The sequence below is a fragment of the Stigmatopora argus genome, chromosome 21 (genome assembly GCF_051989625.1).
Source record: "Stigmatopora argus isolate UIUO_Sarg chromosome 21, RoL_Sarg_1.0, whole genome shotgun sequence".
Taxonomy (NCBI): Eukaryota; Metazoa; Chordata; class Actinopteri; order Syngnathiformes; family Syngnathidae; genus Stigmatopora; species Stigmatopora argus.
In genome coordinates, this window is record NC_135407.1 from 9316307 (window position 1) to 9460485 (window position 144179).

At 38.9% G+C, this 144179-nt stretch overlaps 3 protein-coding genes across 13 annotated transcripts; 2 read left to right on the forward strand and 1 right to left on the reverse strand.

The window, feature by feature from the left end:
- The first annotated feature begins 32973 nt into the window (after positions 1-32973).
- On the forward strand, positions 32974-37097 carry eomesa (eomesodermin homolog a). 3 transcript variants are annotated; one of them, XM_077591382.1, is made up of 7 exons: positions 32974-34324; positions 34534-34688; positions 35224-35345; positions 35561-35719; positions 35805-35866; positions 35940-36658; positions 36776-37097. In XM_077591382.1, exons 1-7 carry the CDS (start codon positions 33627-33629, stop codon positions 36787-36789), a joined length of 1929 nt encoding a protein of 642 aa, XP_077447508.1. In that variant the 5' UTR covers positions 32974-33626; the 3' UTR covers positions 36790-37097. The 3 variants fall into 3 exon arrangements, with proteins under 3 accessions (XP_077447508.1, XP_077447509.1, XP_077447507.1); XM_077591383.1 differs by having other exon boundaries at positions 35940-36186; positions 36286-37097; XM_077591381.1 differs by having other exon boundaries at positions 35940-37097.
- A 7376-nt stretch (positions 37098-44473) lies between these two features.
- LOC144067544 (sodium bicarbonate cotransporter 3-like) lies at positions 44474-99494 on the forward strand. Of its 9 annotated transcripts, none has more exons than XR_013297968.1 (27): positions 44474-44630; positions 53202-53283; positions 53705-53854; positions 54601-54739; positions 55662-55822; positions 55901-56089; positions 56866-57243; positions 61627-61742; positions 63536-63693; positions 64293-64380; positions 64555-64701; positions 66309-66415; positions 67542-67716; positions 68979-69112; positions 69211-69456; positions 70992-71097; positions 71216-71377; positions 71754-71867; positions 71998-72159; positions 73467-73718; positions 73783-73851; positions 74771-74944; positions 75023-75160; positions 76305-76405; positions 77007-77123; positions 82289-82475; positions 98385-99494. XR_013297968.1 is itself a non-coding variant. In XM_077591374.1 (26 exons), the coding sequence occupies exons 1-26, from the start codon at positions 44589-44591 to the stop codon at positions 82368-82370; spliced, it is 3789 nt and encodes a 1262-aa protein (XP_077447500.1). In that variant the 5' UTR covers positions 44474-44588; the 3' UTR covers positions 82371-82767. The 9 variants fall into 9 exon arrangements, 7 of the variants coding, with proteins under 7 accessions (XP_077447500.1, XP_077447502.1, XP_077447503.1 ...); XR_013297969.1 differs by having other exon boundaries at positions 99177-99494; XM_077591374.1 differs by lacking the exon at positions 98385-99494 and having other exon boundaries at positions 82289-82767.
- A 774-nt stretch (positions 99495-100268) lies between these two features.
- Positions 100269-109934, reverse strand: herpud2 (HERPUD family member 2). The gene is made up of 9 exons (XM_077591384.1): positions 109836-109934; positions 109217-109468; positions 107017-107094; positions 105810-105911; positions 105528-105649; positions 105313-105426; positions 104307-104597; positions 103121-103229; positions 100269-101086 (listed from the first exon to the last, which is right to left on the reverse strand). The coding sequence occupies exons 2-9, from the start codon at positions 109364-109366 to the stop codon at positions 100910-100912; spliced, it is 1143 nt and encodes a 380-aa protein (XP_077447510.1). The 5' UTR covers positions 109367-109468; positions 109836-109934; the 3' UTR covers positions 100269-100909.
- Positions 109935-144179: the final 34245 nt, after the last annotated feature.

The window sequence follows — 144179 nt, forward strand, 5'->3', positions numbered from 1 at the left end:
CCAAACGTCCGTTCTACCAAACGTCCGTTCTACCAAACGTCCGTTCTACCAAACGTCCGTTCTACCAAACGTCCGTTCTACCAAACGTCCGTTCTACCAAACGTCCGTTCTACCAAACGTCCGTTCTACCAAACGTCCGTTCTACCAAACGTCCGTTCTACCAAACGTCCGTTCTACCAAACGTCCGGTCGACCAAACGTCCGTTCTACCAAACGTCCGGTCGACCAAACGACCGGTCGACCAATCGTCCGGTCGACCAAACGTCCGGGGACCAAACGTCTTTCGACGAAACGTCCGAGTACCACCCTAACCTACAACGTCCTAAAAGAAAAACGTTGCTATCATCAGTCCGCCTGAAGTCTAATCATCCCTGGCTGGAAGAGCATTTTGTAATGCTATAAATTGGTGACCTAGATTTGAAGACGTTATTCGAGAAAGTTGTTTGACATTGTACAAGCAATTTTATCTGTCGATTCCTGCAAGCTTCTGGAAGACTGCATCAGATTTATTGATGCAAAAAAGAAGACGTAGCCTCACCGTAATTAGTTCTGGAGACTGCCCCCTGGGGTTTTGTACCAAAAGAAGGTTCAGATGGTTTAAAATATATGTACTTTGGGAATAGTTGGCGGAAATTGTTTACAGTCTGGCTGAAAGCTGTGTTTTGTTTTTCAGCACAGATCTTCATCTGTGTATTGTTGCGTAGGAAATTAATTTCTGCATTTGCTTTAAAAAACTAAAATATTTTTGGCAGGTCATATGTCCTATTTTCCATCCTTGTGCCTGTCTCTCTGTATAGATTTCACCTACTCAGCCCCCCGAGTTGAGACATGCCCGTATTGAGCGTCCTGTGGCCACATTGACAAGCAGTATTAAAAGCCAGTAGGTGGTCTTTCACTGTCACTGGGCAGAAGCTTCAAGTCACAGCACATTAATTAAATGCTTGCCGCATCTCCAAGTATTACCTCTTCATGCATGGGGATGCATAAACAGACAGGGATTTGTTTGCCATACAGCTAATCTTAAACAAATACCGCATTATCCAGATATAAATCACAGTTTTTTTTCATAATTCGGCTGGTTCTGCACTAATACTCAAGAGCGATTTATATATTTTTTTCTCAGCTACATAAATGTATAACAAAGAATAAATCAATCCTTATGTCGAAAGAAAGATTCTGGAAGACTAGATCAGATTTAATGATACAAAATTAAAAAATAACCTTATCATTGCTATCTGAAAATCTTACGTGAGCAGATGCCTATATAGCGTGTTGTTCTCCATTTTACTATTGTTACTTTAACGTATATTTGTTCTTGGTTTGTGATAAAATAAAATAAAAAATGCCCTCCCAAAAATGAAACTTCAGTGCTTCTTTCTTTCCTCTTCATTTCGTATTATTTGGTTGGTGCGATTTATAGTCCAAAATATTGTAGATTATAAGGTGAAGTGACTGTAAAGTTGCAATTTTTTTCAAGTGTACAAAAAAATGATGGTGCATGTATTTGCGAATTGTTTCTGTGTTTATTGAAAACAGGTGGGTTGCCGCACATGCTTGCATATGCATGGTTTGTCAAAGGAAGCGGGACACGGCGCCTCCACTCCCCCTGACCTGACCCCAGCATGAACTTTCTTGCCCTTGCAATCCATACGTATCATTTACCCAAGGCCCTCCCTGCCGTCTCGCCTAATTCATGGAGGCGTGAAACACCTCGTAATGCTCAATCACAGCAGGGCACAGCACGCTAGGAGCCATCCAGAGTGACAGCGCAGGGAGAAATGCCACATCGCCCTCAGGGAGAGGAGGATATAGGGAGGTGGAGGAGATGTGGAGAAGGATGTGGTGCTGCAAGGGTTTGAAAAAAGGGGGGGAGGTAGTACTGTCTTTAAGGTGACTATAAAATACAATTAAACTGTGATCACAATTTATATGTTATATTTCAGATTTTCTCTTAATGATATGCTACAGAACTTGGATTGGATTGGATTGGATAACTTTATTCATCCCGTATTCGGGAAATTTTGTTGTCACAGTAGCAAGAGGGTGAGGATGCAGAAGTAGGAAAGGCATTTTAGACATAAATAGATAGGTAATAAGTAAGTTAATAAATAAATACATGAATAAATATATAAATAAATAAGCGTGTTGCTGAAATATATATATATATATATATATATATATATATATATATATATATATATATATATATATATATATATATATATATAAGCACATATAAACATACATACACATAGATGTACATGCATGCATACGGTAGGTCTTAACACTTGCCATTTGTTTTGTTAAAGAGCCTGACAGCTGATGGGAGGAACACATGTTGATGGTCTAGGTTGTTTTACTTTGGAATACAAATGTTCCTATACTGTATATATAAATTTGAATATATTTTTTCTAGCATCACTAAATGGAATTAGACTCTTTTACAAATATATTGATTATGTGGTATCAACTCCATTCTGAATGTGGGTACCATATAAGAGTGGGCCTAGCTTTTTTTGTATTCTTCTATTATAAATCTTCCACTCAATTTATTGTTCTATGTAAATTTATTGTCCTTTCTAAGTTGTCTCAAATGATTTAAAATATATATATGTATATATTAAAAATTTATCACCCATATCTCCATGAGTGTTCACGAGTTCCTGTTTGAAGGTTCCTCCCTGTATTCCAACATGTACGGTCAACGTGATACAGACAAACACAAAAGAATAATTAAATATCATCAGAGTTGTTTGTGTATTGCTTTAGGCTATAGACATTATAATAATGAAGTAAACTTTTTCTATATGATGTCCTTCTAACCTCAGTCACTGTAAAAAAATCATCCACCCATCGATTTTCAACATCATTTCTTCTACGCACAGTCGCTGAGTGCTGTATCTTCTCCCAGCTCAATCAGCGCAAGAAGAAGACTACACTCTAAATTAATCACTCGTCAGTCATAGGAAACACACAGAGACCACTGGCACAATTACACCGTCACTAAGTGGGAATTGATCCCGAATTCAGACAAATATACCATCAACGACCCAACTGTAAAATTTGATATTGAGAAACATTCATTCATTCATTCATTTCCTGAACCGCTTTATTCTCAGAGCGATCATGTGGGGTGCTGGATCCTATCCCAGCTGACTTCGGGAACGACGCGGGGGCCACCCTGATTTGGTGGCCAGCCAGGGCATGAGGAGACAGACAACCATTCACTCTCATACTTGCAATTTAGAGTGTCCAACCAGCCTGCCATGCATGTTTTTGGAATGTGGGAAGAAACTGGAGTACCTGGAGAAAACCCATGCAGGCCTAAGGACCGACCTAGATTCGAACAAAGGACCCCAGAACACAGGGCACAAAGAAACGGACAACTATTCATGTTCACACTCATACGTAGGGGCAATTTAGAGTGTTAAACCAGCCTAGCATGCACGTTTTTGGGATGTAGAAAACAGAGTACTCAGAGAAAACCCACACAAGCCCAGGGAGAACATGCAAACTCCAGACAGTGAGGACCGACCTGGGATCGAACCTTTGACCCCAGAATTGTGAGGCCGACGCGTTAATCACACGGTCATTGGGCCCACTACAGGCTATTTCTTTGTTTGTTTGTTTTGTTTTTTGTTAATTGAAAATTGCATACAGACATTCCTTGCTGCATTAAGAAGTAAAAGAAATACTGAAGAAAAGAGAGAACACGAAAGAAAGGAGAGTAAAGTGATGGTGAGGAAAAGAAGTAACAGACGGAAGTCACACTTGTGAATTTGGAGGTGTGAAGGAAAATGACTCGATCATGTTTAACGGCAGCTTTTTGGACTGCTGTTTTCAAACGCATGTACGTAGTGTTTAGCTCTCTCCCTTCCAACACAAGTTATTTTTCTCTTACATTTTACTCACAAACTAATGAGCAAAGACCTTTTTTTAATTTGAAATCTTTCAACTACCTATAATCTTACCATAACATAAAATATTAGTACAAATATCATATCCTATATATATTTATTTATTTTTATTATTATTATTTTTTTTTTAATCTGAGATATGAATTTTATGTTCTGACTTTCAGGTCGAAAGTGCATTAAAATAGTGCTAAATAAATGGAACTGTCATTCAGCGTAAATGACTGTTACTCACTGCCACCTGTGCTACTTGTAAAACCCTGACTTGGAAGCATCTGAAGAATTTTACACTTAAACCTCTAAGTGTGAGACAGGGATGACAGAAGGATTCCAATATTTTGCACAAAGTCAGCACAATGTTTGAAGGAGACCTGCTTCCACATTGACAATGTTTGGCTTGTCCTTGGCCTTGCCCTGTGGACCCATGCCCAGGACCAGACCATCTCCCAGGCCAAGCTGCTCAATGGTCCAGTTAATCATATGCAGCGCCATAAGGAAGCTTATGTTGGTCGATAGCGTACTGTGGTGATTCGACGCCAGAGAGTAGCAAGGGCCTGTCTAAGGGGACCATCTTGGCACCAAAGGCATTGGCATCAATTTGACAACAAGCGTGCCCATCAAAAGAAACGCTGGTGCCCCCTGTGCCTTCCCCCAGTGTCCAGGGCCTGCTGTGGGTGGCTGACCTCACTGAATGTGGACACAGAGTCCCTGCTGACCAACACAAACACATTCATGACGCTTTCTCAGCATGGAGACGAAAACCATGAAGGGCACACGTGGCAATTCAAAGCTTGTTCTGATCAATTCCATTCAGCAGATTTGACGAGAACTAAAATAAAGATGGGTGCTCCCTTCGTGGCCAACATTCCTGGAGACAGACTCCAACCTCCAGTAGTATGTCTTTTTATATTCTCCTTTTCAGCTGCCAAAGGATAAATCTGAGTGTCTTTTAAGGCTCAAACTGTTTTAATGTGCCACATGGGATTGTGGTAGCCTCCCTGTATGACCTTATATGAGAATAAAGCAGATTTGTTGAGATGGGTGAAGAAATCCCTGCTGACCCTAATCTCCAGTACAAAGTCTCCAGAAGAATAGGTCAGTGCACTTTCGCTTACATTAACGTTTGCATTTAAAATCTGTGTTGTAAATACGTGGCTGTCAAGCAAAGCATGAGTTGTTTTAGTATAAATGAGTTCTCTCCACAAAATGAACATGGTGGATTGACAGTGTGATGAGGTTCGCCTCTGGCCGCCAGTGACCTTTGGAAAACCGTAGTGTCTTCACACCTCTGCAAGACAAGCTCTGTCATACCAATACACATGACATCACCCCCCACTCCCCGCATTTTACCGTCTCTTCAATTAAGAGTCTAATGGATATTTCAACACTCTGCCATTTTAATGACGGCATTCAAATCTGCAGTTTTATAGGGTTGATAGGGAGGATGGAAAAGGGAAGAGGGGGATTAGATGCAGAATATTACAGGTTAGGACTGGCAATCTAACCACTTTTTATTCATGCTCCAAAGACCCAAAGGGGTGGTCCTGGCTCGGGCATCTAGCCGGAGAGCCTAGTGTCACCTCAGTGACATGGAAGCCACACTGGCTGTCACTTTGCATCGCTGATGCTCAGCGAGGGAGACTATGAGCAGCCTTATTGGAGCATGGGAAAGTGAGGACCCAAAATGCTTGAGACATATTTGGCTCAGAGACAAATTGGGATCTACCAACACAAACTTGTGACCCCCACCCGCCTGTCTTTATTGTTTCTTGACACTGTGTGGACTTTTAGACATTTTCCTGACCTTTTGCAATGTTGTTGCCTGGTTTAGACTTTAGGAAGGATTTTAACATCAAGCACGAGAAGACCCAGGACATGCTGAGAGATTATTTCTCCTAGCAGGCCTGGGTGTGCCTTGGCCCTTACTAATGCAATCTGCGTCTATAGTAGGTCATTCTTAATAAAACCAGCCTTTCAAAAAGGTGAATTGACATATTTTATTCATGCTTTCACCAGTACGGCAATTCATTTTCATACATGGAAGGCAATGGCCTGTTTCTTATTCTCCATCAAGTTATTAAGTACAGTGGTATCTATACTTGCGAAATGAAATGGTTACAGAACTTGTTTCGTAACCTGGATTTTTCGTAAGTCGAAGAATACTTTATATGTAAATTCTCTAATGGTTCCAAATGTGGATTATTATTACTAATATTATTATACCAAAAGTGTCCTAAGTTTGTATCAAATATGTGAGAAACACACAAAAATGAGAGAAAAATATAATAAAACTATTTATTAATCTATTAAAATGAATAATAAACATTGAAAAAACATGCATAAGTGGAAAGAGGAAGTTAAGCACACAGTCACATGAATATAAACACATCTAAACAATGTCAAATTATGAATTTAAAAAAACTGGTCTCCCTATCTTGCCATTCCGGATACAGAGACCATACTAATGAGTCGTCGCTTTTAATGTTTCCTTCTGTTTCAATATCATAGCAATGGTAGGTGGGTTATGGCTGTATTGCCTTGCAATATCAGTCATGGATGGATAAGAGGGCCCGCTTCTTCATTTCATTTGCAATGATAATTTTAAATAAACAACAAAGTTGTTTTAAACACACTCAGGGGGGGAAAACGTGACGATGAAAGGTGGTCAAAAGAGAGTTGTTGTTAGACAGCTTAGCGGAGTGTAGGGAGATTGTTAAGCAGAAGGCAATGCTACAGCCCCAACTTCAAAATAAAATAACGGATAGAGGAAATGTATTACGGTTTGGGAGATTTCGTAACTTCGATCTTGTTTTAGTATATTGGATCAGTAATTTGCATATCAAAGGGTTTAATAACCTGACATTTCCATATGTAGAAATATTCTTAAATAGAGGTACCACTGTATTCTTTTTTTATTCGAGACTGCTCACCACATTCGCGACAATGTTGCAGGCATTTGACTCTTGAACATCCTACCTTGACAAAAATATGATTGCTCGAGAATGGAAAGATTGCATTTCACGGTTATTTGAAGTAGTTCAACAATTTTAGTGGACTATAGAGTAAACTTGAGGTTTTCGGTATGGAATTGCCCCATTTACCACATTTTTAAACCTATGATGATGAGTCGCATCCTAATAGCTTTTTTTCTTATTATTTGACCAAAAAAAACCTTTTTGATAAATATATGTTACTTACATCGTCCTGATGGATGAATGTCACATGCTTAAAAATGATTGTGTTTATTGACCAAGTGGATTTTTTATTTTTATTTTGTGATTGCCTGCTTTTCCTAATGTATCCGGATATACTATGTCACTGAATTTGAATGTAACCGTCTTGAGGCAGGCGATGCAGATTTGCAACAACTAAATGCTAATCTAATGAATCCACATTCATATTTGTTTGTCTTTTTTTTCAATTCAAAAGTACCATTTTTCCTGCTACAAAAATTCCATTGGAGCCTTTGAGGAATTGAATTGAGTTTTTAAAGTATGTTAAATTGAAATTTTAAAATGTATAATTGCACATTATATATTTCAAATTCACTATTTAAACACACTTTATCAATTCAAATAATAATTCTGGATGTACTAATTTCATCGCATCCATAAGGGCCAGGTAGAGTTGAATGTTTTTTTTTTCTTTTGTTTTTTTTTACACAGGATGAATACAATGAAAATGAATTTGTGAAATGAGCAAATACTTTTTCACAGCACTGTAAAAGAATCAGAGTAGCCTCTATAGATAGTGGCCTGATCCCCCAAATGGTCTTTGAAGGTACATTGTCGCCCCCTCATTCTTTTGCACATTTGTGCATATGTGTGTGGGTTGGATTTAAATGTTTATGCGATGCATGGAACAATAATGCAAAAAAAGTGTCAAAATGAATGTCCACACAGTGTGAATTAATATATAACAATTCCCATTATTATTATATCACATCTAAACTGTGTCCAGGGATTTGTTTCAAACAGCAAATTCCATTATGTCTACTTTTACCACACGAGTAGAGCCTGAAGATGGGTGAGAATATCTTTAAAATATCAGACTATTGTTAAAAACTTTCTCCAAACTGATTATTATTATGTTTTGTTTGTATGTTGTAAAGATGTCCTGTATAAATAAATTGTTACCCGTCTTATCATCCATCCATCTATCAATAACTGCATATATGATTTCCTTGTATCTGTACTTTCCCTTAAATCTTCCTTCGTAGTAGAAACATTGAACTTGTGCTCCCTGCCTGCTTGGTGACCTCCCTAGTAGAGTGCTACGATCCATCCACGATAAGCAGCCCAGCCCCTTTTACTCCCCTTGTTCTTGTTCTTTCAGTGCAGTTGACTGCCAATCCCGCCTGGACGCCCCTTGTCGTCTCACAGAAGTGCGAAAATAAGATGGCATTGGATCTATTAACACATTTGGCTGAGTGTTAGTGAAGGGGGGGCCTAAACCACCGTACTAAGGTTCACCGACTACCATTCTAGGCTTATACATTGGCCGGGGGGCAAGGTGGAAGGCTGTGGAGGATGGGTGGTGGTATAGATTTGAGCAATGAGAGAGCCCTAACACCAACATGAGTGTACGGAAGACAAGTGTTAGTTTGGGGCATGCTGACACTTGCCTCCTTTGATTCCATTCATTTACCAACAAGGCAGTAATCAATAGCACAATGTAAGAACATATACAGTATGATAAAACCCTGTCTGGAAAAAGCAGTGGCATATTTGCATTGACCTTAACCTGGGATTATACTGTATAAATGTGCAGTATGGTTTGTGTGTGGGGTGTGGCACGGTGTCTTTATACCATATGCTCGTGTTTGCATGTGTATCTGCACACGTGAAAACCCCACTCGATTGCGTCAGCATATTTCGCATTAATGAAGGTAAAACATAAACTGCCACGTAAACTGCCATTTCTCAGTTAACCTAGTTCCAATGTTATGATGACTTTACACGTGCTTGCATTTGCAGGCTTTGGTTCCTGAACTTGTTGGCACGCAAAGATGTAATGTTTCTCTATCTCTGAATGTCTCTACCTCGGTGTGATTGCACGCCCACAGATTCACCAGCATCATCACAACAGTCACAAAAAAAATAAATCAACCTCACAACTTTTTGTCACACTTCAATCACATAATATGTTGGGAATTGATAAACTGTTTGTGGCTATTTACTAGGCTTTCCTTTGATTACAGGAGACCATAACAAGAGCATGAATAAGGAAAATTCATTTGTGTTGTTCATATTTGTCATTAGAATTTTTTTAAATGCTTGTTAAAAATGAGATTTTCTGTTCATTTATTATCTTGGCAATGAAGCAAATTCTGCTATCGCTCCTCTGCAGTACAGCGTGTGTCCTTCCCTCACAGGAGATGGTTACCAAACAGAATAGACAAGATATTTACAGGTGTGAAAAGATGCATTTTTCTAATACAGTGTGAAATACTTCTGTGTTCCGTTTCCAATACGCCTGCTCACAATGGGATGAGAGAGAAAGACAGAAAGAGAATCCAAGGAGAGACTTGTCTTGTTTTTTTGGCTCCATATTTTTGAAAGAGCTGAGGCGTAGCTGAGCTCAAGTCTTAAGAAAAAAGTGATAAAATATACAGTGAGAAAATCTTTCAAGTGTCAAGAATTAAAGCTAAGCACAGTCGTACAGCAGGACGGGGGATGTCAGTAGGGGGTTGGTTGTTGGGAAGCAGTGGTAGAGTGCTGCTCAAGATGATTACAATCTGTTTGCTTGACTTTCTTCAGAGGCCTCAGATTTGTCCTGTATGAAGTGACATCACAAAAGTTGAATACATCAGTGTGAGTACAAAAGGATCTTCCAGTTTGTTTGTTTTTTTGCACATATTGCACAATTATTTAAGGTAGAGGAGAAAATGAGGTTATATCTAGCTTTCAAAGAAGTATTTATTAATATATGGGGACTCCATCCTAACAGGTCTAATACAGAAATGGAAATACTGAAAGTTACTGGAAGATACTGGAAGTATGTGAGTTTGCAGGGATTAATGTCCAATCAAACTAATACACGTTATGTTACTATCGCGCCGAGACGTCGTGGCGCCATCGGAGGGATTTGGACCCAGTAGCGGGGAAGCAGGAGGGAACCAGACGATCTGTGCTCATGATAGTAACTTTAATGACTCAGAACGCCTTACAAAATTACAAGGACTTGTACATCCCAAAACGAAGCAAAACCGGAGCATGGAGAACAGTACCTTTGCAGCGATGTATGCTGTATCACGCAGGACGACCCGACAATGACTACCACTTCCGTGGTGCTTAAATACACACATCAGGAAGTAATCATGAATCACTCGCAGCTGCTCGAACCCAACGGCAAGCCAGGAGGGACAAACGAGCTGCTCCTGAAACGTTATTTAAAACAAACATTTTAGAAACCTAAATTCCACCTGTTCTAATCATCTACTCACTGGCAAAAGCTTTGCCACATCTTGGTGTGGACTGCTTTTGGCCTTAAAAAATAACATGGTACTCCATTTTGCACCTCAATGAACCTTTACCAATTTTAACAAATTCCACGTCTCTGAGAGTGGAGACTTTGGAATAACAGACTTCTCGGAAACTTGCAACATGTCAAATGTTTCGAGGCTATTGGCAAACGATGAACGCCCAGACACATCCCTGCAGTACAGGCTCCCCTGATGAACTTACTTTAAACTAATATTTATCCTTAGTTTTTGCTAGAGGAGCTCAAGCAACTAACTAAAATTCACCACACCAAGCAAGGGAGAGAAGTGATAGTATTCATTAACATTTTGTTTAAATATGATGTCAGCAAAATGTTAATATGGTCGGTTGCTTTTTATAATGTACTTCATTATACTAAAATTAAAATTACGCAAAATAAGTCCAAATTCTACCTTTTAAAGAGAATGAACTGTTAATGCTCATGTATTGTACAACAATTGAATTTGAAAAAGCCATGGCTTTTAAAAGAGACTGATTTTATTTTGTTAGCAAAGCTAAAGGGAGAATGGGTCAAAATAATGTGTTGAGTCGTGTCGTGACCACACACTCTCACCCGTCGAGTGTGTTTTGGAGCCCAGTCAAGTCTACGCTGGGTCTTGCCTACCTTGCCACGGAAAGTCAGGACTCTGGAATCGACTTGTGGCAGTGCCAAATTTTCACGCTGTGAAAAACAAACATATTTCACCCACTGGTAAATTCCCTTTGCTGTGAACAATGAGCGAAAAGATATTAAAAATGCATGCAAGAAATACTACAGAAGGGCCGATAAATGATCGACCGCTAACCTTATACCTTAGTACCAATACGTTTTTTTGTAAGAAACTTTTATTTTTGCATTTCCTTTTCTGCCAAATAACAGAAGTTTATGAGGTTGAGGCCTAACTGCAGTGGTGGGGAATAAGTTAGACACAAAGAGCCCAAATTTTAAACTGTGAGCGTCAAAGAGCCACACCTTACGTTAGAAGAAGCATAAAAAAATCCAATCTGCCTTTTCAAATACAATTTAGTATTTGTTTTCAATGGGCCCTGAATAATTTGAGTGTGTTTTAAAAGAGAATGAAAATAAGAGAAACATGAAACAGGGCAAAGAGCCACAGTGTATAGAAAATTTGATAAGAAGCAAAGAGCCACATTGATTTTGGTAAGGAGCCACATGAGGCTTGAGAGCCACGTGTTCGCCACCCCTGGCTTTCTGCATGAATACAAATATTTGATCCCTTCTCCAGCAGGTGTAATAGCACTTTGCACAGCCATCAAGCTCTTTAACAGCACTCTAGTGCTAGTTAAAATGATGCCACACCACATGGCCAGGAGACATGAGGGGGTCGAGACACCCCTTAATTAATGGCAGGCATTCTTGCAGTTTACACCAAGGCTTTCATGGCTTTTGATGAAAGGATTAGCGTCATGCATTAAGATGTATTTAACCCCCAGCACTCGCTTTTTTTCAACAGGTATTAAATAGACCATTAACTGGAATAAGGAGGGCTTGGATTGGAACTTTATTTCATCCCGTATTCGGGAAATTTCCTTGGTTGCAGTAGCAAAACAGTAGCAAACACAGACCAAGCCACGTGACTGGGTGGGGTCGATCGAGTCGCATAGGGCGCAAAACAACAGAGCAAAAAGCACAAAGTAAAAGGCACAGTATACGGGAAGCATTAAGAAATATTTAAATGCACTTAAAAAAGATAGAAAAGCAGCAAAAACAGAAAATGAGGAAGAGCGTATTAAAGCAGACAAAGGCTGGTGAGTGGAATGTAGTTCCATCGCATCTCATTTTCTGAACAGCTTTATTCTCATTAGGGTTGCAGAGGGTGCTGGAGACACCCTGAATCAGTGGCCAGCCGATCACAGGGCACAAGGAGACGGACAACCATGGACACTCTCAACCATACCTAGGGTCAATTTACAGTGTCCAATCAGCCTACCATGCGTGTTCTTTTTGGAATGTGGGAGGAAACTGGAGGAAACCCACGCAGGAACATGCAAACTCCACCAGGTGGTCAAAATGTTTATATGTAGTTTTTCTTTTTTTAAATTTATGTTTTTTATTGTAGTAATAATAATAATAATAATGATAATAAAAATACTAATGATGATAATAAAATAATGATAATAATAATAATAATGATAATAAAAATACTAATGATGATAAAATAATAATAATAATAGTAATAATAATAATAATAGTAATAATAATAATAATAGTAATAATAATGATGATAATAATAATAGTAATATAATGATGATGATAATAATAATAGTAATATAATGATGATAATAATAATAGTAATAATAATAATAATAGTATTAATAATGATGATGATAATAATAATAGTAATAATAATCATCATCATAAAAATAATACTAGTAATAATAATAATAATAGTCATAATAATGATGATAATAATAATAGTAATGATACTAATAATAGTAATAATAATTATGATAATAATAATAGTAACAATAATAATAATATGATGATGATAATAATAATAGTAATAATAATAGTAATATTAATAATAGTAATACTAATGATGATTATAATAACAATAATAGTAACAATAATAATAATTGATTTTCTGAACCGCTTTGTCCTCACAAGAGCGCGGGGGTGTTGTAGCCTATCTCAGCTGACTTCAGGCATGAGGCGGGGGACACCCTGAATTGGTGGCCAGCCAATCGCAGAAGGACAACCTAATAATAATTATTATTATATTTAAAAAAAACAGGCCCCCTCATAGTGTGGAGGTTCACTCGCCTGATATCAGAGTGCGGGTAGGTGCATGCTTGATGATTGTGAGTGCTGATGTGCGTTTGTCTGAGCCGGATGACTGGCGATCAGTCTAGGTTGTAGTCTGCCTTTCGCCCAAAGTCAGCTGGGATAGGGTCTGGCAACTTTTAAATCAACCTACAATGCACATTGAATCTCATTTTATTGAGCACACAACAATATTTTTTATTTAAGTATTGATGTTAGAACAATAATTTTCAATATTTTTGTCGATAGTTTTGAGGACATGTACAAAGATGTTTTGTGGGAGTATCCATGTAGTCTACCCACATTGCAAAGGGGAGCCAAAAATGCCCAAAAATCTATTTTCTAAGTTGTTGGGTTTTACAAAAACAACCATGTGCCACACCATAGACGCCTTGCCAGGGCCCCTGCTGAACAATGCTGGTATTGTTCACTCGGAAAAGAAAGCTGGCGTGGGCCACCACATTTATCAATTTTCCCTCTTTCTCCTTCTTTTCGCCCACTGCTTGTTTGTCATGCTATGGCAAAGGACCATGTTTAGTCCCAGCAGGTTGTCATGTGCGCACGGTATCACCTAAAATTAGTTCATGTCAAGTGGTGGCCTTTTTGTAGTTTTGCCTCAAACCCATTAGACAAAATCCAAAACACTGCTATATTTTAACTGCTTCTTTAGCCACTGTGAATCCCTGTTGCAATCACTTAAAAACAAATACTAATTAAGAAATGGAAACCAAGCTAGCGAGCTCAATTTAAATGAACGGACATGACAGCTTTGTCATGCATTTAAGTGTTAATTAGTTTCCAGAATCTTTATTCATTTTCTATCCATCTTCTTGCGATGAGTGTAGCAAGAATGACATGGTTAAATCCATTCCCCATCACATTATACAAACTAACCCCCAAAACCCCCAACCTCTTTTCCAACATTCTGTTTCCCACTATAGAATGTGGCAGAACAGTTTCTCGGCTTGTCTTTCTTTGAGATGATTAGCCTGAAACTACATTTTCAGAGCAGTTGTCAGGGTATACATGTGCCAGCCAGGCCGAGCAACTGATGTATGAATGAATGTAGACAGGAATAAAACAATACAAACCGTGGACCAACATTCAATCCATATTACTGTAGGCTAGCTTAACCCAGCCAGCATATAGAATAGCCTGCAGGCACTGGAAGGCGTTCTCTGTGCCAGTATGGAAAATGACAGATAGGAGGAGGGTGAATCACAGTGGTTATGGTTACAGTATTTAAAATGTCTAATTAATTATCATTACATCTTTTTAAAAGCCATAGATGGGTATTTATACTGTCATTCAGGCAGTTGAATAAGTCAAGTCAAGTCAAAGTCAAGTCAAGTCAAGTCAAGTCAAGTCAAATCAAAAACCTTTATTGTCATTATAAATTGAAATTATACAATCTAGCATTAAGAGGTTCATTTACAAGAATTATAGGGGGATGGATTTTTTTTTACAAATTTAAAAATGTCTAAAATTGGTTGAATAGAATCAATAAACATTTAGATTTAAAAATAAATGACATTTTAAAATGTTCCTGAACTTCAATGGAAATTAGTTAATTATTGAGAATTTCTATTCATTCTTTCATTTTCTGAACCGCCTTATCCTCACAAAGGTCGCGGGGGTGCTGGAGCCTATCCCAGCTGATTTTAGGATAGAGGCAGGGGACACTCTGTATCGGTGACCAGCCGATCGCAAGGCACAAGGAGACGGACAACCATTCACACACACTTGGACATTTCCTGTTCAATCAGCCTACCATGCATGTTTTTTGGGATGTGGGAGGAAACCAGAGTACCAGAAAACCCACACAGGGAGAACATGCAAACTGCAGAGCTGTGATGCCGATGCGCTAACCAAAAAATCCGCCAGGCCAACGGAATTTTTATTTAATTGTCGTTTATCAATAGTAATTGCATGGCATCTTGTTCTGAAGAGAGCCATGACAGAGGAAAGTGACAACATGATTAGATTTGTATCTCAGTTATTTTTACGTGTACAATGAAAGCATTGTATTTTAGTCCTGATTTGATCATTTATTACATGATCCCATTTACTTTGATTTGCTTTGTACTTTGTGCTTTTGCTTTGTTGTTCTGTCTAATCACCCTTTTGCTACTGCCACAATGAAATTTCCCGAATACGGGATGAATAAAGTTATCCAATCCAATATCAATATTTCATAGATATTCATGCATTCCTGATTTTATTTGATTTTACTATGATGTCAAGGTTTGTGCAGATAAAAGTGAATGAATTATTCCTTAATCCAGTGACAATATAAATTCAACAGAGCAGATGGTTTTTATTCTAGGACTTTGGTCACCTAAACACAATAGAATAGTTCAATAAATTTGTTCAATAGCATTTGAAAACAACGTAACATATTTAGGAAAGGATGGAACTGGTAATATGTTCCCAATACAACCCCAGCTGTCTTTTTTTGCACCCCAGTCACAGCTCCCAAAGGTATTCCCAGCTTGTTGATCCTGTGAAGGAACAAGTCGATTAAATCATTGCGATACAGTGGTACCTCGACATACGATCGTAATCCGTTCCGAGACTGAGATCGTATGTCAAGCTTTTCGTAACTCGAGCGAACGTTTCCCATTGAAATGAACTGAAAACAAATTAATTCGTTCCAACCCTCTGAAAAAACACCAAAAACAGGATATTGTATTGGAAAAAATGTTTTATTTCTTCTAATTCGCCATATATTGACAAAGTAATAAATAACGAGTGGTTTAATAGTAATAAAATGTGTTTAATAGAAGTAAAATTAGACGCATTTCGCCAGGGATGTAGACAGCGACATACACACGGGGGCAGGGGGAGGTGTTCAGGGGGACTTTATCCACGGCAACAACGCACTCGTAAACGAACAAACACATTTTAATTAACTTGGATAAATATATACAGACACTCAACGTTGAATGCAACCTCACACAAAACTGAATTCTAATTTTGGTTTAATCTTTTTTACCTTAGTTCTATGGGTTGACCCCACCCGGACATTCCGCCGGAGTCTTCAAAACGAACGCATCAAGAGTTGTTTGGAACTTGCCGCTTCCCCGTGTCTGATTACCAAGTGTATTCCAGATATTTTCTTTGCAAAACTTTGCCGATCCATTGTTGTTTACCTTGTATGTAAATGTAGACCAACGTGGGGAAAAAAACGCGTGTGGAAATGCAAAGCCTGCCCAGTGCTCGTAGATATATTTTATACACGAAAGAGATGCAAAAAAGACAGTGCCATGGCCACCTGGCTTGGTCGCATCACAAAATTTTGATCGTATCTCGGGCGAATTATTCGATCGAAATTTCCGTCGTACCACGAGCATGTCGTATGACGAGCTGTCGTATCGCGAAATACCACTGTAATCTTAAAACTCTAATCATGACAGCATCCGTGTATATAGTAGGGCTGTTAAATATTAAACTTTAACTGAAATCTCCAATTTATTTAACTTGGGAAAGGATGGAAATGGATGGGTAGTTTAAAAATGTTTTTTGAACTTAAATTCTAGGGCTATTGTCTGCCATTTAATTGGGGCAAAAAAAATAAAGTAGCGATGGCTAGAAAAAACAAGTGTCTTAACTTTTACAACACTCTGAGGCTTATGTGTCACTGCGCTAAAGTGTAACAAAGTTGAAGAGGTCCAAGCCAAGAACAGAGGCCTCAGCTGTGGCTGAGTTGAGCCAAAGCCTGGTGAAGGCCTTTGCTGAGGTGACAAGAGCAGGGTAGCACACAGCCAGTGCATGTTAGTTAGCTCAAGCGTTTGGTAAAAGTGCAGACAGCTTGGGAGGTGCTAATGAATGCCGGGCATTGATAACCGTACTGTACGCCGGCTCCGGGCGCAGCCTGGCAGCCTCCTGTCCCTCCTGCCCGTGCGAAATGTGAAAGATCAACCGGTTGGAGGGAGCAGACGCGAGTAAACACACTCGAGTGCACATACCCTTTTTCAAATGCATGTGCACACTTGACTCGCCAACACACCCGCGTACGTGCAATGACATACACACAAACATAAATGCTCACACACACTCACGCACTAACAAACACAGCCAGCCACACAAGCCCACTCTCAGGCCTGGCTCATTGTGGTATCACATCATGAGGGCTCCAGCCAGGCCAAACCATGAGGCCTCAGCTGAGATGATTCAAGACTCCCTGCTGGGTTGTCACTCACTCAGCCAGGTGGAGTTCCACTCCAAAATGACAGGAGGAGAACAACACTGTACCATGCACACATTGAATGTGGGAAGACTTTTTGGGAGTATAACTTATTGTATGTGAAATAAGGATTAAACTGTATATTTTATTCTTTTGGAAACACTGTTTTTTTTTAAACATTTCAAACCATAAAAATAACATTACAATTATCTCCTTTTTTCAGTTTTATGTCAATATAAACACAGCAACAGTAAGAATCGGTTGCTCTGGGGAAAAAGAAGGTTGAATGAATTGTACAATATATGCAAATATAGTCATACAAACATACATAGCATGATTACTAAAACTAAAATGTTTCCAGGATTTGTGTGAATGGTGATAAAACATTGAAATTATAGAGATTAAAATGAAAAGAAAAAAAAACATTACATTATTACTCTTACTGGTATCAATCAAGATCTTACATTGTTTTATTTTTATGACTGCAGAATACATAATGATGAATTAACTATCTGTCTTTTTATATTATATTTTATATATATATATATATATATATATATATATATATATTATTTTTATTTATTTATTTATAAATATATACTTTTATTTATTTATTTATTATTATTTGTATGTTTTTCCCGAATACGGGATGAATAATGTTATCCAATCCAATCCAATGTAATGCACAAACCCCATCACTATAGCAAATTATTTAAGTATAGCAAAATCTCTATATTTTATCCATGCTGGAAATGGTCAAATAAATCAACAATTCTAGAATCAAACCAAATGTAGAGTTCATATTTTCATAAAAATAATCAACATTGATAAAATAATTAGTACATTAAGTACATTGTGTTTGTTTCATCCTTTTTTATTTTTGGTTTTATATATTTTTTGCATTATGTAAAAAAGCTCTATCCTATTCTACACTTTATTCCTCTGCATATTAACTAGCTGTTTGATTGATGATGAATCATATTTAATGTTTTGACTGGTAAATATTCATTACATGTTTTTTTCCCGCGATTTGCATATAGCTCGATTAAAAGAAATGGGTGGTTGTGAATTCCAGCATCACAGTTATGATCAACATCTGACCATCTGTATGTGTTTTCATATTAAAAATGGAATTTCAACTTTGAATTCAGTGTGAAGACGGAAATAATGCACATAATTTAACTTAAGACGGCACATTCTATATGACTAAATGCCTTGCAAATACACAATAACTTTATTGCTAAAGCAAGATTTTGAGTTCATACAAAAATATATTACATTTGACTTGATATTTTAACTTTCCTCTTCACAGTAACAAGAGAGAGCAAGTTCAGTCTCATTAAAAAGCTCTTTGCGAGTTGTCTGGAGATGTATCTATTCATTAGCTTCAAAAGGGTGTCATGTGTATGAATTATGCTAACAGGATCTAATTAGCAGATGCAAATGAGGTTAGTCAAAATTGTAGCGGAAAAAAAAAACAGAAGAAAAGCTCCATGGGATAGTTGGAGCTCGACAGCTCACCAACCGCCCCCACGCTGGGCACCAAATGTGATGGTTCGCCCCTGCTGCTGCTCTCTAGGAGAGTAAGGACTGAACCACAAATTCAGGCGTAGGGAGGACAGGTGTTCAGAATTTTCTAATGATTATTTTATTTTTTCGATATATTGTTCAAGAATTGTAGGGATTACTATATTATGTTTAAAGAAGCAAGTCCAGACCCCCCTGAGCTATCCAAGTAATCATGCTCCCACCCCAGTTACACAACCAGATGAAGGAAGTTCACAATGTGGTGTGAAGAGGAGTCACTAATAGCAGCCGCCTACACACTCGTGCCGCTGTGACATCAGTGGTTCCAGACTGTGGAGAAACTGGGGGGGATTTAGGGAGCATAACTTCTGGCCTCATTAGCACGGAAGGCCACCAGGCAAAATAATTGCACAAGTGTATTACAGATACAGTGCGGTTCCAGTTGACTTTCAGAGAACCTTAGATAGTTCCTGTTTCATAATTCACATTTATTTTAGTGGTTTTTTGTTTTGTTTTTGTTAGGGTTATTAGTCTTACATTATTATATATTTGCTTGCAATGAAGAATGCTTTGCTTTACTATTAAACTTAGTATCATATTATTATTATATGGTTGCTTGCAATGAAGTAAATGCTTTGCTCCAGAGTACTTTAGGTAGACTAAACACCGAAACGCCTTGGACCTTGGACTACTTGGAGTGAACTAAACAAAGAAGATTCAAAACACCTTGAGCTGCACATGACTTACAAACAATGTTCCCTCTAAGCTGCGCACGTGTGCAATCGCGCACTACTCTTGTCTTCTCTGCGCACAGCAAATCATATGGAGCGCACAAAATAAAATCCTGTTTTTTTTATTTTTTTATTTTTTAGCTGTGAGGCCGACGCGCGAACCACTCATCCGCCAGGCCGCCCATTCATAGATATTAATCATTACATTTTATTATTACTAAATCATTTATGTGTAGTAGACATACACCTGCTTATGGCATGTGTGATACTGGTGTGTGCCCATAGCGAGCAATGATGATGTTGCTCGCTCAGGGAGGTTGTCTTTCTGCCCAGACAAATAAAAAATTAGAGGGAACATTGCTTACAAACCTTTATTTGTTTTGACTATATTGACATCTCACTTCTGTTTCCCATCCCTCCCTTGAGAGTTGAGACGTCCATTGTAACTAGGGTCCTTGAAGTTAATAAACAAGAAAAGAAGCGTGTGACACCAGAACGAAGCAGGGACTAGACCGCATTTGGGAATGCCTATTGGTGAACCTATCTTTTTTTTTTTTACATAAAATAGGAAGATCCCAACTCACTCAATTCAAAGTTGTGATTTGGGTGCAATTTTACCCAAGTGGTGTAATAATTTGCATTTAAAGCTCAGAATTACATATTTTAAGCCCTTTTAGTTGGTCCTTTTTCTTTGTGAGAAATGCTGTTTCTCATTATTATAGAACTAACTGGAGCCAAATTAAGTGTTCAATATTTAAATTTTAACTCTATGCTCTTAAAGGCCATTAGTGGAGTGGGTCTATGGGTTATGTATAAATTGACAGGTATGCTATTATGCAACAATGGGAATCAAGGTTAATGTGCATAATACCTCTTCCATTTTAGTCATATTCTGCCACACTGTAACCTCAAACAATTAAACTTGATTATAACTATTTAGGTTGTCACTATGGTTAAATAGGGTGGCGCGGCGGATGAGTGGTTAGTGCGTGGGCCTCACATTGGGGGTCCTGGGTTCAAATCCAGGTCGGTTCACCTGTGTAGAGTTTGCCTGCGTGGGTTTTCTCCGGGTACTCTGGTTTTCCTCCCACATTCCAAAGACATGCATGGACACTCTAAATTGCTATTAGGAATGAGTGTGAGGATGAATGGTTGTTTGTCTCCTTGTGCCCTGCGATTGGCTCTCCACCAATTCAGGGTGTCCCCTGCCTCTGGCCCGAAGTCAGCTGGGATAGTCTCCAGCACCCCCTAATGAGGATTTAAGCAGTTCCGAAAATGAAATGATAGATATAAACTTTGTTTTGTTGTTTTTCTCATATCACAATCACTCATTCATTCATGATCTGTACTGTGCATCCTTGTAAGGGTTGCTGGAGCCAATCCCAGATTTCTTTGGGCAAAAGGCACACTACACCCAGTCAGGAGTAAGGGCAACATCACAATTATTCCATGTAATTTGCTTTTACCCTCATGATATGATAATTGTGTAATTTGAAGGGTTTAAAAGTGTAAAATGTTGTCTTAATTTTAAGATTTTTTAATGAAATAGAATTATGACTTCTAATGTATTTTAATGCATATTTAGGCTTACTATCTTATATGTGCCTGTATTTTAGAGTGGATTGATGGGATTTGGAGAGGCCATTCTTTTTTCAGATGCTGATTGTCGGAAAAAAATCTCATTACTGCGCATCGTGTGTTGCTATTTGTCAGCACTGTTGTTGTATCAATGTCTTCAACCATCACATGGAACTCAAGACGAGCTGTCTACAAACCTCCACCATATCTTCTCCGTCATCACAGAAGGACACGCAAACACCCGACAGACGAATTATGAGAAACAAATGCAGAAAAGCTCCGTCTTTACGCCATGAGACTTGGATGTGCATGCTCACTGCTGTTCAGAATTTCTTATCCCTGACACCTACCCTTCTACATACACACACTTGTCAAATATGACACCTCTGCCCACAGGACGAGATCAGGTTCTTATACCACTTCTGTGTATACTTAGAAGACACCTGATTGGCCCTCAACTTGACAATCAAACATGTCTGCTTCTCTCTCAGTCCTCGGCAAACGAGGCCTTCTGTTCATTACAGCACATGAAGATGAAGACCATGGACCATGTCCATGCTATGTGGGAGTCCCTGCTGTTTCAGTGGCTGCCAGGCAGGCAGCCTCTCCTCTCCTCAGAATGCTTGGCTCCATAACCACAGAGCCCATCTGATGTGGTCCCCCATCTGACAAGCTCTTCTCTAGGCCCAGACGGCTGCACGGACTGAGCAGGAGAAAGAGGCCGCAGATTGTTGTAGACCATTTACATGTAAATACAGAAAACGGGCCTGAGTCTCAGCTCAATATTGAAGGTGTCCGCTGCTCTGAGGTCCCTCTGTGTATGCATATATATGTGTGTGTGCGTGAGTGTTTTCATGTATGTCCATGGCATGATCCAGTTCATCTAAATGAAACAACTGCCAAATTGCAGCAAATGTTTTAATACAAAAGCATTCTGTGGTCTCTAATTATTTCTAATAGATGCTGGATGCATTTAGTCTGAATAGAAATAGACACATTTTCAGTGAATAATTGGCATTCCTTAAAGGTAGATTGTATGGTATTTCATAAAATTATAAAAATAAAGAGCAAGTTTCCAATGGTGGTGATTTTTATTTGATTATTTTTTTTAAAAAGTAACATGGATCACATTTCTTCCACCTAATGTCATTATTGTACTCCCATATTATTTCTCTCAGCATATGCCTCTGCTTGGGAGGCAGCAAGTCAGTTAAGGCTTTCCTATTTATCGCTGAAGATCTCATACTGAGCGAGATATGTGTTAAAAACTCTACATTCTCACTTCTGAGTCACTGATTTAACCACATTGAAGGAGGGGCGGCAACAGAATACTCCTGTGGTGTAAATCTGTTACTGTTACCCCCCGAAAAAGGGGGGGAAAAACACGTTCTCTTGAAATGCAATTTCTAAGTCTGGGTGAACAATGTGATAAAAGCCCAACTTGTTTGGTGGTAATTGTGCTGTGGGCAAAGCAGAGAGAACCAAGGGTACTCCAGCTCTGTGGTTGGTGGTCGTGGTCCCTACATGTGTGGTGGACTTTGCCCCCCTCTCCAGTCAATCTTAGCCCAACTGTGCACAACCAAGTGTTTTCTTCAAGGCTTTACGCGAAGTCGATACAACTGCGTCACCCTCCCCTTACACCTCACATGCCCCAGAACACATACATCCAGTCTACACTGTCAAACTTTTAGCACCTGCTAGTTTGCTCTGGTCCCTTATGTCAATTCTGCTGCTGCTCAAAGAACCTGGACTGAGAGAAGTGGGTCAGCAAAGGTTGACGCTAAAGTGGGGGTGAGAGTCGGGCCAATGAGCTGGTGTGCACTAGTGGTCTTGTCAGTTTAAATACACAATGACTTCCTATGTTACTCAAAATAATGTTGTAGGTTAACAATATGCTCGATTGTTCATAATATATAAGCCATTTATTTATGAGAGCAAAAACAGCGTGGTCATACTATAAACAGAATTGCTACTTTTATGTTACACTCACTTTATTCTAGTAGTTTACGATTTGCAATCACAGGTTGAAAAATTAGTTTGTCCTCCAGTAGATAGTAGAAGGGACGATATCCAAACTATCCATCTTCTACTGCACCACATACGTGACCGGACGTTTCGTCGAAAGACGTTTGGTCCCCGGACGTTTGGTCGCCGGACGTTTGGTCGACCGGACGTTTGGTCGACCGGACGTTTGGTCGACCGGACGTTTGGTCGACCGGACGTTTGGTAGAACGGACGTTTGGTCGCCGGGTTCGCTCGCTGTCAAATTATGACAGAGAGTTAAGACTATATTTTGATATTGGATATTTAGATATTAAACTCTCTCTCTCTCTCATTATTATAATTTTGAGAGCTGGTTTCAACAGTAACAACCCGGCGACCAAACGTCCCTTCTACCAAACGTCCGTTCTGCCAAACGTCCGTTCTGCCAAACGTCCGTTCTGCCAAACGTCCGTTCTGCCAAACGTCCGTTCTGCCAAACGTCCGGTCGGCCAAACGTCCGGTCGACCAAACGTCCGGTCGACCAAACGTCCGTTCTACCAAATGTCCGTTCTACCAAACATCCGTTCTACCAAACGTCCGTTCTACCAAACATCCGGTCTACCAAACATCCGGTCGACCAAACGTCCGGGGACCAAATGTTCGGGGACCAAACGTCTTTCGACGAAACGTCCGAGTACCACAACATAAGACTGGTTTCTAGCTTCCAGAAAACCAATGAGTCAATTTATCAGCAAATTGAGACAAGATCAACATTATTTCAATGTTAATCCTTTGTTCAAGTAAAATGGATCCCTTGACAACACAAACAAAAGTATCCTTTATTCATAACTGATAGCAAGCAATTAAGCAGTAATATAACATTGAATTTTGATCGAAGTGAAACATTTTTCAGATTTGAGGGTTTCATATAATCAAATGAGAATAATCTAAAATTTTCAGTGTCATATGGTATTTTGCTTCAACATTTCATTTTTGGGCGGCCCGGTGGTTGCGTGGGTAGCACGTTGGCCTCACAGTTCTGGGGTCTTGGGTTCAAATCCAGGTCGCAACCCTTGTAAGGACAAAGCGGATCAGAAAATGAATGAATAAACGAATGAATGAATTTCAGTCTCCCCACTTGAGACCGGGTGATGTGTCACTGTGTTATGGTGCTTCTATTCATAATGATAAGGATTGAGTACTCTATTGGAGCGACAGAAAAAACACAATACTATGGATGCCTAAAAATCCACATGTACCCTCTTCCAGTTCCTTTTCCCACCGGTACAAGGTGACACTTTCTAATGCAATAAATCCCAAAATCATGTTATCATGCCTTGGGGATTCAAATACATTGAGTGTAGCTTCAATCCGATTTCCATGAATGCCACTGTGTAGCTCCTCATTTTTTCCCCTCTTTTTTTTGTCAGTGGATTATCACCGCCCCCTGAAACCTGTGCACACACTTGCATGCTGTAACAAGCCGACAGAGTAACTTACTTCATATTTTGATATGATACAAATGTGTAATATATTTCAATGTATTTCCAGGGATTCAAAGATGTCGCATATGTACTCTATATAGACAGAGAGAGCATTCCCATGGGTCTCACCCCCTGACTGGTTGCAGACAGAGAAGATTTCTATTTCCTGATTTTCTCTGCTGGAAATAAATCGGAAATGGCCAACAAAAGACATCAAACATGAATACATATATATTTTACATAGATGTATTCAGTTTGGATAGGGATTCTGTTGTTTACAGATATATTTAGTACTGGTATTATGTATTTGGGTACTATTAGTTTTGTAGATTCTTGTTATTTTATTTGTAATTTCTGCAACCAGTGTGGGGGCAGCTAATCTGTGGTATTGACAAATGACATTTCAAGTTATGTATGGCAGAAAATGCACACTCAGTTACAGGGTATTTGTTTTTCATTTGATTTTTTTATAGTTACGAAATTATAAGTGTATTGAAGCGCATTTTCCGCATTGTATTTTCCTCTGCAAATTTTAAAACTCTGAAGGAATCTGAAGACAAACAGAACTACAATGAAGATGAATCCCCTTGAAATTGTGTAATAATTAAAATAAATAGTACTTGTTTTTCCATTAAAAAGGTTTAAAAAAATGCCCAAAAAGAAGTAAAATGGCGCATTCTGATGCTCGAAAGTGATAAAAAAGATAATTACAATTTTCCTCTTTTTTTCCAAATGAGCAAATAATAAATTCAAGCTGCATATTTTAAAAAGAAAAAGTGCATTCGCCTGTTTTTTTTCTTTTTGCAAACAATTTACTCCTCTTTAATTTAACCAATATTTTGAAGATAGCTATTCATCTAGTTTTGTACCAAACTCTAAAATGTGGAAATGCCATCATTTATTACACCCCAAGATATCAGATTATTGTTGAAAACTTCAAATATGTAAAGCCTCAATTCAGCATTATCAAAAATATTTGCTCATATGTACTTGACCTTGTGCCCTATTTATGTGGTTCCAATTGCAAAAGAATAAGCCTCAATAAGGTTAAATACAACTGTCCTCTTTATGGATTTTTTTGCCGTGATATCATTCATTATGCTGTTACGAATCCATGACCTGGGACTAATGCTAGTCTTTCTAACAATGGGCATAAATTGTTTCTCTAGAATAACTTGATCATATGTACGCAGATTTTAGTCATATTCTGCCACACTGTAACCTCAAACAATTAAACTTGCTTATAACTATTTAGGTTGTCACTATGGTTAAATAGGATGGCGCGTCAGATGAGTGGTTAGTGTGTCGGCCTCACATTGGGGGTACTGGGTTCAAATCCGGGTCGGTTCACCTGTGAGGAGTTTGCATGTTCTCCCTGGGCCTGCGTGGGTTTTCTCCGGGTACTCTGGTTTTCCTCCCACATTCCAAAGGCATGCATGGACTCTCTAAATTGCCCTTAGGAATGAGTGTGAGCACGAATGGTTGTTTGTCTCCTTGTGCCCTGCGATTGGCTGGCCACCGATTCAGGGTGTCCCCTGCCTCTGGCCCGAAGTCAGCTGGGATAGGCTCCAGCACCCCCCGCGACCCTAGTGAGGATAAAGCGGTGCAGAAAATGAGATGAGAGACTATGGTTACATAATTTTCAGTCTGTTCTCTGGATACAGTCCTTCTGTTACAAATATATATTTTTAAATATTTCTGCTCAACCAAAGTTCAGATAATCAATGCAATGTCAAATTTGAATTGCTTAATTTGTATTGCAATTTCATGTATTCCCTAACATTTTTAGATTCATCTGTATTGTTTTTTTTTCAATAACAAAAATGTCATAAGACTTTTGAGCATGCGCATAGTGTTTCTCACATGCACCCATCTTATGTTACTTCACATGTGTCAAAGTGGCGGCCCGGGGGCCAAATCTGGCCCGCCGCATCATTTTGTGTGGCCCGGGAAAGGGGTGCCGACTTTCTGTTTTAGGATCAAATTAAAATGAAGAGTATAGATGTATATTAAATTTCCTGATTTTCCCCCTTTCAAATCAAATATTGTAATTTTTTAATGATTTTTTCTGTGTTTTTAGTTCAAAAATCATTTTGTAAAATCTAAAAATATATTTAAAAAAGCTAAAATAAACATTGTTTTAGATCTATAAAAAATTGAATATTCAGGGTTTTTAATCCAGTTCTTTTAATCCATTTATATATAAAAAAAATCTAAATATTATATCTAAAATGCTCCGGCCCACGTGAAATCAAGTTGACGTTAAAGCGGCCCGCGAACCAACCCGAGTCTGAAACCCTTGTGTTACTTGTACTTTTTTTTCCATATTTACTAATGTCATGGCAGTCAGTATTCACATAATAAACATAAAGAGGATATGTTAAAGCAATATGTACCAACAAATTAAATCAATCACTTTTTATCACTTTTATCCTTTGGTTTACTTAAATGGCTCTGACCTTCACACACATAAAAATACACAAGTGGGATATCTTTGATAAACTTGTGAGATAAATCCCCTCCAATAAAAATGTTCTCGGGTGTGATGATTTGCGGAGGAGCGGGAATCCGGCATGGCGCACTTTGCTCTTGGTTCTTTTCCCAGCGTCCACTCCCTCCAGGGGTCTTGGTGGCGAGGATCTCTAATGAGACTTGCGTTATTAATCCTTGCAATGGGCTACATGAATTCTCTCTCGAGCAAAGGCTTTTGCAGCCACCTTGGCTCATAAACCCTGGAATGTATTCCTTTCATGTGCGCAGTTGATGATCTAGTCTGACAACAATATGGTAGGACTTCCCTTCCCCTGTCGCGCAGACCCTGGCCCAGGGCCAGAGAGGGTCATCTCAGACCCACTTGGACTTTTATAGGTGGTCAAGAAACATGCTGACAGGTCAGAAGTGGGTGCTCCTTTATGAGGTAGACCAAAACATCTACCTCATTTGGAATTAGTTTATTTATAGGTGGCTTGTAAATCACATTTATTTTGTTTTTTCTTTTTCAAGCAGAAACTGAGTCTTTGTAGTGATTCTGAAAAATACTTTGATCAGGGTTGTAAAATACTAGAGGTTATTGCTTGGTGATCATTTTAAGAATTGCTGTGATCAGATATTCATTCATCTGAAGGTACAGTAGCAGATTTTACTAGACACATCGCAAAGGCAGGTCATCAAAGCCAGATGTTAACGTCACATCACTCATCGGCTGTATGCTGATAATTGAGGGGGCCATTAAATAACTATGTGACAGCTTGTGTTAGAAACACTCGACATTTGCTCTGTAAAACACATACAGATACAACTTTGATTCTTTTTTTCACAATTTATATTCTCAGGTTTTGTAATCGAACAATAGACATATACTCTTAAGTGAACAGTAAAACATTGGACAGTGGTACCTCGACATACGATCGTAATCCGTTCGAGATTGAGATCGTATGTCGAGCTTTTCGTAACTCGAGCGAACATTTCCCATTGAAATGAATTGAAAACAAATTAATTCGTTCCAATCCTCTGAAAAAATACCAAAAACAGGATATTGGATTGGAAAAAAATGTTTTATTTCTTCTTATTCGCCATATATTGACAAAGGAATAAATAACGAGTGGTTTAATAGTAATAAAATATGTTTAATAGATGTAAAATTAGACGCATTTCGAGGAGGGGAGAGACAACGACACACACGGAGGCGGAAGGGGGGGCTGTTCGGGGGCACTTTATCCACGGCACTCGTAAACGAACAAACAAATTTAAATTAACTTGGATAAATATATACAGACACACTCAAACATATGTTTAATGTAACATTACACAAAACTGAATTCTAGTTTTGTCTTAATCGTTTGTTACCTTCGTTTTCCGGGTTAGCGGTTTGCCACGCCTCCACCCTCACGTTCGCTATCGATGGACTGTTTGTTGTTGTATTTCCTTCAAAATATTCCGAAAATAATGCACACAAATGTCCTCACAATAGGATAACGCACGACCACTTGCCAACGAGAAAGTCTTGAAAGAACGATCGCGGGAGCTTAGAAAGAATAACAGGAAATGCAATAGCTGCGCTTACCCACGTATTGTTTGTGGGTAATGAAGTTTTATTCTGAGAAAGGGTGCCATTGCCTATGGGTGTTGTGTGCACGAGTATACTTCATTACCCAGAAAGCACTCTTTTTGCCCGCGCATGCGCGTTGTGCGTTTCCTGGTCGAAACTAGTCTGAATAAACCGTTCGGTCCTCGTAGATATAGTAGTTATACATGAAAGAGATGCGGCAAAAAAAGACAGTGCGCTACAATGATAAACAGCCTCTCATGTCATGGCCACCTGGCTTCGTCGCATCTCGAAATTTTAATTGTATCACGAGTGAATTATTCGATCGAAATTTTCGGCGTAACACGAGCATGTTGTATGACGAACATGTTGTATCACGAGGTACCACTGTACTTTGTACCAAGACATGATTGTACTATTTAAGCTTATGAACCTGTATTCAACATTCATCCTAGAAAGTTCACAAATGTTTAGTTGAATAAATACTTTATCTCTAATTGGTTGGAAATACAACTTACAAGATACAATCATTTGAAATTAAAACAGAACCTGTGGGTTGAACACAATTCATTCTGGGGTGCTTCCCATTTGAGGGGGTTTACGCCACAGTTCACTTACAATAATGTTCTGACATCGCCTCTTTGAAAATTGTCTCGTTCCATTTGCAAAGTGGCCACAGATGGTTAGTAAGCGACAGTCTCGTTCGGGGGTCGGAAACGATAGATTCTGGAGCTGCATGCGGCTTTTTAGCGCTGCCCTAGTGCAGGGGTGGGAAACAAGTTAGACACAAAGAGCAAAAAAATATTAACTGTGAGAGTCAAAAAGCCACAGTTTATGTCAGAAACAGCATTAAAAATCGAATCTGTCAAATTATTTCTTAAATATAATTTATTAGTTGTTTAAATGGGCCCTTATGAATTTGAGTGTGTTTTAAGAGAGAATAAAAATAGGACAAACATGAAACGGGGCTAAAGGCCACAATATACAATATATGATATGAAGCAAAGAGCCGCATTCATTTATACAGAAATGTTTGAAAATGGGGGACAGAAATATAATTTTTGTTTTAATATGGTATCTGTAAAAGGACAAACATGACACAAACATTCTTTCATTCATTTTCTAAACCGCTTTATCCTCACTAGGGTCGCAGGGGATGTTGGAGCCTATCCTAGCTGACTTCGAATTGGTGGCCAGGAGGAGAAATCACGCTTAAATGTTTCCAAATACGGCATTAAAAAAATAAACATATGCCTTTGAGTAATTTCTTATCTATGAATGCCCCCAAGTCATTTGTGTTTATAATATTCATTGTTTTGAGTGTTAAATAGCACTTATTTACATTTGCTCTTTAATTGTGTTCTCCATTCATTCATTCATTCATTTTCTGAAGCACTTATCCTCACTAGGGTCGTGGCGGGTGCTGGAACCTATCCCAGCTAACTACGGGCACCAGGCGGAAGACACCCTGAATCGGTGCCCAGCCAATCGCAGGGCACACGGAGACGGACAACTATTCACACTCACACTCATACCCAGGGGCATTTTAGAGTGTTCAACCAGTTTCGGGATGTGGCAGAAAACCCGGGCAAACCTGGGGAGAACATGCATTTCATTGTGTGTATACTTTTATTTTGTGTGTGTTTAGTTCTACAGTTAAAATATATTAGTATAATTTTAATGGCTTGGAAACTATCAACATGTGTCTCCTTTTGAGCGGTTGATTGATAAATGCACTTATATATCATATTATGAGATCTTATAACATTTCAAATGTTTACATCTGAAAATGGCAGCCCAGCGTCTGAGCGGTTAGCTCTATCTATCAACATGTGTCTCCTTTTGAGCGGTTGATTGATATATGCACTTATATGTCATATTATGAGATCTTATAACATTTCAAATGTTTACATCTGAAAATGGCAGCCCAGCGTCTGAGCGGTTAGCGCGTCGGCCTCACAGTGGGAGTCCTGGGTTCACATCCAGGTTGGTCCACCTTTGTGGAGTTTGCATGTGCTCCCCGACCCTTGGGTACTCGGTCGATCGGTCGCCGATCTTTTGGTTGCCGGTCTTTTGGTCGCCCGGAAGGTAAGTGATAATTACCATTTAAATCGTTGCTCAAATTCCCTAAATTCAAACTGCGAATTACTATTTAGTCATACTTAATGCCCTAGTAATTATTAGGCTAAAGAAAAGCTCCAAATTTCCCACACTTTTATTGTTTTTTGTTGGAGAACTTGTTAAGACCCTGACTGACGTAGCTTCTTAAAGGGACAACACATGTACATACAAACTCTTATACACTCACATGTCGGCTCAGTGAAACTGCTCATGCCCATTGTTGGCTTTTATTGATGCTTAGACCGTGTTGTTTTACCTTGTATTGTCGCCGGTCTTTTGGTCGGCGGTCTTTTGGTCGCCCGTTGTCGCGGTCGGGGCGACCAAAAGACCGCGACCAAAAGACCGCGACCAAAAGACCGGCGACCAAAAGACCGGCGACCAAAAGACCGGCGACCAATCGAGCGCACGCAAACCCTTGTGAGGATAAAGCGTTTCAGAAAATGAAATGAAATGGAAAAACATCTGAACATTATAGAAATTGATTAAATGTTATCAATTTCTTCCAAAATGTATTTATCCTCTAATCGATGTATTCGTTCGTTTATTTAAGATTTATTTGTTGTCATTCATAAGGAACGACAAAACGTCAAGTCTGCAAAGGAGTCGAACTTAACACAGGTACTGAAATTCAAATTATTCTGAATTTAAAAGTTGCACAAAATATGTGATTAAAGCATACCTAGTAGCATTTAGTCCAAGTTGAATAAGATTTGATATGAAATATGCAATATAGTATTAGTTGTTAGGATGGTCTGGTCGTCTCAGACTAGAGGTTCAAGGATGGGGTTTATGTGAAGTTTATATCTTATGTTTGTGTCAAGAAATGTAGAATCCGGTGGACTGAATGTGAAAGATGGTGTATCCATGTCCTCTGTAACAGTCTACCGTCTAGACTAGGGTGTATGTTAGTTACCTCATACCTAAAGACAGCTATAGAGGGCCCTTGTACAATTTTAGTTCCCACTTCTCCACTGCAAAACAAAGAAAATACAAATCAATACAAAATTCATTGCTGTAAGTAATGTGTTCTAAATAATTATTCTTTTCTTGAAAAGAGGGCATGAAAATCCACACGACAGATTCACTAATACCTGTATTTTAGCAATTGTTTAGGGACTGGATTTCCCTTTTTGATTGACAGACGGTGTGTACTGTACAATTATCTTGGGTCCCCTGGCAGCCCAGTAGCCATCTTTGCCATCCCGCTTATGGCACGAGGCAATCTGCATCCAACCGAGATCCTCCCTGAGCTTTTCACAGATTTGTATCCCCGTTTTCCCCAAATTCATTGCAGAACGCCACTTATTTTTTTATACCAGCACACATACACACGCACACACTGTCACAAGTTCACTTAAGTTGAGAATGATGTGGTGATGCAAGTGAGATAACTGCAGAGAAAACGTGCTCTCGTGCTGTCAAGTATGTCAACTGATACAACTTAAATGACCACCAGAGGTCACTGTGTGTGATATATCCAAATAACGAGGCAGAGGTATCACTATTTAAGGTACATATGTAACAAGAATATTCCTCTGTGAGTTCGCACACGTGCATGTGTGGCTGTGCGTGTGCAAAAGAAAGTGAGGATGTTTCATTAGTGTCATAAAGAATATTCAATTGCACGCTTGTTTAAAGCTATTTTTTTTTTCAATTATAAATGTATTTTTATTTTAACTCTTGTTTAGTGTTAGTCACATTTTTCTTATTCGCCTGAATTACAAAATTGCTTCATGTGCTGTTTTACGCATTCGCTACTTTTTAGGATTATTTTCTTAAATACCTTTTTTGTAATGTTGTAGCTCGGGCTTGTGTAGGCTAATAATTTTTCCTGTTTTCCAATAACGATTTTTGTTATCCAGCATTTTACACTTCACGATTAGTGAAAATAACATCTCGCACAAATAATTATCAATTTATACTTTTGTGTTTAATTTCAAATGTGATTATCTACACACTTAATGTGTTTTAATAATATATTCAATTAATACCGGTTTCTAACTTTTCTTTTACGGTGCATTTATTGTTTTAAAATAAATTATATGCAATAGTCAATTTTAATTATCATTTTCGAGGCAGTGCCAATTGGCCTGAACAGTTTAAAAAAGAATAATAATTTTTAAAAAGGAAAAGAAAATAATTTTTTGAGGGCAATTGGTAATCAAGGTGCAGCTGTGTCCGTGTTTCTCCCTCGAGCGTGCAAGTATTTGAGTTTAGTTTGGGTAGGTTTTTCTCATTTATTGCGTAGATTTGGTTAAATAATAAATAAGCACCAAACATTTAAGGATTTAGGGTTAAAATGAAGTTAATTATTTTGCGATAAAAGGAGAAAGGACTAAATCTCAACAATAAGGTGTGTTGTGACTGTCATTTATCGGAGATTTTAAAAGGCGATAAAAATCGGAATGCCATTTCTAATAAGCGCATTTAAATCCGAAAGAAAACGATGAAGCCGGAAAACATGATTTGTAATTGAATTAGACCACCGGTTCAACCATTGGCTATATGAAAAGGCCCGGTGCCCCCCGCATTCCGCCCTAAAAGCTCCTCCCCTCACGCATCCAAACACTTGGCTGTGCGGAGGACCACATCTTATAAGAGCCCCCGAGAGTCATGTCTGTACCATCATCTGATCTGAAAACCCAGCAGAAAGCAGGAGAAAGATTTTGAACTTCCGCCCCCTTCCATCACCCATTCTGGAGGGAGGCTTGCAAGTCCCCCCCCAGAACTAAACAGGGCGCCTCTTTTCAGCTCACATTGGCCTTACCGGACCCTTGACTCGCCTTCAAATATGCAGCTAGAGAACATCCTCCCCAGTGGTCTACCCAAGACGTTTTACAACCTCTCCTCGTCGGACAGTGCCAACAACAGCCCGAGGCCTCCATCGCAACTTGATTATCAAGAAGTGGAGCGAACGGAACCGGAGTCCAACGGTGCTCCTAAAAAATACCTACCGGCCGTGGGGAACGGGATGCTGGGTGACCCAGAGGGGGAAAACACGTTCTCTAAAGCCGGGCCCGATGGGAGGAAAGGCTCCCCGGTGCTCGGTGAGGACGAACTGACCAGCGGCCGGCGGTACAACTTAGACGAACTGGGTTCTGACCGCTATTTCATCTCGTCATCTCAGGCGAGTTCCGACATGGCGAGTCCGTGTTCCCTCTTTCCATACGCAGGGCAAACGGGCTCCGTTTACACGGGGACCACCGGGTCCAGGTACCCGGCTTCACTCCATTATGGATCAGTTCTGCCGCCCGCCGGGTTCTCCTCTCCGTCCGTGTGTACCGGACGGAGTCAGTTCGGAAGCGGGGGCTACCAGTTCAGTCAGGGTCCAGGGTGTTTATACCCGTCTTATCCTGGCACCGGTATCAGCTCCATGTCTCTGCCGGGATCCGGCACCGGCCCGCGGGCGCAGGTTTACCTTTGCAACCGGCCTCTGTGGCTCAAATTTCACCGGCACCAGACTGAAATGATCATCACCAAGCAGGGCAGGTAAGACAATCAAAAATGCCGTCAGAAAATAGATTTAATACATTTTATTAATGATTTTAACACACGGATTCTTTTAACTTTTGTTCCAACTGTTCATTTTTTTGTCTTAATCATAAGAAATTTTCGTTACCCCAAATATTTTAGATAATTTTAAGGAAATTGTGCACATCGATTAAAGTATTAATAATGGTTTTTTTTGTTTTTTCTAGGCGGATGTTTCCGTTCCTGAGCTTCAACATCACCGGGCTGAACCTCACCGCTCACTATAATGTCTTTGTGGAAGTTATTCTGGCCGACCCAAATCACTGGCGTTTTCAAGGGGGAAAATGGGTCACTTGTGGAAAAGCAGACAATAATATGCAAGGTTTGTTAATTAATTAACATTTCTTTATAATTCAAAAAAAGTGAATATGATTTAATATTTCATACACATTTTTTAAATATCATGTGAATGCAATGCAAATATGATTTGATTATGGGATTACCCATGAAGGCTGAACAAAGTATATTTTTTCACTACTGAAATTTAAAATTATTGGCCAAGAAGTGTGTGTAGGGCTGAGCGTAAGAGGTTGTGAAATTGCCATATGAACGAATTGTTCTTACTTTTCAAGATTGTTTTATGGATCTATATTATTCATAATTACTGCATTCTAATTTATTTGTTAGATTACATTTAAATGAGCTATTTGTATTGCAATGAACGAAATAATTCAAATTCAATTATTGTTTCATGTTAAATTATGTCTAAATGTAGGTTAAAAAAAATCGGTTTGAAATATAGGCCTGTTTAAATATAAAGCATGCTCGAACTAAATCTTCAGATTATTACACAGAGGACAAAATTCACACATTTCCAATACATTAACCTCTAACAAAATCTGATTTCAATATTACAGGTAACAAAATGTATGTTCATCCTGAATCCCCAAATACTGGCGCTCACTGGATGAGGCAAGAAATCTCTTTTGGCAAGTTGAAGCTGACAAACAACAAAGGGGCCAACAATAATAACACACAGGTCAGATTATTTTCTTTCTCATATGTATTTTCTATAAAACCTTTTTATGTGAAATTTAAAAAATGTTTTAATCTAAAATCAAAATGGATTCTCCTTGATGTTTTTTTTCTTCCATAAAATGCTGGATTCTTGAAATATTTGTCCTTTTACAATAATTGCACATGCGAAAGCAGTTTGTTTCTGGTTCTCAGTGTTGCATGCATTTCATTTTTCAGATGATCGTCTTGCAATCACTTCACAAATACCAACCACGGCTCCACATTGTTGAAGTGACAGAGGATGGCGTGGAAGACATGAGTAACGAGGCCCGGACTCAAACCTTCACCTTTCCTGAAAACCAATTCATAGCTGTCACAGCTTACCAAAACACAGATGTAAGAATGACTGACATACGTGACATATATTTTACAATACAGATATACAGTATATTGATTTATTTGGCTTTATTTCTTTCTACAGATCACACAGCTGAAGATTGACCACAATCCATTTGCAAAAGGTTTTCGGGACAATTATGACTCGTAAGTTTCTTGCACTAACATTCCAATGAAAGCATCCTTCAAATCTATCCCCTTTCCCCCCCCATTTAACCAGAATGTACACAGCCCCAGAGAGTGACAGGTTGACTCCATCTCCAACAGACTCTCCGCGATCAACCCAAATTGTTCCCGGGGCTCGCTATGCCATGCAGCCGTTCTTTCAGGACCAATTTGTCAATAACTTGCCACAAAACCGCTTCTACAGCAGCGAACGGGCCGTACCCCAAACCAACAGCCTCCTGTCACCACAAACCGAAGATGCCACCGCTGCCGCCTCAGCTCAGCGTTGGTTCGTCCCTCCGGTACAGCAGCCTAGCACCAACAAGCTGGACCTGTCCTATGACAATGACTATTCCACCAGTAGTCTACTGTCCTATGGCATCAAACCTCTATCCCTACAGACATCCCACGCCCTCAGCTATTACCCGGATTCAGCCTTTGCCTCCATGGCTGCCGGATGGGGCAGCAGGAGCTCCTATCAGCGGAAGATGACCACAGGCTTGCCCTGGTCCCCTCGCCCAAGCCCGCCAGCCTTTGTGGAGGACCAGCTGGGGGCCACTAAAGACAAGCTCCCCGAAGAAACGGCTCCGTCGACGACCACCTGGATTGAGACTTCTCACTCGCTGAAATCTGTGGATTCTAGCGATTCCGGCGTGTATTCCATGGTGTGCAAGAGACGCAGGATGTCCCCCGTGGGTTCCAGTACAGAGAACTCTCCCACCATAAAGTGTGAAGACTTGACTACTGAGGATTACAATAAGGACAACCCAAAAGGCATGGGTTATTATGCATTCTACACAAGCCCCTAAGACTATAATTTATTCAAACTTGGTATACCTGAGTACTCGCCATTCCTTGTTAATATCTTTTTTTTTTCTCTTTTCTCTAAAGGTGCCAAAGCTTAGTGTTGCTCACCCCAAGCAAGCTGCACAAGGTTTTTTTTCCCCCCCAGGCCAATCCGTTTCGCTCATATCTGAGCAGCAATTGTTATTTTTGAACAAGCATGCTTCTTTTTAAATGATTTATTTCTTCTTTTTTTTAAAGAAAAAATGAAAAAGCAGATTGAATTTGTTCTCCCCCGTCCATGGTGTATTTAAGTCGTTCCCATTGTACGATATTTGTGCACTTTAGAATGTGATGTACCTTGTAAAAAAATTGTCTTCATGGAGGTGTAATGAAATGGAAAAATAAAGCTGCTTTTCATCAAGCATCATTCATGTCTTCCCTTGAGTAATTTAATTGTCAAGCTTATTTCACTATGAATTAATTAGTGACTACTTGTATAAAGGTCTCAAATAAAAGTTATGTAAAAAAATTGTCACATTTATGTAGCCCCCATTTTTCAAAGATTCCAAAGACTTCCCAGATACAGATTTAACTTTACATTTTTTATTGTCAATATTACATTTAAAGAGTCGGGATAAAAACATTAAATAAGTAGTACTGCAATAATTGTCATATGTATACATAAAATTAATCACACCCTGATTTAACACCATTAGTATTCATTTTTTTTAGGCTTACATTAGGTTAAGGGTTAATCAATATACATCTATCATATGAGTCATATCAGCATTGGCTCTTTTATGAATTCATTGGTGCTCATTACTGATGACTTCTGATAAAGTTAAATGGCTCATATGCAAATAAGCAGCAAATATATTTCTTGGAGTCAGACGTTCCATATGTGACTGAGCACAGATAAATGTTTTGAAAATTGCACACTGATTCTAAAATAAAAGGCAAAAATATTTCACTAAATGATTTTTATATTGACAATTCCTTACTAAACATAACATAAAATAAAATACCTGTTTTGTTGATCTTAAGTTTCATTATAATAAAATTAAGACTGTTAATCGTGTTTTCATCATGTTTTCATCATGTTTTCAAAAATCAGATTTGGTTAAGAGTATTCCACCATATAAGAAATAAAATCACCACTCCTTTCTTTGTTTTGTTGCATATAATATATATTTAATATCGGCGGGCCGACGGCTGAGTGTTTAGCACGTCGGCCTCACAGTGGGAGCCCTGAGTTCAAATCCAGGTCTGTCCACTTGTGTGGAGTTTGCATGTTCTGCGTGGGTTTTCTCTGGGTACTCTGGTTTATTCCCACATTCCAAAGACATGCATGGTAAGTTGGTTGGCCCTAGGTATGAGTATGAGCGTGAATGGTTGTTTCTCCTTGTTCCCTGTGATTGGCTGCCCACCAATTCAGGGTGTCCCCCGCCTCTGGCCTGAAGTCAGAATAGGCTCCAGCACCCCCAGCGACCCTATCGATTATTTATTTGTCTGTTTGTTTGTTGTTGTTATTTGTCCACTTTGTGGTGAAAGCTTTAAATGCCATTATAATTGTCTAATGGCAATAAAAGCATTCAATTCAATTCAATTTAGGCAAGATGTTGGTTGAATCTTGACCTGACAAACACCATATTCACATGTGAATAAAATTGTGATACCTCACTCAAACTTTACATACATGTTGGAGGGAACAACATACAAACATGTTATGTAATACTTTTATTTTTAAAAGAACACAACTGCATTACTATTGTAAGAAAGTCCTAATATTTGCGCACTTTGTGGTCTCCTTGCCTGTTTGACTTAGTGTGAATCATCACCCAAACATTTGAAATTAGTTGTGTGCGGGATTTCTAATTAATTTTGTTGTGAGACTCCTTGACAAAAGGAGGAGTCTAACTCCAATTAACACTTCCTAACAAGATAGATTAACATGGCCTCATCACAAAAGTTGTTAAAAAAAAGAATGAAAGGAGCCTTTAACGTGATTGCAGTCTGGAGAATGAAAACGTTGGCATTTCTGTTAGCAGGTTGTTCGTCAGCACATCATGATTATCTCTTTCCTTCCATGATTTTCTGACATTTCCTACCTATACAATTAGAACAATTGGAATAATCAAATTTCTAAAAAATATTTTACTATTGATTAATAGGAGGTAGACATGAAAATAACACCTGAAAAAGGCAATTTTGATATTGTGGTTCACTAAAATCCAATAACTGGAAGTCTTTATGGACTTCTTTAGCTGTATTGTGTGTGAACTTTTTTTCATCCACGTCCATCTATAGGGATCTCTATTAGTGCCATTAATGAAAGTTACATAAAGTGTAGGGCAAATAAAAATTTGAAGACAGTGTAAAATAGAAGGGCTTTTGACATCCTAACACAGATGAGGTCCTTAGGTTGTTTTTTCACCTCGAGTCACACACAATTACTGCTCTCACAGACTAAATTTAGCTGCGGGCGAACTTGTGTTTGGGTCAACATTATTATTATTATTATTATGATTATTATTATTATTATTATTATTATTATTATTATTATTATTATTATCCTTTATCAGTGATCAAGGGAGGGACAAGAATGGAACAGTGGCGATTATGTTCACGTATATGTATATGCATACGTATGTGTATATGTATGTATATATATATATATATATATATATATATATATATACACATACATATATTTATATTTATATATATATTCATATATACACACATATATACATACATATATATACATGTACATATATACACATATATACATATATGTATATACATACACATATATACATATATACACATATATACATACATACACACATACATATATATATACATACATATATACATGTATATACACACATATATATATATACATATATATATATATACACACATATACATATGTATATAAGCCATTTTTGTTATGACCTTTGCTTTATGGCAAGGTGCTCCATCGTGCTGGAAAAGGCATTCTTCATCACCAAATTGCACTTGTATGGTTGGGAGAAGTTGCTCATCATCTTCCATAACGCGAATCCTTGAAAGGGTTGCAGGGGTTACTGGTGCCTAACCCAGCTGACTTTGGGCGAAAGGCAGACTATACCCTAAACTGGTCGCCGGTCAGCCGTAGGGCACTTAGAGAGACAAACGACTAAACGCTCTCACAATCATACTGTCACCAGCGGGAATCGAGCCCACACCTGCCCGCACCAAAGCCAGGCGAGTGAACCTTCTACACTGTAGCTCTTATGTACCGTCAACACCAAATTAAATTATAACTAATTTGACATTGTTAAAGCTATGTATCTCTGTATAGAGATGGGTTTTATTTTCTGGTTTAATTTATCTCCTGTATATTCTATTTTTTCATTTTCCAAACTGGTTATCCTCACAAATGTGGTGGGGGTCCTGGAGCCAATCCCAGCCAACTATGGGCAGCAGGTGGGGAGACTGACAGCCATTCTCGCTCACACTCATTCCTCGGGGCAATTTAGAGTGTTCAACCAGCCTACAGTGTGTACTTTTGAGATGTGGGAGGAAACCGGAATATCCGGAGAAAACCCATGCAGGCCCGAGGAGAAAATGCAAACTCCACAGAGAACGATAGAACCCTCGATCTCAAAACTACGAGGCAGACGTGCTGACCATTTTTTCCCCCAGACCGCCCTATCTTATCCCTATTTCTGTGTTTTTCAAATTTGGAAGTGTACCTTATTGCATGGTTGCTCTATTTGCTAATACCTACTCTTTTTTGTCATTTTCTTATAAGAATTGTTGGCCATTTTTACAAAATTAATTAAATCTTTTAGTTAATTTAAACATTTCAACAAATGGTTCATTGTTTTGTTCCTTTAAAGATCTAAAAAAAAAAAAAAAAATGTTGCTGGGTTTTAACAAAGCGTGAATAGGCATGTTAGGATTTGACAAATAGCATAGTATATATATAAAATAGTTAATATATAAAATAGTTGAGGCGTCTTTGCAGGTGCCAAATAACATTGACCTGAATTGGAATTAACTCCATTGAAACTGCTTCATCATTGGTGCATATGTATAATGCTCACAGGTCTGTTGGAGTGAGACCACTGTGTGAGATGAGTCTCAAGTAAGTAAGGCCTCAAATGTTTGAAAGAAGGTGTTGAGTGTTGGCAGAGAGCACAGAGGTGAAAGGAACCGGTGTTGCAGAGAAGCCCTTGTGTCAGATCCATGTGAACTGCTTCGGATGGGCTTCGAATCAATGGTGCATCCCTAATATTGGAGAGAGGATCCCACAGCTGAGCTGCACTTAACAGCGCATTGATTTTCAAACCTCTGCTTTCCCTCTGGAGGCTGGTGGGACACATATGAACAGGCCGGACCACCCCACTCCACCCATTCTGACACCACCATTTACTGTATCCACAGCCCCTCCCAGCATTTACCCAAATTTGTGTTTACGTGAATACCCCATGCTGGTCATTGCCCTCTCTGGCCCCACTCCTTCAGTGTCCCTAAGGAGTCATACTGGATATAAGGGGCACAAGGCTTTCCAAAGGATCCCAGAAGAGTGATGCTTGGGATAGGACTTAAAGAAGCAGCCGTGTGGAAAAGATATGAATCAAAATCAATGCAATTGCACTTTGGGAAGTTCCAACAGATTCAGGGGATTTTGCTTTCTCTTTTTTGGTGCCCTCAAAAGGTTTTGCCAATTGGGACAAAACAGCCGAGACCTTTTGGGACAAAAGGGTTCAATGGTTTACACAGGAAATACTTATTTGCTGATTTGAGAATAAATTCACATATCTTAACCTTGAATAAAACATGCAGTTTTTTTGGATCAAATAAAATAATGACTTGGTATAAATAAACACGTCTGGTACAAGGTTTGCTTAAAATAACCCACAATACATTGTGGTCTATTTGGAGAAATGAAATATTGCTTTCCTTTCAAAATGTGCGGGCAGGTTAAGTACAGTGGTACCTCGTGATACAACATGCTCATGGTACGACGAAAATGTCGATCGAATAATTGGCTAGCGATACGATTAAAATTTCGAGATGCGACGAAGCCAGGTGGCCATGACATGAGAGGCTGTTTATCATTGTAGCGCACTGTCTTTTTTTCCCGTGTCTCTTTCGTGTATAACTACTATATCTACGAGGACTGAACGATTTATTCAGACGAGTTTCGACCAGGAAACGCACAACGCGCATGCGCAGGAAAAAAGAGGGCTTTCTGGGTAATGAAGTATACTCGTGCACACAACACCCATAGGCAATGGCACCCTTTCCTTTCTCAGAATAAAGCTTCGTTACCCACAATCAATACATGGGTAAGCTCAGCTATTGCATTTCCTGTTATTCTTTCTAAGGAAGGAAGCTCCCGCGATCGTTCTTTGAAGACTATTTCTCGTTGGCAAGTGGTCGTGCGTTATCCTATTGTGAGGACATTTGTGTGCATCATTTTCAGAATATTTTGAAGGCAATACAATAGCAAACAGTCCATCGATAGCGAACGTGTGGGTGGAGGCGTGGCAAACCGCTAACCCGGAAAAACGAAGGTAACAAAAGATTACAACAAAATTAGAATTCAGTTTTGTGTAAAGTTACATTAAACGTATGTTTGAGTGTGTCTGTATATATTTATCCAAGTTAATTTAAATTTGTTTGTTCGTTTATGAGTGCGTTGTTGCCGTGGCTAAAGTCCCCCCGAAGAGTCCCCACCTCCGCCTCTGTGTGTGTCGTTGTCTCTCCCCTCCGTGAAATGCGTCTAATTTTACATCTATTAAACACATTTTATTACTATTAAACCACTCGTCATTTATTACTTTGTCAATATATGGCGAATTAGAAGAAATAAAACATTTTTTTCCAATCCAATATCCTGTTTTTGGTGTTTTTTCAGAGGGTTGGAACGAATTAATTTGTTTTCAATTCATTTCAATGGGAAACGTTCGCTCGAGTTACGAAAAGCTCGACATACGATCTCAGTCTCGGAACGGATTACGATCGTATGTCGAGCACTCTTTTTGCCCGTGCATGCGTGTTGTGCGTTTCCTGGTCGAAACTAGTCTGAATAAATCGTTCGGTCCTCGTAGATATAGTAGTTATACACGGAAAGAGATGCGGCAAAAAAGACAGTGCGCTACAATGATAAACAGCCTCTAATGTCATGGCCACCTTGCTTCGTTGCATCTCGAAATTTTAATTGTATCGCAAGCCAATTATTCGATCGAAATTTTCGTCGTAACACGAGAATGTTGTATGACGAGCATGTTGTATCAAGAGGTACCACTGTATTTGAAAAATCAGCTCACGACAAAGTATTGAAGAGGATAGTGAAAGTAAAAAAAGACCTACTGTTGAAAGATGATTACAGATTTGTTTTATTTTTTCTTTATCATCTCATCCGTTCTTCCTCATTGACACGTTCATATATATTTTTTTACCCTCTTATCCTGCAGTACTCATGGAGAAAACTCTTTCTCAAATCATCACAACACCTTTCAGTGATTGTTGGTTTGACTCCCAGGTGGATATCAACACAATGCTTCTTCCGCTTGTCTAAATCCTGACTCATTCACAGCTGCATTATTTAGATGTATGTGTCTTGGATGGTACACAGCACATTTCCTTGTGCACTAATAGGCTCAGAGTATCTCTAAGATCGTGGGTACAATTAAGAGGTGAGAGTTTGATCTCCCACCTTTTCACTTCTATTTCTGAGCTACTCTGTGATTATGGTAGAGGTTGATGGGCAGGTGTGGAATGATCTCTGTTTTCTATTATTCAAACACGATAACATTTTTAATGAGTATGATCATAGAAAGGTAACAATAGACACAAGTGAAGCTCATTTGGCATCGTTGGTGTTCCATCAAGACAATTTTAAGACAATTCATAAATATTAAACAGGACAAGCAAAATAGATTATCACAGTGACAGTGAAAATGTCAAAATCTCCTATATGATTTTTTGTAGAAAAAATTACTGACCAAGTAATTATCAAATAGAATATTCTGAATATTGAATTAAATCTCTTCTTTTTCAAAAGCCGTCAATATCAAGAGCTTCTCTGTTGGTATAACACTGCTACCTGCTGGTAGAAGCTGGTTAAAACAAATCAAAACATGTTTCTTATTTACTTACATTGCGGGATCTCTCAAAAGGAAAAAAACGACCGTAATTGAAACCTTAAAAGGCCCAATTTAATAATAATAATTTAAAAAAATACCCAGGGCGGCTGAAACGCGTCTCATTGCCGACAAAGGGATGATAGATGCGGCAAATTGGAATTACTACACTCATACTGGCCGCACCGAAGGCAGGAAGAAGAACCACTGGACCATCAGGGGGTCAATATAAATGTTCTTTTAATAAATTAAATTGGTTAAAAAAATACATTTTTTAAATAAAAGTGCAGACAGTGAGCTCCACTCACAGTGAGGGGTGGAAAACGTAAATATATCATAGAATTCCTATGCTTCGTGAGATGATGTGACATATATTTCGACCACATTTGCGATATAATTAACTTTTTAGACTAATAATGAAATTAAAATATTAATTGTTGTTGGACGCCGGTTGATAAAGAATACAAATCACACAAAATACCGACATTAGTTTAACATGAACTAAAACAAAAACCCCGCTTTGCTTCAGCAACGAACTAAAACCCACCCTTAAAATGACGCATTTGCTTTTGATTGGCCAATAACCTCTATGTCAAAATATGATTGGTAACCACCGACTGTCAGTCAATATGAAGGCGTGGCCGTCACGTCATGAGCAAACGAGCGGTCGCCAGACAGTCCCCTTGTTCACTCAAGTGTCCCATTGCCGGTTTCCACTACTCTACACAACCGGCAATTTTTTTTACCGGTGGCCCCAAGGCCTAGCGGGGAGTGGGATGGATGAATCATCGGAACAAACGCGACCCTTCTTGAGATCAGTACGTAACCGCACCCCACCGGGAACCGCTAACTTAGTGTCACGTCTGCCTGTTTCTTTGTCCGTCTGTTACCTTGTGTTTGCCTGGCAGCTGGTTAAGCACAAGGGATGCTTTACGCGACCAATTCAATCGAGTTCCCTCCGGAAACTGCTATTGTTAGCCAGCTTTCTTCTTCTGACACGTGGCGTGACGTTAAGAAGTTGTTAGTAAGAGTGTAGTACTTTTCAAAATAAATAAAATTCTCTGCTTTTTGTTGTTCTTTGAGATGGGCTGTACAAGATATTAACTTGCTAGCTAATTGGGCTAGCCGTGGGCGATCTCCTCTCAGTTTACTTGTAATGTTTATTCAGTAATTTAAGGAGTCAAACCGGTAGAATCGTTTCTGATGAACCTCCTTTAGACTTTACAAAATGGTATTCTTTCAGCTGACATCTAACATATAACTTTTTATTGCCATTTAACTGTCCACTTTCCTTTTGATTGGCTTAAAAATGTCACTTGTGTCCAGTCAATATGACAGTAATTTATTTGATTTCTTGCTAAGAATTTTGGATCTCAGTTAAGTTCAGCACTTAAAAACAAACTTTATTCATTTATCTTCCCCCTTTCATTGTTTCTTTTTTAAATTAAAGAAAGTCAACTTAAATCAGTAGAGACTGTGTATTGAATCCCTGTGACCTATCAGTCAAACTTTAGTGACAGATGGGATCCAGACTGTCAAATTTAGGAGCTGTTCGAACAAATCCAAAAAAGAAACAGGTTGCAGTGCTAAGTGTGAAATGTCTAACTGACTGATCTTAATGCTGGTGTAGGGTTGCCTACTGCTATGTTTATATGTGTCTGTCTAGGTACTTATTTGTACGTGTAAAATCATGTGCTTAGTGGTGAGGAAACACGATCCCTTTGCTCCTCAAGAAAAAAAAATGGCTTTCTTGATCACTGCTCAGTGCTAAAGTTTTTCCCCGGTCACGAAAATGATTGGGTTTAATGTTATTGCGTCAAAACGGGCACTCGGTCGTTTGGTCGCCGGTCTTTTGGTCGTCGCCCGGAATGTTATTGATAATTACCATTTAAATCGTTGCTCAAATTCCCTAAATACAAACTGCGAATTATTATTTAGTCATACTTAATGCCTTATTAATTATTAGGCTAAAGAAAAGCTCCAAATTTCCCGGACTTTTATTGTGTTTTGTTGGAGAACTTGTTAAGACGCTGACTGACGTCCCTTCCTAAGGGTACAACTCATGGACATACAAACTCTTATACACTCATGCGTCGGCTCAGTGAAACTGCTCAGGGGCATTGTTGGCTTTTATTGATGCGTAGACCGTGTTGTCGTCCGTTGTTTGGGTCCGGTCGACCAAAAGACCGGCGACCAATCGACCGCGGTCAAAACGTAAGCTGTATGAGAGACATTCCAAATGACTGTTTCTCTCATTCTGTTTGTGTTATTGAGCAAGATACTAAACTTGCAGGTGCTCCTGATGCAGCAAAAGTGAATGAGGAAAACTACATAGATAATTGACAAGTGCTGTACAAAACATCATGAGTTCCAAACTGCCAGTCCACATTTACAGAAGTGAGCTCATTTGGATGCATTTGGTGCATCATACGGTAGACATCCAGAGATATCAACAAGAGCAAGTATGAAAATACTTGTTCCCTGCTGCCTCTCATTCTTTCATTTGTGTAGAGCAGTAAGTACAGCAGATTCAGTGGATTGAGTGACCTTTTCTACTTCCGTTAAGATTATGCTTAAAATTGTGTTCCAAAAAATCCGGCTTGTCCATGTTTTTGTGTGTGTTGTTGATGACCTGTTGATCAGGGTTTCACATAATGCACTTTTTTCCATTCAGTTTAGTTATTTTTTTTATTATTGGTGCTACATTTTTGGTTTAAAGTGGTGTACTTATGAAATTATTTCGTTCCTGAACTTGTTTCATGTCATAAATTTTTTTGTAAGTAAAGCAGTACTTTTTATGTATCGTTTTTTTTCTCGAATATAAGCCGTATTTGTCGCTAAAAAATGATGACTAAATCCAGGATACTGCTTATATGCGCATAAATTAGACTTGACATGCACGAAACTGCAAGGTGTCAAAGACGAAACTCCATAACGCGAGACAATGCGGCTGATCATTTATTTCAAAATAAAGAAACGATAAACCGATCGTTAAAATATCAGCCTTGATACCTGCGTAAAGTGTTTCTCATGCAAATGCTTGGTGAAAACTAGACCGCTATGGACACACTTCCTAGATGTATTTGTGATTTTTTTTTTTTAATTTGTCTACATGCAGGCAACACCCTTTCGAACACAGAAAAAAAGATTTTGAAGGCTTAGCTGGATGATTGTACATTTGTGATTATGAAATAAAACAAGTGTGCCCTACGTCTGACTGGCGACCAGTCTAAAGTGTAGTCTGTCTTTCGCCCGAAGATAGCTAAGTTAGGCTCCGGCAACCCCCGCAACCCTTTCGAGGATGGACGGTGTGAAAGATGAATGATAATGAAATTTAAAAAAAATCTGCTTTGATTTTTTTTTCCTATTTATATCTTGATAAAAAGTGACAACAATTGCAGTAATATCTCTCATCTCATTTTTCTGAACCGCTTTATTCTCATTAGGGTCGCGGGGGTCTCCAGCAACCCTTACAAGGATGCACAGTACAGATCATGAATGACTTATTGTGATATGAGAAAAACAACAAAACAAAGTTCATATCTATAGTCTCATTTTCTGAATTGCTTTATCCTCATTAGGGGGTGCTGGAGCCTATTCCAGCTGACTCCGGGCCGGAGTGGGGGACACCCTGAATCGGTGGCCAGCCGATCTAAGGACACAAGGAGACGGACAATCATGCACACACACACACCCATACCTCGGGGCAATTTAGTGTCCAATCATCCTATCATGCATGTTTTTGGAATGTGGGAGGAAACCCACGCAGGCCCGGGCAGAACATGTAAACTCCACACAGGTGTATTGCAGTCATATGAACTATCGAAAGAATCGAGATATTTCGACATTTGAAGCAATATGGCCACCTCAAAATCTTAAATTTCTTTAATTTAAAAGCATCAGGTTCTTGTCAAGATAGGCATTTCTTTTTTCAAATTGAATAATTTGATATTTTGCATTTACAAAGGGAGGCATATTAACTTCCTTATGATTTTGACCCAAATAATGTTCATTATCTCAGAAATACCATGTGCGATGAGTTTTCTTAAGATTTTCCCTTCAAAGTAACACATTTGTATTCCCTCTTAAAACCATGAATATGGAGGTGAAAATTTTGAATCGGGGGGCGTGAGAGTTTACTGTTGAAAGCGAGCAACCAGGTAATCTCTCTCAAAATTATAATCATGAGAGAGAGAGAGTCTGTTCGACCAAACGTCCGGTCGACCAAACGTCCGGTCGACCAAACGTCCGGTCGACCAAACGTCCGGTCGACCAAACGGCCGGTCGACCAAACGTCGGAGTGCCTTGTTTTATAGTCTAGTCCAGGTGTGTCGAACACGCAGCTGATATGGTTTTAATTGTGTTTTTGTGTGCATCTGTCTGTTTTGGTAGGTCACTGTGTAGTGTGGTTCATTGACTCAAGGTTTAAAATGTTTGCCCTTTCTGTCCAACTTGTTCGCTACCCCTAGTCTAGTCAATGCTCAAAATAAAGAAAAACACTGTCTTATATTCGGGCCAAGACGAAGGCAATGTATTAAGAATGCCAAATTGTCTGCCTGTTTCCATTCATCTTTGTCTCGGATAGGTTTTCGTTTGTAACCTGAATACCTCAGCCAGTAAACATTTGTATGTCCTAGGAACGTGTGTGTGTGCCTTCCATGTGCAGCTGTGTGCATGTTTTTTTTTTTCTTTTTAGCTCTTGGCCGGGGCAAATAAAATATTAATGGTGCCATGGTGGGATTGGCTGACGAGCAAAGAGCAGGCTGACAACAGGGTAGAGACGAGTACTGTGTTATGAAGAAGCCAGTTCCCCCTTTCTCTCACTCTCTCTTTTCCCTGCTGTAAGCAGGCATAGGAATTGGGAACAGACGAATGTGATTGTGACTATAGAGCGCGTTCACTACGAGGTAACTGAAAAAATATAGGGGAACAAGCTAACATCTTTCCTAGGATCTCAATGGACAGACAGAGTGAGGAAAAGCATGTACTAACGGTAGGTCCGCCAGTATTTGCATGTGCCATGTTTGGTAGTGTTACTTAAACAATATCACATCTTTTGTAATGATTCATGTATTGTTTGAGTTTCCTCCTTTCCAATTTGGACTACAGTGCTATTAAACAGGGAGTGTGCTTCAAACACTGTCTGGGTGAAATAGAAATGAGAGAAAATATAATCCAAGGTGAAAGAGGGGGTGATTGGATGCAACCCTTCCTTATTTATTCATTCATTTGAAAGCTTCCTGAAATAGGGACATTTGCTTTTCTAATTTTGAATGATTACAAGGAGTGACAAGGAAAAACTAGCTCTGATTGTTATGGTTGCATGATAGAGCAGTACTAAGATAAAAGGGAGAATGTGATGAGACTGGTGGGAAAAGGTAGGTTAAACTTGAAACATGTCTGCCAAGGTTGTGTAACGTAAAGGTGGTGCACACTGTTTGCACAAATGATGCTCACTGACTACTGGCTAAGGTAAACTGTTAATTGTTATGAGCATGGACAATAGACTTATGTACACTCAGTGAGGAACATTAGTTTTTTGGGGACAGAGTCACAGGGGAACAGACTTACGAGGCAGTCATAGACACTTCTTTTGTACTCTCTTACATTCTAAATCCATTTGCTTTTTGTTTTAAAGGACTATTAATACCAGAATTGAATACATGTTTTTAAGCTCTTAAACAAACTTAAAATTTCATGTATAAGTGGGATTATCATGGATCTACACTGGCGTTTTTCTAAAACAGTAAAATACCAGAATTCAGGTAGCTCTCCTAATATTGGATTGGATTGGATTGGATAACTTTGTTCATCCCGTGTTCGGGAAATGTCATTATGACAGTAGCAGAGGGTGATTAGACAGAACAACAAAGCAAAAGCACAAAGTACAAAGCAAATCAAAGTAAATGGGGTCATTAAGAATCACCAAATCAAATCTACTATGACTTCTCATTAGACAGTGGATCACAGCAGTTTATTTCACCATAAAAAAGGCTAACTCTCACATAACTATCTATCTTGTCATTCTGGGTAGTAATACTTGAATTGATGCATCAGGTTTGGTCTGTCATCATGTTGTATGATTAGTTTGGAATAGATCAGTCATCATGTACAGAATTACCTACTGATCTTGCCCACAAATTCGAAAGACCACCACTTCTCAGAGTAATGTCAGTGTGGGGGAGTACAAATTGCTATGCTAATCCTCCTCTAAGAGAAATGTAAACATAAGACACACTTTGTTGTGAACCCAGAGTCACACCTGGACTGATTCTAACAATGGAGTGATTGATTATGGTAATACATGTGGGAATCATCAGCAATGTAACATGAACAAGTAGTGGCATATTCTAAATGCTTTCCATTACAATAAAGTTTTTCCACATGGTTAACAGTAGGTAGTGACTCGCATATTGAGGCCAAGATGTGAGGCAGTATCATGTGTCATTTGAGTATGTGCCTTCATCACCTTTTGTTCTGTTTTCCATCCTGCTTGGGACAAGAAGTTCTCTGTGTTGACTAAGGGAAAAGTAGGCATCCTTCACCTTGAGGATTGTATTACGTCTCTGTTCTTAGTGATTCCAGCTAATTGCACATTTGATCCCTTTGTTGAAAAACCATGTTGACTAATACTTGCAACAGGTAAATGGCATATAACGAAAACAAAAAGATAATTAATTGAGATCTTTGGACCAAAACATCTGTAAGGAAGTGTCCTCATGAATGACCGTACTAAACTATTTCTTTTGTATTTGCTACATTCAGTCCATTATTATAAACCAGTAGTTCACGCCAACATTAGGTCACTGTCACCCTGAGATATTTATAAACGCTGGTGGACTGTCTCAAACAAACACTTGACTCTTATTACAGATCATGCTTTGCCTTTTGAAATTGGAATCAACATGTTGTATCATTTTGTTATGCTTTTGTTAATGTCATATTATTAGAATAATAATACAATATGCTAGACAGTGCATTACATTTTCTCTTTAACGGTTATTGTCAATTGGCATCTTGTTTCAGAAACAATTCTTTTTCTGAAATCCCTTCAAAAATGTCTTTTTGGGTGGGGGTGTGTTTGTTTGGTTATAAAGACAATGAGCAAAGTCTGTTGGCAGAGAACCCTCTGGTGGCACCCTATGTTTAAAAGAAAGAAAAAAATACTAGAATTTTTAAAATATGAATGTTGTGACTACTGTTTTGTCAAGTAATTTACAGTCCTTAAATGTAAAGTATTAAAAAGAAACAATCTCAATGTACACTTTTAAAAATAAAATAAAAATGTTGAAATGTTTTTAAAAAATCTTCCTTTAATGCTAACAGGTAAGTGTAATTCAATAACAGTGTTTCTCAAATAGTTGCGATGCCAGGTAGGGGGGTGCAATGCCTGGGAGCACATACTTTTTTACGAGTATAAACTGTAATTGCACATTGCGCACCTCCCTCGCGTAAAGAAATCTACAAGCACCGTGCTGTACAGGTTGCATTTTTTACTGGAGATAGTATGACCGAGTCGATAATCTGCGATAAAGCCAGGGGAGTCTACATGGACTTGAAAGCAAAGCAACCATCTGAAAAAGACACCAGCAGTACCCTTCAAAGCGAGTCGTAGCTGATTCGATAATTTTAAAAAATTAACTGGTATACACGCTTCTGAGGCATGGAGAAGCAGCAAGTTCCGGCTCGAAAGTTGCAGTTAAAAAGTTCTTTGCCAGGTAAATCTTAACCACTAGTATACAATGTTCTGAAAATTTATATTGCTGTAGGACCATATGATTAAGACCAGGTTTTTATTTTAACAACTGCATGTTTTCACTTTTATTATAGCACCTGAAGACACAAAAATGTAATTAATATAGCAGGAACAGATGGTCCTACTGTCAGGAAACCCCTTTGTATGAGCACAGAGATTTGATATCTATAGGAGCTCATGTGAGCTTCAAGTGACCCACAACCTATAAAGACTATGGCTCAAATTGTTTAAAAAAAGAGGACCAGCAACAGGGATTGAGAGCTGTTGTAGAAGACAATTTGGGGCAATGTTACCAGAGCTTTTGCTTTGTGTTGAAACAAACTAATTCTCAACTTTTAAACCGCACATACCAGTTAGTTTAGGTTATTTGCTTGTCAGGGACTAAATTTCCAGACCCATCAAGCCAGCCAATTATGGTCCTCACTATGATCAGCAACACATACCTCCTATGAGCTCTTAGATGATGCTGGCGTCTCCTCTAAATGCCCAGCCAGCATTGCCTGATTAAAATCACCTATCAGTCAAATAAGTGCCTGTGGCTCACAGCATGCCGTCAGTGTCTACTGAGTGCGGGAGTCTCTATCTCTTATATACAGTTGGCATTCACCAAGCGTGTCTGTTGTGTTGTCCCACACGTGGAAGTTATAGGGATGTGTTGTGCCACACGTGGAAGGTGTAGGGATGTGTTGCATGGAATTGGACAGACCCAACACTAGCCCTCAAGAAGGACCAACAGTCCATGTAAATTGATGCACTGTGCATGTGTGCTCCCAAGATCCTTGAATTCCAGATATCATGAAACACTAACCACTTCCAATAAAATACATTTTAGCATACTTTGCTAGCTAACTGCATGCTCTAGTAATACAAAACAAGTTATTAATTAACTCTGCCCATAGTGACTGAAGGCAGGTTTACTGCCAGAATTTGTGCCAGAAAGCCCGACAGTGTACAACTGATGTCCAAATTATTTCTGTGTTTGTGCATTTTCAGCACTTATTTTTAAGTATTCCACCTATGAAGAATCAAATCTGATTTACAGTGGAAGACGAATTAATGATCACTAGTTGTGGGCTGATGGATTGAGCTCTACTTTATAAAATTATATAAGGAATGGAATGTTAATGCCATATATTGTATTTTTTTTTTTTTTAATTGGGAATTATAACCTTGTTAAATAAAGTTGAATTAGGTTGGCAGGTCAAATTCATACAGGTCATTTTGCAATAAAGCTTGAGATTATGGAACAGTATTGCTTTGTTCACCCATATACTTTATTGCCAAATATTTGAGTAAGTAATTGACTGAGAAAGACCTCTGCTCTGAAAAGCGTAATCTTGGCTAATAGGAATTAAGAAATAAACACAACAACCTTAACATTCATCTGGCTATTTGCATTTATTCCACTCCATTAATTTCTTTGTCATTTGTATACATCAATTGTAAGATATAATAGCCTATCATTGTTGAAGTGAATAAATGATTTTGAATGTTGGGGAATGGTCGCTATCAGTGCAACACAAGTTCTAGGGGGTATACTGTATTTTGTGGAATTTTTAAAAAAATCTATATATTTGTTTAAAAAAAGCAAATCTTAATATGTAGTGTCTGTATCCTTTTATCTCTTTTCTAGGGTCTAGATGAGGAGGCAATAGTTGACCATGGAAAGAGCAGCTTCACTATTCAAACTAACTATGAAAAGGATGACTTGGAGAGTAAGTAATAAGCTAGGCCACATGACTGAAAACAATTTTTGGCCCATGTTTCTCATCCAAAGGTTCCTATTTGTTGTGTTTCAATTCATTATTGCATTAAAGTCCTTAATGGAAATACCTTCTTAAAATAATGCTTATAGTATTTTTCTTCCCACTTTTGCTAGCCATATGTTGTTTGTTTATAATTTGTGCCTAAAGGTGAGGTGGCCTTGCATTGATTTTTAGGGGCACCTCTTCAGAAAATAGCAAACCATCTGTGGTGGCCTTTTGGGGTAGCTGTCGGATGAAACTTCAATCATTCAATCTATTATTAATTTAAAACGTAATTTACTTTGAAATGCTCAATCCCTTTGTCATGTTTAAGACAATTTCTATTGTTCCCTCAGTTTGGCTTAATGTTACTTTGCAAATGTTTTTCTAGGCCACAGAGCAGTGTACGTAGGCGTTCATGTTCCTATCGGAAGGGAAAACAAGCGTAGACATCGTCACAGAGGACACAGACACCACAGAAAGAGAAGAGATAAAGATTCGGAGGATGGAAAGGAGGATGACAGAGAATCCCCCCCTTATGGTTTGAACCAGAAGCCCATCTGATGCACTCACTTTCTGCTAACTTCTGAAATACATTTTAGTCTGAAAGTAGTCAATTTGTTAGACTATTGTGGAGAGTTCATGAACATGAAATTAAAATTTGATTGATTAGTTTTATTAATTTCAAACTTGGTTGTATTAGCTATTGCTAAAAAAATTGCCCACCTATTTTAATTTACTTGAATAGCAACATGATAACTCAGCAGAGTCATTATTTTTTGTTTTCTTTTGTAAGAAAGAAAATATACTGTTATTACATAGGGTTAGGGTTTACGTAACATTTCCTGACATTAATTTCTAGTAGTGTGAGTAAAAAATTTAGCTTCTTAGATAACTTCATTGGGAATTAACTTCAAATGTATAAGTCATTTTGCACAAATCACTGTAAGGCTTAAGTCCGATGCATCTTTTTGAACTCCTAATTCCACATGAAGTGAGCAGGCCATTCAAGTTGGCTGGTTTGACATATAGCAGTATGTATAATTTGTTCCCAGGGTTGAAATTTTTATGTATGGACTGTTCTCTTTTTTTCACCTCTATAGTCTCTTGTGGATTATAAAATATGTGAGCAACTTTTTTCCTCAACTGTAATTTTTTTCAAACAAAAAACAACATTGTTGTAAAATAGAACTTTAACTTTACTCTTTCAGTCAAACATGACAGGAACATTTCACAGGTGTTTCTTACACATTCTTAGACTCATTCTCTTTGCCACCATCTCAACAGACACTCCATCTCAAAGGGTCCAGTTCATTCTGGGCTTGGAGGACGATGACTTGGAGCATGTTCCACATGATCTCTTCACTGAACTGGATGAGCTATCCTTCCGAGCCGGCAGTGCAACTGAATGGAGGGAAACAGCCAGGTCAGAGTGAAGAAAACTTTGTTGTCACTATGTATCACCTAAATCCTCAAAATTATTTAGTTCTCAATCTCACATTTTAAAATTAGACACCTCTGTTCAGAAGGAGAGATGTTGCAGACAAAATCAAACACCGATTATTATAAAATGGAAAATGTGCCGCTAAGACAATTCTAACAAATATAAAGTATAACAATGTTTTACTATACATAACAAATGTTTGTGCAGCAATATCAACTTGTTTTTAATTCATGTGGGCCTGTGTTTAACGTTCAAATGACAGATATTCACATTGTACCAAATATAATAAGAGCTTCTCAATCCCCTGTGGATTGCTTTAATGCAATGACTAACATGAGTATAAGCAATCCGCAGAGAAAAGCTGGTTATTATTATGTTGAACAGTTATTCATTCATTTTCTGAACCACTTAGCCTTACAAAGGTCGTGGGGGTGCAGGAGCCTATCCCAGACAACTATGGGCGGGAGACACCTTGAATCGGTGGCTAGCCAATTGCATGGCACAAGGAGATGGACAACCATTCAAGATCACACTTATAGCTAGGGGCAGTTTATAGTGTTCAACCAGCCTATCCTGCATGTTTTGGGGATGTGGGAGTAAACCGGAGTACTCAGAGAAAATGATATATAACATGCAAACTCCACACAGGGCGGTCTGGAACTGGGATTGAACCATCAATCTCAGAACGCCGCGGACACGGGCCGTCGAATCGTCGGCCGACTGGCCGGGAAGTTAAACTTCCACTGTAGTGTCTAACGTAACGTCGCCCGGGGGTCTTCTACTTGCGAGTTCCAGCATGGATTTTCACATTTTTATGAACTATTTTTTTCCGGAAACAAAACTCGATGTAGTGAAGCCGCGATATTTGAGGGATTACTGTATTTTTCTTTTTTCTTGTCTACAGGTGGCTTAAATTTGAAGAGGATGTGGAAGATGGAGGGGAAAGATGGAGCAAGCCCTATGTGGCTACATTGTCACTGCACAGTTTATTTGAACTGCGGAGCTGCATCCTCAATGGCACAGTCATGCTGGATATGAGAGCCAACAGTATATTGGAAATTGCTGGTACATGTTTTAATGGAAACAATTCAGAGTTAAATATATATTTTAAGACAATAAGTTATTTGCCTTTCCTTCATATAGACATGGTGATAGATACCATGGTGGCATCAGGCCAGCTCAAGGAGGACCTACGGGCGAAGGTCCGAGAAGCTATGCTGAAGAAGCACCATCATCAGAATGAGAGAAAGCTCAGTAACCGCATCCCTTTGGTGCGCTCCATTGCTGATATAGGCAAGAAACATTCTGACCCTTTCTTGCTTGAAAGAAACGGTGAGATTTTCTAGTGCACTCATTTTTCTTTTTCTTACATTTGATCAATTATGAAGAAAGTATTTCTAAAGATGCAATATCTTTCACTGCGTGCATAGAAGGTGGATGGTGAAAGTGAGTACCATTGAGGGATTATGTAATAGTAAAGCATTAACTCCCAAATTGCGAACGAGAAATCTGGGTGCTAGTTATTTTGTCTTTATGGCTGGCTTGGTTTGAAAGACTGGTCTTGAATCCTTTAGGAACAGGTGCATGGCTGAAGCGTTGTTGTTTTAGTTAACAGTTTTAGATTTGATTAAAATTAGGTCTCTGAATCACTGTTGGTGATGATGAAAATAATTAGCTCTAGTGGCAAAGATAAATGCTGTGAAGTGTTATCTCTGTAGGTGTTCTGGACTGGTTTGCTGTGGTTTGCCTCCAGTTAATTCCACTGATATCTTATTTTCTGGCATGCAGTATGAAGCTTTGCCTAACAATCACGTGATTGAGCTTTGAATGAGACAGGTTTGTAGGCCTTGTGGATAAGCCCTCCCTTCTTCACGGAATCATTCTCAGTGTGTTCTGCACGGGACCATTTTATTTGCTCATTCAATGCATGCATCTCTCTAATAACATTCCTGTATGTCATTGCTGCTCACACTTTCTGGCTGTCTTCAAATACCATCACTGTAAAATACTTGGACTTCACATGTTTTTCCCCTATCTGCTCCATCCCCTCTTCCTCTATCTCTTTTCCCTTCCTTCTTTCTCCTTTTTGACATTGTCTTATCTATTAGGAGAGGGCCTTTCCTCTTCGCGTCCCTCCCTCAACAAGCCAGGAGCAGCCTCCTCTGCTTCCAACCTGCCTCAGAGACAAGAGTCCCGAATTTCCATCCTACTCAACCACCTCCTACCTTCTTCCTCCAGCATGGGGCATTCATCAGGTCCCTCTCCCCACACCACCCCTCAGAATACTCCTGTGTCCTTTCGACGTTCGTCTCCAAGCCCCCCACGTACCCACGGAGCTGGCTTTGACCCTCATAGTATCCCCGAAGTGGTGGTATCTCCCCCTAAGGATGATGAGCCACCAAACTCGACTGAGGAAGGCACATTGCCACAGTTCAGCCGGCAATCATCCTGTGCATCCCAGGGATCCGAGCTGCTGCCCTTAGAAGGCAAATATCTGTGTAGCCTGCCAGTGTGAGTCACTGCTTGATCAGAAAACACTAGCACTAGCATGAAAGCTCTGCTTCCTGTTAACTTGGCGGCCACCTCACCAATTAGCCATGACAAATCTAACTTTTGGCATCCATTCCTTTCTTACATTTATTTTCATCTCTATGCAACATTCTTAGGCTACCATCCATTCATTTTCAATCATATCTTTAGAAGGCTTGTAGTGGGTGAACCGGAACCTACCCCAGCTTTGGCTATAAAGAGCTATATACTCCGGGTTGGTCACGAGTTAAAAGCAGTAGAACATTATTTAAATAGTTGTAGAACCATCTGTGATTTAACAATTATGGAAGAAAATATCTGCATTTTTGGGGGGTTTGACCACAGTCTCTGTTATCTATCCCTTAGCCAGATCCTTGCCAATATGTCATTTGTTCTTTTAAATAATTCAATGGGAATCGGCCTAAATTGTTTTCTTCTATCACATTAAAGGACATTAAAACAGTAAAGCTATTGGTGAGAATATAGGCATGTAAATGTCAAAGACCCATTCTATTGCGATACAGTGCTTCTTCTATCCCCTTTCTTATGTTTCAAATCTCTATTGTGTTGCTTGATCACGTTTGTTACATCTTTTGGTTAAGTTCCCATGGCTGAGTTCTGAAAAAGCTTCGTGATTTGGTTGCTCTTAATTTTTGTCTGCATCATGTATGAGTTGATATTTAATAGGGGTGTGTAATGCCTCATATCTGACTCAATATGGGACTTGAGCTTTGAAACAGCGCCCTTGTTTGTCCAAAAACGATTGCTACCTCATCCCACTCCTTTGTGCCATTATTTTGGCAGATTTCAAGGCAATACAATTATTTTTGAATGAATGAATAATTATCTTGTTACAAATTGATTTGTCTCTGTGGAATATATTTGTAGTATGTTCAATTGTTTTAGGTGCATTACTGACACAGTTGGCAGGGGAAATCAATTGGATAGCTGTTTAGTGTAGATACGATAGCTTGAAGCCAAATGAATGTATTGAAGTATTGTTGGCATTCCTTCCATTTAGTCATTTTTTTGTGTTAGCAGCCTAGCATGCCAATCAGATTAAATCCTGGAGCAGGTATTTTCTATATTTATCGGTAATACAAACAACTAGTTCTTTGTTTGTTTTAGAGGAATTGCATTTGGAAAATGTAATACTCAGTACTGTGCATTGTCTCGCCAATAGCTTCAAATGTAACTATATATATATATCCATATCCATATACATATACATACATACATATACATACATACATATACATACATACATATACATACATACATATACATACACATACATACACATACATACACATACATACATATACATACATATATACATATACATACATATATACATGTATACATATATACATGTATACATATATATACATGTATACATATATATACATATATTTATATATAGTGATTCTTTAACCTAATCTCTGTATGTATACATATATATACATGTATACATGTATATATATATATCCATATACATACATATATATACATGTATACATGTGTATATATATATATATATATATTTATATATATATATATATATATATATATATATATATAGTTATTCTTTAACCTAATCTCTGTGTTCGTGTGATGTATGTCAACGAATAGCTCTCTTTGGTGTCTGTAAAGTTTGTGCAATCATGCGTGTGCCAAGAGAGACTTTTAATTCCCACTTTGTCGCTTTATTATTAGATGTATGCGTGTGTAGGTCTGTACTTGTCTCCTTTCTTGACTGGCTCCATATCAAAGTGGAACATTGGGACAAGCTATCGCTTGTTGAACCTGAGAGGCTGTGTGAAAGGGTCATCTTATTATAGCTGTTAAGCTTCTATAATTGTACCCTCTTCACTAGGAGGATGTGAAGTTTTTTCTCGATGCAAATGTCTTGACTTCGGTGTGGCAGTTGCCTTACTTGAATGGGATTATCATGGTGTAATCATTAGTCTAATTGGGAAAGCTCGGCGAAAGTTGAAGTCTTTAAATAGTTTGCCGCATTACTATATATTTAGTGGATACTCGACAGTAAAATGTTTCATTTACAGTAATTTGTCTGGATGGCAATGGTTGGTGACACTGGTTTACAATTATGCAATTGAGGTTTTTTTAAACAAACATTTTCGGAATTTTGCATTTTATGTTGACTTTTTTTTCTTCAAGGGGGCCACTCATACAGTTTGTCATGTCCAAACTTACTATAGTCACAACATTGAAATAATGATTGCGGACATTACATCAACATACAATGAAATCATTTTTTGTGACACAATGCCACTTCTTCTGGTGCATTCTGACCCATTTAGTTATGTATTTTAATGTTTTGCATAGATCTGCTTTGTGATCATTCCTGAAAGGTTTGTGTGGGTGAACATTCCATGGTTTAGCCTTCTTCAATGAGGAATTTAACGGATGCAACCTAGGCTAATCCCTCTCTTACACCAAGAGGCTTTGTCGGGTATGTGAGCAATCAGGCTCCTGTTCACCGGTCACATCTACCAAGCATCTACAAGCACTGGGACAACATTGTTACTACATTTAATCATGGAAGAAAAGCACACAATGGTCATTAAATTTAATTTACAAAGTGTCGCAATAAATAGAAGGGAAATACCTATAATCAACTTATTTGGCATTTTGTGGTCTAACAGAACCGAGTTTCTTCAAATTGTTTGCGTAACTCAATGTGACTTGTGCACCTGTTGAAAGATATTTTGGTACGGTTGTTGTGATGAACCTGCTTGAGCTGTCCGTGACCGGACGTTTGGTCGACCGGACGTTTGGTCGACCGGACGTTTGGTCGACCGGACGTTTGGTCGACCGGACGTTTGGTCGACCGGACGTTTGGTCGACCGGACGTTTGGTAGATTGGGTTCACATGCAATTGATAGATTTTAACATTGGGTGAATAGGGATTTAATGAATATTATTTAACATTGAGTGAATAGGGTTCGGGTTAAACAAATGAAAGTCTCGTGACTCAAACCTCGGGACTCGCGAACCCAGCGACCAAACGTCCGGTGGACCAAACGTCCGGTGGACCAAACGTCCGGTCGACCAAACGTCTTTCGACCAAACGTCCGAGTACCGAGCTGTCTGTAGTTTTAAAGATACCTTTGACAGATTGTTTTTTTTCCTTTTTTTTTTAAAGACATTTAGAAGGATATTGTTTGAGGGCTAACCAAAGACTACTTCAGAAATGTTTGTTCTTAGCAATTGTTTGGTTTTGGTCGTTAATCTTGTTGGAGGTACCAAGTCGTATGGTGAGATCAAGCTGAATCTTTCAGATTTGTTGCAGTCAGCATTTGTTTTGTGTCTGTCCATAGAATGTAGTCCTAGAAGTGGCTTGTCAATATGCACTTTTTTTATCCGTTTTTTATGTTATTTTAGTGTCCAGTATTTTTATTTTTTTCATTTTGGGGGTATAAATTGCACGCTTCCTTAAGTGACAAATTTGCATATAATTCTGGAATTAGCTATGGATGACTGGTTTTTCTAAGGTATACTCACAATGACTTTGAGGACATTACCCCCATTCTGTGTGGACATTACATTTCACTATTCATAACTAGCCGCATGTTAACTAAAGTGCTAGCGTTTCCTGTGTCACTTCAGACATAAAGTAAGACTTATTCTTAAGTATAACATTTTTGCAATCTTTTAACCTTGAGCTATTTCCTTTTTCCTATTTCTGACATTTGAAATTTATAAATGCAAAGCATTAATTATTTTCACTGGCATGTTTTTTTATTTTTTTTATTTTTTTTGTTTTTAATATAAAGCTTTTAATGATTCCTTTTTACAGCTAGCACTTTTTCACTTTTGAGGTCCATCTGTGAAATGAAATCACTTTGGTTGAGATATTTTTTCATACATTAGTTGTTGTCATTATTAACTACAATTTCAATTTTGATTTATTTGTTAGAATTATATCAGTTGGTGGTGTACATCACATCCTTGCACAGTTGAAACCTGTAGATTTTATTAATTCTAAATCTTTTATTCTTTTTTACCCACAGGATCTAGTCACTATGCAGAAGTTTGTTTATTTTGTTAATACAAGATCCGAACAGTGCCTAATTATTTAAGAGGAGGTTATCTCTCTTTACTCCTTGTGTACCTGCATGTGTGTGGTTTAGTTTTCAGTGGTGTGCTACTAAATTGTACAGCCAATTACAAAGTGACATTCCTTTTTTCTGAAGTACTACAGAGAAATGAAAAGTAGAAAAAAATCAAGCTATGCTTTTGAAATGTACTGCTATGTCACAGATGTATCTTGCATTCTCATTCTATTATTTGTGCCCTCACTTCCTCTCCACCAGGACCACTCGTTCATCCGAACTCCGTCCCAAATTATCTGGACAGTGAAAAGGCAGCTGAGAGACGGCCTTCCAAAGTTGGGGTCAGTAGAGAAAGCAGCAGTGTCGACTTCAGCAAGGTAACCTAGCCATAGTACTGAGCACAGGCAGTCTATCATGATGGTAGCGACCATCACTACCTGTCTGAACTTCTACTGGAATTGTGGTGAAAATTCCTCCAAAAGGAGGGACATCACAATTCATCTTTCAGGCACAGTAAATCTCCATTCTGCAAATGTTTTGCTTTGCATGTTCACAATTTCTGTTCCTCCCCCACTAAATTGGAAAGCTTGCATTGCAAGCTGCCACGAATGTGCCAAACCACCCATTATGTCTTCCCAAAATAAGGTGCGTAGTTTGAGTCATAGACGGAGGCATAAACTGTCATTTCGTCTAAGATATATTTAACTGCCATTGCAGAAAATCCATCACAGGTTTGGACAATCTTTGCTCAGTACTCTGTAGGTGTCAATCCACAACCCTAGAAAGGAAAAAAGTTGGGGTTCTAAATATTTGAGTAAGCTCTCTATTTATTCATAATACTATAACTGCATATTTAATAAAATCATATATTATACTTATTTGAAATATAAAGTTTCTCCAGAAAACTTTAATGGTCCGGCAATAGAGAAGTCCACCATTGGGCTACCATTCATTAAGAAATGTTCCGTTCTGCTTATCCTCACAATGTTGGCGGGGGCACTGAGCCCACTAGGGGCAGTAGGCAGGGGACACACTGAATTAGTTGTCAGCCAATCGCAGGGCACAAGGAGATGAACAACTATACATGTTAATACCGAGGGACAATTCCGATTGTTCGAGAAGCTTACCATGCATGTTTTTGGGATGTGGGAGGAAACCGGAGAACCTGGAGAAAACCCACGCAGGCACAAGGAGAACATGCAAACTCCACACGGCAAGGTTGGAACCCACCACAGATCAGATTGAAGCCTATCAGAACTGTGATGCAGACTCTCACACCATGCCACCATGGCCCACCGTGTTTTTGAAAATGAACATGTTACAGTCTTCCCTCGCATTTTGTGGATAATGTAGACCAGACATCAGCGCGCTAATCGAATAAGGCTGACGGCGTCCGCTCGGTGCTTGGCTCATCTTCTACGGCGCCATTTTTCTTGTTAGGCGTTGAGTTAAGCGTCAGTCCTCCTTCATCCGCCATTTTTCTTCGGCGCTGAGTTTCAGTGTGAATTTTGACATTTTTTGGACCTTTTTTAATTTGAAAATACTGTGATAGATTGAAGCCGCGTATGTTGAAACTGTGAAGTGATGAAGGATGACTGTGATAAAATTACAACAATAGCAAAAAAATAATACAAAGAAAACTAATTAAGTTGATTTCACTTAACCCAAATCTTAGTGAATCTTAAAATATTCCATTGGTTGTCAATGTTAAAGTAGAATAAACTAAGTTGAATAAAAAAAAATTGCAAACATGGGTTAGACCAGATCACTCAGAAGCTGGAGGGGGCAGGTTTTCTCTTTGACCTCAACATTTTGTTTTTAACTATCGCAAATAATATACAGCGCATTAATAAATCGTATGGTTTATATGTTGTACATCCTATCTTAAACCGTAAAGTCAAATGCCAATTGGTTTTATCCTCAAAATTACCCAATATTTTACAAAGTCAACATTTTCAACAGTACTGTCCCAACTTTTTTCTTTTATTTAATTATTATTATTTGGGTTGTCTTGTAAATTCTTATCATTTGCCATCAAAAACACTTTCGCAACCTTCCACTCTCCTTAACATTGCCAAGACGTTCCACTAACTAAGAAGCCTCGTGTTTTACTTTTCTTCTGATTTGCATATATTCTTGTGTTTTTATTCAGTTGTACCTTTGTTTTTAGGTCGATATGAATTTCATGAAGAAGATTCCCCCTGGTGCTGAAGCTTCTAATGTTTTGGTGGGAGAAGTTGATTTCTTGGAGAAACCTATAATTGCATTTGTTCGATTGTCCCCTGCAGTTCTCATCACCGGCCTCACTGAGGTTCCAGTTCCCACAAGGTACTTTGTTCTTTAAAGATGTTATTATGTGTTAGAAAATGACCTCAGCAGTGAATGCCTCCTCACTATACATATCCTCAGCAAACATGATGACATTTTCATCACTGAATACTCATTTTTCGTGACCCAATGTTAACATTTCTATGCTGCACTCAAGTGGTCGTAAAACAATATTTTGAGAAAAAAATAATCTTAAAACTCTATATCTAATACAAAGGTTGTCTTAGGGTTGTCGTTGAGGTCTAGAGTCTAGGTGTCATCTGCAATAGGAAACTATCCTTTCACTCACAACAACTTAAACCTTATATTATCATAGCCCAGTCATCTTACTTCCACACTTTACCCTCACACTTTGATATTCCCCCTTTTTTTGTTCCCAGAATTGTCACCTCATATCGAAACTATAGTAGCGCTCTTCTCTTTTGACTTTTTTCCTATTTCTATGTATTTGTTTTATCTCTTGTTCATTTTTCTCAAGGGCTTTTAACGGTGCACTAAAATGTATTATTATTATTGTTGTTATCATTACCTGGTAAAAAATGAAAGGCTTATGTAAAAATTGGTAGGGTTTTTTAATGTTCATGTGTGTTTTGTCTAAGGTTTCTATTCCTGCTTTTGGGTCCTCATGGAAAGGGTCCTCAGTACCATGAGATTGGCAGATCCATGGCCACTCTAATGACAGATGAGGTACTATAAATAAAGCTTTCACTCAATGCCTTTATAGTTTTAATTTGTTGTTTTTATGCTAATTTAATTCTGTCGTGGTGGGTGGATAAATGCATTTTAATTAGCTTCACTCCCTTTATACACACCAATGAGCATCTCTGTGTTTAGAACTATCCATCTATTTCCATCGTCTAGATTTTCCACGACGTGGCTTACAAAGCCAAAGACCGAGCAGATCTCCTCTCTGGAATTGATGAGTTTCTTGATCAGGTGACAGTGCTCCCTCCTGGAGAGTGGGATCCTACTATCCGTATTGAACCACCTAAAAACGTCCCATCTCAGGTTTGTTTCGCTTTTGGTTTGCTGAATAAAATACTAAAGCTCTGATTTTGTAAATGTTTGTTCCTGCAAAAAATATGCACACACCTGATTATGAATTTGTGCATGCTGTTGGGCAATATAGTTGCAATTCATTTTTTCATTTGCCTCCATGACTATTTATTATCAGATATTTCTACTGAAACTACTATTCAGATCAAGATGCAAATGGTTATTTTTAACACATACAGTTCATTGTTATTCATCAAACACGAGATGTAGCGGTGGCAGATTTTAGGCCTTTACATACTGCTTTGAAAGGGAGTTGTAAACGGATACCACTGTGCCGTTTTTGTAACAAGGAGTAGGCATGGATCAGTGCCTTCACTGTTTTCTATGGTATACTTAATGCCCTGGAAATGTAAGCATCCTTCTCACTGATACCTTTGAGCAATGTGATCTCTAAAACCCGTGACTTACTGAGTTTTGACTATAAAAATATCAGCACTCTAAATGGTGAATAGGTAAATTGAGGGTATCGTATTTGACAAGAGTAATTTTGATTGGTTAACTCTGAACACATTGCACAGCCTCTTATAAATGGTATACTCATGCAATCAGATTACCATTGGTTCCAATTTGTCTTTTCATAATTTGGATTTTTTGTTAGTAGGAGCATTTTTTTTACATTGAATTAGCATAATACGTTCTATGATCTTTAATACTACCCACTAAACCTTAAAAATATAAATATATCCGTGGCAGGCCGTGCATTTAACACCTAGGCCTTCAGTACTGCCCTGGTCAGAATCAATCCAACCCTCAATTTTATGGCTATAAAACTTAATGCAGCTTCAGGTTCAACACATACAAAAACATCAATAATGACCTCATAACTTTGCACACACATTTTAGTAAAATTATTTTACACACCCAAAATCCTTTTTATTCTCACACAAAATCCACCCTCTTTTCTTTCCTCAAGATTTCAACTACTCTGTCCTACAGATTAGGTGTGCGTTTCAGTCATTCCCCAAAATTAAAGTTCCTGCTTGCCCAAACAAATGACACAATTTATCAGTCTTATATTTCCCTATTTTTCTTCACCTTTTGGTCATGGAGCTCCATTACCCTGCACACTTGCTCACTCAGCTGTTGATCCATTCTGGTTTCCCAAAGAGTTTTGGATAGCACCGTTGCTTGTAAGTGTATGGCATTGCTTTGGTGTTGCATTGCTGCTTCGGTTAGCCAAGTTACATTCAAGGATGTAGGAGGAAAACAGAATATCTGGGGAAAACCCACGCAAGCCCAGGGAGAACATGCAAACTCCACACAATGAGGACCCACCTGGCATCAAAACCTTGACCGCAGAACTGTGAGGTCATTGTGGATGTCGGTCAGTTTTTGATCTTTTCTGAGCTTTGGGACGCTCTTCGTCAAAATTAGTGCAGCCTTTTCAATCTTGCCTTCTTACTTGAAATGAGAAAAGTTGCTGTTGTGTCCAGACTGCACAGATTGCGGTTAAAGTGGTACTTGCGGTACCGGCTCAGTACTATTTTATAACCACTGTTATTGTATGGTAATTGACTTTGTATGGCCCAGTGGTTGTGACTATGCATCTTAATTTGCAGCTAAAGAGGAAGGGGCCATCCCATCCTAATGGCACTGCATCCCAAGCGGGAGAACTGGAGAAAAAAAATGACCAACATGTGGGACCAGAGCTACAGAGAACTGGAAGGTAAATAGAGCTTTTTTGTGAGAATACAAAAATCAACATAATTTCAATATCTATGTTTTTTTTTTCTTCCATGTCGACTTTCTCCAGCAGTTTTAACTTTTTTTTTTTTTTTTTTAAATGTACCTATTTTAACCTGTTGTCTTTTAAAGAAACAAAAGCAACAAATGATTTACCCACTGACTGGGACTTTAATAGCTAATACCTTGTCTTAAAATGCAGTTACTTATCATTTCACTGTGTAGTGCAAATACAACACAAGGAATGTGCCACTGATAATACTAATGCAACCTGAGTGGGTTCTGGATTGGTTCACAATGATTACAGACCACTGAAATTGGTTATCTGTAGCTCCATTTGTATTGTCTTTGAACCTCATTAGGTTTGCATGCAGGCTTGTGCCTATGACAAAAAAGCAGTCATCCGGCAAACCATTCACACCTCAACCAAATCGAAGTCATCATTTGATCTACCATTTGCGTTTTTAATAATGTGGCAATAATCCACATTATAGAAGTCCAATGCAAGTACTGGAAAAACAACTGTAAATAAAAGATTCTGTATTTCAGTCACTTTTTTTGCTGACCGTAGTTTACGATTTGTCAAAGGTGTTTTTTTTTGGTCGCAATTTTTGTTTTATCTTCGTTTGATCTATTTTTTTTTAAATATTGTAACAGTTGTAAATTTTGTATAAATAGCTTTTATAAAATAATAGAGGACATGAAACATTGAGTCAGTCAGTGGGCCAGTAACCTTTACCACTGACATTTATGTGTCACTGTGACTGATTATCTAATGCCAGAGCAAGGCATACAGAAGCAGTGTATTTAATGTACACACCCTGCGCACTGATATATTTATACTTTAGCTCTCCTTTTCACCATTTCTATAAAAGGCTCACGGCAAGAGTGAGCCATTGAGGGCTAGCATGTAAATACTGAAAAAAAAGAAACAATTCTATTTAATAAGAAATTGCTATACAGATTTGAAATTCAAACAAGGCAATTAGCATTTTTGTGTGGAAATAAAAACATCTAAACCTTTCTTCCACAACTGATGTTATCCTTAAAACAAACTCCTACTTTAATCAAATGTTAATTTGTTAATTATCTTTAATCTCCTTTCTCAGGATATTTGGTGGTCTCATACTGGACGTCAAGCGCAAGGCCCCATTTTACTGGAGTGACATCAGAGACTCCTTTAATCTCCAATGTCTAGCCTCCATTCTCTTTCTCTATTGTGCCTGTATGTCTCCTGTCATTACATTTGGAGGTCTGCTTGGGGAGGCGACCAAAGGCAACATAGTGAGTTTCATATATTGTTCCTCAAATTACTGTATTGACATTTATTTTCACGATGGTATTGGATTTACCGTATTTTCACGACTATACGGTGCATCGTATTTTTAGCCACAGTGTCAGTAACGAGTGCTATTTCTGTAATGTACACACACAAAAGACGCACCGTTTTATAGACGCAGCCAGGCATGGCAAAACATACACCAGCTTAAACATACACTACGCCCACACGCTAAAAACACGTTTTTAAAAAGGCAACGGAAGCAAAACTGAGTTCGGTTGTACTTTATTTAGCCATTTTACAATGTACTCACGTCATCATCACCCACAAATCCATCAAAGTCCTCATTTTCTCTGTCCGAATTGAACAAATGTCCAAATGAGTCATCGAAAACGCTGAGTTTTATACGTTCGTCCAGACGCCCACAATCCATTCGCAAATAGTAGCTAGCTAGTATCTAGCGTAACTATTCCAGCGCTGCCTTCCACGCTTCGTAAAGCTGTGTTGATGTCGATGTCCAGGCCACAATCCATTGGGTGTATTGACAAAAGAACTATATATCCCAGCAGTCACAGCACAGTACTTTTTCTACGGGGAAAATAGTAGAGTCGGGGGCTGCTTGCCGTAGTTGTGAGAGCTGTAGAGGATGGTGTACCCTATCGACTGATTTATTTTATTTTATCGTGATAACAATTTTAGTATTAGTCCATATATAAAGCGCACTTGATTATAAGGCGCCCTGTCTATTTTGGAGAAAATTTAAGACTTTTATGTGCACCTTATAGTCGTGAAAATATGGTATATTATAATTTTAATTTTGCCAGATCTTAACACACCTAGTCATTATAATGCTCAGTGATGTTTAATGAGATATTCATAGGCTCTATTCACCTCATTAGTTTAGATTATGTCAGGCTTTTGTTCCATTCATGCTGCTGAAGGAACTGAGCATGAACTTGCTTTTACAACAAGATTTTTACTTCTCAGATAGTTTTTTATGCGTCTCTGTGAATGTCAGGTGGGGAGTTTCTGATTTGCATTGGTTTGTGATTATTCAGTTCAGTTGCTTGGTGTATGGCGGCCTTAAGTCAACTGTGTCATGTGAAAGCCCAGCAGCATGGGAACATTTGGACAGCTTGTCTAGACACTGATACTGTCAATGAAATCGACACTTTGTTTTGGCAGGGTTCTTTTCTTTCAACCTAACCTTGCAACCTTCATTGATTGCCACATTTTCATTCCAAACTCCTTTCTTTTATCTATACAGAGTGCCATCGAGTCTCTTTTTGGGGCATCTTTGACTGGAGTAGCATATTCCCTATTTGCTGGCCAACCCCTTACTATTCTTGGTAGCACAGGACCTGTTTTAGTGTTTGAGAAGATTCTTTTCAAGTTCTGCACGTAAGTTAAAATCTTTTCCTAGTGACAATTCAAATCTATCGATATGATGGACTGAATAATTAACCTTTTTTTAAATAAAAATTTTGCTCCCACTCCAGTGATTATGGGCTGTCCTACCTATCGCTGCGAACAAGCATTGGTCTATGGACGGCCTTCCTGTGTATTTTGCTAGTTGCTACAGATGCTAGCTCCCTGGTCTGCTACATCACCCGCTTCACTGAAGAAGCTTTTGCTGCACTCATCTGCATCATCTTTATCTATGAGGCTCTTGAGAAGCTCTTCCACCTCGGTGAACATTATCCTATTAACAGCCACAACATGTTAGATAACCTTACATCATATTCGTAAGTATTGTTTTCCTTTTTCTGGTATTAGTGACTTTTTGACGTGGTTAAAACATGTTTGGTTTAAGGCTAAAGATCCAGATCATAAATCAATTATACACGGTGTGCAATATTCATAGAGTATGATGTGGTAGTACGGAAAAATAGAGAAAATGTATAGTGAAAACGCCCAACGACTCTGGTAGATGTCCAATCCTTTTTGATTGGAAGGGGTGTTTCCTGATTGGTCTCATTAAGAATGATAAAGCCTTTGCACCTTAACTTGAGTTCATTAATTGTCAGACTCAAATTCACATTTTGTTGTTGTCAGTTTTCGATTCACCCTCAATTTTCTGGCAAATCAACATGTCAGGCATTGTAAGGCATTTTATTTGATCCATTTACTTATATTTCAAAAGCATTTAGTTGGTTAACAAAATTATGTTGGTGTTGTTTATCGGAGCATTTCTCACAAATAAGTTCACAACCAAATGGTTACTATGGAAGCATATTTCATTCAGTAGAAAAATAAAATTAAAATAAAGACAGTTTTTCTAAATTTATTTTTGGCTTTTTTAAAACAGTTTTTTTTTCAATTTTGTTAATAAATTATTTAGTTTTAATAAATAATTAAAAAAAACAACCCCAAAATTAAAGGAATTTGATTGACCTACCTATGTGGAGTTTGCATGTTCTCCTCGTGCCTGCGTGGGTTTTCTGGTACACGGTCGATTGGTCGCCGGTCTTTTGGTCGCCCGGAGGGTAAGTGATAATTACCATTTAAATCGTTGTTCAAATTCCCTAAATACAAACTGCAAATTACTATTTAGTCATACTTAATGCCCTAGTAATTATTAGGCTAAAGAAAAGCTCCAAATTTCCCGGACTTTTATTGTTTTTTGTTGGAGAACTTGTTAAGACCCTGACTGACGTAGCTTCTTAAAGGGACAATGCATGTACATACAAACTGTTATACATTCACACGTCGGCCCAGTGAAACTGCTCATGGCCATTGTTGGCTTTTATTGATGCGTAGACCGTGTTGTTTTACCTTGTTTTGTCGCCGGTCTTTTGGTCACCGGTCTTTTGGTCGCCCGTTGTCGCAGTCGGGGCAACCAAAAGACCGCGACCAAAAGACCGCGACCAAAAGACCGCGACCAAAAGACCGCGACCAAAAGACCGCGACCGAAAGACCGCGACCGAAAGACCGCGACCAAAAGACCGCGACCAAAAGACCGCGACCAAAAGACGACGACCAAAAGACCGGCGACCAATCGACCGCACACAGGGTTTTTTACGGCTATTTCGTTTTTTCCCCCATATCCCTAAAACATGCTTGGTAGGCTGGTTGAACTCTGTAAATTTGCCCCGAGCTATGAGTGTGTGTGTGGGTGAATGATTGTTCGTCTCATTGTGCCCTGCGATTGGCTGTGATCCAATTCAGGGCGTCCCACTTCTACTGAGCATAGTTTTCTGGGATAGACTTCTGCACCCCCGTGACCCTTGTGAGCATAAGTGGTACCAAAAAAGCATGAATGAATTTCTCCTGCCCCCAGGTGTCAGTGCTTTAAGCCTTCTAATGCCTCAGCCGAGTTGCTCCAGAAGTGGAACCAGACAGGATACAGTCCAGACTCCATACCCTGGAGTAACCTCAATGTTTCGGTGAGGCTGCCACACACAGTGCCCCCCATGTTTCACCAATTGAATTAGTGGTCGTATTCAAATATATACATAAAATATTTAACATTGCTAAAATTACTACACACTTTGTTTTCTCTAGATGTGTAAAATGCTCCAAGGGGAGTTTATTGGCGCAGCTTGCAGCAACCATGGGCCCTACATTCCAGATGTTCTCTTCTGGTCCATCATCCTCTTCTTTACCACCTTTTTCTTGTCATCCTTCCTCAAGCAGTTTAAAACTGAGCGATACTTCCCCACCAAGGTTGGTCATACAGTAGTTGCATTGAACCATTTTATAGCCTACTGTAAAGCAGTATTGATATTGCACATGGGATTTTAACATTATCTCTATTGCTCTCAGTTCCTTTTCCTGTTATTTCCTATATTAACAGTTTTCTTGACTAAAAGTGCAAATGTTTCATGCTGCCACCCACTTGCTGTTTCCTCTTTTGTATAAAAGTGTCTTATTTATTTATTTTTAAACACCAAATACTACTTGGTGTACTTGCGGCATAGTAAGAAAGATTCCATCACTTGCCAGAGCTAAACAATAACCTAAATTTGCAATTTAGATTGAAAGAGGGTTTATTTAATTTCCAAATGACAAACAATGACTGTTATTTGTGTTTTTGTGCCAGGTGCGATCCACAATAAGTGATTTTGCTGTCTTTATAACTATTATGATAATGGTGTTGGTGGACTACTTAATGGGGATCCCATCGCCAAAGCTAAACGTCCCTGATCGATTTGAGGTAGGCAGCTTTTTCTGTCTATTATATCCAGTGATTCTCAAAATAAAAATACTCACTAAGCAATGAGGCAAAGGAAGGAATCATTACACAGCCTAAATTCAGCCCACCTTTGTTTCTTTCTCCTGCACAGCCTACTTCAAAGAACAGAGGATGGCTAATGGACCCATTAGGAGAGAACCCCTGGTGGACACTGTTGGTGGCAGCCCTTCCTGCCTTGCTGTGCACAATCCTTATCTTTATGGATCAACAGATCACCGCTGTCATTATCAACCGCAAGGAGCACAAGCTCAAGGTCAGTCCCAAAATTGTCATAGCAGTCATGCTAGATCTGTGGTAACTCACAGAAAAATAATGAAAGCAAATTTGCTGCTCAATCAAGTGGAACCTTAAAGTAAAAAAACATTACCTGTGTTATATTTGTACTAAATGGTTTATTGAGTAAGTGTCATTGGTTTTAAGAACCACATTTACCAGTTATTTGAATGTAAATTCACTTTACATACGTACAGATTGAGCACAAAGTCCTTGCTGTAGGATTACTGCAGTATACACGTTCTAAGCTCATTAAAGTATTTGGAAACAGCGTTTAAATAGATTACTATAATCCTATAAACAAACACCAAAACAAAAGATGTATGGCAAATAAGGAAAGGTGAAGTAAAAGTATTTGATTTATAGTTGAAGCCTTAAAAAAGCCTTCTTACATCATCAAATCACTCAAATTGAGGAACACCCACGATCTTCCTGCTTTTCAAATGGCCTTAATAGTCATTCAATCGATGCCCCATCCTTTCCAGTTCAAATTGGTTGGACATGTAAATGCTCCTGAGGCATGGTCATTCAATGCCACCCATCGTAATTAAAATGAATTGATATCTGGCAGTTTGAGTTAAAATTTAAAAACAAAAACTGCTATGTTGGGTCAAATTCAACGTGGCGGGACCTTATTATACACAAGAAGGGAATATTTCACAATAAGCACCCTTTAAACCTGCAGATAATCTGCATGTCCACAATCATTTTCTAACTTCCACTGTGTGATTAAAGTGTTCCCCTGATGGTCAGCTGAAGAAAAATAAATGGTTCCTGAATCAATATATTACAGTTTGATATTATATGGTGCAGTACGCTCATTTGCCTGTGCCCCTGCGTAATAGACGCATGATTTTTTTGGCAAGGAATCATATGTTCAAAACAATGTGCGTCCATCGGACGCAACATCTTTTTAAATCAAAATATTTCTTATCGGCCATTTATTCTTTTATTTGGAAAACTTCATCAATTGCGAACATTTTGACACGAGTCGTTGTTTTGAAATAAAATGGCCTCTAATAAAATGCTGTTGCTGGCAGGACCTTACTCTCTCCCAGAGGTGGTGGCCATGGATATAGTCGGCCTTTCGCCCAGGTCAGGTGGGTTAGGCTCCAGCACCCCGCGACCCTAACAAGAATATGTGGTGTTGAAAATTAATGTGTATTTATAGAGAATTAACTAGATAGATACATCCATTTTTTTTCTTCATCTGAGGACCAAGGGTTTGATTTATGGGCTATATCAATATCTATAACTTGACAACTTTTCTCTTTGTCCAATCAACAGAAAGGCTGTGGCTATCACCTGGACTTGTTCATTGTGTCAATAATGCTTGGTGTGTGCTCTATAATGGGCCTGCCATGGTTTGTGGCTGCAACTGTGCTCTCCATTTCGCACGTTAACAGCCTCAAGGTGGAATCTGGCTGCTCCGCTCCTGGAGAACAGCCCAAGTTTCTAGGTATCAGAGAACAGCGGGTTACTGGGTTCATGATCTTTGTCCTTATGGGCTGTTCTGTTTTCATGACATCTGCACTCAAGGTGAGACAACACAAACTAATGGTTCCCTTTATCCAATGCTAGATAACTTCTATACTCTTTACAGTTTATTCCTATGCCAGTGCTGTATGGAGTCTTCCTCTACATGGGCGTCTCCTCTCTCAAAGGCATCCAAGTGAGTCATTTATAATTTTCTAAAACGCTCATAATGAGAATACAGTGGTACCTCGACATACGATCGTAATCCGTTCCGAGACTGAGATCGTATGTCAAGCTTTTCGTAACTCGAGTGAACGTTTCCCTTTGAAATGAATTGAAAACAAATTAATTCGTTCCAATCCTCTGAAAAAAACACCAAAAACAGGATATTGGATTGGATTTTTTTATTTATTTATTCTCATTCGCCATATATTGACAAAGTAATAAATAATGAGCGGTTTAATAGTAATAAAATGTGTTTAATAGATGTAAAATTAGACGCATTTTGCGGAGGGGAGAGACAACGACACACACGGAGGCGGAGGGGGGGGCTGTTCGGGGGGACTTTATCCAAGGCACTCGTAAACGAACAAACAAATTTAAAGTAACTTGGATAAATATATACAGACACACTCAAACATATGTTTAATGTAACTTTACACAAAACAGAATTTTAGTTTTGTCTTAATCTTTTGTTACCTTCGTTTTCCGGGTTAGCGGTTTGCCACGCCTCCACCCTCACGTTCGCTATCGATGGACTGTTGGCTGTTGTATTGCCTTCATTACTTCATTACCCATATACTTCATTACCCAGAAAGCCCTCTTTTTGCCCGCGCATGCGCGTTGTGCGTTTCCTGGTCGAAACTGGTCTAATTAAATCGTTCAGTCCTCGTAGATATAGTAGTTATACACAAAAGAGATGCGGCAAAAAAAGACTGTGCTACAATGATAAACAGCCTCTCATGTCATGGCCACCTGGCTTTGTCGCATCTCAAAATTTTAATCGTATCGCTAGCGAATTATTCGATCGAAATTTTCATCGTACCACGAGGTACCACTGTACTGAAAAATTTGCCTCGATAACAAATGTTCCCAATTCCCAATTTGCGCCACAGTTCTTTGACAGAATTAAGCTGTTTGGCATGCCTGCGAAGCACCAGCCGGATCTCATTTACTTGCGCTACGTGCCACTATGGAAAGTCCATATCTTCACCCTGGTACAGCTTACTTGTCTGATACTGCTCTGGGTCATCAAGGCTTCTGCTGCAGCAGTGGTCTTCCCCATGATGGTAACAAAGCCACAAACAAAAATTATCACAATTATTATAATTATTGTGTTTCCTTACAAAAGTGTTAATTCTTTACAGGTTCTAGCACTGGTGTTTGTCCGAAAGCTTCTTGACTTCTTTTTCACAAATAGAGAGTTAAGTTGGCTAGATGATTTAATGCCAGAAAGCAAGAAGAAAAAGGAAGATGACAAGAAGAAAAAAGCACGTGCAAAGCTGGTATTCCCATTTTGTTCACATTTGCCTTCATGTTGTTTTGTACCGTATTTTTCAAACTATAAGTCACTACTGAGTAGAAGTCGCACTAGCCCCAAAATGAACAATGCATAGTTGTTGGAATTTTTACTTGATATAATCCAAAACAAAGAGCGGACATGCCATCTTGAAAAGCATTTAAAATAAAAAATAACCATAAAAATAAGAATATAGGCAACAGTCTGAATATATAAAAAATAAAAAAGTTTAAAACAAAGTAATTTTTATCATAAATTCTTCTTAGGTGTTATTATAAATTACAAGCAATTCTATTGGTATGCCATGGCGTCTCCTGTGAGGATTAGCCAAAAAAACACCCACCACCAATGTTCAAATGGTCAACACAGGCCTAAAACAGCATTTTGCTGTTCAGTGTAAAAATGATATGTTAAATGAAATATTATCTGAATACTTTTACACATAAATCACAACAATTTTAATTCAAGTATATATCAATTGCAAAGTAATTATTGAGGTTTTTGGGGGAACTCAAAACATTTTTCTGCATATTTGCATACATGCATGGAACGATGTGAACATTAAAAGCCTGCTCTGAGCACTACATTTGTGCCAGGAAACCATCTTAGCATCTTATCTTTTAACAAAAGCCAAAGTCCTGAGAGATGAGCTATTCTACCCCCAAATCCAATAACGAGATATTCAAACTCAAAACTGATATGATTTTCACTACCTCATATTCCAGATTAGGGGTGTGCAATATGACAATATTAGATTAAGGTCTTCAGCAAGTTGATGACCTCATAAAGCCAAGAGATCCGTCAAATCGCATTAATGGGCTTGGGATGTGTTGTTTGTGAGACATATCAAACAGTTTTAATGAGCGCATCTGGATTGTTGCTCTTGGCCAATACCTCTGGGTTCTTGCCAGTCCTTAAAAAGCGTTAGCATTGTCTTAAATTGTCTTCGATTTACTGGTAAAGTCCTTGTGGACAAGCAATAGCTGAGGAAAAGACTCACACTAATAGATTGTAATAGTATATAGTCACTAATGAAGCAGATGAAAGATGTTTTTGGCCATTATATGGAAATGTACAAGTGATGAAACAAGTGCTGGCTCACTCAGCCCCTTGATATGTTTTTGTTTCAGGAAGCGGAATCTCGATTTCAGGATGAAGTGGATTTGGAACTACAGGTCAGCTATGAGGCCTCCAACCTGCTCAACATTCCAGAAAAGACCGTTTCAGGGGGGTGAGTCGCACTCTCCATTAAAATAAAAAAAACTTCTTCTTTTTGTATATTACACTGCTATTATTTCTAATAAATAGATTTTTTATATAACGTAAACAGCTGAAAATACGTCCCCCAATAGTTTCAGGGCTTAACAGAGGTAGGGACACTGTTGGTGTATGCCCATCTCGAACAGATCATACAGAATAGGAGTAGGACAGACCACAGCCACCCACAGGAAGAAGAGGTAGCAAGACTGTCTAGAAACCATTTGATGCATTTTACTGCATCCTAACCATTCACAATGTTACTTAAGAGACAGCGCATGGGCTTAACTATCACAGGACACAAACTTTAATAAATCATTTTTTTCCATTCCTTTTTTTCCCCATGTTCTGATAATCTCAACTAACAGTGTGTGCATATTCAACTAACATTAATACAATGTACATACAGTCATGGAAATTTGCCCTGGCTTTTGTAGTGCTGTGCATTTGTGTTACTCTTTGCCTTACGCATCTGCATGTTGATGTTAGAATTGTCCTGCAGTTCTGTTGATTGAATGTCTACTTGCCTTGTCTTTTCTGTGTTCATGTTTGTGTTTTTGCATTTTGGCATGTAGTTCTAAGTCTGACCCCTTGGTTGTAAATATCTCTGATGAAATGGCCAAAAGTGCAGCGTGGAGAGCAGTGAACTCGAGTGGCAACTCACATGACCAACCTGTGAACCATAGTGAAAGGTACATAGCTATGCAAAAACCCATAGTTTTGAAATAGGTCCCACTTCCAAACATCTTTCAACTGTAATCACCTTTCTGGTTCTGGTTTATTTCTATATGGGCGAAGAATTACATGCTTTTTACAGTGGAACCTCTCTCGCACAGTGGCCACAGGGCAAAGGACTGAACGGACTTGTTCAGATTGCAAAACCTTCCTATGGTAAATCATTATTCAGTTCCAATTCAAATTGTTTGTATAAATAACCCGTGATCAACACAGCACTTAATGTTATCTAACGATTGTAACCTTTAAACAAATGGCTATAGAATACTAATAAATTCAAACAATAGCCTCAGCTGTATAATATAGAATAAGGATGTCATATTTATTAGTTTATTGAGTGCGGATAAATCTGGCAATGTGGAAGTGCTAGTTGTAATTACATTTTGAGGTAATTAGAATATTTGTACAACATAATAGTTTGCTCAGCAGCATTACAAATGCCGGCAGAAGAAGGCAAGCTCAATTCACACTGAGCTGGTGGTGTGCAATATGAAAGTATTACTAGATCGTTAAGATCGTCAACATGTTGACAATCTCATAAAGTTTGTTAAATTGTTTTAATAGCTGCCGGAAATTTATTGTTCACATGCAATAAAAGTCTCTTGATGAGTGCATCTGGCTCTCTGCTGACAACAACTCATGTATGGAGCTCACTGCGGGCTGGCCACTTAAATTGCATGTAGAAATTATACGCCCTTCCAACTCCCACTCTATCCCATTTAGTCACACAGTGCATTTAGGTTGTAGAATATAAAAATCTACACTAAAAACCCAATCCGTTACAATCTATACACAAACACACATATATATATATATACATATATACATATACATACACATACACATATACACATATACACATATACACATATACACATATACACATATACACATATACACATATACACATATACATATATATATATATATATATATATATATATATATATATATATATATATATATATATATATATATATATATATATATAACACACACGCTGTATGGCTCACGTGAAATTCTATTTTAAAAGATGAGGGATTTTCATTTATTTATTTTGCTTTTTCAGTCAAAAAGGTTCCTAACAATAGTATTGCACATATTCTATGAAGTTTAGCTCTATCGATGATAGCCGCTCACACCACCGCAGATGTGATGAGAGCTGTCTTGGGTTCCCTCACCTCCACACACAACTCAATGCCGAAATTGGGTTCTCTATTAATTTTCTTTGTGTTTAACTGTCAAGTTTACATTGATTGTAATAAATTGCCTGAAAACAATAAATATTGGACTAATATTGAGGCACTGTTCAGAATTTGCCAAACCATCCAAGTTGCCTCTACATATGCAGTTTGTGCTGAAAAAAATCCAATCCAATCTTAAAATTTCCACCCCAAATAGTTATTTTTTACCTTACATTTACCTAATTCCTCTTAATTATACGGAAGTACTCCTGGATGTTCTCAAATAAACACCAGAAAAGTGATCTAGATACATCTAGAGATCGTAGAGCACAGTTCTTTGAATAGTTTTAAATGAACTAGTAGTCTAATTGAGAGTGATGTTACTACTACTACTACACTTTTTGGCTTTACACTGAAAGATAATTGGATAATAAAACAGACTAAAATAATTGTTTAATTGGGTATTGTGTTTAAAATTAAATACAAGTTGTTGTCGAATAAACTATGGCAACATGTGCTGTACTAGATTTGAAAGAAAAGTTGAACATTAATATACTTAAACATTATACATTGTTCAATCAATCTGTAGATTTCATTATATTCTTGCCTCCCACTACAAGGTACTCACAGACCAGACAGAATGATTGTCTCATCAGTTTGTAGTTAACACTGTATTCTCGGATGAAACGGTAATCAGGCCCCTGTAGACCAAATATAGAAAATTAGGCACAGCAGTCACACTATAAATGAAAAACCAAGTCACCATTAACTAAAATAGGGTGAGAACACAACAAAATGTGTCATCATGTATCAGGTTCGCCATAAGATATCCCCCTGTTCACGCACAAATAAGGAGGGATGGGTGGAAACACAAGAGGTCTGATAGTGCATGTGCGTTGAAGCTCATACATGTGTACCAAAACATCCACAATAGTTAAAACAGACGAGGACCAAAGCGTCAGGAAGCCTTGTGGAGCGTCTGTGGGGTAGGCAGGTGTGGCAGGTGCAGTTCCTAGATGTAGTTCTCAGTTCTGGTTCCTCTTTGTTTAGTCTAACTAAGGTTTCTAGGAGCAACGCTTTTACCTTGTTTAAAGCAAGTATGATGATAATAATGATGAACTAAGGGTGAGTAAACCAAGCTTAATAGCAAGGATAAGCGTATTCCACGTTGCAGGCAAATGTATAATAATATGAAATAAAAATCCTGACATCATGTAAAAAGCTGTTTAATAAATAAATAAATAAAAAATACTTGGAGGTGGTATGTAGCGGGTTCGGAAGTAAGTTTTCCCCCAACATGGTCCTTTTGATTAAAATGATGATAATGTCCTTCCATTTGTCACGGCAAGTTAAGTTGTATGGAAGCCCTTTCCTTTATATAGTTCGTTGTTGCATGTGCGGTGTGGGAGAGGGTATAAAACCCAGCAATGGAGTTTCGTTACAGTCTAATTTAGCGACAAACCTACCTCAAAGCTTCATGGCATCCATGTTTAATCTGTACAAAGCCTTGATAGAATGTGAAAAGCGTCTCAGATCTTGAACGGAATGTGAGAAATCTGAGGGACCCCTTAAGAACATGAAGAGAACAAAGAGCACTAGCAACCAGGATTCAAGCCTCCTAGACTCATGAGCTTTTTACCCCACTAGCCGAACAAACCGTAAGATTGTAAGAAAATTTAGCAAGAGTTAAAAATGAAAAAAATAAAACATGAACTGGAGTTTTCAGCAAACGTTTTTTCTGTCCGTGGTTAACAAAACGGAATGAATCATTCTTGTTTCTAGATGAAAATCGGGCAGTGTATGGATTTCCAAGTTCACCATCTCTCGCTGGCATAGTTCTTTGAAATAGTCACCCCAACTCTCCTTAAAGCTGTTTTTTTTTGTAGTTTGCAGCGGTTTACTGTCAAACACATTCATTAAATAAAATGTACAATCTAATCATATAAGAATGAAATTTGTTCGCTAACTCTTGTCAACTCATCTTGGCTTTATTTACAGTATGCAGCACTTTTATCAAAGCTACTCACAGCTTTAACAAAACACTGCACGCAAATCATAAAAACTATCCTATTAAAACGCTTTTGTTTCTTATTTAACTTTTTGTTTAGGGATGTCAGTACTATGCAAAAGGAGCAGGACTTTCGCGGTCTGCATAAACACAATGAAGAATTATAATATGGGTCATCTTTGAAACCTCCCAAAATGTTAGGTTCATTAGAAACTCATGTGCATGTTTGTCTAAAGCAGTGTTTCCCAACCACTGTGCAATATTCCAAGAGAAAAATAATATATAATTTTATGACATTAAAATTGAAAATTGACGAACAATAAGTCCATATTGTATTATTACAATAATAAAGTCATTTTTTAGATTATTTTTAACGGTTGGTTTCACAAGCATCAACTTTTTGTCACATAAAATCCGTGTGAACACAAAACTGCTTTTGCGTAATATCAAGAGATTGGAGTATTCTTGGGATAAAAAGTCATAAAATTACTTTTTTCATTCCATTAACCGGAAGTTGTTCGGGGTCCATGGACTTTTGGCAATGTAAGATGGGTGTGAACATTTTTTTCATTGGAATTTAAAATGATTTTTTTTGTGTTGCTTTGATTCCTGTTGATAAAACTTTGACTTTATAATGTAATTATTGTTGACCGTTTTAAATATTTAAAAAAATGCATAGCTGGAGGTGTGCTTTAAGATTTTTGCATTGCAAACACTGTGCCACCACTCAAAAATGGTTGGGAAACATTGATTTGCATTATACTCCTAATTGATGCAAGGTTAGGCAAATCGAGAAAAAGGTACTGTGATGCAGTATTTCCTTTGCTTTGATGCATGATAAATTATACGCTGCAGTGGCGGTCCGTGGATTTTCTCGTAGCACCTTCAACGGGTAAAATCCACTTCCTAGCAGCATTTAATGATTAAATACAAATACTGGAGCTTTTCAGACATTACAACCGGGCCAGGGGGTGATTTTCCCGGGAAAAGACAGCGATGACGTCAATGGCGAAACGGCAAAAATTGCACTTAAATGGGGTAAAATCCACTTCCTAGCAGCATTTAGTGATTAAATACAAACACTGGAGCTTAAATACAAACACTGGAGCTTTTCAGACATCAGAACCGTGCCCACAATTGAAATATTATTTAGGAATATAGCCATATTTTACTCACCAAAAATCCTTTTTAACTGTACACAATATCCATCCTCCTTTCTTTCTTCCTTCTTTTATATCGCCATCGAAGCTAATGCTGAAAGTTGAGCCTGTCCTGTCGTATTTCTGGCATTGTCCGTCTTGAAAATGCCTTTAAATCAACACAACTGTATATTTGCTTGTGCAGCTAGCTCCAGATACAGTTTGGTAGCTAATCATAGTTGGTGAAAGCGATGACGTAACACTACGCCTGCGACAAGGCAATGACGTATCCATACGCCTGCGACAGACAATACATTGTGGTGTTGCCAACTCTAAATCTGAACAGTCTTATCGACGCTTGTTTAATGCAGCAGAGCCCGCAGAACTGATTGTGAAGGCTTTGAGGCAGATTTCTGACCCTGGCAACAACAATGGCTGAAATGTGATTGGTTAAATGCTTCAATATGAAAACACACATCTGGAAGCAGTGCAACCAGGGGAAAAAGCAATGAAAGGAAGCTAACAGACAATTTGGAATTATTTAATAAGTATTGATGGACAAAATATAATATATGATTCAGATATTTCTTAGGCCAGCAGAAAAGGCCCTGACGGCCCGCCACTGATACGCTGTGGTTTTTAAATCATTTTTTTAGCTAAAAGTTGTTCTGCAATAAAAACAAATTTTCTGAGGTTCCACTGTATACAGTATTTGTTCTACCTTCGACTCGTTCTTAAACTTGCCACAATGTCTCATTTTGTCATTGTCCATGTTGCCTCCATGTTAACAGCCGGGAGAAGGCAGCCTGCGTTAGAGTGGACATCAGCCCGGACTCACCAAAAGAGAGTTCCACCACAGAGACGTTTTTGTGATCATTTTCTGCCACGACACAAACGGCAACAACAACAACAACATGGGCACCAACATACTGTCCAAGCAGTCAAGTGTTCTGTGCCAACTTATCTTCATCACAGCAGGTGAGCACCACCACTGCAGGCCATCAATTTGCTATGACAAAGTGGTGTGACTTAGTGTAGATGACGAAATTCTGCCCAATGTGGTGACTTTATTGTGTTTACCATTTGCACATCTGATGCCAAAGGAATGGGCCTCAAAGGTGGGTGGGTATCTTTGAATGCTTATTTTAATTTCAGCCACCATTTTAGTTTTTCTGTACTGTAAATTGCTCCAGCCCAGCACAGTGTTTGAAGGTAGTATTGAGAATACACCAGCGCCATTCAGGAAATATCCATGCCAGCTATAAGCGTCTCAAAACTTTGTCATTGTACAAAAAAAAAAGGTACTCTGAAAGAATTTAAAATAATTGGACACGGAAAACCATATTGCAGGTCATACAATCATATTGAAGGGGTTTTCGCTTAGGAGAACATTGCTGCTCAAATGTCATCACTTTTTTCCATCTGAAATGTTTTTTTGTAGTATTTGTAGGGTAAATATGAACGCAGGTATAATATCTACTGTAATCTTTTAATGTGTAATGTTGTGTAAATTACATCAGAGGCCATATGAAGTCTGTACTGTACAGTAAGCACTTTGCTCGCATAATTTCTTATCCAAACGAACCTTGGTAATATGATTATTAATTGTTGCTTCTCCCTATATTTTGTTTTAAGTTTTGACTGAAATTTCAATTACATTACTCAGGAATCATTTAAGGATTTCTGACTGCGGTCACAGAATGTTTGTCACTACCATTTAAGTTTTGATCAATGATTTTTATTATGAATATTTATACTCAAATAGATAGTATCACTGCTCAATGGTAGTTGGCATTGACGTTATAATGTGTAAATAAAGGATGTAACAAAGTACTACAACCTTAAAGGAGAAATGATAGGAAATGCATTTCTGACTATTTATATCGCAGACCCCAATTTATTCCTGATAATTTCTAAATCTATCTTGAATAGGTAAACAAATAAAAAGTTCTGAGAAGTTCACACCCTTTAAACGAATTAAAATGTACTCTTGCTGTTAAAATAGCGGCGTCTATATTGTAGAACAGCACTTTTTGTTTGTGTTAATTTGGTTGTTTGTCACTTTCAGTTGAAGTTTACTGTAAAGCTGGCACAACTAAAGAGAATTACACTTTTTATACGTATTTTCACGACTATATGGTGCATCGCATTTAAACCCGCAGTGTCAGTAACGAGTGCTATTTCTGTATTTGACACACACAAAGGACGCACCGTTTTTAAAGACGCAGCCAGCCATGGCAAAACATACACCAGCTTAAACATACGGACACACGCTAAAAACACGTTTTTAAAAAGGCAACGGAAGCAAAACTGAGTTCGGTTGTACTTTATTTAGTCATTTTACAATGTACTCACGTCATCATCACAAATCCATCAAAGTCCTCATTTTCTGTGTCCGAATTGAATAATTGTCCAAATGAGTCATCGAAAACGCTGAATTTTATACGTTCGTCCAGGCGGCCACAATCCATTCGCAAATAGTAGCTAGCTAGTAGTTCGCGTCACTATTCCGGCGCTGCCTGACACGCTTTGTAAAGCTGTGTTGATGTCGATGTCCAGGCCACAATCCATTCACAAATAGTAGCTAGCTAGTAGCTAGCGTAACTATTCCGGCGCTGCCTGCCACGCTTCATAAAGCTGTGTTGATGTCGATGTCCAGGCCACAATCCATTGGGTGTATTGACAAAAGAACTATATATCCCAGCACTCACTGCGCAGTACTTTTTCTACGGGGAAAATAGTAGAGTCGGGGGCTGCGTGCCGTAGTTGTGAGAGCTGTATAGGATGGTGTACTCTATCGACTGATTTATTTTATTTTATCGTGATAATTTTAGTATTGGTCCATATATAAAGCGCACTGGATTATAAGGCGCCCTGTCTATTTTGGAGAAAATTTAAGACTTTTAAGTGCGCTTTATAGTCGTGAAAATACGGTATTTGAACACTAATATTTTCAATCTGACAACATGATTTCATTGGAAATTGTCCACTAGCTCAGTGGTAAACTATCAAATAATGTAGGCTCACTTTCCTATTATATTTTACTTGTGGGTGTTGTTGTTGTTGTTCTTTAAAGAGTTTCCTGCTCTATTGTTCTATGCCTCCCATTTTAATTTTAAAGAAATTTATAATCCGGAAGTGGTTAGGAGTGTCAACGTTACCCGTCATGTTGCAGCATACCATGGTAATACAATCTAGTGAAGTAGGTTCGCAAATTATCGTTTTAGAATGACAGTTTTCTAACTATAAATCATTGAGTTTGAAATGAAACCAGTAAGTCTTTAGTTATCTGCTTTATGAGAAAAAAAACATGCCGACAAAGCAGATTTTGTGCAGTTTTGTTCCAAATATATAAGTTTTTATACCCTATTTTGTTTTTAAAGTAACACAAATTTGAATCAGAACTGAAACAAATGTATATTAACCTTGCCATATCACTGACCCAGGCAGATTTCAAGGCATATGTATTCACTAATTAGATTTACTCTGCTTTCTGTACAACTTTGAGCGTTCCACTGTACTTTGTGGTAGTTCCCGTCGTGTTTTAATGCCGACAACACACAGCAGACTCCTGCACACGAGACAACACCTGCCAAATGTTGTTGTAAAAGGTATATTATAATATATGTGACCCCAGTTAGTTGCATCTATTTTTATACTGTCTGTATAATTTTATTGTGTGTGTGTGTGGTGGACAAAAATGTTATTTTAATGATGCGAAACATTTTATGCAAAGCACAATTTCTACGGTAAATGTGACATTTATATTCTACAGAGCTGTTCTGATTTACGCTGAGTACAGTCTTGTTTTAGCAATAAATGTTCCATATGTATGGATTCATGATACTAGCTATTAACCAGGTAAGGAATAATTGTTGCTCTATCTGTATGTAGCTGTCGTGACTATGTGCCTTGTCAGAGTTCTTTATGTGCAAGTGTCGGACTTCTAATTAAGTGTTCAGACCAGATAAACATAGATATATCCACACCATCATAGACAGTAAATGAATGCCAAAAAACGAAGTAACATCAATTTAGAGTGGACCAGTGCACTATTTATTTTGGTGTATTGTTTGGCAATATCTGTGTTCAAATTTTAGCCTCTAGCTACATACATACTCCAGAACTGGATTTAGATCATCTTCCAGTTACAAACTGTTTTATTATTGGTGTTTGTTTTCTTTTAAATATTGCATATTTGATTGCAATATAGATGGTAAGTCACATCTGGAGTTAGACGTTCCACAAAAACAAGGTTAATAATGTTAGATGCTGCAACAAAAATCTGACTTCTGACTGGAAATGAACACAAACCAATCAAGTCATTAGATACTAAACAATGTCTGTTGAACCTCAACATATTATACAAACCTACAAAAGACTTAAGCATACAGAATTGATTAAAGCAGATATGTATTCAAGGGAAGTAAACTATCTTCTTGTAAGCAAGAATGATGACTTACTGTATGTCAAGATGAAAAGCAATAAACCTAATAAGCATTAACTGACTTTTTTGCCATTCTTATACACTTTGGGTCATCCTGATTCTTTTAGACTCATTCAGGTAATATGGTTCTACATAAGGTAAGTTCATATTCTATAACTGTTCTGATTTGTTGAATGAGTGTATCCTGATAATAACAGAGTGGGGGTGATTTAAAAAAAAATTTTGACTGGCTGGGAATACAGACGCTCCCCTACTTACGAACATTCAACTTACGAACAACGGTACATACGACCATGTCTGCAAATTGCGTTTAAGTCCAAAAATGTTCGCAAGTCCAATTTTGTATTTCACGCCTTTTTCGGAGTAGTACTTCTTTCCGCCGCTAATACCGACGCCTGGCGCTGTGAGAGCTCAGCTCACCCAGCATCTACCTTCTTCTTCGTTGCAATGCGGAAGTGCGTGAATGTATCTCCAGTGTGCAAAGAACCTTTTTCATTTGTATCATTAAATATCTCACGCATCCAATATTGAATATGGTTGGTAAAAAGCTAAAGGCTTCTATTGAGGGAGTTGCAAGGAAGAGGCAAGCCATTTCTTCTGAAACGAGTGGCAATAATAACGAAGCTTGATGCGCGTGAGAGTGGTAAGCGTTTCACGGGCATTGAATCGTTCGACCGTCAGTACCATTTATAAACAGAAAGATCGAGCAGCAGGACCCAAATATTGAACGTTGCACAAAGTTTGCAAATCAATTGAATGATGCCATACAGTGCTACCGCATCATTTATGATGAAAAAAAGAAGAAAACTGTGCAATCGTCATTAGGTCGCTTCTTTTGGCCAGTTTCTAATACATAAATCTCTCTCTATCTCTCTCTCTCCAGTACTGTACATATTCTCTCCATTTTATTAAAAAAAAATTTTTCAGTACAAACCAATGCGTGTTACTTATACAAGCCTTAAACATACAAATGCACTTATATAAACCTTCAATATACTTATATCGGCCTTAAACATAAATTATAATACAAAATATAGCACTGAATCAACTTACAAACAAATTCAACTTATGAACCAGCTCGGAACCAATTGCGTTCGTAAGTAGGGGAGCGTCTGTATATGTTTTGACGAAAGTTTGGCGACACTCTTTTTCTTTGTCGACGATAATGTCAAATATTTATTCATCTTATTAGACGTGCTTCATAACTGAGCAAAGAATACCCCGAGATTTGGTACAAACGTAAAGCTGGCATGCAAAATGACTTGAATGGCTGGACATCGTAAGGCTTTTTCTTTTAAAAAAAGTGGTCTATGTAAAGTAAAGCTTTTATTTGTTTAAAAAATAAATACTATGTATATATAGTCAGGCTTTTTTCTTTAAAAATGACCATGTATATTAAGGGTTTTTATTAAAAAATGACCATGTATAGTAAGGCTTTTTTATTTTAAAAAAACGACCATGTACAGTAAAGCGTTTTTCTTAAAAGACGACATAGTATAGTAAGGCTTTTTTTCTTAAAAAATGACATAGTATTGTAAGGCTTTTTTCTTTTAAAAAAACGACATAGTATTGTAAGGCTTTTTTTCGTAAAAAACGACATAGTATAGTAAGGCTTTTTTCTTAAAAAACAACATAGTATAGGCTTTTTTCTTTAAAGACGACATAGTATAGTAAGGCTTATTTTCTTTAAAAACGACACAGTATAGTAAGGCTTTTTTGTCTTTAAAAACGACATAAAGGCTTTTTTGTCTTTAAAAACGACTTAAAGTGGTCTATGTAAAGTAAAGCTTTTATTTGTTTAAAAAATAAATACTATGTATATATAGTCAGGCTTTTTTCTTTAAAAATGACCATGTATATTAAGGGTTTTTATTAAAAAATGACCATGTATAGTAAGGCTTTTTTATTTAAAAAAAACGACCATGTACAGTAAAGCGTTTTTCTTAAAAGACGACATAGTATAGTAAGGCTTTTTTTCTTAAAAAATGACATAGTATTGTAAGGCTTTTTTCTTAAAAAAAACGACATAGTATTGTAGGGCTTTTTTTTCGTAAAAAACGACATAGTATAGTAAGGCTTTTTTCTTAAAAAACAACATAGTATAGGCTTTTTTCTTTAAAGACGACATAGTATAGTAAGGCTTATTTTCTTTAAAAACGACACAGTATAGTAAGGCTTTTTTGTCTTTAAAAACGACATAGTATAGTAAGGCTTTTTATTTACAAAAAAGACCATGTATAGTAAGGCTTTTTTCTTAAAAAATGACCATGTATAGTAAGGCTTTTTTGTTTAAAGAAGACCATGTATAGTAAGGCTTTTTTTTCTTAAAAAACGACATAGTATAGTAAGGCTTTTTTTCCAAAAAAAACGACATAGTATAGTATGGCTTTTTTCCCCTAAAAAAACGACATAGTATAGCATGGCTTTTTTTCTTGAAAAACGACATAGTAGAGGAAGGCTTTTTCCCTAAAAAACGACATAGTATAGTATGGCTTTTCCCCCTAAAAAACGACATAGTATAGTATGGCTTTTTTCCTTTAAAAAACGACATAGTATAGTATGGCTTTTTTCCTTTAAAAAACGACATAGTATAGTATGGCTTTTCCCCCCTAAAAAACGACATAGTATAGCATGGCTTTTTTTCTTGAAAAACGACATAGTCGAGGAAGGCTTTTTCCCTAAAAAACGACATAGTATAGTATGGCTTTCCCCCCTAAAAAACGACATAGTATAGTATGGCTTTTTTCCTTTAAAAAACGACATAGTATAGCATGGCTTTTTTTCTTGAAAAACGACATAGTAGAGGAAGCCTTTTTTTCTTAAAAAACGATATTGTATAGTAAGGCTACTTTTCTTAAAAAACGACATAGTATAGTAAGGATTTTTTTCTTTAAAAAATGACAGCAAGTAAGGCTAAGAGAGTCGGAGAATAAATCTGACTTCTGATTCTTCACCTTCTAGTTGTTGCTGTGATCCACTGGCAAAATCATTGGGTCAGAACATGAGGTGGGAATCAGGTGTGAGTTCAATTGCACTTGTTGCAATTCTCAAATTGTTTATTGAGGTAATGAAAAGGATAAATACAACTTCCAACTTTACAGTGGTGCAGTGGCAAAGACAATGGGTCAGAACTTCAGGTGGACTCAAGTTCAAATCAGAAGTGAGTTTGATTCCACTCTTTGCAATTCTCAAATTGTTTATTGAGGTAATTAAAAGGATAAACATAACTTCCAATCACATCATTTCAGAAGACACTGTGGTCCAGTGGCAAGAACAATGGGTTGAAATTGAAGTTGGACACAAGTTCAAATCTGGAGTGAGTTCAAGTCCACTCTTTGCAAATCTCAAATTGTTTATTGAGGTGATGAAAATGATAAATATAACGTCCAATCATCTCATTTCAGAAGTCACTGTGGTCCAGTGGCACAGACAATGGGTCAGACAGACCTCAAGTTAGTGGATTTGACTGCCATGTGGGAGATGGGGTTCGAATCCCGCTCTCGTTTGACTAATCACTACACTAGTAGTTCAGTAAATGGGTAATCCTTTTTTTCATTCAAATAAAGACTTAGTCACTTTTTTCAGCAAAACAATATTTCCGGTCAGCCTTCGGCTGACCGGAAGACAGTTGGGAGGGGGGGTTCCTGGTGGTGTTCGACAGTCGGCCTTCGGCCGACTGCCGACACCATACAGTCGTTGACTGGCGACACCGGGACGTGAACCCTCGACACCCACGTCGCAGGCAGGTGACTTACCCACTACACCACGAGGCGGCCCGCCTATACATTATTGGAAGTTATATTTATCCTTTTCATTACCTAAATAAACAATTTGAGAATTGCAAAGAGTGGAATTGAACTCATTCCTGATTTGAACTTGCGTCACCTGGAGTTCTGAACCATTGTCTTTGCCACTGGACCACAGTGACTTCTGAATGATGTGATTGGAAGTTATATCTATCCTTTTCATTACCTCAATAAACAATTTGAGAATTGCAAAGAGTGGTATTGAACTCATTCCTGATTTGAACTTGAGTCCACCTGAAGTTCTGACCCATTGTCTTTGCCACTGGACCACAGTGACTTCTGAAATGATGTGATTGGAAGTTATATCTATCCTTTTCATTACCTCAATAAACAATTTGAGAATTGCAAAGAGTGGAATTGAACTCATTCCTGATTTGAACTTGAGTCACCTGGAGTTCTGAACCATTGTCTTTGCCACTGGACCACAGTGACTTCTGAAATGATGTGATTGGAAGTTATATCTATCCTTTTCATTACCTCAATAAACAATTTGAGAATTGCAAAGAGTGGAATTGAACTCATTCCTGATTTGAACTTGAGTCCACCTGGAGTTCTGACCCATTGTCTTAGCCATTGGACCACAGTGACTTCTGAAATGATGTGATTGGAAGTTATATCTATCCTTTTCATTACCTCAATAAACAATTTGAGAATTGCAAAGAGTGGAATTGAACTCATTCCTGATTTGAACTTGAGTCCACCTGGAGTTCTGAACCATTGTCTTTGCCACTGGACCACAATGACTTCTGAAATGATGTGATTGGAAGTTATATCTATCCTTTTCATTACCTCAATAAACAATTTGAGAATTGCAAAGAGTGGTATTGAACTCATTCCTGATTTGAACTTGAGTCCACCTGAAGTTCTGACCCATTGTCTTTGCCACTGGACCACAGTGACTTCTGAAATGATGTGATTGGAAGTTATATCTATCCTTTTTATTACCTCAATAAACAATTTGAGAATTGCAAAGAGTGGAATTGAACTGACTCCTGATTTGAACTTGAGTCCACCAGAAGTTCTGACCATTTGTCTTTGCAACTGGACCACAGTGACTTCTGAAATGAAGTGATTGGAAGTTATATTTATCCTTTTCATTACCTCAATAAACAATTTGTGAATTGCAAAGAGTGGAATTGAACTCCTGATTCCCACCTCAAGTTCTGAACCAATATTTTTGCCACTGGACCACAGCAATAACTAGGAGAAGAATCAGAAGTCAGATTTATTCTCCGACTTTCTTAGCCTTACTATACTATGTCGATTTTTTAAAGAAAAAAGCCTTACTATATACAGACGCTCCACTACTTACGAACATTCAACTTACGAACAACGGTACATACGAACATGTCTGCAAATTGCGTTTAGTCCAAAAATGTTCGCAAGTCCAATTTTGTATTTCGCGCCTTTTTCGGAGTAGTACTTCTTTCCGCCGCTAATACCGACGCCTGGCGCTGTGAGAGCTCAGCTCACCCAGCATCTACCTTCTTCTTCGTTGCAGTGCGGAAGTGCGTGAATGTATCTCCAGTGTGCAAAGAACCTTTTTCATTTGTATCATTAAATATCTCATGCATCCAATATTGAATATGCTTGGTAAAAAGCTAAAGGCTTCTATTGAGGGAGTTGCAAGGAAGAGGCAAGCCATTTCATTTGAAACGAGTGGCAATAATAACGAAGCTTGATGCGCGTGAGAGTGGTGAGCGTTTCACGGGCATTGAATCGTTCGACCGTCAGTACCATTTATAAACAGAAAGATCGAGCAGCAGGACCCAAATATTGAACGTTGCACAAAGTTTGCAAATCAATTGAATGATGCCATACAGTGCTACCGCATCATTTATGATGAAAAAAAAGAAGAAAACTGTGCAATCGTCATTAGGTCACTTCTTTTGGCCAGTTTCTAATACATAAATCTCTCTCTCTACAGTACTGTACATATTCTCTCCATTTTATTAAAAAAAAAAATTTTCAGTACAAACCAATGCGTGTTACTTATACAAGCCTTAAACATACAAATGCACTTATATAAACCTTCAATATACTTATATCGGCCTTAAACATAAATTATAATACAAAATATAGCACTGAATCAACTTACAAACAAATTCAACTTATGAACAATCGCTCGGAACCAATTGCGTTCGTAAGTAGGGGAGCGTCTGTACCTGCTTTATATCCCAGAAGTACCCTTTTGAAAGGAAAAGACAAGACTTGGTAAAAAGGGTGCTAAAAATATGAAAGATGTTGACTAGAAAAATATAAATAAATATGCAGCTTTCTTTGAACTAGAATAATGGAGAAAATAATGTTCAAACACAAAATGACAGCTCATGGGTGCCTCCTTTTTTTTCGGTAATATACACATGCTTCTCTCTGCTCAAGGTCGCTTAAGGACTACTAGCCAGGATCTGTCAGCACCTCCAAATTTGATTTTGCTTCTTCATTGGGGGAACAATCAGTTGGTCAATCAGAATAAAGGGACCAAGAAATCCATGTGGGGATAAATGGTTTATCATTCTATTTTCAGTATAGTACTTGCATACCAAAATGCCCCAAAATATAAACTTGTTTTTCCCATTTTTGCGAGATGAACTGTAACATCTGAAAAAATTACTTAATAATTTGAATCATTTAATTCAATATCGTTGACAAATATTCTGATGTACTAGAACTCGTGTCAAAGTGGCGGCCCGGGGGCCAAATCTGGCCCGCCGCATCATTTTGTGTGGCCCGGGAAAGTAAATCATGAAGTGCCGACTTCCTGTTTTAGGATCAAATTAAAATGAAGAGTATAGATGTATATTAAATTTCCTGATTTTCCCCCTTTTAAATCAATAATTGTAATTTTTTTAATCAATTTGTTCTGTGTTTTTAGTTCAAAAATCATTTTGTAAAATCTAAAAATATATTTAAAAAAGCTAAAATAAACATTGTTTTAGATCTATAAAAAACGGAATACTCAGGGCTTTTACTCCATTTATTTAAAAAAATCTAAATATTATATCTAAACTGGTCCGGCCCACATGAAATCGAGTTGACGTTAACGCGGCCCGCGAACCAACCGAGTCTGACACCCCTGTACTAGAACAAAGGTGGCAAACATACTGCTCTCAAGCCACACGTGGCTCTTTGCTTATTATATTTTGTGTATACTGTGGCTCTTTGCCTCATTTCACGTTTCTCTTATTTTTATTATCTCTAAAAGCACATTAAAAACAAATAATAAATTATATTTAAAAAATAATTTGGCAGATTGGATTGTTTTATGCTGCTTCTGATGTAAGGCTCTTTGACTCTCACTGTTTAAAATGTTGGCTCCTTGCGTCTAACTTGTTCACAAATGTGGTTGCAATGCTTATTTAGGAATAGAAAGCCTTATTATAAACATGCTTACTATATTAATCAATATATTTGCTTATTAGGAATAGTAATGCTCATCCTGAATGTGTAACAATATTAAACAATATATATGTGTTGAACGCTGTGCTTTTATGTTAGAGTTATTGGCATTAATAAAAGCCATTTTAATGCATGCCTTGCTAAAGTAAGAACTGTGGTTCACATCGAGAGGACAGGGAATGGCCATGGGCAGGGAGAGGTCTCAAAACAATTGCTCTGCTCTTGGGAACTGCGAACTGTTTTCGGCTTCGGAAGATGGACTCACAACAAACGCTCTTGGGAACCTTGGACTGTTTTGGGAAGCCCCTCTTCGCTGAAGGGTTCGCATCGAAACTCGCTTGGGAAGATTCGACAGGTCCTACGATTGTTTTGATAACTGTACAAAATTGTTGTGAGACTCTACGAATGTTTAGACTTCTGTGGGGCATGGCGTGAAAATCTTATGATTAAATTAGCGAAACGGACTTCGAGTTGTTAGAATTATCCTGACGGGAGTCGCGGATGGATGTATTCTCTTCTTGCAAGAATTAAACAAAGATATGACTTCCGATGCCTTTTTTATTGAAAGCTGAATACGGAAAAACCTAAGGATAAACCTACAATTGGATGAACCTAACATTTGGTCCTTCGAGCCTGTGGTCAAGATACCGGAGCAGAATCCAGGTCGCTTCCGTTCGATATCTGGAAAGACCGTGCACGGCGCTTAAATACCCTTTTCCGGGCTGGATTACTCGACGAGGCGACTTGGTTCTCGACGGTTGACGGCTAACACTCTGAAAAGGACATCTGGTGTCATATCTGGTAAGTCCACGTGAATGTCTGCGTTTGTTGAAGGGGCATTGCACGTGAGGTCCATTTTTTGAAATGAGACTCGCGTCCAGGGGGACTGCGTAAAACCCTGGGTATACTAGTCGCTGCCAGGTAAAGAGACAGAGCATGAGTCTATAAAACTTGGGGCAGTTCGGGGTGTCCTGTGCCGCGGTCCGGAAAGGTACAAATATAGCTCTGACAGTATTTCACGCTAGGTTATACATTAGGAATTTGGGGCAGTTCGGGGTGTCCTGTACGGAAGGTACAAATATAGCTCTGACAGTATTTCACGCTAGGTTATACATTAGGAATTTGGGGCAGTTCGGGGTGTCCTGTACGGAAGGTACAAATATAGCTCTGACAGTATATCACGCTAGGGTATACATTTGTGTTACGTGTTGCGTGTGTTACGTGTGTCCTTCCGCGGAAAAGAAAGTTAACTAACTGATAACTAAGTGCGCGCGGGCTCCCTCCTAAAATGGGCAGCGCAAATGTAAAAGCGGCTAGCGACGACGATCCGAAACAGTGTCCGCCGTGTAAAGATGAAATTTGTTGAAAATCAAAGCGCTACAAGGGTTAAACACCTAAATTTATGGATAAACAAATATGGGTTTGCTGGCCAGCTTAAATATGCATGAAATATTAAAACCTGCAGGATAAAATACGCACTAAGCATAGAAGTAATCTATATAATATGTGAAGGGAGATACAAGCGAGGCGGCTTGTTCCACAGAAAGAGGAGTGATAAAACGGGTCCGTTGTGTAAAATAAAAATAAAAGATAGCGCGGGCTACTCGGCTGTCGGGCGAGGATAGGAATGTAAGCCAAAAAGTTGGAAAAAACAAATGAAATCGGGTTTTCAAAAATGCTATGTGCGTGATTGCCTGGACAAAAAGTCTCTAAAAACAAGGCAGGCCTGCTCAAAATGATTTGAATGGGGATTTTGAACATGAGGATGTTGAGCTAATTTTAAACCAGAGATCACATTCTTTGTGAATGAATTCAATTGGAATTTTTTGTGTGATGCTGAAAGTTGTAAAACGGCAATTAAAATTGTTATTTCCAAGTCCTAGGCATACTTTGCTAATAGTAACTAAATGTACTGTCAATGTACTGGAATGAAATGGCTTATTGTGGCTTATCCTGGTTTTGTTCCCGTCTGCTAGCGGGAATATTTTGGTTAACAGAAATACAAAACGGCCAATTAAAATGTTTAGCGGGGTTGCCAAAACTGCGTTTTGGTCATACTCTAAACTTGCCGAATAATGCTTCGATTGCGGGGGAAGCGCTCTGTTTTGGTGCGGCTGATTTGATGGTGTTAGACATTATAATACAGTATAGTAGGCGCGCGGACCGCACAAGCAACTAAAATTTTTGGGGGACCCCTTCCGTGGAGAATATTACAATTATTGGCCTTGAGGGCGCTGAAGCAAACTTGAGGGCAGAAATGGGTTTTGCTATGATATAGTTGTGCTTGCAGCATATTGTGATTATGGGGTCTTGGCAAACTATAGTGATATAGTTGGATATCGGGAGAGTAATTAATTTAGTCTTCTCTAAAAAGCGTTGTAATTGTGCACAGGAGGCGAAACATTGTGCGCAGAAAGAAAAGAGGTCGCTTAGGAATGTCAACATTGATAAGCTGCTTCTGCAGCGAGCGTGAAGGTCACAGTCAGCGGCTAAGGGCGCGCTTCCGTTTAAACATTTCAGAATAAGAACAAAACATGGTTTGCAAGGGATGCAGGGTTCCGCGATTATCTTCGCATTTATATTTGGGATTTAATCAGAAATGTCCTTCGAGGTGATAGAAAATCTGTTTGGCAAAGATTGATTTGGTAAAAGCTTTGGAATTGGGAATAATACTATTATTATTATTTTCTTTTTTTCTTTTGTGATGTTCAAAGGGCTCTTAATTGAAGAGAGCTAGTTTTTGGAGGATAGAACGAGATTATTACTGTTTTTGAATGTTTGGGTTGTTCAAAATACTTTAATATAGGAGATTGGCTGGTTAAAGAAAAATGAATGGATTTTTTTACAATATTATGGCATATTGGTGACAATTTGTGGATCCTTTATTAAGCATTGAAATTTGTAATTAAAAAATGCCTGGTAAAAGGTTGATTTCTCTAATTTACTTATTGTAGATTTCTCTTGTGATAACAGGGAGCTATAAGAAATGGCTCTTATCTTAAGTAAACAGTATGGGGTGATTTACAAATTATGTCTTGGGTATTAAGAGTTATTTGTTTGTTAAAGAGATTAGACATGAAATTAGCAATGCAGAAATGGCATGAGAAATTTCGTGGCATTCATCCAAATTATTAGGTAAATTGAACCTGGCTGGGGTAGATAAGATAATTGATTTAGGATAGGCATAGTTTCCCTAGAAGAAACATGGAGCGTCTTTAAGTGCACAGAAGACGTTCCCTGTTTGACCTGAAGGGGGCATATGCTTTGGTATAGGTCATATTGATGACTATTGGGACGTTATTACTGTCTATTAGCTTTAGGGGCATACAAATTAAGAATTTAGCCAGAACTTACTGCATTGCAATTATGGGGTTAATACACCTGAATGTTACGGTGATAACGATTGGCAATAACAAGCTTAGATAAAGGGGAATATCTACAACAAATTCAGGTGGGGCCTTTCATGGTGTGAACCAAGTGATGAAATAATATCTGTTTTAAAAATAACATCTCCAAATTATAAAATATCAACCTTGGAGAAATGCTTTAAGTAGATGGGTTGACTAGAATGGGCAAAATTCGATAACATTGAAAGGGGGTGTAACTTAATGCAGAACAATGAGATAAAGTTTTTTACAAACGGTTAAAATACTAAAAGGGGGTGTGTGTGTGTTTCAATGTGTCACAACTTTTCCGTTATTGCATTATTGGCGAATAGATAGTTAAATCACAGCCACTCGCATGGCAGTCCACATGCTGACTGACTGGGATAAGGGGCGGTGGCAATTGAACAAATTTCTATTTTTAGATATGTGGCATGTGAATCTAGTACATTAATTATCTAGTTTCTTCAGGCATCAATCTTGCGGTTCGAGGATCTACTAATGCGGAGTGGATCCAGACCTTCCGGAGTGTGGAGTATTCCTGGTGTCCTCAAGAATTCGTAGGTTTTCTCTGGGTACTCCAGTTTTACTCCAACAAACCAAAATTGTGGATGATTGGGGGAGCACTCAAAGCAAATTCCTTGATTATGAGTGCGAGCGTGGATGAGTGTCTGTCTTTTGTGTTTTAATTGGCTGGCCACCAAGATATATCAATATTCTAATATCAAGGTGGAATATTTCTGAAATCGCTGATAAGCCTTTCAAGGACGGCGGTGGCAGAGTAGGACAGAAAAGAATTTCGCCAAATGAAATTTTTTGATTTCTGCAATCGGAAATTTTGGGAACCTGGGGGACTAAACAAAAACAAAAGACTTATCTAGGAGGGCTACCATTTTGAGTCATGGTAAATTTCATGCCTCAAAAAAGGGGGAGGTTATATATTCAATCTATATGCAGATATATGGCCAAAACACGGGCGATTCCCCTTATGTCAAGCTACAAAAGCTACATATCCATTTCAAAGGATACACATGGATTTTATAGAATATGTGTGGTACATAACAGTCCTAAAACAGATTGGGGAAACCTTGTTGCAGAAACTGGTCTAGATTGGCAAGCTTGGATGACACACGCGTGCGAAAAAACCATCAGGCCTTCGATAAAATTAACCCATACGGTGGGGGCATTACAAATCATAATTCAGACTGACAAATTAACTTGTGGATCTTTGTCTGACGTTTTTCCTAAGTCCATGGGCAGGTGGAGAACCATGTCTATGGAGACGGTAAGAAGGTCGTCAGAGATGGAAACACCCGGATCCGCCATAGTAAAATTAAAATCCGAGATGACCAGAGAATTCATTTCTGCAACGGGGAGTTCCCAAACGGGAGGCGGTAAGAAATAATTGGTTATTGTTGATGGAAAATGCAGCTATTATAAATCAAACCTGTATAACCTGTAGGGGGCCGACCTCTCTTAAGAGTAGTGCCTGCGCAAATTACCCCTGATTGTGTAAAGGAGATAATGACAAAAGAAGATGTAAGCCCAAAATGTATGAAATGGAATAATGTCTACCCAGTTACAACGGCAGCAAAGGACAAGCCTAACTTTTCAACACATGTCGCGTTTAATCATTTTACCTGTTTAGTCCTCACAGGGCACGGTCCGGCACTGGGAGCGATAAATGTGACGTGGTGTGCCCACGTCCTAAAACAGACTGCACCCCTGATTCCACGTTCTGACCTGTGGTGGTGGTGTGGTGGAAATAAATTATACGATTCCTGCCGAAATTCGGCGGGACTATGTGCTTTGGTCTCACTGCTCTTACCAGTGTCTGATTTTCCATCTACAGTGGAGGAGATACAATTGGCTGCGCAGAAATCCAGTATGTTGGCGGGCCCCTCGCGACGGCGTCGATCGGCATGGAGAGAGGGGGATCCGACATACATTGATGCGATTGGCATCCCCCGGGGCGTACCAGATGAGTATAAGCTGGCTAATCAGATCGCAGCAGGTTGGGAGTCTATTTTTCTTTTAGTTACTCCAAACAAAAATGTTGATCGGATAAATTACCTGCATTACAATGTCCAAAAACTTGGAAATTATACTGAACAGGGATTTGTGGCGATAAAGGAACAATTGGCAGCCACCAGTCTTATGGCGTTCCAGGATCGCATAGCAGTTGATATGCTGCTTGCGGAGCAAGGGGGCGTGTGTGCAATGTTTGGAGATCAATGTTGCACCTTCATACCGAACAACACGTCACCCGGTGGGTCTCTCACCCAGGCCATTAGTGGCCTGCAGACCCTCAACCGCAATATGAAGAAGCATTCTGGAGTCAGTGAATCCGCGTGGGAAAGCTGGTGGCAGAAGTCCTTTGGGAAGTATAAGAATTTGGCCCAATCTGTTGCATTTTCCGTAGCCCTTTTTGCTACGATTTTGACATTATGTGGGTGTTGTATTATTCCCTGCTTAAGATCTTTGATAAGCCGACTTATAACCACTGCGATAGCCCCTACAAATTCTAAATTACATGAATTATATCCTCTACTGATCAAACATTCTGAGGGGAGCAGTGAATTTCAAGAGCATGGTAATTGCGAGGATGAATTGGGCGAAAATGATTTTGTTTTTTGCTTTTCAGACCAGCCGTGCCAGTGAGCGGGTAAAACTAAAGCCAACGGAAACGGACATTTCCTCCCCATTTCTATTTTTTTCCATAAAATGAATTAATGGAATAAAGCCGAAAGGAAGTTTTATTAAGGAGATCATGTGCAAATTTATAATATAGGGGGGAATGTTGGAGTAATCATTATTATAAATGTGGTTGCAATGCTTATTTAGGAATAGAAAGCCTTATTATAAACATGCTTACTATATTAATCAATATATTTGCTTATTAGGAATAGTAATGCTCATCCTGAATGTGTAACAATATTAAACAATATATATATGTGTTGAACGCTGTGCTTTTATGTTAGAGTTATTGGCATTAATAAAAGCCATTTTAATGCATGCCTTGCTAAAGTAAGAACTGTGGTTCACATCGAGAGGACAGGGAATGGCCATGGGCAGGGAGAGGTCTCAAAACAATTGCTCTTGGGAACTGCGAACTGTTTTCGGCTTCGGAAGATGGACTCACAACAAGCGCTCTTGGGAACCTTGGACTGTTTTGGGAAGCCCCTCTTCGCTGAAGGGTTCGCATCGAAACTCGCTTGGGAAGATTCGACAGGTCCTACGATTGTTTTGATAACTGTACAAAATTGTTGTGAGACTCTACGAATGTTTAGACTTCTGTGGGGCATGGCGTGAAAATCTTATGATTAAATTAGCGAAACGGACTTCGAGTTGTTAGAATTATCCTGACGGGAGTCGCGGATGGATGTATTCTCTTCTTGCAAGAATTAAACAAAGATATGACTTCCGATGCCTTTTTTATTGAAAGCTGAATACGGAAAAACCTAAGGATAAACCTACAATTGGATGAACCTAACAGCAGACGTGAACTCCTGTCTACCAACTGTGTTGGCAAAGATGGAAAGGAAACGTCCAGTCGATAATTTTATAAACCACACAAGTCGCACTGCCATTTAAACTGCATATATTGCCATTGTATTATGGGAAATTTGCACCCAAAAACATGCAGTGGATTAGCCTGTTAAAATCCCTAAATAAGCAACATTGGACTCCTATGTCACTGGGTCCTGAGGAGGGGAACAAGTAGAAGCTTGTAGTCTAAAGTTTACATTAATTTAATAATAATGAGTCATGCATTGATTATCATCAACCACACAAGGCTTGTGTAAATGTTTTTTTTACTTCCAAAGTTTTTTCAGGAAGCAGCAAATGATCTCCCCATAGTCTAGCATAATTCGAACCTTTTGCTCAGGTTTGAAAATCTAGACCAACAATAAAATGGCACATCCAAAAAAAAACCTCATTACATTGCCTTAACTATTACATTTTTAATATCAAACAGCATCAGCCATCTATTTCTGATTTCCTCTGTGTGCTGACAGATCTGACAGTTTTACAACAGCCCTTATTTAATTCTTCCACACACAGCCTAACCGTACCACATCACACTTTCACCATCACTATTGAAAAAGCACAAAAAGTCATCCCTCAATTTAATAACTGCATCTTTTTACCTTATTGTTATATTTGTTCTTCAATGTGCCTGGTGGTGCTTTTCTATACATTAGACACAATGTGTTCGTCAGACTAATCTAATATGGCACTGCAAACAAACCTCGATTTAACGTCCACTCTTCAGTTAACAATAAGGGGAAGGGCATATAACTAGCTGAGTAAGTGACCACTTAATATACTAGAAGTCATTTGTGACAAAGCCTGACGTAGCTCAAGAAGTTTGGGTCAGTTGACAGCGTTCTGTGGTCCTTCGGGAATTAGTGACATGAAAAAAGTGATTATAAATGACCACATGGAGGAGAGCATGCCTGTCCGGGGGATGATGTGGTTCGGATCCTCTGATCCTTCCTCGCCACTTTCCCCTTCTTCGTCGTCATCTGAGCTGTCTTCTGCCACTTGTTCCTACAAAAGGCAGGAAAACATGGAAATAGGATCAATACCAACATCAGCATGTGCATTTAGACGTGACCGGACGATTCGCCGAAAGACGTTTCACCGACGGACAGTTCGCCGAAACGGGATTCGCGCGCTCGCCCCGCCCCCGGATCGTGTGTGTACATGTTTTTCAACCTCGGCCCGTTACAGATAGCATTCATTTAGGAATAACGGGCATGTACTGCCCCCCGCTGGACGTATTTCTAAATACAAGTACGTACTACAATGTGCTGCCAATTTTTTTATTTTTTATTTTATCCTTGCGTTTAAAGTAGTAGCCATTTGGACACGCAATGTAATTTATCAAAGCTGGGGATTGATGTCTGACAGAAAAAACAACACTAGAAGACTTATGTGAACTTCTAAGTGCCTTGGACAGACTAGAGGGCTTAGAGAACAATACCTGAAAATACCATGGAACACACTTTTACTTCTAGTTTAATTTAAAATAATTTCCCATTATTTTAGGAAATATATATTCAAAATGATTTGCTGAGAACCTTAATTCAAAGATTAATCTCAACGTTTTCTATGCTGGTGTAAATTTTCTGGAGTAGGATTTCTGGATTTACAATTTCATTACAGTAGTACTTACTGTTACTACTACTTTATTTTCTCTATTTCTTCTGTCACATACTGTTCTGCGTGATCTCCAAATGGCTACTATTTTAAACGCACGGATAAAATAAAAAATATAAAAAATTAGCAGCACATTGTAGTACGTACTTGTATTTAGAAATATGTCCAGCGGGGGGCAGTACATGCCCTTGTTATTCCTAAATGAATGTTATCTGTAATGGGCCGTATATGGCCCGCGGGCCGTGGTTGAAAAACATGTACACACACGATCCGGGGGCGGGGCGAACGCGCGAATCCCATTTCGGGGAAACGTCCGTTCGGCGAACTGTCCGTCGGCCAAACGTCTTTCGGCGAATCGTCAGAGTACCGCATTTAGATATAGACGTGTGGGTCAAAATGCTCTAAAAACTAGTGTAGAGAACTTTGCTTTGAAAGTAGCTGGATAAGTTAAATATCTCAGCACATCTTAATTGATGTCGTTCTTTGGATGTCATTCCAGGGCGTACGACTTTATGAAAGGAGACTATATACATTTCACAAAGATAAAATACTGGCTAATGTGGTGTCTTGAAATGATTGACTTCAAAAGGCCCATCTGTACTGTTCTCTGTACATACTGTTTATCAAGGAGAGACTGTTCTAAAGGCAAAGGTGAGTATGATGAGCCAGTTTACTGTACATGTATTATTTCCCACAACATCCTAATTACTAACTTAAATTCTGGTAATTGAGTTTGGGGAGAAATTATTTTCAATTATTTTTATTACAAGTACAGACAGAGATCGAAAGGTCATTTAAAATGCTCCCTAGAATCATTTTAAATTGGTTTGGAATTCGGGGAACTGTACTATTTTTTTAAGTTATGCAAATTCCCCCTAATTTCTTCTGAAAGTTAGGCTACACATTAGAACAAAGGAAATCTGTGACCAAAACATTTTCTGAAATATAACTTGAAGTTTTCTTCTGCAATCACCAATATTGGCTTAAATAACATAATTGATCAAATGTATAAATTTGATCCATGTGTATAATTTGGGATGATCAGGCATCCTGTTATGTATAATTTGGCCTTGAAACGTGTGGGCCAATTGATTTTTTTTTTAAAGATGGCATCCCATGTATATAATATAGCAAGGTCTGCTTCTTATTTACTGAGAATTCTCATCATTAAAATCACATGAAACTTTACCTTTAAATGTGTCTTAAAATGGTCTTAATACTTTATTACGTTGCTGAATTGCCGGCAATGGTAAGTATCCAGCGACAAAAAAAAATAATGGTCCTTAATTATTTGGATAGACAAGTGATTATTCTGCCTCACAGGTCACAAGCCGAAATCACTGAAGTACTTGTAATGGTCTGCCTGGTTATTGTAAATAGTTACAACAGTATGAATTGCTGTAGACATTCCTATACACATACCATTCCATGGAGGTCATTGTTCTGCAATTCTGCCTCCACCTCCTCTGGGTTTTCCACAGGAAGCTGTAGTTCGTTTTCTAGGTTAAAAGGAAACCAGCCAGCTTGATGACTGTAAAATAAATTGACAATACACATGAAATATAAAAGATGCTTTACATTAAAAATCCAACAAACAGCCAAGTGAAAAAGTCAACTTGTTTGAGCTTGTCCATATGAACAAAGCAGTTCCTCAATTTATGAATTCTATTTTCTACAGCAATTGTGAACTCAAGTCATACACAAGTCGGAATGTACCGTAGTCTATAAAAGATGTACTCAGATCGTAATAAACATTTGTATGAAAATGACCACTATGCACAATCTTTGCTAAACTTACAATGACAGAATAAATAATTGTATTTTTGGGGTTTTTTTAGTTCAAAGCAGCTGTCAGAGCTAAAACAATGGTATAAATAGCTAGCCATTGTTAACATATTCTATTATAACTGTTCTGGTATTTCTGTCAGGTCAACTTCTCAGCAGTTTACCTTGTTACTGTGTTTTTACTACAGGCACACAATGAGCCATACCCTTTGTAAAAACACTGTTTAAAAACAAATTTATCCAGTGATGAATAAACATCGCAATTATGCAATTATCTTATCAATTTCAATGTGTCAACAGTTTTACATTTTTATAAAACAGGATTAAGTAATTGTTTTTCGTTTATTAAAACAGTTTTCCAAATAAATGGTGATGAAGACCTCAAATTAAGAAAAACGAATAGCGCAGTGTACAATATACCGTATAATATATATCATGTAAGATACACCCTGTTGAGGTGTCATTGAAAATAAGAGTATTTCTGAGCACATCTTTCAATGTAAAGAGATCCAAAAGGAAAGCAGCCCGGCGGCTTGAGTGGTTAGCATGTCAGCCTCACAGCTCTGGGGACCAGGGTTCAAATCCAGGTCGGTCCCACCTGAGTGGAATTTGCATGTTCTTCCCGGGCCTGTGTGGATTTTCTCCGGGAACTCCGGTTCCCTCCCACATTCCAAAAACATGCATGGTAGGCTGATTGGACACTCTAAATTGCCCTTGGTATGAGTGTGAGAGTGAATGGTTGTCTTTCTCCTCGCCCCCTGCGACTTAAGCCGCCATAATGACAGTTTGGATAGCTGTGCTTTTATAAATGAGGAACACTTACAGGTAAAGCACCAGCATGGCGGTCATCACCATAAGAAAGCGACTGAAGGATGAGTAGAAGTACACAATGCTAAGTAAGACGGCGGCCCGGGAAAATGTGTACACCCAGTCCAGCCAATCCCGGTTGAGGTCGTCTTCATTCAGGATCTCCCCTCCTTGAGCGTTCATTTCCACTTCGGGGTTTCCACGGCGATCCACCCGAGCATGCGGGCTCAGGGGGTCTCTTTGGGATAGTGGGTGAGTCCTGGGCAGGTTGTGCGTGAGGTTTTGGGAGGAGGCTGCCAGTATATTGCTGGTGAGGTAGAGAGAAAAACAAGTCAAGATTTTGAACTGTTTACAATTGCACACAAGTACTATGAAGACCCGAATAATAGTACTGGAATAATAGTAGGGAGTGGAAAATTCCAAATGAATTAATAATAGTAGGCACCGGAATAATAGTAGGCAGTGGAAAATTCCAAAAATAATGAATATTAGTAGGCACGAGATAATTAGTGTCCAAACAGATTCGATGCATAGAATTAAAGCTATGATGGAATATTTATTATAAAATCATAACAAGGACAATCATTATTATTTTAATCAAGTTTACTAGTAGCATGAAACAAAATAATATGTTTAAATTCCACAATTAGCTACAAATTAAAGTCATGATGATCAATTACATACTTAGTGTACTTCAAATTTACCAATTGTTCTTCACTATTCTGACCCTGCAGTCACATTTTGAAAAGACCTAACCGGATGCAGAAGCCCGTTAGCACGGTAACTTTGCAAGACTGACAGCGGTAGCTGCCTATACGTTAGTAAAAACAGCACGTGTGCTTTACATGTAGAAAGTTAATGACATAGAACAATGTTGCTGCTGCACGGACTTAATTGAGGCAAAAATTAATAATCGTAGGCACCCGAATAAGAATCGTAGTCATGCGAAAATTTGAGTTGAAAAAATAATCGTAGGCATACGATTATTCGGGTCTTCATAGTAGTAAAGTGTAAAGACTTACTATTGCATGTAGTATTGTCTAGCATATAGCTGCTGCCACCACACAAGGGTCATAGGGTTGTAATAGGGGTTCACATTTGTGGAAGGGGTCGTGATTGCAGAGAAATGACTCCAGCTAAAAAAAAAAAAAGGATCACCCCCAAGAATGTGCATGCGTTGACAAAGGGTAAAATCCATCATTTGTTAGAACAAAATTTAACAATTGTATTGAATCACCTTTGCATAAATTGTTGATGCATTTGGTCATAAGGGAAGGGTACTCTTTGTCTGAGTCCATCACTGGTCTCCTCATGTTGGCTGTTTTGGCCAGAGAAGGAATGACCAGCAGTTTGAGTGACCTATTCATAAGAAAGTCAATTTATGATTCAATAGGTGTTCGTTATGTTGAAGTCCTCTTAGGGGTTAGCTTGTGACATGAAGGTGGATGATGAAACCAAGTGTGACTGTTGATGAAATAGTGGAAAAGAGGAGTGACTATAGCGTCGTCGTTAAACTCACCATGGGTTCAGCTGTGCTCTCTTGAGGCTTGCGGGTGCGGCTTGGAGAGCTGGGTGGTGTCGGGTATGGGCAGACCAGATGGAGCATATGATACTCATCTTGCTGCAAAAGCCATTATAGCTAGTTAGGTCTCTTTTCCATACCTGTCAACCTTGGCCAATTGTGCCCCTTATTAATGATTACAATTCCCCTTATTAAACGATAATAAACTGTACAAACAACGCAGCACATAGGGTGCACTTAAAAGTTTAAATATGCACTAAATTCAAGATTCTGTAGATGTCACTGACAGTTTCACTGTCTGGGTACATTGCTTGCTGACGCGTAGTGAAAAGGCGGAAGTGACTGACGCGCATATCATGCTCAAAGCATAACAACATTAGCAATTGACGATGACGTTTTCGTCTGCTACCAAGGACTGAAACGATCTGATTGGAGCCGAAATGGGGAAGACAAAATCGGTTTTATACAAAACGTACTTTTTGTAAAACTTTTTTCCTGTTCAAAAGTGGTTATATAGCGTACACCAATGTTCCCTCTAAGCTGCGCGCATGCGCAATTGCGCACTAGTCTCGTCTTCTCTGCGCACAGCAAATCATATGGAGCGCACAAAATAAAATCCCAATTTTTTTATTTATTTTTTTATTTTTTTTAGCTGTGAGGTTGACGCGCGAACCACTCATCCGCCGGGCCGCCCCATTCATAGATATTAATCATTACATTTTATTATTACTAAATCATTTATGTGTAGTAGACATGCACCTGCTTATGGCAGGTGTGATTCTGGTGTGTGCCCATAGCGAGCAATGATGATGTTGCTCACACCGGTACACAGTGTGCTCAGGGAGGTTGTCTTTCTGCCCAGACAAACAACAAATTAGAGGGAACATTGGCGTATGAAAATTGAAATGATCAAAAAAATTATAAAATGTGTGAAAAACGTATAAGTTGACAGGTATGCTTTTCTAACATGTAAACTCTCAATCTACCTCTGAAAAACATAAACAATACACACAACACAACTAATGTCACACCCTGTTGAGGTGTCATTGAAAGTGAGAGTATGTATTGGTTTACTTTTACATGTTAAAAAATATTATTTACTAAATCATTTTTCCCCAATATGTACAAAAGAGAGTACTTGTTTTATAGCCGGTGCGTCTGTAAAATAAAATGGTTGAATCTGAGTAGGGAAGTGAACAGTTACCTTTCTGAGCACATCTTTTAATGTGAAGTGATCCAAAAGGAGCTTGCCGGAATACACTAGTCTCTGATCTTTAGAGTTCTAAAACAAATTGGAATGACATCAGAGGAGCAAACTAATTTGAGTTTCTGAGTAAAATTTGTGTTTTAAAACAACATAATCGAGTAAAGTCTGTATTAAACAAAACAATTGGCATAAAAAGAACCAGTTTGCTATATTGTCTCATACAGTGGTACCTCGTGATACAACATGCTCGTGGTACGACGAAAATTTCGAGCGAATAAGTCGCTCGCAATACGATTCAAATTTCGAGATGCGACCAAGCCAGGTGGCCATGACATGAGAGGCTGTTTATCATTGTAGCTTTTTTGCCGCATCTCTTTCGTGTATAACTACTATATCTACGAGGACTGAACGATTTATTCAGACGAGTTTCGACCAGGAAACGCACAATGTGCATGTGGGCAAAAAGAGGGCTTTCTGGGTAATGAAGTATATTCGTGCACACAACACCCATAGGCAATGGCACCCTTTCTCAGAATAAAACTTCATTACCCACAATCAATACGTGGGTAAGCTCAGCTATTGCATTTCCTGTTATTCTTTCTAAGGAAAGAAGCTCCCGCGATCGTTCATTCAAGACTATTTCTCGTTGGCAAGTGGTCGTGCGTTATCCTATTGTTGAGGACATTTGTGTGCATCATTTTCGGAATATTTTGAAGGCAATACAACAGCAAACAGTCCATCGATAGTGAACGTGAGGGTGGAGGCGTGGCAAACCGCTAACCCGGAAAACGAAGGTAACAAAAGATTAAGACAAACCTAGAATTCAATTTTGTGTAATGTTACATTAAACATATGTTTGAGTGTCTGTATATATTTATCCAAGTTCATTTAAATTTGTTTGTTCGTTTACGAGTGCCGTGGATAAAGTCCCCCCAAACAGCCCCTGCTCCGCCTCCGTGTGTGTCGTTGTCTCTCCCCTCCGCGAAATGCGTCTAATTTTACATCTATTAAACACATTTTATTACTATTAAACCACTCGTTATTTATTACTTTGTCAATATATAGCGAATTAAAAGAAATAAAACATTTTTTTCCAATCCGATATCCTGTTTTTGGTGTTTTTTTCAGAGGCTTGGAACGAATTACGATCGTATGTCAAGGTACCACTGTATTTAACTTAGCTGCACCATGGTTTAAATCCTTGAATCCTCATTCTCCAATGATTCAGGGTCAGAAAAGGTTCAGATCAAACATTATCAATATTTACAAATAAGATGTATATAGTAATTCTGGTATGCAATTTTGAATAAAAAGGGTTTGTGAAAGTTCAGCTACTCGACTGGCAATGTAATCTCTTTACTTGAGACACAGGGATTTAAACTGCACAAAAATAGTAACCCACACAGTTCTTGACCTCATGCACTGGTCTTGAAATATTTTAGATTTATTCCACCTCATCTCATTTTCTGAACCACTCTATCCTCACTAGGGTCGCGGGGGGTGCTGGAGCCTAACCCAGCTGACTTTGGACCAGGGCGGGGGACACCCTGGTGGCCAGCCAATCGCAGGGCACAAGGAGACAAACAACCATTCACATTCAAACTTATTCCAAAGGGTACATTTAGAGTGTCCAATCAGCCTACCATGCTTGATGCAAACTCCACACAGGTGGATCGACCTGGATTTGAACCCAGGTCCCCCACTGTGAGGCCGCCGCGCTAACCACTCATCCGCCGGGCCGCCCTTGAAAATGTATGTTATATATAAACATATTTTATTTAATAAGAATTGAGAAAGGGTGGCCCAGTGGAGCGAGTGGTTAGCGCGTCGGCCTCACAGCTCTGGGGTCCTGGGTTCAAATCCAGGTCATGTCCACCTGTGTGGAGTTTGCATGTTCTCCCCGGGCCTGTGTAGGTTTTTTCCGGGTAATCCGATTTCCTCCCACATTCCAAAAACAAGCATGGTAGGCGGATTGGACACCCTAAATTGCCCCTCGGTATGGGTGTGAGCGTGAATGTTTAATTATCTCTTTGTGCCCTGCGATTGGCTGCCCACCGATACAGGGTGTCCCCCGACTCTGGCCCAAAGTCAGCTGGGATAGGATCCAGCACCCCCCGCGACCCTAGTGAGGATAAAGCGGTTCAGAAAATGAGATGAGAAGAATTGACGTGTGAATTAAGTATTGTTCAATACTTACCGGTTTGCTTGGGTATACATCTGACAAATGGGCTTTGAGTTTCTCCACAGTCCAATTCTGGCAACAGTTAATTGTCTGGTCATCATACTTCTGGTTAGGCGCCCTAATGACAAGTGTAATCGGACCGTCCATAACACTTGGAGACATCATTTTCAATCATTTGAGAGTCAAGCCCAGTCCGACTAAGGTGCGAAGCTGCTAAGGTGTTTTCTGGAGAACACCAGAGGAACTCAAATGTTACGTGAAGTTCATCTGTAGGGAGGAAAAAAGGAAAATATTTTACGATGGAGCACCTTTACACATGAGTCGTTTTTGTATGCTGTGGCAGTCTGACACAACAGAATAATCTCTCGACGACATTGTTGTAAAATACACTCAAGGACATGCTGAAACTGTTTCAAACATCCTTATTACTCGACAATTGCATTAGTTGAGAAAGATCGTGATAATTGTAATGTAAATCGGAACGAGCGGAGCTAACATTAGCGTGACTGGATTTTAACACGGCTTGATGATTTCTCTCATGTTAAACAAAGACTAAAACATTAGCAGACACATCACAATAGCAATATAAAAGCGGTTGGTGCCTTCGTAGAAAATATAGACAAATTGTGTTTACCTTGCGTGTTTACGCCTATCTGGCCAAGCCCAGCTGTGTTCTTACTCGACCGGTTTTGCAACGTGTTGAAGCCACGCAGCGCCCCCTGGAGTACAAATGATGCACTTCACTAAAAAGCAAAAGCAGTTACTCAAACTAGTATATTTAGGCACCGTTATTTTTTTCAACAGAGCATTTTAATGACTTTCATATCTCACGTTGATTCTTCATGTATGTATGCATATGCAGTTGTGGGCACTGTGGCACATAACTAAAATATTCAATGTAACCATCTCATCTCATTTTCTGAACCGCTTTATCCTCACTAGGGTCGTGGGGGGTGCTGGAGCTTATCCCAGCAGACTTTGGGCCAGGGGGGGGACAGCCTGAATTGGTGGCCAGCCAATCACAGAGCACAAGGAGACAAACAACCATTCACACTCACTCATTCCTAGGGGTAATTTAGAGTGTCCAATCAGCCTACAGATGCATGTCTTTGGAATTTGGGAGGAAACCGGAGTACCTGCAGAAAACCCACGCAGGCCCGGGGAGAACATGCAAACTCCCCACAGGTGGACCGAACTGGATTTGAACCCAGGTCCCCCACCGTGAGGCCGACGCACTAACCACTTATCCGCTGGACCACCTGATACAAACATGTTTCATCTAATTTATTTTTTTCGGAGTACCTGGAGAAAACCCACGCAGGCCCGGCGAGAACATGCAAACTCCCCACAGGTGGACCGAACTGGATTTGAACCCAGGTCCCCCACCGTGAGGCCGACGAACTAACCACTCATCCGCCGGACCGCCTCATACAAACATATTTCATCTAATTTATTTTTTTCGGAGTACCTGGAGAAAACCCACGCAGACCCGGGGAGAACATGCAAACTCCACACAGGTGGACCGAACTGGATTTGAACCCAGGTCCCCCACCGTGAGGCCGACGCACTAACCACTTATCCGCTGGACCACCTGATACAAACATGTTTCATCTAATTTATTTTTTTCGGAGTACCTGGAGAAAACCCACGCAAGCCCGGGGAGAACATGTAAACTCCCCACAGGTGGACCGACCTGGATTTGAACCCAGGTGCCCCACTGTGAGGCCGATGCACTAACCACTCATACAAACATGTTTCATCCAATTTAATTTTTTAACTTTTAAATTCTGTGATTCTTCGTCGTACTACTCGAGAAGTCCATCTACCACTGCCGGTAGCAATACCACACCTTGAGTCTCACTAGTCTGACTGTGATTGGCTGCCATCAACTTAAGTCTGTCACCTCCTGACCTCAGTAACACTGCATGCCGTGATCCTACGATAGTTATAGAAAGTGTGTCCGAGTTGTTTGAGTTGAGTTGCTCAAATACAGAATGTGTATACCGTGGTGCAAAAAGCAGCCTTTGTTGATTAGGATAATAGATTTTTCAATTCATAAAGGTAGTCTTTTTTATTTATTTATTTTAATGTCTTTGCACATATGCAGAAAGGCCTACTTTTTAACATCAACATTCTCTGCCAATTGTGAATCTTTTGAGACATTTTTTGTGATTCAATACTAATTATATGAATGCTATTTATATGCTAATTACATAATTATATTGACTTGACTTTAAACAACACGGTACACTGTACCATGTATGCTGTACCGGGTACAGCATACTATGGTGAAAGTGATTGACGAATCATTATTAAACACTAGGCGGCAGTATGTATTCATTATCACAACTAAAAGTGCAGCACGACTAAATGATTGAATGAAAAAATGAAAACAAAAGAAAGCAAACTTTGACGTGCTTGAAATGGGATAAGAGGAAATAAAAACTTATAGTTGTAGCCCTTGCCTTAATTTCCATAATCATAATAATCATACATTATATTAAATTACTGTCATGCAAAAAAATGCAACGTTTTTTTGTAACTTAAAATACATAGATATGAATAATAACAATGTGTGTAGATGATAAATTGTTACAATATTCATTCATTCATTTTCTAAACTGCTTTATTCTCATTAGGGTCGCGGGGGGTGCTGGAGCCTATCCCAGCTGACTCCGGGCCAGAAGCGGGGGACACCCTGAATCGGAGGCCAGCCAATCGCAGGGCACAAGGAGACGGACAACCATGCACACTCACACCCATACCTAGGGGCAATTTGTGGTGTCCAATCAGCCTACCATGCATGTTTTTGGAATGTTGTTTCAATAAGCGTACTATATATTTTATCAATAATTATTGGCATTGTAATTGTGTATATATAATATATAGTATGTATTCTATAGAAAGTACATGACAATGTACTTGTGTCTACAGTGGTACCTCTACATACGAGCAGCTCTACCTACGAGATGCTCAAGATACGAGTAAAATTTCGAGCAAATAATTAGCTCTACATACGAGAAAAATTTTGAGATGCGAGAAAACCAGGTGGCCATGACATGAGAGGCTGTTTATCATTGTAGCGCACTGTCTTTTTTGCCACATCTCTTTCGTGTATAACAGATATCTACGAGCACTGAATGGTTCCTTCACACGAGTTTTTCCTACACATGGACCAAAAAACGCAGCATGCACAGGCAAAAAGAGGGCTTTCTGGGTAATGAAGTATACTCGTGCACACAACACTGATAGCCAATGGCACCCTTTCTCAGAATAAAACTTCATTACCCACAATCAATACATGGGTAGACTGCGCTGTTGCCTTTTTTCAGTGTTTTTCCTTCCTTAGCCTGTTAGCTCCCGCGATCGCTCATTCAAGACTACTTCTCATTGGCAAGATGTCGTGCGTTATCCTATTGTGAGGACATTTGTGTGCATCATTTTTGGAATATTTTGAAGGGAATACAACAGCAAACAGCCCATCGATAGCGAACGTGAGGGTGGAGGCGTGGCAAACCGCTAACCCGGAAAACGAAGGTAACAAAAGATTAAGACAAAACTAGAATTCAGTTTTGTGTAAAGTTACATTAAACGTATGTTTGAGTGTGTCTGTATATATTAATCCAAGTTAATTTAAATTTGTTTGTTCGGTTACAAGTGCGTTGTCGTGGAAGTATAATAGTTATGTGTTACTTTGTTAATAGATGGCGAATTAGAAGAAATAAAACATTTTTTCCAATCCAATATCCTGTTTTTGGTGTTTTTTCATAGGCTTGGAACAAATTAATTTGTTTTTAGCTCATTTCAATGGGAAACGTTCGTTCAAGTTACGACAAGATCGACATACGAGCTCGGTCCCGGAACGAATTAAGCTCGTATGTAAAGGTACGACTGTATATTACAGATTTTATTACCTTTGTGACTTCATTTCTTCTAAAAATTTCACAAATTTCTGTGCTTCTGGGGTAGTTATACACAGTACAAAGAACCAAGCTAAACCATGCAAAAAGGCTTCCTTTTGAATTTTGAGTATAAAATAATGTTTTCCCGTACCTGCCATTTACAGCATTCTATGTCGTAATTATATCGTAACTTAAGACTTAATTGCAACAAACGAACATACTTTTGGTACTGTTAACTGTTTTCTCATGCCAATTTCACATTTAAAAAATGAATGAATGAAGAAATGGCTCAACCTTATATAAAATTAAGGCCCTCTTCTTGCAAAACAGGAAGAAAACAAGCACAAATCAGACAAGGACAATTGCACACTACTGGACTGGAGAAATCCCTCCCATCATGCTAAAAATGGAAGCAATAATGATAGGGAGGAAGACATGTGGCTAGCATTTCCTTCATTGTTATAGTATTTGTGTCCTTTATTCTTAGTTCCCATTAAAGGCATTGCAACCCTGGTCCACAGCTCTTTAAAGAAGCTATTACGAATGAATGTGACACGTGAGGAAGTACATCCATAATGTACTATTTCTGGTTACTTCTCAATGGCCCCTTACCCACCATGAATTGGGTTCTCAGCAGTCTGTAATATGCACAACTGAGACTGAAACTCCTAGCTTACATTGTCTGTGAATGTGAATATGTTCTAAAATAAGTGTTTCTGTTTCCTAAATGAATACCTAATGATTAAAAATACTGCAGGGGTGTGCAAGTAGGGGCTCAATTTGTAAAACACTGCTTCATGGATGTAATTAGTCCACAGAGGGCCACAGTGGGTGCAAAGACCCTAAGGGGAATAATTTTCCTCCTCTGTTCTAAGTGGACCGATCACTTAAATAGATCCAGAGACATTTGAAAACAGATTATTTTTTAATTGAATTGAATGGAATTCTTTTATTGTCTTTGTACAAGTACAATGAGATTTAAACATGTCCTGTTCACATGCCTGGACACAGAATGTAAATCTGACCTTTGAAAGGCGGTAAAGGTCATAATGTGCCACGAGCGGATTTGACACACTTTCTTTGTGGTTGTTCATATTCTCTGTTTTTGGAAAATGCAGCTGGACAGAAGAGGGTTTGTGGGAATGAAGAAAAATGGAGATGAAAATTAAAATAGGATTAAATAAATTGTGATGGAAAAACCTGATTAAATGTATGCTACCCATAGCTGAAAGGGTACACGGTCGATTGGTCGCCGGTCTTTTGGTCGCCGATCTTTTGGTCGCCGGTCTTTTGGTCACCCGGAAGGTAAGTGATAATTACCATTTAAATCGTTGCTCAAATTCCCTAAATACAAACTGTGAATTACTATTTAGTCATACTTGATGCCCTAGTAATTATTAGGCTAAAGAAAAGCTCCAAATTTCCTGGACTTTTATTGTTTTTTGTTGGAGAATTTGCTAAGACCCTGACGGACGTACCTTCCTAAGGGGACAACTCATGTACATACGAACTCTTATACACTCACACGTCGGCTCAGTGAAACTGCTCATGGCCATTGTTGGCTTTTATTGATGCGTAGACCGTGTTGTTTTACCTTGTTTTGTCGCTGGTCTTTTGGTTGTCGGTCTTTTGGTCGCCCGTTGTCGCGGTCGGGGCGACCAAAAGACCGCGACCAAAAGACCGGCGACCAATCGACTGCACACGAGCTGGAAGGATTACAAATGCCTTACCACTACCATTACAGAGCGTTCAAGTAAAATATGTGATATAGACGCGTACCCAGTATTGCTGCTGCATTAGGTAAAAATCAGTTTAGGTTTTGTTTGTTGGGTGCAATATTAGCAAATTCACAGGCATTGTTAAGACCAGACAAATCATCAAACATACGAGGAAGCGGTCAGACAGTGTCACACTCATTTCTAACCAGTGCACAATGCTCACAATTCCCCCCTCTTCAACCCTTTCATAAGGTCTGAGTGCAAGAGTCGTTTCCTTGTCTGAGTGATGTGTTCATCTTCATTCCCTTTCTCTTCTTGCCATCAGGGGCAGCCCACTTCCTGTTGCTCGGTTACGATAATTATGACATTAGTATTCACCATTGAGCTACAGCCGGAAGCAGAGGCTCTGCGAGACAATAACGGCCGATGCAGGTCATTGTAATTACATAGATAGCAGAAATCCTCAATAGGCTCTCCAACTCTTTTCACCATTTCCCTCATTTTAGCAATTACAATAGGAAATATCGGTGCATTGTGTTTGACTTAAACCTTATAAAATGTTTTTCCTTTGCACATTTCTTTAAAAAAACACTTCTCCTATTGGACCATATGTATGCAATTTATATACAAATAGGAATATAAAGCCACTGCAACAAAGCTTGCAGAAGCTCACAAGGCCATGATGCGTCAAATTCAGTTACCATGGTAATGAATTTCATGGTAAAGAGGAGTTCCCTGTATGTGGGCTGGAAATATAGTACACAGCATGTCGTGCAATTAGTTTTCTTACGTGTAGGAAGTTATGAACCTACTGTTCATGTTAAAATTAGTGCATCATTATGAGAATATTTCTGTCAAAATGTCCAACTTAATGGTCCATTTAGTATATCAAAGGTGCTACCAGTGTGATGTACTTGTACTTAGTTTCAACATTTGTTTCTGCTGACCTGACTGAGGCAAAATATACATTAGTATGTTTAGTGTTCCTTGATTATAAACAAGCAAGGAGTCATTTAGGTTTGTCTTAATTGCTTGCCCACCTCTTTTTTTAAGTCAAGATCATGAAGTAAAAACAGTCCAATTCCAATCTTTTCAATTCAACCTGGGCCTCTTTCATTTGTATAAATAAATCGGATATGTGCCTTTTTGGTTCATAAAATTGCAGGTGAAGCTATTAGGTTATCAAACAATGTCTCCGGAGCGATGTTCCATCTAATTTTTCATATGTCTGGGCATACAGACAACCTCCCTGAACACACTGAGGACCAGTGTGAGCAATATCATAATTGCTCGCTATGGTAACACACCAGTATCACACCTGCCATAAGCAGGTGAATGTCTACATACCTGTCAACTTTTTTCCCGTATTTTATACGTTTTTGATCATTTCAAATGGTGTACGCCGTATAACAACGTTTGTGCGGAATTCTTTTTTAAGTACGTTTTTTGTAAATCCGATCTCATTTTACCCATCTATTCCGGATCGTCTCGGTCATTGGTAGCAGACGAAAACGTCGTCGACTGCTAATATTCGTTCATTTTCTGAACCGCTTTATCCTCACTAGAGTCGCGGGGGGTGTTGAAGCCAATCCCAGCTGACTTCGGGCCAGAGGCGGGAGACACCCTGTATCGGTGGCCAGCCAATCGCAGGGCACAAGCAGACAGACAACCATTCAAACTCACACCCATACCTAGGGGCAATTTAGAGTGTCCAATCAGCCTACCATGCATGTTTTTGGAATGTGGGAGGAAACCAACACAGGCCTGGGGAGAACATGCAAGACCCTGGGTTCAAGTCCAGGTCGGTCCACCTGTGTGGAGTTTGCATGTTCTCCCCAGGCCTGCGTGGGTTTCCTCCAGGTACTCCAGTTTCCTCCCACAACCCAAAAACATCCATGGTAGGCTGATTGGACACTCTAAATTGCCCTTAGGTATGGGTGTGAGTGTGCATGGTTGTCCTTGTGCCCTGCAATCGGCTGGCCACCTATTCAGGGTGTCCCCCGCCTCTGGCCTGCTGACAGCTGGGATTGGCTCCAGCACCCCCGCGACCCTAATGAGGATAAAGCGGTTCAGAAAATGAAATGAGATGAGATGCTATAATGTTAGTGTGCGTTATTGAAAACTTTATTCCAAGTCAGGCTCCCAGCCATCCAGTCTTCCCAGAGTGCTCTATTTTTGGCGATGGCGTCCATATATGATAATATGAAATGCAGCGATAGACTGTTGAAGCCAGTAGTACCATATACCATTATTCCTTTTAGAGTTTCCGTTTGTCTGCCCTCCACCTTTCTTGAACCATTGATAGAAAAACACAACACTTAGTACCTTGCCATCAAGATGAGAAAACGTCATTAATGAAAAAGATTTGCGCTTCCTGGAATACATACGCCATGAACACTTCTACCCAGATAAAATGAAGTACTGGTATAAAAAATAAAACTGGAATAAGTATTTTCTTCTTGGGAAGAAAACTGAAATTATATGAGTAACTCACAGCCACATAGCAACAAATTCTGGGTCCTCTATAATCTCAATGTCAACAAGCCCCTATCCTTGCCAGTCCTAGAGACACGTGAGTATTTATTTAATGTAAAATAGCATAAATAGGCAGGTTAATGTTGGCGGTCCAAACCTTTTTGTGGCTTCAAAAGAGGGCCCCTCATAATGTCTTTTTAAAATTTGTTTGCTTGTTTTTCCTCAATACACCGTTAATCCTTGTATATTTTCTGTCAGCGTTAACCATAGCATTTTCAAACAATCATAATAATTGTCACAAAACAACAATAATAACTGACACTTCAAATTTCTGAATTTGCAAAATACCTCATTCATTCATTCATTTTCTGAACCGTTTATTCAGGGGCCCCCCTGAATTGGTGGCCAGCCAATCGCAGACCACAAGGAGACAGGCAACCATTCACAGTCACACTCATACCTAGGGGCAATTTACAGTGTTTAACCAGCCTACCATGCATGTTTTTGTAATGTGGGAGAAAACCAGAGTCCCCAGAAGAAGAAAAAACACGCAAAATCGAGTAGAACATGTAAACTCCACAAGGAGACATGGGATCGAAGCCAGGACCCCAGAACTGTGAAGCCGCTGCAAAGGAATATAAAGTAATATACATGTTAAAGGAATATAAATTTTCTCCTTAACAATCGGATGTTATGGGGGTATGGAATTTTGACATGAGTAATTGGTAGAAGTGTTCATTTTGAATAGCTTGCCTTTCTTATAACGTAATTGACGTCACTAGAGCCTCGACAATTCTCTCAAACACTTTTCATTCAGGCAGAAATTCAACTATGCAAACAGACCTGTCAGCGTGAGCACTTGAAAAGCCCATGCTGAGATAAACGTCGCCAACACTCAAGTTGAAAAGCTAAAGGGAAAGGTTCTTTCGGTTTTGAACAACGTTAATTTGTGTATGTATATATAATGAGAATGACTAATTAGTCCTCATCGGTTTTTGGCTAAATTAGTATTTCTTCCTCCCTCTTTAATCACAGAGGATTGTCTCAAAACAAGTAAGAAAAACACGTGACCGGACGTTTTGGCGAAAGACGTTTGGTCCCCGGACGTTTGGTAGAACAGCCGTTTGGTAGAACGGACGTTTGGTCGCCGGGTTCGCTCGCTGTCAAATTATGACAGAGAGTTTACTGTTGATATTTTGATATTAGATATTTAGATATTAAACTCACTCTCTCATGATTATGATTTTGAGAGCTGGTTTCAACAGTAACAACCCGGTGACCAAATGTCCGTTCTACCAAACGTCCGTTCTACCAAACGTCCGTTCTACCAAACGTCCGTTCTACCAAACGTCCGTTCTACCAAACGTCCGGGGAGCAAACGTCTTTCGACGAAACGTCCGAGTACCGTTCAACCGTTACAGTTCCATTATAACTGTAGGAACTGTTTTTCTGGTGCTCGGACGAAACCTTAACAGTTGAACACACTTTAATGAGAACTATTGCAGATTCTTTTGAAATTACATTGTATTAGTATGTTTGTATGGGCAACTGCTCGTGTATTTGCTTTGACCAAAGTAAACTTTGTAATATCCATATTCATAATATTTTTCTCAGAAATTTTTGTGCATGCTTAATGATTCATTCCAGTTCTTAGTTCTGCTGGCTGGCGGCTTCCGGTGAGTAAATGCCATGCAGGTCACAATCAAAGTGTAAGTCCATAATGATGTAGATTTGAGCAATGTGTTGCAGTGAGTGTTTCTTTCTCTGGTGCATGCAAATATATAACAATGACTGAAAGCCTGACGTCACTAAGTAACTATTCGCTACTTGAATGAATGTGGGTGTGTAGCCTAGGCAGTTCAAGTAGTCATCGCATAACCAAAAAATCACTTTTTTGTTTGACTAGTACATTTCATTTTGTTTAAAGGACTAGTGATAACATTTGGCCTCTAAAAGGCCCACTTTAGAGGATTTCTACACACCAATTAAATAATAGAATCATGTCATAGTGTATTCACAAATAAACTATGAAGACTCACACACCTGCATAACTTTACAAATTGTACCCCAAAAAATAATTCATGTAATGTTGCCATCAGTTTTCTTAAAAAGCAATGACGTCACAATAGTACAGGAGCCAGCAGAGGGCGTATGGCTCTAAATAAACAAGTAAAGTAAAGTAGTAAAGAAAGTTTGTAGATGGGTTCTTATTCAGTTTATCATTCATTCATTTTCCTGAACCGCTTATCCTCACAAGGGTCGCGGCAGGTGCTGGAGCCTATCCCTGCTGACTTTGCGCACCAGGCGGGGGACACCCTGAATTGCTGGCTAGCCAATCCCAGGGCACGAGGAGACAGACAACCATTCACACTCACACTTATACCAAGGGGCAATTTAGAATGTTCAACCAGCCTATTCTGCATGTTTTTGGAATGTGGGAGGAAACAGGATTACCCGGAAAAAACCCACCCAAGCCTGGAAAGAATACAAACTCCACACAGTGAGGACCGACCTCGAGTCGAGCCCTCGACCCCAGAACTGTGAAGCCGACGCACTAACCACTAGGTCGTCGGACCGCGTCATGAATACATATTAATACAATTATTATTATTTTTGTCAAAAACAATCATTTCCTTATTTTCTGTTGTTTTAAAATACAATTATTTGGGCTGTCACCAATACTTTGTTTAAATAATTAGAATCTGGGTTTTTTCTACAAATATTACAACAAAAATAACAAAATTTAAAAAATTTCTGAACCGCTTTATCCTCATTAAGGTCGAGGGGGGTGCTGGAGCCAATCCCAGCTCTCCGGGCCAGAGGCGGGGGACACACCCTGAATCGGTGGCCAGCCAATCACAGGGTACAAGGAGACGGGCAACAAAGCACACTCACACTCATACCTAGGAGCAATTTAGAGTGTCCAATCAGCAATCAGCCTACCATGCATGTTTCTGGAATGTGGGAGGAAACCCATGCTGGCCCGGGGAGAACATGCAAACCCCACACAGGTGGAACGACCTGGACTTGAACCCAGGACCCAAGAGTTGTGAGGTCGACGCGCTAACCGCTCGCTCCACTGGGCCGCCGATGTCTTGATATTGTTTTGTTAATTAATCGTGATGTGAATCTGACTTAGAAGGATGTTGACATAGGATTAATTAAAGATGGGCTGTGGAAGTGCTTATCTGAGTGCCAGGAAGTAGAAAGCAGAATAACAGTGTTCAAACAAAAACATTGTCGGATCCCTTTCGTGAAAACATAACATCAATTGACTTTAAACATTGGTTAAGCAAATATGTTTCTGTTTGCAGTATTTTTAAGCTTTTTGAGTCTTGGCAAATTGTGTAGTGTTGTTGGAGACTGGATGGGAATTGATTGTCTGACGCAAACTGATCAGTTTGGGGGCGGTGGTAAGAGACAATACTTGACAGGCGAGCGGCTTTCTATTTTTTGTTTTATACTTTCTATATATACACGAGTTTGTGACATTTTTTTTTAGGGAAGAGAAAATAATTAGACACCAAGTTTTCTAAATAGGAATTATAGGATTGTTCAAAGTTGAAGGGGAATTAATGTGTTTGTTGACGCGATAAACAATAAGTGCATTTTTTAATGGGTGGTGCAATTTCTCTGACGGACTGGCACCTGGTGACTCATGCACCAGTGATGGGGACCACTGATTTAGAGTGTCCAATCAGCCTACAATGCATGTCTTTGGAATGTGGAAGGAAACCAGAGTACCTGGAGAAAACCCACGCAGGCCCAGGGAGAACATGCAAACTCCACACAGGTGGAGCGACCTGGATTTTAACCCAGGTCCCCCACTGTGAGGCCGACGCGCTAACCACTCAGCCGCCGGGCCGCTCCTTGCATAATAATGTACAACTAATTAAAAAAATAAAATAATCAATTGGTATTGCACAACACAAACAGTTTCCCTTCTTAAAGGTCATGTTTTTTCATCACAATGACAACATGTAATTGTGTGTGGGTTCTGCAATGAATTAGTGTTGATAAGATGGAGAAAGCCTGGGGGCCTCTTCTGTTACAGACACTGTTATAATATTACACAACACATCTGCTTATGCAGATGATCTGTCATATTTTTCATGCAGGTTGTCCAACTTCTATTCATGCCCATATGGTGCGGATATAATGTGAATGGCGATTTAACAAAAGACTCTTCTCTAACTCTTCCCAGTAGTGTCTCATCTTTACTCCCGAGCAATGTTCCCTCTAAGCTGTGCGCGTGAGCAATTGCCCACTACTCTCGTCTTCTCTGCGCACAGCAAATCATATGGAGCGCACAAAATAAAATCCCATTTTTTTCTTTTTTTAAATTTTTTTTTATTTTTATTTTTTTTTAGCTGTGAGGACGACGCGCGAACCACTCATCCGCCGGCCCGCCCATTCAAGGATATTAATCATTACATCGTATTATTACTAAATCATGTATGTGTAGTAGACATGCACCTGCTTATGGCAGGTGTGATACTGGTGTGTGCCCATAGCGAGCAATGATGATGTTGCTCACACCGGTACTCAGTGTGCTCAGAGAGGTTGTCTTTCTGCCCAGACAAACAAAAAATTAGAGGGAACATTGCTCCCGAGAAAGTATATTTTTCTTTTCTTTCTTTTTAACGTATTCAGATTTAATCAAACCTTCTGTCAACAATCACTGTTTTAGACTCAGGCTAAAAAGGGTTCATTAAAAACCTGGTGGATAGGGTGAAAGAGGGAGAAAGTCTGCACCACAAGATGAATATTAATGACCGCAAGAACCGGAAGTCCCCCCATACACAGTTGTACCTGAGGAGGGCAGAGGAGAGCTTAGTATGCTGTCTCTTGTGTTCACCAAGGAAAGTATTGATGAAACAGTTATAATAGAACACTCCAACTGTTTAGTGCTGCAGCTGCAGTGGCATTAAATATCTAGCCATTTCCTTTGGTTCACACAAAAGACGTCTAGTCCACTGCAAAGTTTGTGCAATCAATTCATGTCGAATGCTTGTAGTCCTTTGCACACAGATGCATGTTGTCATCCATTCATCATACTATACCATAGCATTATTTGTGTTATTATTATTTTTACTTCACATTAACCATCTTCTACTCTTGCAAGTGACTCATTACAGCAAGGCCACTTAGACAAATGGGAGAAAGGAATTCATTTGCAGGTTTTTGCAGAAGGTCTTATTCTTTGACGTGACGCAGTATGTGCTAAGACTATCTATTCTGTTCAAATGTTTTGGTTCAGTTCACTTAGATATCCCTATTTTAGGGAGGGGAAATAAATTCTACATCCATACAAATGTCCAAAATACATTGTAAAAAAAATGGGAGTTTACAGTGCCATCAGTTTTTCCCGCAGTGTTCACCATAAAATTGCCTAGCTGTGCTTCAATTTTTATGAACATGTTGCTCTTTGCTGAGAACATACTTTTTTCTCAAAAATCACGAGTAAATGAATGGAATTAGACTAAATCCAGTACGTAAAAAAAAAATCTCGGGCAGGAATTACATTTATATTGTGCCACTGGACATATTGATATGAATAATGGCGGAACAAATGTGAACAGGCCACGGGTGCAATGAGTCTCAGCGGGGCCCTTCAGTGGAGCGTCCAGAGTTGGGGGGGGGGGATTGCTAGCAGGAATTTTTCCACTGAACCCTACACACTTTCGGAGGCTGCTTACTTTCAGCTGAAGAACAACTTCTATGCTGGCAAAGTCGTTGATGTCAGCTACCAAGTTGAATTAATGAGGAAGGTCAAGGACTCAGCTACATCTTTTGTTTTTCCTGGACAAGAAGGATAGGAACACCATACGTTTCAACAACATCGTTCTCGAGCTAGACTACTGTATTTTCCGGATTATAAGTTACCCCAGCCAAAGAATACACAATCAAGGAGAAAAAAAATCTATATAAAATATGTCGCATTGGAGTATAGTTAGGTCAAAATTTGGGAGGGCATTTGTTTTATTTTTGCAAAGACCAAAAACAAACATACGTTTAAATAACAGTAGTAATATGGATAGCAACAGGCTACATACATTGGATTGGATTGGATAAATTTATTCATCCCGTAATTGGGAAATTTCATTGTGGCAGTAGCAAGAGGGTTATTAGACAGAACAACAAAGCAAAAGCACAATGTACAAAGCAAATCAAAGTAAATGGGATCATTGAGAATCACCAAATTAAATCATTAAGACAGACAAGCAGCAAAAACACAAAACGAGCAAGAGTGGACGGAGCTACCGCCACCGGCTGCCACTTGAACGGCGCCATCTTGGTTGCGGTAGCAAAAACGGATACAGACTCAAAAGACGTAAAGTTGGACAAAAACTGGAACCACACACAGGAAGTCTTCCACAAGATGGGGAACTTCTGCAGACTGTGACCGAGGTAGAGAATATGCAGAGTCACTTTTCCAAGCTTATCCGCACAGTTCCGCAGTAGTCTGGAGCTGAAGACAACAGTAGCAGAGTAGAACCCCTCGACTCCGTTGCTGGTAAGCGCCGACAGCTCTTCCATCTTATGCCATGATGGAATGGTTGGCCAGAAGCGTTGCCTCTTCTCCCGGCACTTTTGTCCAGCTCCGAATCTCCGGCGGCACCGAGGTGTTGCTCTTTTCTGCTGCGTATTGTAACAGCTAGTCCCATGTGTGTGACAGCGTAGGCATGGCTGAATGGTTCCAAGAAAGAAGTAGCCGAAAGAAGCCAGGCTAACAGAACAAGGAAAGTTGTCAAAACATTAAAGTAAAAAGTATAAAGTACAAAGTAAAGTAAAAAGGAATGTATTAAGAAATATTAGAATGTAATTAAAAAAAGATAGAAGGGCTGTAAAACACGAAAAACATAAGAGTGGACAGAGCTACTGCCGCTGGCTTCCATGTGATGGCACCATCTTGGAAACATGTAATGGTTACTGTGTACAAGAAAAGACTAAACCAAATATTAAGTTGTTTTTTGGAATAAATACCATATCACAGATTTCCAGGGTTTCCCTAACTATAATGATGTGCATGAAAATTAAAATGGTGGTAGCCATAGATGATAAAAAAAACTGGAAAATGACATCACACCTTTAATAAAATTATCTTTTGGATACAGAAAATGTGAGAGAACAGTACGTATAGTGTGTGATGGCAAGGCATGGGTGTCTCAATGTGGGAGAGTGTTTGCAGAGTTTGACAGCAGGCGGGAATCATTTTTAGCCATCCCTCGTGCTTCAGGCCTTCCCGACCCACAACCTACAGCACAGGTTTAAGTGGGAGTTACACCAAACACATCACGTAGTGCAGTGGAGGATGAGTGATCCTACAGAAGCATCGCCAAGTTATATTCAAAATTACTTGTATTTGTTGAACTTTAAATAAGACGACGATAATTAATAATGAGTAATAATTGCAACAGATGGCCAAAAATGATTACTGTTTTGCAGTGGCAGTCGGTGCATTTTCTTGTAGTGCCTTCAACATATCAATCCGACCCTCAAAAACTATTTTATGGCTATAAAACCTCTACTGCAGCTAGAGCTGCGACACATAAAAAATAATCAATAAATCAATGCACAAAAATGGGGTAAAATCCACTTCCTAGCAGCATTTCATGATTAAATACAAATACTGGAGCTTTTCACACATTAAAACCAGGCCAGGGGGGCGATTTTCCCGGGAAAAGACAGCGATGAACGTCAATGGCGTACGGGCAAACATTGCCCGAAAATGGGATAAAATCCAGCCGAAAACAGCATTTATTGATTAAATACAAATACTGGAGCTTTTTAGACATCAGAACCGGGCCCGGAGTATCATTTCCCTGGTAAAAAGACAACGATGAACGTCGATACGTCCATACGTGAAATGACAAAAAATGCACTAAAATTAGGTGAAATTCACTTCCTAGCAGCATTTATTGACTGAATACAAATACTGGAGCTTTTGAGACATTACAACCAGGCCAGGGGGTGATTTCCTCAGGAAAAGACAGCGATGGACGTCAATGGCGAAACGGCAAAAATTAAACTGGGGTAAAATCCACATCCTAGCAGCATTTTAGTGATTAAATACAAACACTGGAGCTTAAACACAAACACTGGAGCTTTTCAGATATCAGAACCGGGCCCACAATTGAAATATTATTTAGGAATATAGCCATATTATACTCACCAAAAATTCTTTTTAACTGTACACAATATCCATCCTCCTTTCTTTCTTCCTTCTTTCCTATCGCCATCGAAGCTAATGATGAAAGTCGAGCCTGTCCTGTCATATTTCCGGAATAGTCCGTTTTGAAAATGGCTTTAAATCAACACAACAATATACTATTTGCTTGTGGAGCTAAGTTAGCACACTGAAAGTGCCGCACACACCATTTTCCCGGCTGTAACAGGCTTGCTAGCTTCGGAGTTGACCGCCCTTTCTTAATGATGTCCATTTTTTTCTGGAAAAGTCTGTCATGAAAATAGCTTTGTGAGCAAACAGAATCCATTTGTTTTTGCTTCTGTCGGCCATTGTGGGTGGAGTCTGCGATCCCAAAGCCTCGCTATGGCTTTGGCCCGCCTACTAGCCAATCAAAGTTGGTGAAAGCAATGACATATCCCAGCCAGCAAAATGCTAATGCGTATGAAAAAGCATTGTGGGGTTGCCAACTCAAAATCTGATTAGTTAAAAGCAAGAGTCTAGTTTAATGCAGCAGAGCCCGTAGAACTGATTGTGAAGGCTTTGAGGCAGATCTGATCTGGCAACAAATAATGCCTGAAATGTGATTGGTTAAATGCTTCAATATGGAAACACACATCTGGAAGCAGTGCAACCAGGGGGAAAAGCAATGAAAGGAAGCTAACAGACCATTTGGAATTATTTAATAAGTATTGATGGACAAAATATAATATGATTCAGATATTTCTTAGGCCAGCAGAGAAGGCCTTGAAGGCCCTGACGGCCCGCCGCTGCTGTTTTGTATTTGGCTACTTTGTTTATTGAGTCCATCAGAGTGACTCCAAGAAGCAGTATAGAAATGCAACAGAGACAGACAACTATTATCATTCACCCTTCACTGAGTGGGAATTGATCCCACGCTACATGCGTTGAAGTTAGGCAAATGTACCAATGTAGCATCAGTGAGTCTGAATAGAACCATGTTGATTTAATTAGAACATGAGTCAAAGCGGAGGCTGCCACAGCTATGCAGTGAGGTTGAACAAACTTTAATATATGCACAATATATTTAGTTTTCCTCTTTATTTTTTAAATCCATTTTATTAAATTATTTCCACCCCCATACGAACAACCCCCAATAAATGGATTAAAAGAACTGGATTAAAAGCCCTGAATATTCAGTTTTTTATTGATCTAAAACAATGTTTATTGTAGCTTTTTTAAAATATATTTTTAGATTTTACAAAATGATTTTTGAACTAAAAACACAGAAATAAATGATAAAAAAAATACAATTATTGATTTAAAAGGGAGAAAATCAGGAAATTTAATATACATCTATACTCTTCATTTTAATTTGATCCTAAAACAGAAAGTCGGCACTCATGATTTACTTTCCCGGGCCACACAAAATGATGCGGCGGGCCAGATTTGGCCCCCGGGCCGCCACTTTGACACGTGATTTAGACCATGGATTCTCACACTTTTTTGCTACAAGATCTACTTTTCAATGAGCCAATCTCCCGAATATAATCAGGGTCATTATTAAGCTTCTGGATAGATATAAGGCGCATTGGATTATAAGATACACTGATGGCTTTTGAAAAAAATTAAGCCTTTTCAGTGCACCTTATTTTGAAAGGGTGGGGTAAATTGATTCGAATTTGGCCGTCTACCAGTATCAGCGGCAGCCAATGAGTTAAAGAGCCCAGACCCCAGCCCCCCAAAAAAGTGTGAATAAAATGTGAAAAGAAAACATAATAACTTAAAATAACTAAAACACACAACAATTTAAAAAAAAACTACTTATTTAAAAGTGAGTAGAGTTTACTGCCATTGTACAGTTCAACTGAACCAATAGAACATTTTTTAAGTTATTTGAATTCCATATGCAAGAGAATAAACAAAGATATAAAGGTTAAACACAAAGCGACTGATGAAAAGGAAAACTCAACACAAGTTACATAAAGAGGACAGCAATGATTATAAATGTGAATTCAAAGATAAAGTTGAATATATATATCTATTTACCCCAGCGGCAATCTGTTTCAAAAATGACCTGTTAGTTTCTAGACAGTGTATGTTCGGAAATAGTAAGTCAAGTAAATTGGGCTCCCTAATCAGCAGCACCAATTTGTATTTCAATTTTCATAGCATACAAACAATTTGGATGAGAGTGTCCAATGCAAAAATAACAACAAACACACAGGTCTTGGTGGCTTTAATGTTTCCATAAATGGCTCGATGATTCTGTTTTTCTGAGAAATTGGTATTGGCTTACTTCAAACAGGACCATTTTTATGAGCGGTAACTGGGAATCTAATTTGAGCAAATCAGGCTTGCAAATTAACACTATTTTTGTATGGCTTTAGTCATGGCAATAACTGAAGTAAACATCAGTTCATTTTATCATCTTCCATGTCAGAGAATAATTTGTAAAATGACTCATCTTTACAAAATGTTTATTATTTGTGCTGGGGAACTCTTTTTTTATTTATTTATACTTTAACAATGAGGTACAATATCCAAGTTTTATTCTTCTAGTGCCGCTTTCATAAAAATCCAAGGATGCTAGCGGAAACTTCTCTTCCGCTTTCATTTGTTCAAGGACGTAAAAAAAATATATATATTTTTTAGATATAAACTCATTAATTGCGATAGACGCCCAATCCGTTGTGATTGGGAGTTTGGCAGCGACCGTTGGATCTATGCAAGCCCCTGATAAAATGAGATTGGATATCTAACCCCTTCAATGACAGTGAAACATGGTGATTAAATGCCAGGATCCCCAGTTGAAATGGGTTTAATGATGAGTGATGAGAAAATTATTTTTTAATAATAATAATCGGACATAGGCCCTGTCATCATCATCAACAACAAAAGCCTAATTGTCATCACACCCAGAAACTGCGTATGACGAAAATGGTAGTGCTTCTCCATAAGGTGCGTTTTCTCGGCAAAAGACCCAAATAAGTGATAATTTCGGACTCGTAATTTGTCATTCTGCCGTTATGGATACAATAAGACGTGCTATGACATAGGCAGCCCGACAGACGACTGGTTGGCGCGTCAGCCTCACAGTTCTGGGGTCGAGGGTACGATTCCAGGTGGTTCCTCACTGTGTGGAGTTTGCATGTTCTCCCTGGGCTTTCATGGGTTTTCTCCGGGTACTCTGGTTTCTTCTCACATCTCAAAAACATGCATGATAGGCTGGTGGAACACTCTAAATTGCCCCTAAGTGTGAGTGTGAGCGTGAATGGTTGTCTGTCTCAGTACTCGGACGTTTGGTCGCCGGACGTTTGGTTGCCGGACGTTTGGTCGCCGGACGTTTGGTCGCCCGGACGTTTGGTCGCCGGACGTTTGACAACATGACAGAGTTTACTGTTGAAACCAGCTCTCAAAATTATATTCATGAGAGAGAGAGTTTAATATCTAAATATCTACTGTTGAAACCAGCTCTCAAAATTATATTCACCAAACGTCCGGGCGACCAAACGTCCGGTCACGGTCTGTCTCTTTATCCCCTGCGATTGGCTGGTCACCAATTCAGGGTGTCCCCCGCCTAGTGCCTGATGGCAGCTGGTTTTGGCTCCAGCACCTCCTGCGACCCTTGTGAGGATAAACGGTTCAGAAAATGAATAAATGCAATGACATTTTCCGTTTTCCATTCCAATTTAATTCATTCATTCATTTTCTGAACCCTTATCCTCACAAGCATCGCAGGGGGTGCTGCAGCCTATCCCAACCTGAATTGGTGGCCAGCCGTTCGCGGACGAGAAGACGGACAACCATTCACACATAGGGACAATTTAGAGTGTCCAACCAGCCTCCCATGCATGTTTTTGGAATGTGGGGAGAAACTGGAGTATCCAGAGAAAACCCATGCAGGAGGACCGACCTGGATTCAAAGTGAGGCCCCCACGATAACCATTCACCGCCGGGCCTAAGTTTCATTCAATCATGAGTGTGTTTCCCACAGGTATGCAATTTGAATGAACGTTTTGCTAATGTTTATAATTTGAGGCGTGTGTGGTCAATTGGTCGCAGGTCCATTGGTCGCCGGTCTTTTGGTCGCCGTCTTTTGGTCGCCGGTCTTTTGGTCGCGGTGTTTTGGTCGCGGTGTTTTGGTCGCAGTCTTTTGGTCGCGGTCTTTTGGTCGCCCGGACCGCGACAACGGGCGACCAAAAGACCGGCGACCAAAAGACCGACGACCAAAAGACTGGCGCCAAAACAAGGTAAAACAAAACGGTCTACGCATCAATAAAAGCCAACAATGGCCATGAGCAGTTTCACTGAGCCGACGTGTGAGTGCATAAGAGTTTGTATGTGCATGCGTTGTCCCTTTAAGAAGCTACGTCAGTCAGGGTCTTAACAAGTTCTCCAACAAAAAAACAATAAAAGTCCGGGAAATTTGGAGATTTTCTTTAGCCTAATACTTACTAGGGCATTAAGTATGACTGAATACTTAGTCATACTTTTGTAGTTTGCATTATGCAGTTTGTATTTAGGGAATTTGAGCAACGATTTAAATGGTAATTATCACTTACCTTCCGGGCGACGAATCGACCGTGTACAAAAAGTTGTCTGTAATACTGTTAATATGCACATTTAACAAATAAATAAATAAAATAATAATCTCTAAAAGCAACTCCATTCATGACAATATGCCCAACATTTAATAGCTCAATCTGAAGAATTGAAGATAGTTATTTCTAAGGTAAAACACGATTATAGGTTCGGTCAATATAGTATGTGTTAGACAAATTGTACAAACTAATTCATGCTGTTGCATAATATTTTTCCAATATGATGCTTGCATGTGGTACAAACTTCATGCTTTGAGAGTAAAGTCCATGCTGTGTGTTAAATCAGAAACTTTGCACCCCTCACCCCGATGTCAACAAAGAAGTCCTGCAGACTCATACAAAACAAAGAACCTCTTGCTAGTCCATTTTGTTTTCTATGTAGATTAGGTCTTTTCCTCAAATAATAAGTAGATGAAGCAGGCTTTTATAAACTCAAAGTAAGTTATGCTCTTATCTTTTTCTCATTTTGAAAAAAAAATCAGAATCAGTTGTGTCAAATCCTGTATCGGTTTTGTTGATTTAATGACGCTTAAAAATCCATATTAAATGTGCAAAAATGGAAAGCCTTAAGTGCTTTGTCCATAAAAGTAATGTTTAAAAATATGCTGCATATGTAATTTTCATTAAATACTCAAAGTACTTGATCTGTGTTCACGATACTGTGCAATGTGAAAGAATACTGAACACTGCTCTTTGACTTTGACCTTTACAAACCTACTTGAAATGCCGGGGTCTCTCATTTTTCAGATTCTACTGCTCATTTGCTCCCATAAATCAAACTCTGCTGCATGTGAGCTACATTCAGCAACTTCTTTATCCTGCAACACATTTGAGACCTGTTGACCAAATTGTTGTTCAAAAGCAACCATTTCCTTTCCTGAATTCTCTTTTTTTTCCTGTATTATTCACATATCTGTACACCCATCCTGCCTGCCCTTGACTTTATGGCTGATACTCTCTATTCTCCACACTAAAATCTGTCTGTACATCTTGCCTTTGTTTGATTTAATGTGGCATGAAATCCCATATCTAGGACTAATTTCTCCTTCAATCCCTTGACCACGCTTGCTGCTCTCTTTTAAACAGCATTCTTCATGGTCTCCCTTCCAATGTCCTCTGTAATCTTCACCGTATTCAAAATTCAGCTGCCAAGTTACTTACCCATAGAATTCCAGAATACACATAACCCAAATCCTCGTTCACCTTCACTGCCTACAACAGGGGTCGAGAATCTTTTTGAATGAGAGAACCATAAACAATTCCTATTTTCAAATGTTATTCCTTTAGACTCTAAAGGAATAACATTTGAAAATAGGAATGTTGTCAAAAAAATCAGACTTTTTGTACTTTAAAAGTGGTAAAATGCCCCCAAAAATCCCACATTTTCATGTATTTTGCCTTTTAAATTCTGAGTATGGCTTAGAGCCATACTCACAATTTAAAAGGCAAAATACATGAAAATGTGTGATTTTTGGGGGCATTTTACCACTTTTAAAGTACAAAAAGTCTGAATTTTTTGACAACATTGTTATGCTGTTGCTAATCAAAGAATATCAATGAGTTCAATGAGTATCAATGAGAGAATGGATGCAGAAGACTAATGAAAAAAAATCAATGCCACAGTGCCAACATGACGTTCCTATTGGTGCGTTCGGGACTCGGCTATCTCACCACCGGTTTCCATATTTTAGCTCAGAGGTATATGCACCCATCAAAACAGCCACATGTGGCTCCCAAGCCATAGGTTCCCTACCATTGACCTACAAGATCCCTCTTATGTAACTTGTTTACACTCTAAACCAGCTGGCTATGTTTTTAGCCTCTTTTTTTACAACATTTATGCACTGGCCATACCAACATATTGATTTCCTGTTATGATGGACTAACAAACAGTGTTCATTTCTTTTTGTTTTTTTCCATTCAGAGACGATATAGGAAAAAGAGCATGAAGGTCTTTCAAACACAGCACGCCAAAACCAAAAATAAACACAATCTCTGGTCTTGAGTACCATGTTTTTAATGCATTCATTCGACAGGCCTATTTATTTGACTTTTTAAACTCTCATAATTATGTTGTTCCAATTTAGCTTCCACCTCTAAATAGCCTAGTACTCATTTCATCTTGAACTAAAAATTACATGCTAAACCAATGCTATCCTATAAAAATAGGCTTGTGATAACAACCTCTTGCTGAATGGATGTTTTTCAAGCTACAGGAAGATGAACATGGTGTTGAAGAGACAACCTGTAAATCGCAAAAGAATACACTGCGATAAGACCGACATATTTATTGTTTTCTCTGTGAAATTAATATATCACTGAGAATGGTTTAATTTAACCTTTAAATTTTTATTTCTTTAAAAGATATTGTTAGGGTTATCATTATTATAAATTTGCTTGCAATGAAGAACGCTTTGCTTTATTAGGAATATTAATCATTATTATAAATGTGCTTGAATATTAATCATTATATATATGTGCTTACAATGAGGAACGCTTTGTTTCATTTTTAGAGTTATTGACATTAATAAAAGGCATCTTAATACATGTCTTGCAAGAGTAATGCTCGCTCCAAAGTTAACCAAAGCAACTTGAAGGTTACTCCCCTTTTTGCACCTGGACTTCTTGAGACTATGGTTCACATCAAGAGAACTGTAAATTGTTTTGAGAAGCATCGGCTTCTGAAGGTGGTTCACATCAAGCGCTCTTGGGAAGATTCAGAGAACTGAAAATTGTTATGAGAAACATTGGCTTCTGAAGGTGGTTCACATCAAAACTCTCTTGGGAAGATTCGGAGGACTGTAAATTGTTATGAGACTCGCAATTGTTTAGACTTCTGTGATGCATGTTGTTAAATCTTATGAAATAAATTAGCAAGAGAGACATCGAGTGGACATAATGATCTGGGACAGAGACGCGTCAGGATCGATTACCCAGTTATGAGTCAGATGTCTGTTTCTTTGGGGCGTGTATTTGGAAATACCCATTGGTAAACCTATCAGATATGTAGCATGAATGTTGCATAAACCAACTGAATTGGCCCATTTTTTGATTATATTAGTTAAATAGCCTTATACATTTTAAAACATATTTGGCTTTTTAAAACCGCTGCTGTAATGAACAAAAAAATAACCTGACTTGAGAGTTGCGGTTCTTTAGGCTGTACCACATTTTGAAAGTATTTCTCTTGTTTTGTTCCCTTCTTGGTCTTTGTATGTTCTGGTCTTGTGATATTTCTTGTCTTTGAAGTTAATCAACCCTATCCTGAGGGATAGGTGCCCAAAGATGGCTTCTGAGATCACACCCAAATACATTATAGAACAACAAAGAACTAAACAAATTAAATGAGGAATGTGTTGTGTGTATTTTATCATTATTTTGACTGTTGTAGGTAGAACTTTGAGTGGTGGAAAAATCATTTCAGAATAAATCTGAAGACATAATTTGAAGTAATGTCAAAAAACGCCGGATGTACTCTATGTGACGAAAGGTTTGCTCTTTGGAAATGTCACACATCTTTGTGTCATTGTTTGACACCCACATGCAGTCAGTCAGTGACTAAATCCTCTTTTGACCAATTTTGACAGAACATGACTAATCTTACAATTCGACCTTTGAATATTTGGATGTACTTTATATATTTTATTTGATTATCAAGTTTAACATTATAATAATGTTTATTATTATTATTTGACTTACGTTGTGGTCAAAGGTTTACATACACTTGTGAAGAACATAATGTCATGGCTCTCTTGAGTTTCCAGTTATTTCGACAACTCTGATTTTTCTCTGATAGAGTAATTGGAACAGATACTTCTTTGTCACAAAAAAACATTCATGAATTTGGTTATTTTATGACTTTATTATGGGTGAACAGAAAAAAGTGATCAAGTCTGCTGGGTCAAAAATATACATACAGCAGCGTTAATATTTGGTAACATGTCACTTGGCCATTTTCATTTCAATTAGGCGCTTTTGGTAGCCATCCATAAGTTTCTGGCAAGCTTCTGGTTGAATCTTTGACCACTCCTCTTGACAGAATTGGTGCAGTTCAGTTAAATTTGATGGCTTTCTGACATGGACATGTTTCTTCAGCATTGTCCACAAGTTCTCAATGGGGTTTAAGTCAGGACTTTGGGAAAGGCCATTCGAAAACCTTAATTCTAGCCTGATTTAGCCATTCCATTACCACTTTTGATGTGTGTTTAGGGTCATTGTCTTGTTGGAACACCCAACTGCGCCCAAGACCCAATCTTCGGGTTGATGACTTTAGGTTATCTTGAATAATTTGAAGGTAATCCTCCTTCTTCATTACCCCATTTACTCTCTGTAAAGCACCAGTTCCATTGGCAGCAAAACAGCCCACAACATAATACTACCACCGCCGTGCTTGACGGTAGGCATGGTGTACCATTGCTAATTCGTGTTGCTGTATGTATATTTTTGACCCAGCTGATTTGATCACTTTTTCTGTTAACCCATAATAAAGTTATGAAAGAACCAAACTTAATGAATGTTTTTGTGACAAAGAAGTATCTGTTCCAATCACTCAATCAGAGAAAAATCAGAGTTGTAGAAATAACTTGAAACTCAAGAGAGCCATGACATTATGTTCTTCACAAGGGTATGTAAACTTTTGACCACAACTGTATATAGTGCATCTCATACTACCCAAGGCTGCCCTACAAAATAAAGTTATAATCCATTCAAGACACTCACTCTGTACAAAAAAAATGTAAATGGACGTATTGACATCACTCACAGTTTTGATACATAAAGGCAGTCAGCCATTGACATACATTGCATAATCACACCTACTAAGAATTTGATCCCATACCTTAAACCATTTCCTGTTAGCAGCTGCTAAATAACTCGGAAAACCCAGGATGTGATGTCATTGGAACGATGCCTTTCACACTTCAATCACAGCAGACACCGGTGCAATGTCAGATCTGGATTTAGATTTATTAGGTGTACAGCAGCAGGCAGAGACTTGTGAAAGATTTCAGTAAAAAGAAGCGGTCTGAGCATGCGTAACTTTTTGTTTATTTTTTGTCAGATGGTGTTCCATTTGATTTTGTTATGTAAACTGGGTTCTATGCCTCAATAAAGATTGAGAAACAGTAAGTTGGAAGCCACGGTGGACTACTGGTTAGCACTCTTCCCTCACAGTTCTGAGATTTAGGGTTCAATCCCTTCCGACCTGGCTTTCCGGAGTTTGCATATTCTCCCCATGCCAGTACTCCGGTTTTCTCCCACTCCCCAAAAAACATGCATGGTAGGCTGTTTCAACACTCTGAATTGCCAATAGGTATAACTCTGTGAGTGTTGTTTGTCTTGTTATGCCCAACGATTGTTTGGCCAATTCTGCGGGTCCCCCACCTACTGCCCATAGTTGACTCCAGCACCCCCACAACCCTTGACAGGATAAGCGATACGAAAAATGCATAACTGAACGAAAGTGTGGTTTGGGGACGCATTTGCGTTTTTGTTAGTTCATTTGATTTGGGTTTGAGTTTGTTTAGATCCGTGTGTGGTCGATTGGTCGCCGGTCTTTTGGTCGCCGTCTTTTGGTCGCTGGTCTTTTGGTCGCGGTCTTTTGGTCGCGGTCTTTTGGTCGCGGTCTTTTGGTCGCCGTCTTTTGGTCGCCGGTCCGACCGCGACAACGGGCGACCAAAAGACCGGCGACCAAAAGACCGACGACCAAAAGACAGAGGACCAAAAGACAGAGGACCAAAAGACCGGCGACAAAACAAGGTAAAACAACACGGTCTACGCATCAATAAAAGCCAACAATGGCCATGAGCAGTTTCACTGAGCCGACGTGTGAGTGTATAAGAGTTTGTATGTACATGCATTGTCCCTTTAAGAAGCTACGTCAGTCAGGGTCTTAACAAGTTCTCCAACAAAAAACAATAAAAGTCCGGGGGAATTTTGAGCTTTTCTTTAGCCTAATAATTACTAGAGCATTAAGTATGACTAAATAGTAATTCACAGTTTGTATTTAGGGAATTTGAGCAACGATTTAAATGGTAATTATCACTTACCTTCCGGGCGACCAAAAGACCGGCGACCAAAAGATCGGCGACCAAAAGACCGGCAACCAATCGACCGTGTACCGTTTAGATCAGGGATGCTCATTACATCAATCACGATGATCCAGTCGATTGCCTGAGTGTTAGAATTATTATGGAATATTCTATATGTGTTGTAAGCATTTTTCAATAAGTAGTAAGGCTATAAATCAAGTCATGGGAAGATGGAAAAAGAGGTCACGGCGTTATGGACTTTTTCCTGCACAGTCTACTCCTCAAGGGCAAAGACACTTCTACCAAATGTTATGACGAGACTCCACCAGCAGATTTGAAAATACGGCTTTGCTTACAGTATAATACTGCTTTGTTTACCTTGAAAGCATTCCTCACACTGTTGTTTTTCTAACCAGCGAGAGTGTTATTGTACTGATTACATAACCATGTTTTTCGAATGTCGCGATTAAATACAATGATTCAGTTACTGCAATTCAGAATGCACTGGGGACTAAGACGGCGTCACATTGCATCTCCTTCGAAGTTGTAGGCAGAGTTTGTTGAAAGATGTTTTTCCTTTTTTAATTAAATATTACTAATAATGATTTAAAAGGTTTGAATCATTATTCCAACATTTGGTCCTTCGAGTAGCCGGGGTCAACAAACCGATAGGGAATCCAGACGCTGCGGTTTAATATCTGGAGTGACCGTGCACGGCGAGAATCCCTTTTCCAGGCTGGACTATTTCTCAGCAGCGCCTGTTTTCTAATCGGTTGACGACTATCCTCTTGGTAAGCATCTTTCGACATTTCTGCCGAGTCCGCGTGTGATGGCTGCATATTGTTGACGGGTTCCGAGTGCGCGAAGGGCATCACACGCGAAGGCCTTATTTTGAGAAGTAAGGCTCGCATCCTGGGGATGGCGATTTTAAAACCCTGCGGATACTAGTCACTAGCAGGTAGACACGGTGGGGTCTATAAAAATGTGGTGGTCGACATTGGTTGTGTGTGCGTAGTTGTTAAAGAAAAAAAGGTACTACGGGGGCACACAAATCCACTCCAAAAATGGGTAGTGGAAACATTGGATTGTTGAAAATCAAAGCGCTACAAGGGTTAAACACCTAAACTTATGGATAAATAAATATGGATTTGCTGGCCAGCTTAATATGCATAAGATATTGATACTGCAGGATAAAATACGTGCTAAGCATGGGGGAAATCTTAACAAAATGGAGCAGGAGGGATATAATGATACCTATTATTGGTTTATGATACATGGGTTAAATCAGTTGATGACGGTGGGACTGGAAACACAGAGGCTGTGTTATTCCACGGAAAAGAGGACGGCTAGCCCGGTGGGGAAGAAGTGTGTTGTTGTTGTTAAAAAGGAGGGCCCCCTCCGACAAATATGACCAGGTCGGGAGGGCCCGTGGGGGACATGGGGAGAAAACACTATCTCCCCAGGCCGGGGCGCCGCCAATGAGTGATGTGTTTATTGAACAATATCCCATGATCGAAGTTGCTAATACTAATGTGGGCAAGGAGCAGGCTCCTACTAAATTTGGATGTTCGAATCCAAAAGCTGATGGTGGCCCGTTGTGTCATGACGGTCGTAATTTGAATTTGAGAGTGCATGAACTGATTGATCGGGTTACGGGGAAGTTTAAAACAAAAGTTAATTATACCATGATCAGCAGAGCTAAGCAGAGGGATGGTGAGCCTTTTGCAGAATATCAAATCAGGATGACGGCTTGTTTTAAGGCCAACAGCGGCCTCGCTGAAGACCACGCGGTGGGCAGCATTTATCAGGAGCAGCTAAAAAAAAATGGGTTGCATGCTCATTCAAATGTGTTGCATGCTCATTCAAATTAGACTTATATATATTACATATATCGCTTGATTGCCTGGACAAAAAGGTCTCTAAAAACAAGGCAGGCCTGCTCAAAATGATTTGAATGAGGATTTTGAACATGAGGATGTTGAGCTAATTTTAAACCAGAGATCACATTCTTTGGGAATGAATTCAATTGGATTTTTTTGTGTGATGCTGAAAGTTGTAAAATGGCAATTAAAATGGTTATTTCCAAGTCCTAGGCATACTTTGTTAATAGTACCTAAATGTACTGTCAATTTAATGGAATGAAATGGCTTATTGCGGATTATCTTGGTTTTATCCTGTCAACGGGAATGTTTTGGTTAACAGTCGAAAAGAAATACAAAACGACCAATTAAATGTTTAGCGGGGTTGCCAAACCTGCGTTTTTTGTCATACTCTAAACTGGTCAAATAATGCTTTGGCTGCAGGGGAGCGCGGCTGTCTTTGCTGCTGATTTGAATGCAAAAAAAAACATGTGGACCGCGTAGCGGCTGATTTGACGGTGTTAGGCATTCAGTATGCGCGCAGACCGCACGAGCGGCTAATTTTTTTGGACCCCTTCCGTGAAGACATTACAATAATTGGCCTTGGGGGTGCTGAAGCAAACTTGAGGGCAGAAATGGGTTTTGCTATGCTTGCAGCATATTGTAATTATGGGGTATTGTGATATAGTTGGATATCGGGAGAGTAATTAATTTAGTCTTCTCTAAAAAGCGTTATAATTGTACACAGGAGGTGAAGCATTGTGCTCAAAAATAAAAAGAGAGCACTTAGGAATGTCAACATTGATAAGCTGCTTCTGCAGCGAGCGTGAAGGTCACAGTCAGCGGGTAAGGGCGCGCTTCCGTTTAAACATTTCAGAATAAGAACAAAACATGGTCTGCAAAGGATGCAGAGTTCCGCGATTATCTTCGCATTTATTTTTGGGATTTAATCAGAAATATCTTTCGAGGTGATAGAAAATCTGTTTGGCAAAGATTGATTTGGTAAAAGCTTTGGAATTAGGAATAATACTATTATTATTATTTTATTTTTACTTTAATATAGGAGATTGGCTGGTTAAAGAAAAATGAATGGATTTTTTACAATATTATGGCATATTGGTTACAATTTGTGGGTCCTTTATTAAGCATTGAAAATTGTAATTAGGAAATGCCTAGTAAAAGGTGGATTTCTCTAATTTAATTATTGTAGATTTTTCTTGTGGTAACAGGGAGCTATAAGAAATGGCTCTTATCTTAAGTAAACATAGTATGGGGTGATTTGCAATTTATGTCTTAGGTATTAAGGGTTATTTGGTTGTTAAAGAAATCAGACATGAAATTAACAATGCGGAAATGAGAAATTTCATGGCGTTCGTCCAAATTGTTAGGTAAATTGAACCTGGCTGGGGTAGATAAGATAATTGGTTAAGGATAGGCATAGTTTCCCTAGAAGAAACATGGAGCGTCTTTAGGTGCACAAAAGACTTTCCTTGTTTGACCTGAAGGGGGCGTATGCTTTGGCATAAGTCATATTGATGACTATTGGGACGTTATTACTGTCTATTGCTTTAGGGGCATACGCATTAAGCATTGCAATTATGGGGTTAATACACCTGAATGTTACGGTGATAACGATGGGCAATAACAAGCTTAGATAAAGGGGAATATCTACAACAAAGTCTGGTAGGGCCTTTCATGGTGGGAAACAAGTGATGAAATAATGTCTATGTTTTAAAAATAACATCTCCAAATTATAAAATATCAACCTTGGGGAAATGCTTTAAGTAGATGGGTTGATTAGAATGGGCAAAATTCGATAACATTGAAAGGGGGTGTAACTTAATCCAGAACATGGAGATAAAGTTTTTACAAACGGTTAAAATACAAAAAGGGGGTGTGTGTGTGTTTCAATGTGTCACAACTTTTCCGTTATTACATTATTGGCGAATAGATGGTTAATCACAGCCACTCGCAGGGCAGTCCACATGCTAACTGACTGGGATAAGGGGCGGTGGCAATTGAACAAATTTCTATTTTTAGATATGTGGCATGTGAAACTAATACATTAATTATCTAGTTTCTTCAGGCATCAATCTTGCGGTTCGAGGATCTACTAATGCGGAGTGGATCCAGACCTTCCGGAGTGTGGAGTATTCCTGGTGTCCTCAAGAATTCGTAGGTTTTCTCTGGGTACTCCAGTTTTACTCCAACAAACCAAAATTGTGGATGGTTGGGGGAGCACTCAAAGCAAATTCCTTGATTATGAGTGCGAGCGTGGATGAGTGTCTGTCTTTTGTGTTTTAATTGGCTGGCCACCAAGATATATCAATATTCTAATATCAAGGTGGAATATTTCTGAAATCGCTGATAAGCCTTTCAAGGACGGCGGTGGCAGAGTAGGACAGAAACAATAAAGAAAAGAATTTCGCCAAATGAAATTTTTAATTTCTGTAATGGGAAATTTTGGGAACCTGGGGGACTAAACAAAAACAAATACTTATCTGGGAGGGCTGCCATTTTGAGTCATGGTAAATTTCATGCCTCAAAAAAGGGGGAGGTTATATATTCAATCTATATGCAGATATATGGCCAAAATACGGGCGATTCCCCCTTATGTCAAGCTACAAAAGCTACATATCCATTTCAAAGGATACACATGGATTTTATAGAATATGTGTGGTACATAACAGTCCTAAAACAGATTGGGGAAACCTTGTTGCAGAAACTGGTCTAGATTGGCAAGCTTGGATGACACACGTGTGCGAAAAACCATCAGGCCTTCGATAAAATTAACCCATACGGTGGGGCATTACAAATCATAATTCAGACTGACAAATTAACTTGTGAATCTTTGTCTGACGTTTTTCCTAAGTCCATGGGTAAGAAGGTCGTCAGAGATGGAAACACCCGGATCTGCCATAGTAAAATTAAAATCTGAGATGACCAGATAATTCATTTCTGCAACGGGGAGTTCCCAAACGGGAGGCGGTAAGAAATAGTTGGTTATTGTTGATGGAAAATGCAGCTATTATAAATCAAACCTGTATCAAACCTGTATAACATGTATGGGGGGCCGACCTCTCTTAAGAGTAGTACCCGCGCAAATTACCCCTGATTGTGTAAAGGAGATAATGACAAAAGAAGATGTAAGCCCAAAATGTATGAAATGGAATAATGTCTACCCAGTTACAACGGCAGCAAAGGACAAGCCTAACTTTTAACACATGTCGCGTTTAATCATTTTACCTGCTTAGTCCTCACAGGGCACGGTCCGGCACTGGGAGCGATAAATGTGACGTGGTGTGCCCACGTCCTAAAACAGACTGCACCCCTGATACCACGTTCTGACCTATGGTGGTGGTGGGGTCAAAACAAATTATACGACTCCTGCCAAAATGACAGCAGGACTTTGTGCCTTGGTCTCACGGCGTTATGGACTTTTTCCTGCTATTACCAGAGTCTGTTTTTCCATCTACAGTAGAGGAGATACAATTGGCTGCACAGAAATCCGGTATGATGGCGGGCCCCTCGCGACGGCGTCGCATGGAGAGAGGGTGATCCGACATACATTGATGATGAGTATAAGTTGGCTAATCAGATCGCAGCAGGTTGGGAGTATATTTTTCTTTTAATTACTCCAAACAAAAATGTTGATTGGATAAATTACCTGCATTACAATGTCCAAAAACTTGGAAATTATACTGAACAGGGATTTGTGGCGATAAAGGAACAACTGGCAGCCACTAGTCTGACGGCGTTCCAGGATCGTGCAGCGGTTGAAATGCTTCTTGAAGGAGCAGGGGGCGTATGCAACGTTTGAAAATGTTGCACTCAACAACACGCCCCCCACTGGGTCCCACACCAGGGCCAACGATGGCCTGCAGACCCTAAACCGCAAGATGAAAAAGCATCCTGGAGTAGAATAATGTCCGCTGACAGATTTGTGGCCTCACTAATAATGATTTGGCCTAATTTGTGGTAGCCCTTTTTGCTACAATTTTGACATTATGTGGGTGTTGTATTATTCCCTGTTTAAGATCTTTGATGAGCCGACTTATAACCACTGCGATTGCCCCTACAAATTCCAAATTGCATGAATTATATCTCCTACTGATGAAACGTGCTGACACTAACAGTGAATTCCAGGAGCATGGTAATTACGAGGATGGATTGGACGAAAATGATCTTATTTTCTGCTTTTCAGACCTGCCGAACGAGTAGAGCCTAAGCGGGTAAAATTAAAACAGCCAACGGAGATATCCCTGTCTTTTTGATTTCGTCATAAAATGAATAACACACATATAGTAAAAGGAGGGAATGTTAGAATTATTATGGAATATTCTATATGTGTTGTAAGCATTTTTCAATAAGTAGTAAGGCTATAAATCAAGTCATGGGAAGATGGAAAAAGAGGTCACGGCGTTATGGACTTTTTCCTGCACAGTCTACTCCTCAAGGGCAAAGACACTTCTACCAAATGTTATGACGAGACTCCACCAGCAGATTTGAAAATACGGCTTTGCTTACAGTATAATACTGCTTTGTTTACCTTGAAAGCATTCCTCACACTGTTGTTTTTCTAACCAGCGAGAGTGTTATTGTACTGATTACATAACCATGTTTTTCGAATGTCGCGATTAAATACAATGATTCAGTTACTGCAATTCAGAATGCACTGGGGACTAAGACGGCGTCACATTGCATCTCCTTCGAAGTTGTAGGCAGAGTTTGTTGAAAGATGTTTTTCCTTTTTTAATTAAATATTACTAATAATGATTTAAAAGGTTTGAATCATTATTCCAACACTGAGACTAAGATTTGATCCAGGCTGTTAGTTTCCTTCGGGCTTGATCAATGTTTCCTTTGTACTGCGACCTCACAATGTGCGCACCACAATACTCGCACTTTTTTTAACATGCTTATCCTACTAATTTAACAATCATTAGGCTCTCATTTCATCTTAAGTCCAACAGCCTAGGCTAACATGAAGAACGTGTCACAGCAGCTTGTCAAGGCATCTTTGATGTTGGATACATTAAGATACTTGCCGCAAACATACTTCATCACCAAATCCGGTTGTGATGTCACCACCAAAATTCATGACAAAAAGTGGGGGTTCCCTGATTCATTGATTTGCCTTGTTAGAATTATGAAAATTCGAGTGCCCCATGTTTTCTAAATGTAAAACTACATTTTCATTTTTTGATATGGTCACCATTTCATTGCAGCTTTACAATGTGGTTCAATACAAGGTTTACCCTAATGAAAGAAATCAGTACCTTTTTCTGCTTGTGTGTAATCAACAATAGGCCTTGATTGACATCTATGATGTTTCAGGATCGTGGTCTAATGGCTGACAAGACAATTTGTTACAGAAAGATGTGGTAGGAAAAAATATGCAGCTTGTTTAAAACTACGACATTTATTTGGCGAACAAAAACTTCCATTGGAGTTAACAAAAAACAATTTAGCAGAACAAAACACCAGCAAACGAACTTAGTGGGTGGGTGGACAGAATGGGACATTACGCGAGGTAGAACGGTACTCGGACGTTTCGTCGAAGGACGTTTGGTCGCCGGGTTGTTACTGTTGAAACCAGCTCTCAAAATTATAATCATGAGAGAGAGAGTGAGTTTAATATCTAAATATCTAATATCAAAATATCAACAGTAAACTCTCTGTCATAATTTGACAGCGAGCGAACCTGGCGACCAAACATCTGTTCTACCAAACGTCTGTTCTACCAAACGTCCGTTCTACCAAACGTCCGGTCGACCAAACGTCCGGTCGACCAAACGTCCGGTCGACCAAACGTCCGGTGACCAAACGTCCGGGGACCATACGTCTTTCGACGAAACGTCAGGTCACGGGTAGGACAGGCAAGAAAATGTACATGACAATAACAAAGACCTGACAAAACTGAGGAGGGAATTTATGAACACGCAACATGAGTAAAGAACATAATCTCTGTGGTGGCACCTGGCATTTACGTACTTGGAAGTATCACCCGCTTGCATAATTTCTACATGCTATACAATCAAAAGCGATTGGGCACACGTTAATCTGGTGCTGAATATCAATGCTGGTTGTCAACCTCATGGTCACAATCATCTGTTGTTTTGAACTCATTTAAGTTACTACCTGACACTCATAGAATTGCAATGAACCATATACATGAATATTATAGCTGTTGATGTAAAAACAAGCACAAGAAATGTGCTTGAGGTGGCATTGTAATAGGC

Bases quoted from the DNA above. Each gene is read 5' to 3' on its own strand.
- eomesa (XM_077591381.1), top strand. From the start codon at position 33,627: ATGCAGCTAGAGAACATCCTCCCCAGTGGTCTACCCAAGACGTTTTAC. The intron at 35,346-35,560 runs GTCAGATTATTT...TTCATTTTTCAG, and splicing joins CCAACAATAATAACACACAG to ATGATCGTCTTGCAATCACT. The intron at 35,720-35,804 runs GTAAGAATGACT...TTCTTTCTACAG, and splicing joins CAGCTTACCAAAACACAGAT to ATCACACAGCTGAAGATTGA.
- LOC144067544 (XM_077591374.1), top strand. From the start codon at position 44,589: ATGGATGAATCATCGGAACAAACGCGACCCTTCTTGAGATCA. The intron at 71,378-71,753 runs GTTGGTCATACA...TTTTTGTGCCAG, and splicing joins AGCGATACTTCCCCACCAAG to GTGCGATCCACAATAAGTGA. The intron at 77,124-82,288 runs GTACATAGCTAT...CCATGTTAACAG, and splicing joins CCTGTGAACCATAGTGAAAG to CCGGGAGAAGGCAGCCTGCG.
- herpud2 (XM_077591384.1), bottom strand. From the start codon at position 109,366: ATGATGTCTCCAAGTGTTATGGACGGTCCGATTACACTTGTCATTAGG. The intron at 104,598-105,312 runs GTAAGTCTTTAC...CTACCTCACCAG, and splicing joins AGACAATACTACATGCAATA to CAATATACTGGCAGCCTCCT. The intron at 103,230-104,306 runs GTAAGTGTTCCT...TTTATTTTACAG, and splicing joins GCCATGCTGGTGCTTTACCT to TCATCAAGCTGGCTGGTTTC.